Genomic DNA, 118141 nt, shown 5'->3' with positions numbered 1-118141 from the left:
ATGGATGGATGGAAATACCTACATAAACAACCTATGTTTCCATTTGAGACATATTGTCATTAACATATTTTAAAATGTTTGCATTCAGTCATATAGAAGCTGTGTAAAAAGTATACATTCACCAGCCATTTCATTCGGTACAGGTGCTTAACTGCATGTTGATGTAAATATGTAATCAGCCATGGCCGACATCTCTGTTAAGACCAGAGATCTGAGAACTCTTGCCTTTCTAAGTTTATAGAAAGGCAACAGTCACTCAAATAACAACTTGCTACAACCAACATATGCAGCAGAATATCTCTAAATGCACAAGTAGATGGGCATGGATTTACAGCAGAAATATGTGTCAATAACAAAAAAATAAAAATAAGCACCTTGTGAATCTATGCCATGAAGAATTAAGGCAGTTCTGGAGTCAAACCTTTTAACAAGATGTGCCTACGAAAGCAGCTGGCTAGTTTATATATTTACAATATGATGTAATTTTCTACCACTGACTCATTTTGCCACTCTGCTACCTGTTTGTGTAAAAATAGCACCTCAATCTAAGGATGAAATATGTTTCCTCTCAGAGCACAATGGGTTACAAAAAACTCAGAGTTAAGTGAACAAGAGAGGGAATGGAATCTCCCCAAAATTTAAGACACGCTGCTTTGTTGTAATTTTTAGACGTCTCCGTTCACATGGCTACTGGATTTAAAAGGGAAAAAAAACACACACAAACATGTACTGACTGCACTGAGCTATCCACTGATACAACAACGTGACAAATGAAAGAGATGAAAACAGTACAAAGTTAATGATATAACTTGAATCTGCCTGGTATGCTATGCTCTGTTCATTTACTCCAGTATGTGTTGAGACAGGCTTTAGTATCCCATGACAGGCATTAGAAAAAATGGTGGAAAATCAACTTTGTTTTGGGCAGGGAAAAATTGTGTGGAATTTGCTGTACAAATACAAAATGTTTCTTTAAGGACTAGTTTGTGGGTGTGTTTGGAATTAACACCAGTACAGCAATAACCGTGCACAAACAGTACATGAATATGACTGATGATAAATCATTTCAAGAGTAGGAAAAGTATCTATTATGTGCTGTGCGAGGAAATTTCTTGTATAGTATAGTAAGTACTTTAAAAAAAAATCAAATTTAGGTTGTGGTCATGAATCCTTCCTGTAATAATGATGGACAGTTTAACAATTGGAATAAAATGGATTATGTATGTGTATGTATGTGTATTCATATATTTCTGCCTCCTTTGCTATGTCTCACAAACGGAGGACAAAAGCAAATGAAAAACTGTTAAATGGTGCCAGATGACTTATTAATGATTTTTAAAAATACACATTATAGTATTAGAGAGAAAAAAAGAGAGATTCAGAAAGTGGAACTGACATTATGGCAGAGTTGCAGTTTTTTTGTTGCAGTGTTTGTTGCTGGTTGCTTGATGTTGTACAGCTCACAGAAGGCTGATACTATCAGACTTGCTATATCCTTTTCTCTCTCATCTCTCTCCCTCTCTCCCCCTCCGCCTTCCTTGCTCACATTCACTCTCTGCCACCTGCACACACTCGCATACGCACACAACGATGGCATAAAAAAGACTGCTTTCTGATGAATAAATTTGTATATTTTAGAACCTATCCCTGTTTCAGCACATATTCTCCAGAGGCCCTGCCTTCTTCTCTCCTGAGTTCCCCTGCAACCCAGTGGAGTCATTAGTCTGCTTGCTGTGTTGAACTCTTTAATCATCTGTGTGTTACATAAAAAGAGGACTATTCCTCAGTGACACACAACGGCATGCTCAGCTTGGTTGGGGTTTGCTTTGATGTGTATAGGCTGTTGTGTTGTGTCTGCTATAGGCTTCTTCAGACTCAGTTTTTCCATTTCTCTGTGGAGGTGAGATAAGATGTCAGTCTTCCTCTTGTTGCTGTAAAGATGTGACTGCGGCTGTATAGTTTGCTGCTAAATAAGAGCATCAAGCCTGTGTAGACATACATACCACTGCAGTGTAGTCTAAGGTTTGCCCCTGTTCTTATGGTTCCTTGAATATGTAAACATTTTTTCCATGTGATGAACGTATAAGTGATTTGCTTGCACGCTGATCGCTCACATCTTCGACAGATAAGACTAAAGTGGTGAACAGTTACTCCACCATAGTTTTATATAGAAATAATTTTTTTCTCTCCTGAAACTTAATGTACATACTCAAACACACCCACATGCTCATATACAGTGCATGATGAAGCATCAGTGTTCCATGGGGATGTAGGCAGGCGCCTGCTGCTGTGGTATCAGGTTGCAGGTCTGTCCGACACAATGTTGAGGAGTTGCCCGGGGGCTCGACCTGAAAGGGCAGAACAATGGAGCCGCAGTGCAGACGGAGCAGCAGAGGGCACGGCAAGCCGATCTGTCAGCCTGGCAGAGCTGCGCTCTCTTCTCCGGCCTCAGACCTTCTCCTTGCACATACAATGGAGGGTGGGAGGTCAAGAGCAAGAGGAAATGGTGGGGAATTCCCAGCATTCTATAATAAAATGGAGTCCTCTATTTTGGTGACTATAGGAATAGGACATAGGCTACACCCAGAATTTGTAACAACTTTCAACGATTACAGTGAAGTCATTTCTGTGGCTCAGCGTTGCAGCTGGAGACAATTTATGGGTCAGTGGTCACTGCTCATAACTTTTGTGCAAAATTGTCTGGCTTGTCTTTGTGACAGCTGAACTTGCAACACGAGGCTAATACTGCACTGTCGCCATGGTTATCACAACAAGTTACTAGACAATCTGGTTATAAATGACATTTTCAAAGAGTCGAATGTTTTTTTCAGTATTGGTCACTTTTTGTATGTTTTGGAATGCTGTAAAGGTTGTCGTGAGGCACATCTAAATAGACAGTAAATTTAATCACCTCAAGCCATGACATCCAGGAAAGCTGAATATATGTGATCTCCTTAAAGGATATCAGTTTAAACCAGTTTCCCCGTGAATATATTCAGAACATCTATGATATCTCCACTCTCTGCTTTTATCTATCATCCACATGCACTGCCCCCAATCTTTTCAGGGAGGAAAAAGCATTTAGTCAGGGCTGTGTACAAACCAAGGTCCCGAAGTCCGCTACCCTCACAGTGGTGACTAAGGGGGGCTAGTGAAAGCCAGATTTTGTAAAAGCTCTTAATAAGACACAGTGTGATATATAAGCCCGCAGGCGGCAAAGCTCTGTGTGCAAACACTTCAACCACTCGTGTGATAGGGCATGTGTGTATGGAACAGTGAATGGCCTAACAACTCTGTTATTTCACACGCGACCCTATTTGGCCTCTCTGATATCCTTAATTTGGTAGCTGAATTTGATATAGTGCTGCAAATATTTGCCTAGGCACATTTACTCTGTTTGCCTGGTATGTTACGATAAACAAACCGCAATGGTGTACTGAATGTAATAAATGTTAAACAGTGCATGCAATTATATACTTCACATATCTGGCTCTCCACACTGAAAGCAGGCTTTGTGGACCTGAGCTCTATTTTGACAGATCGTTATTCCCCTTCCTGACCACCAAGGGTCACATTCAGAAATTAACCGTTTATGAGATGCTCAGGGTAGATTACAAATTTTAGCCTGTATTTAAGTGCAGCCTGTATTTAAGTGCAGACTGTACTCTGTCTAAGGTATCTTAGACAGAGTACAGTCATGAAAAAAGGAAGTTTTTTGCAAGAGTCCAGTTTTTTGCAGTACTGTTAAAAAACAAACAAAAAAAGCAACAACAACAACAAAAAAAAAAACTGTGCATAGGAATTAGGGGGTAAGTAGCGGCCAGGTGCTGCTAATCAACTGCACTTGATTAATTAATTATCAGCCAGTGTGAGTACCTCGATAAAAGCAGACATTCTGGCAGTTTGCTGGTCTGGAGCCCACAAATGTGCGTTAACACAGTGTCACAATCTTCTCTGGAGTGGACGTCACAGCAATTTACCCAAAGGTCAGACCATACAACGCTCAGAGTAACTGCAGGAAAACCCCAAGAGCTCTTAGACTCTACAGGCCTCCCTTATCATGTTAAATATTAAAGATCATGAAAGTACAATTTGAAAAAGATTGGACAAGTATGGCTTGTGTGAAAGGGTTGCCAGGAGAAAGGCTCCTCTCTCTAAAAAGAACATGGCAGCACAGTTTAGGTTTTCAAAGTTGCATCTGAGCAAACCACAAGACTTCTGAAACAACGTCCTTTGGACACACAAGATCAAAGTGCACCACAACACAGCATATCAGTACCTCATACCAATTGAAAAGCGTGGTGGTCGAGGGGTGACGATTTGGGCTTTTAAGGGTTTTTTTTGTAGCCACAGGACCTGAGTACCTTGAAGTTACCGAGTCAATCATGAACTCTGTATACCAAAGTCTTCTAAAGTCAAATGTGAGGCCATCTGTCTGACAGCTAATGGCTGAAACTAGGTCATGGACAATGATCTCAACCACCGCAGCAACTCTACAAGCCAAAAGGTTGAAGAAGAAAAGAATCACTGTGCTACAATGACCTAGTCAAAGACCCCAGCCCGACTGAAACACTGTGGCAGGACCTTAAGAGAGCAGTGCATTAATGGATGTCGATTAACTGTAGCAAAACTGAACAGAAACTTTAGCCAAAATTCCTTTGCAGCGACGTGAGACACTGATAAAGTCATACAGAAAATGATTACTACAAGTTATTGCTCCTAAAGGTCTTTTCCACAAGCTATCAAATGTCCTGCGTGCTTATGTGTAGTTTGTTTTTAACAGGACTGCATAGAGTCATACAAAATCTTTCTTCTTCACGTGACCGAACGTACTGCATAACCAATCCAACGATCTAGAACCAAACGCAGATTTAAACACAGACTAGTGAGGGCACAGATTAAAGTCCCAAATTTGAATGAACTCAGCAGAGGGCATGCACACGAAGGCGGTCTGCACTGTAACTAAAGCAGTCAGGTAGCAAAAACACTCCAAGGTTCCAAAAACACACAATGCATAAAGATCCTGCAAGATACTAGCAAATGCACTCGTCAAGGTGCAAGCAGAAATCACAAAAGAGAGACTCAGGGTAAAGATTAAAAAAACAGACACACACAGGACTTTCTAACAACCAAAAAAAACTAGCAGAAAAACTAATCAAAGTGCAGACGTAAAACCATCTGAAACAAGTCAGATGCTTTGATCTCTTTTCTAAATATTGGATTTAGACCTGAGCTTCAGAGCCATGCGTGGTCTTTTCTTCTGCCTTTTTAAACTAAAACTATTTGTTGTTTGCGCTTTTTCCTTTTGCTCACCTTAACTGAACAAGCTGTATTTGGATTATAAGTCAATGGCAAGTTAAGGCCTATATGTTACTCAACAAGTTTTATCATATCGGCTTACTTTCGCCTCTCCCTTTATATAAACGCCCTTCCTCCTCTGCTATTATTCCTATTATGAACATGATGCTGCAGTAAAATCCAGATGAGAGATTTTTTGTGTCAGGGTTCGATAGACTTTTGCTGCAAGAGATCAAACAGGAAACTGCACAAAATATCACATGGCACTCACAACTAATGCAAATATAGCTTTGAGGACTAACTCTCGCCTCACCGACGCAGAATGGCCCTTCCTGCGTGATGTTTTAAACTGAAGCACTATTGCGCAATACATTGTTACTGTCGGGAGTGTTTTTCTCTTGATGTTAAGCTTCAAGTCAAAATCAACTGATCGTACTGTGAGAAGATTCTGGGCGTAATAGCCTGCTACTCTGCTACCACTGTGATTAATTACCTCAAATTCAGCCTCAGAATGGAAGGAGTCAGTGTGCGTGATCGGTGGAAAGTGGGGCATCAGCAGTCAGCTGTATTTGGATTATAAGTCAACATGGTTTGTGCTACCTGCTGAATCAGCCGTTTCTGCGTGAGGACAGTGAATGATCTTAATCCTGTATGTCTAGGTAACCTTCTCTGCACGAGGACGAATGCAAGAGTAGCACAGTTTATGGTCTTGCAGTAAGGCTGCCATACTGCATGAACAGCAAAGAAAGTCGTGTTTTAGTGCTGCAACTTTGTACCATTTTCTGTGAGTATACAATCTGCAGTTTCAGGGGGCACAGGCAGTTTCTTTTACTTCTTGATAGTTGTTCTGAAGTAAGCTTTTCTCGGGACGGTGACAGCTTGCAGCACTGGTGTGTGAGGAGGAGAAGACAAAGCACTCTGTTCTCTGAGGCTGTGTGTGATTAATGACAGAGGTGTGTGTTGCAGTGGGCACCCTCGGAGCAGCTACAGATCAGTCTTCCTGTAAGACAAATCTGACACTTACCAACCCACCGCCCCACCTGCTACCCCCTCGTACCATCAAACCCTCAGCTTCTTGCAGCCAAGTGCACCCAGTGCGACATTGCACTCATAAATCATCCTAAACAAAGCATGTTTAATCTGTGACGCGCAGGCCTGACACGCAAATTTATTACCTGTTGTAGGAAAACTGCACATGTCCCAGTGAGTCAAGCCTCTATTTACCTTTGAGAAACCAGTAAAATACTGGAAAGACAAAGTCCGCAACAAAGGAAGATGATGATGGCAATGTCTTTCGGGCTGAATTCGGGAGACAAAGCCTCGCTTTGCTCAACCATCGAGCTGCCTTTTCATGGTGGATGACATGCTTGCACGACTTTCTCGACTGCACATGCCAAAAAGATTTAGGGATTTTTCTCAAGCACATTTGTAAAACATGAATACCAAATTATCTCTTGTGGATTAGAGTTGGATAGCTGCTGTATGCCTGGTGTGAGTCATAATGCTTAGTGAGAACTGGGCACCTACTACCTTCAAATGCATGTTAGGGTAGCTTTTTAGCTTTTTAGGAACTCTGCAGTAATAGAGCATTGTGAAGGAAAATGTAATTGTGCTTAAAGAAAGCAGTTTAGCAGCAACATATGTAAACAAACCAGTAAACACAAGTTAGTAATGGCATTTCAAATTATATGCTAAATTAGAGTCTGCTGTTAAACAGCATTTGGATCAGAATGGAGGACACTGTCTTCTTTAAATCCTGCCTACAGGTACTGTACACTGAGAGTAGATTTAGATATCTTTTGGCTTTCCTGCTATACAGTCTGACAAATTCAATTACAGTAGCATTAGCTTGATGTGCAATCGTAACTAAAATGCCAAGGAGAACTGGCTGAAAGGCAGGAATTAAAGTGGTTTCTCCCACACATTCCCTTCCGCAGACTCCCCTGATCCGTCTCGTTCTCAACATGTCTTTTCACTGGAAATGGTGGGAATGAGAAGTGATGGCACCTGCTCACTGGCTTTGGCAATGTCAGAAACTCACACGTACACAGACACGCTCGCACACGTTTTTGCTTATGATGCAATCATCGAGTCAGAAAATCTGTGAAATTAGCCAACAGTGAACTGCCCGAGTACAAAATCATCATTTGCACTCATAGAAAATTAAAGATTTATTAAAAAAACAAACCCTGAAAGTACTTCGAATGTTTTCTTCTACTAATAAGTGAGATCCTTAGGTGGATGTTAAGAAAAACCCCCACAATATGTTTGTGAAATCACTCAGTAGTACGTGGCACTGTTAATCATTTGAGTCATTCCAGGTGATTAATTAGATTGATATTGGAGACAAAATGAATAATGGCAAGAGCAGATTAATTCCTGACCTTGTTCAATTTTTAATGAGCTCAGTACAATTGAGACTAAATTTCAGAAATGGAACTATAGACTTGTGTGAATATTGCAGATAATTAAAGAACTTGCATTATTATCCAAATCTCTGTACATCTGCTGGAAAAAGGGGGCCTATCAAGCAAACAAGACAGAATGGATGTTTGAGCTACTCCCCCTTGCAGCTGATAAGCATTCAGTAGTGCGATAAACAGAGACGAATACATTAAGAAACCCAAGAGACTGATAATCTCAAGAGGGATCATCAGCTCATCATAAGGACCTTTGTATGCTGTCGTTCTCTGCCTCAGGAACTGCTCAACAAAACTACTGCAGAGTGTCAAAGTTGTACAGAAGTGAGACATAACAAGCGAGAAACATCACAGAACTCTTGCAAAGTTATACCTGTCATTATTTCTATAGAGCAAATAAACCGAAACCGCAGCGTCTTGCTTTGCGCAGAAAACATTTGATTGCTAGCTGACCATTAAGCCTAAGCGGGCACCTTTCTCCAGACCCACATTCACTGGAGTGCACGTATATCGTGTTAGCTACTCCGCTCTCCTCAGCAAACTTGTATCCTAAGGAATTTAGTTTCAAGTGTCACCTCTTCACATTAACAGTTGTCTGCTATTTGGAGCTTGAATGCCTTGGTTACTTTTAATTACAGTGGGTAATGAGAGAAGACTTTCAAACTGTGAGACACGGAGTATTTTTAGATCTCGATCTTGATTATCTAACACATTGCTGCGGTCGACTCAGATATGACTTTGTTGGAAGACTTTCTGTACCATTAATATGATTAAAATCAGTCTGGAGGAAAAGCTGTAGCACTTTGAAAAAAATATAATTTCAATCAATCGACACTTTTCTATGATGCTGTTAAATCTCTTCCGAGACTGAAAGTATTTTCATCTTATGCAACTCTGTTACTTTCACATTTAATAAATAAACTTATTTGGTGGTTATTTAAGAAGGTATACTACTGTTTTTCTAATGGTTGACTTATATATCAGAGTCATTATAAGTGTAGTTATTCAGTTATATCAGTGATATTCAGCATGACAGTTTTTAGCAGTGCATGTCCCATGACTAAGGTGTAATGCGCAGCGAGGAGAGAACCGGTGATTGGTGAGGAGTGTTGAGGGGTTTTAGAACTGTTGTTTTAATGAGCCTCAGATAATGAAATGTTATTTTAGATCCTTGTAGTCTGACTGCTGTCTTAGGAAATTGTGTGACTTTGAGTTCTGTTTGTGTTTTTCTCATTTACAACACAAGCATCTATTTCTTTCCTCGCGATCATAAGATAGATCAGACTTGACTTGTACGGCTTAATAAAGCTAGCTGCATGCATTTTTTAATTGGAGAGTGTCTGGGTCTATTTGTGGTCTGGCGCAATGTAAGTTGGAAATGCCAGCTGTCGGCATCAAAACCCTGCTGGAACAAACCATTATTTGGCATGTCCGTTCAGCTGGTTGAAATGCATCACTTGCTGTGTCATATGTGTAAAAAAAAAAAAGCTGCTTAATTGATAAAGGCAAACAAACGTTTGATATATGAGAAAAATATTGTGACTTGTGACTTGTTTCACTCAAAAAAAACAAACTCTCTCATGAACTACATTAGCATTCACTCTTTAAAAAACTGTTTGTGTTAGAAAAAAATAGTTTTTTATTCTTATGATCCTTTTCACAGAGTAGGGGGTTTAAAAAAAAGTCCTCAACACCTTCATCTGTGAAGCTATGACTGACAGCTGTGGCTGGTCTAGAGAGCCGTGAGCCAAGCCCCATCACATAATGCATGCCCGACATGTCTATGTCCATCTGGGGTCCTACCCTTCAAACCACTGCCCCTTGCTCTGTGCCGGCAGAGAGACCAAGGGACAAGAGAAAGAACAGGGTGTGAAGACGGGCCTCGTAGGGCTCTGAGGGAAGCATCCAAAGCCAGCTGGTCTGGCTTTGAGGTAAATCAGTGGGTAGAGTGACACAAAGCAGCAGAAAGAAGACTTGTGGGCAGAACGGAAAGAAGAAAAAAGGAAAGTCAATGCTTGCAGAAGGAAAGGTGGAGATTGGAACAGCAGGTTCTGTGAAGGCGCATGTAGAACAACAGGTAAGACACAGGTGTCACAAAGGGCTTGAAGTCCTCACTCAGGATGTGAAGCGAAATGTGATGCTAATGTCATTTTAAGTTTTATCTCCCATCCAGGATAATATGGGTTGCACATAGCTTTTCATATATTAGTCTACTGCTTTTTATTGGATTAAACTGACACAGGTAATGCAGATCACTACAATGATGTTCTTCTGTATTCTTAATAGCAGAAGATTTTGTTGTTGTTTGTTCTTTTTTGCTAGCCTCAGTTTGAGATGATGGTAACACACGTTAACGCAAAAGTGCTGCTAAGGTGATATCTTAGAACTTAGATATATAAGAACTAGGGGTGCAATGATACTTGTATCAATATTGAACCGTTCGATACAGTGCTTTTGGTTCGGTACGCATATGTATCGAACAATACAACATTTTTTATTTGTTTTATCAACTTTTCTTCTGACGATGCTGTCTGTGTTGAGCGCTCAGTGGATCTGCGCCTACTCCGCCTAGGCTGCACTGTCGAGTGCAGATCCACTGAGCGCAGCACAAGCTAGCAAGACAGAAGCTAAGCTCGTCGCAACATGGCAACTGCCTCAACGCTACCCGAAACTGAACCTCCCCCACCCTCATTCAGATCTGGCGTTTGGAACTATCTTGGTTTTCATGTGAAGCATGACCCTGGTGCATCATGGACAAAAGTAAAACAGTATATCGGATGTGTCACGCAATGCTCAAGCTGTGGGAACTAGTGCGTTAGCGCAGTTAGCTTGTTAACCTGTTGACGCTGTCCAGCCCCAAGCACGGGGTGATCCGTGGCAACTTGTTAACGGAGATTTGCCGCATTATGGCGTTAATGTCATTTTAACGAGATTAACGCTGACAGCGCTAGTGGGAACACAACGAATATGACAGCACATTTACACCGACATCATCCTAGTGCAAAGTGGAAGTAGACAAAAACAACAAGCACACATGCTACAAACTTTACCCGAGTCATTTAGACAGCAGTTAGCACATGAGTCTCCTTATGGGGACCTGATATGTTTAATATGCTGCTGAGAATATACCCCAGAAGAAGCGTATAGTATAGCTTTTATTTTGGAAAGAGTCATTTCTCTGTAATAAACTCTCTTTTCCCAAGATGAGTGATTTCTCGATCAGATCGATTAATTTTTTTTATTTTGTTGTTTCAGCAACATTAAATTTAAAAACTGTACTTTTGAGTTAAAATATATATTTATAATTTTAATAAATGATAATTTAAAAAGGCATGAACATTTTGTTTGTATCGAAAAAATATCGAACCGTGACACCAAAGTATCAAACCGAACCATGAATTTTGTGTATCGTTGCACCCCTAATAAGAACCAGCTGGAACTCATAAAGGATCACGACAAAGCTGAAACAATGCTGATTTTTGTTTTGGTTATGAGATGTAATATTGTTGTACTAACAATGTAGTAGTACTAATCTTCTAATAACAGAATACCACACATGAGTCGCTAACAGATTCAGTCACTTTGAAAACATACATCATATATTATGTAATATATTATACCACTTTTATATGCTACAATATATCAAAGAGGGTTGAACTTTTACCACACAGACAACATAATAATACTTATTAAAGTACACAAAGTATATGTTCTTCTCTGTCTGGATAAAGAAAAGAAAAATCTTTTCAAAGATAGATCTCGCACCAGCATTGTTATAATATAAGCACTGCTGGGTGCAAAATATTCATTTTTTGCTATTGACTACAATTTTCAGCCATCCAGAAATTACAGGAAAGGCTTCAATGACTTCATCAAAGTGTAACAACTGCATGAATTGCTCATTAGACTAAAAGTACTTCAATATTTAACAATCAAAACAGAACAAAACAAAACTTGCTAACCCTGTCATGTGGTGCTTATAAATACATAGTAAATTTGGGAAACACACAAAAAATAATAATTAAATGGCCTCCCACGAAAGAACAACCAGAAATGTACGTTACCTGGCAATATGATGTTATGATTTAAAATGCTAGCATGATTTTCAGAATCAAATGGTAGGGCAGTGTAAATCAACAGCTGTAGATAGAATGGAAACATTATTACTCCCTTTTTGTTTAAGGACTTATTCTAAAATTTAATTTCATCACTTTGGCTTTTTTTTTTTTTTTTGGGTTTTTTGGCACGGAGGGAGAAGTCTTGAGAAAAGTCTTGAGAAAGACAGGGTTTCTTTAGTGCTGATCCAATTCAGTTTAATAAGGTGGTGGGGGGTGGGGGATGTTGGAGCATATTCCAGGATACAGTGTGGACAGGTCACAAGTCCATGATAGAATGAAACTAACTGATTTGCCATTTAATCTGTTAGTTTGCTGTTTCTTGGCCTAATTATTCCAAGGCTGTGACATTTTGTGTTTTAATAGTTTTTTTTTAAGGTATGTTGACTTCTTGCTTTAGACTTATGAGGAGTCAGGAGGTCCCAGGAACACTAAACACAGCCTTTCTTTTTACAGCTCAAACTAACTGGTGACTTAGATAACACAATGCACCACAGACGAAACAAACACTAATCAACTTTGTACAAAACCCTCTCCGTCATTCCTGAATAAGTATAAAATGTTTCATCATAGCACCATCAAACCATACAGTGTGTTTGCAGAGATACAAAATTGCTGCTCTGACTACCATTTCTAAAGTATTTAGAGGAAGTGAAAACATTCAGACACTGAAAGTTTGGTTACTCCTTGTGATCTAAAATTGATTTTATCAGCTGTATATTAATAAAAATGTGCTACCCAAAAAGCTATTGTATATGAAAGAGTGATTCTATTCCTTCACAAATAGATAATGTAGTTTAATGTGTAAAACTTTTGTGAGACTTCTGGGTTTCACTCTTAGAAAGACTGAGGATTCAGGAAGTGGATCCTTTAATAAAGCAGCAAAACCACAAAAGGATATCAAGGACATTCTTTCATTTATGTTTTTAATCTTGGAGGGGAAAAGGGTTATTATGCTAACAAATGTAATTATTTTAAAATGAATAATTAACTTGTGTGAGGCGTAACCTGGCGTACCTTGTTAAGACAGAGTTTATGTTAACCTGCTGTTGGGTAGTAAGACATCAAGAAATAAATCTTATGCGATAAATCTATAAAGTAAATTGTAGCTAGAATAGTTTCTTGGTAAATACAGTCCAAGTTCGTATTTAAAATAGAAGAAAAGGGTCCTTCTATTCAGGCTCCATTTCAAACCAGAAAGCCCTGTTAGCTTCAAACAGCTTTAAACTGCCACATTTAATCGTAATAGCCACTCATTTGTAAATTTGCTCCAGAATCAAGTCTATCAAATCTATAATAAACGCATAATTGCAAGAGAAAATGACACCTGCCTCCAAACGCCAGTATAAACAGCGGGGCGGGCCACTCGCCACTACAGCCCCTGCTAGCCACACCTCCTGTGACGATGACCCCCGCAAATACACGTGACATGCCCGTATGGGAGTCACGAAGGTCCCGCCTTCCCGCTCCGATTAGCTGCTCACGGGGCGCTGCGAGTTTTCATCGGCCGACGGAACTGCCCTTCAAACCGAATTCCATCGCTGTTGTCTTAGAGATATGACGTCAAATGTAGTTTGTAATGAGGCCGAGGCCAGTGAGTTCGGAAAAGTAGCTTTTTAAATAAAAATGCGCCTTAAAGGAAGAGGAATTGAGGACATGCTTCTATAATTGTTTTCTTTGATTTTGTACAATTTTTTGAGGGGGTAGTTCCATGTCTGAAAATGAGCACAAAATGGATTAATGTTCACCTCACATGAATGTTGAAGTTTAAAAACAAAACACTGTTTAGACAGCTTGTTCTCTACATGTTTTGACGCTGTGTGTGAGAGAGATAGTGGAGAGAGAGAGAGAGGGAGAGAGAAAGGAGGGAGTGGGGGGCAGAGGCAGTTCGTCAGATGAGGGGAGGAGTCTCACTGACAAGAGGGAGACTGGCTTTTCTGAGTTTGTCAGCTCCCCCTAAAATAGCAGTCAGCGTGTAAATGTGAACTGAAATTACGTTTATCCACTGGAGTCACCGATATAGAGTGTCTATATACAGCGACTGACTTGGGAGTAAAGGTGAGTAACGGAAATAGAAACAATGTTGCGGAGTGTGGCAGCGATACTGTAGCTACAGTGAGAGTGAGTGTAGAAAAGCGCAAGAGGGAGACGTAGAGTGTGGATTTGGGAGACATTAGGAGACATCTATCTATCGTATCCTAATAACATGTAGCTTTTGCGAGAAGACAGCGTAAAAAGTGGCGTCATTTAATATAAGTCACACTTGGTAATTAGTCGCTTTCCGTGTCGTAAAATACCCAAGTGTCGTATTTTGGGAGGGTGTAGCTAGACGCGCGCGCTGTTGATATCTGTCAATTGTTAAAAACTTTTATAGGACTCATCTCTAAGCCGGTAATAAGTTGTACTAGAAGCTCGACTACATGGTCGGTTTGTCAATTGTGAGTCTTAAAACTCACACAGATTCTGACTTGTTGTCCAGAGTGTGAAATGATTAGCCATACTTTGTAAAACGGGCGAGTCTCCTGGGGGAAAATAGTAATCAGTGTGTATATAATAACACTGTTGAGCCATCACACTGACAACATCAGGCCAGCTCACACGGTGACAGTGGTAATAAAAAAGTTGTCTGGCGTGAGTTTACTGCAGATTGTATGTTTTCCTTAAACACCTAACCTCCTTTAATAAAAAAAAAAAGTAAAATAAAATACATTTTATGTATGCAGGTATTTTTTAATTTGTAGATGTACAGCATTATAACGTGAATAAACAAACTTTTTCTTTCATTAGAGCAATTGGCATGATAAAAGTCAAAGCTGAGGTAGTTGCCTATATTGTATATGTATACATATATGTACTATATATTTTCATAGTTAGTTGAAATAGATGAAGGGATATGCGACTGGTTAAAACTGAAATATGCTCAGCCAAAGCGTGCCCAATCAAGTGAATTGATGTGAGATATTTTAGATGATCTTTGACCTTAAAGATTTCTCCCTGGTTAATAAGTTCACTTGAAGGTGACACATTTTATGCATTTAAGTGACAGGCATAGTGACAGGGGCATCGCACCTTTAAGTTAAGCTGCATAAGGATCTTTGGCCAGCGGAGATTGTGCGAGAGAACCTTTGCTGCCTGGTGTTTCTTTGAATCTCTGGCACTCTGGTGACCTTAACCCCTGGCCAGAGTGGGAAATGGCCAACGGTAACCTGACCTTCTCAAATGTTTCTAGTGTATGCTACACCCTGCATAGCTCATTAATATTGCACAGAAGGAGTAGTTTTTATTCAGTTGAAACTGAAAATAAGACTTGAAATTGTCCTGATTTTATAAGCTCATTCATGAGTGGATCTACTGTGTGGAAAATATTTGGTTGTGCTTCACATTTGAACGTATAAACTGCCTTTTGTGTGGATAAAACCCAGCAAAATCAAACTTATGTTTTGCCGTGTTGAAAAAAAAACCCCTCTGTATGTTGCATGCATATATAAAACGTGACTTTGTCTTTACCACAGTTGTAACTATTTTACTGCTTACAGTATATTACCCCCTTATCAGGTTGAACTAATGACAAATTTCATTGTTTTTCTAGGGGCACGAGTTGTTACAGCAGCATTAAAGGGTACTTGCATTTTCTCACTGTCCTTTTTGTGCTACCGCTACTCTGAAAGCATGCACGTTACCGTACCAGCTGGTTGCCAGTGATTTCTAAAGCAAAGCATTAAAGCACCCTCCAATCTGCAGTCATTAGCTTCTGTGCTGCCCCAGGCCTCGCCAGTAATGGGCCTTGTTGCTCATGATCTACATCACGTGATCTCCTGTGTCTAATGTGTGGATGAGGGATTTTTTCATCGTGCTGAAATGAATATCATTTTAACAATTTATGTCATGTATTAGTCAAAGGAATGAGTATGAAGGCACAGATAGGGCTGCCGTAAATGTCTTTCTCACGTGCGCTGTGAACTGTTGCACTAACCTCAGAGACCTCAAATGTTCTATAGCGTCCATTAGACAAGCACACAGAAAGCTTTGATAATATGAGAGTTTTGTCCTGTATTTATTTAATCGTTATGGCTGGTATTGCACAATGACTACCAGTGTTTAGTAACTGTTTTAGCCTTGTTATATGGGATGTTTGTGTGCCCCTGCATGCCTGTGTAAATGTGCGTAAGCGCTTGTTTGCGTCTCAGCACAAGTTCTCAGTGGAAAGGGAGAAATGAGAGGTGGTGACGGTGCGAGGAATGGGCAGCTGCAGCATCTTTTACTGCACTCCTCATCCCACTTCAATCTCAGTGTCTCAGCTTCTCCTTCCAGGAGAAATGTGGAGTGTGTGGGCGAGTCGGATCTGCAATTAACGCCGGTTGTCAGAAGGAGAATGCTGGCGTTTACACGATGCCTCTGAATCACTGAGTGAAAGTCTTTTCTCCTTCACTCTCCTCCTCCCAGGACATTTTTTTTTCAAGGAGGACAAAACAGCAGAGAGCTGAAAGCCAAGGATGCATTGAATAAAAAATAAGAGATAGAAGCTGAACATTCTTGGCCCGTTAAAGAGGATAGTGTTTCTCTGGTTGTTTGGTAAGCCAAGCTGTTCTTTTATGCTGCAGATTTCTTAAGAAAATTAAGGCCCTTATGGCTATTATAGTATTATACAGTGTAGTTTGATTGCTATATTTATTTGAAATTTCTTGCATGGTTATTTACCTGTCTGTGTTTTGAATCCCTAGTTTTATTTTGTGAATCCTTGAAGTTGTGTCTATACCAGGCTAGTTATTAACTTTAAACTCATTATACTGTGTTCTCTAGCACCCCCAACACCGCTCCAGCTGTGTGAGTTGGTTTGGTCCGTTAAACTTGCTACAAGATACTGAGTCTGTTCACTGACGGCAATTAGCTTGAGGCGACACTTTTTTTTAACGCACAGTTGTCTTTTCTCTGTTTTTCTTCTTTGCACGGCTATCGTTCTTTTAAATTTGTGGTATGCTTTTTTTTCTTTGCAAGAACTTGAATTAATATCTATGTTTAAAAGAGTCAGATGCATAACAATAATCAGTCTTCCTAACTAAAACATCTTAGCGTGATTCATTGTTTGTTGGAACTCCTTACTGGAGCTGTATCATCAGCATGGAGATTCCAGCGTTCCTCTGTGAGACCTGGAGGTTGGATGCAGAATCTTGAGCCTGGGAGATAATGTTTTAGGCTACAGCTAACTGTAGACTGCTCCCAATGGACTATTAATTGTTATTATAAATATATACATATAATTACTCATGTTTAGTTACATGTTTTCTTTTAATTTTGTTAATGCTAATCAGATCAGATGTCTGATAAATTCTGGACTGTGGGAGTCACTATGGGTCTTTGGTTAGTGCCGGTACCTTACTTTAAAGACAGAACATTCATGTGTTGTGACCGTGAACCACTGATATGGGCATGAACTAGCACTGGGTGACTGACAACAGCAACTTGCGTGAAGTATCTGACTGATTAAAATACACAAAATAAACCGAAATTTAATTAAGACATCACAAAGCCCACTGGCAAAACTTGTGCTAAGGCGCTGATAAACAATATAAAATTATTTAGAAAAATTATTTTAAAAAAATCATAGCTCTTTGATTGAATGCTTACATTTAATTGACAGTTATAAACTATGCTCATCATCTCTAGTATTTTTTAAAGCTCTATAACAGCTCAGAGGGTGAAGGCATTACTCACTGAGGTACTGTTTGTATAGCAAGACAGCTAGCAGTGACCTTTCAACTGTCCTGCCCTTGACTGAGACCTCTGGTGGTAAGCCACCCTTTTGGCTCACTCAGCACATGTGCTGCTGAGCAGGGCAGAGCAGCTTAAGGCCGCACCGTCTTTTCCTGTCTCTCCTGCTCTTTCAAACAAGGCCTGGCTGGAGGTCTCTTCACCTCTGCAACCTGGACCACACAGGAGACTCAGCAGGAAGATCCTCACACAGAGCCACACTGTAATGCTGTCAGCCTGCTTTTGCCACTGTACCCTGTCAGTTTATTTGTATCCATAATGCAAGCAGACTATAATGGTGAAGAATCAAGTCTTAATGTTTTTTTTTTTTTAAATTATGCTATTGCTTTTTTTTAAACTCAGAATTTCTTGGTTTCTTGGGTTGTGGCTACTGTGTTAAGCATAAACTGGCCTTCCACAGTTGGTGTGGTTTGGGAGGGTAGACTGTGGAAGCATGTGCTAGAGCAAAGGTGATGACTTTAACAAGTCAAATCATTTAACACCTTTAAGATGCCTCCTCGCCTCTTTGACTTTCTGGACTGCACGAAAAACCACAGAATCACACTGTGCTTCATTTCTGAAGTGAGTGAGCCAAACTCAAAAGACGTAGAGCGAAAACATGCGCGTCCCGTGCTTTCAGTCAGTATTTTTCACCTTGTTTTCATCTTGTTGTCCTGCATGGAGACCTAATATTAGTCAATGATGTAGCTAAACAATATCACGTACAAAACTAAGCTGAAGTTAAGAAAGACATGTCTTTGCTGAGTTGCATTTTAGCCGCATCTTAATGAGACTTTTTGAAAAACACATAAATCAAAGGAATATATTATAATATAATTTACTAGATCAAAAGATCTCCCATGATTGCTAATATACCCCACTGTATTGAATTACTCATGCTCTACTGTAGATCTTAAAAAGCCTCTCTCGCTGGAGATTTAACTTCTCTGTCTTTGTATAGAGGCGATGAAGTAGAAGCCTCATCAACAGACAAACAAATGAACTGTGCTGTGTGCAAAGTAAAACTCTCTTCAAAGTCTGCTGTTGTCTAAGTGATGGAGGTGTTTACTGTGCTGTTAGAGAGGGCTAATATAGGCTCTTTGATTCATCAGTTACAGCCACTTAATCTAGCTGTCCATTAGGTTACCAAAAATAAAAGTCGAATGCATTAAAAAGTGTTTATCAATGGCTGGTGTATTCATTACAGCTGTGAGACTTAGGTGTCACAGCTCATACACAAAGCCCATTGACTAAAAGTTCAGTAGCTTCTGGGAAGGAACAGTTGGATCTCCTGCAGCTGGACCGGCCCTGTGGCCAATTCATCTGCAGGAAGAAGGCCTTGTCTGTAATATCCTTGTTTTTCTGTCTGTCTGAGAAGCTTTATGAACTAGAACAGCTGGGGGGATGTGATTCCTCCTATTATTCTCCAGCACACATCAGCCATATGAACAGGGAAAGGAAGTGACCCCAGCCCCCTCTGCTCTGTGGAAGCTGCTCCGGTTCACCGCAGGGCTCTGACTTACAGTTTAAAGTTGTCTTCCTCTCTACTGTTTGAGCACAGCTATAGCACCATGAACATTGCAGTGAGTTATGCATTTGAGTTTCCAAACCATTGTGCACTGAGTATGTTTTTCTGTAGATTCAGGATGATGAGATTGTCTTTTTTATGTTGCCCACTTAAGTTAAAGTGCAAGTCTGGCCGAGTTCAGTAGTTACATATCATTTTACTTCTGAAATCATCCAGAAAATTAAATATTACTTTTTCTTTCTTGTACATAGTCAGGCCATGTTTTCTTCTTTTCTTTCTTTTTTTGCATTTTAATTCAGTCAAAACTTGTCCCTTTAAATCCAGGGCATTCAGAAATGATTGTCTTTGCATCTCCAGTCTCCAAATCCCAGCTCTTCATAGTGTGACTGTGATTGCAAGTGAGGTGTTGAGTCTGCCCGCTGTTTGTGCGTCTGCCCGTCTGTCCTCTTCTTTTCTCCCAGTCCACTTTCCATCTGTGTGCTGTGGGCTGCCGATCTAGGTGAAAATAGTGTAGTGTTTCCACTGGCTGTTGCCATCCTGGATTCATGTCAGACTGGGTTGTTCTTTACTTTGTTTCAATCCTCCTCTGAACCTCTGTCACTGGTCCAGCTTACAGAGGTGTTCACAGCGGGTACTGCGATTAGGGAGGTCGGGATTCATCATGAGCCGCTGGCCCTGGGATAGAGGGCCTGAGGCAATTAGCTATTTGAAGCTGGGACACAGGGCCAGAGCCTCTCCAGGAATCTTTCTGTTTCCTGGAGAGACAAGTTGTGCGAAGGCCTTTGGGGTCTTTCTGTCTTCCCCTTCTCTGTCTCTCTCTGTGCATGTTTGCACACAGTGTTCATGTGACAGCTAACACATATCATCTGATCTGGGAGAAACTGTAGGCTATAGCTCGTGAAATACCCATTTCATTATTTGCTCAGTGAATGATAATCATTCATGTCAATACATATCAGACTAGAATGGGCAGATCTGCCTTGCACATTTTCAGGAAAAGCCTCATTAAAACTGATGTTTACTGTCATTCACAAAAGCAAAGTGATAACGTGAGTGATTATTAAAAATGAAAACTGTCACCCAGTGTGACCTGAAGGAGCCTTAACAACATGAAGCACTATGACAAAATGATTTAGCAAAACCTACTTTTTTCTCTCACACTTCCATCATCTCTCAGCCATGTGGTACGGAGAGATGAATGAGCAGTTTCATTATTTTAAATGTAATATAAATGAAATGAAATGCATGAATCACAGGTCTGCATGCGATCATTAAAAGACCAATTCTATAACATAAAATTCTAAGAAAAAAAAAATCAGTGCTACTTTAGCTAGCCTTTTCACTGTTGTTATGACTCATGGCCATCCTCACTGCTCAGATTGCATAAACCTTTTATGTAATGGAACACTGTGGGAAAGAGGCATCGAGTGGAAGATAAAAATGGGAAGAGAAAATCAAATATTTATTCTGAGCTTTTTAATTTTTTTTCCCATTAAAAGCAGACATTCTCCGAAGACACCCAGTCACCATACCCCTAAACAATATGGACCCCATGTATGTGTTCCAAAACATGCTTTTTATTTAGTAAAATCTTCATGTGGATTTCCAAATGCTGGTGGAGAATTGGATATCTAGAAGTTCTGTGTCTAATCTCGGTTCCCAGTGTTTAAAAAAGACATGTTGGGATTGGGTAAATGCGCTGCTGCTGAGACGCATTATGCATAACGTCCCTAATATCCTTACACTGTGGATTCCCCCTGGAGGAAGATCTTGGTTCATCTTTGCTGTTTACCATTTCTGAGTTGCGGTCTGTGCAACATCAAAAGGCTGCCATGACACTTAACACAGCTCACAGGCTTACTGGTAGGTTGGGGGGGGGGACTATTGCTCCCTATGGGTTTGGCATTATTATTGTTCCCTGGTGAGAAGTCCATCTTATGATAGACAACCGTGCAAATGGACACATGCCATCATACCAAATCAGACCACAGAGCCACACTGTAATTCTATGCAAATTTATAAACCTCTAGGAGCATGCATGCATTAATTTTTATTATTCCATGTGTGTTTGTGTGTAACACAGTGAACAGAGCAATAAGCAACAAAAATAATGAAATACTGAAAATAGGGAAATACTGAAAATACTTCATCAGTTAGAGCAAAGGGGTAACACAGGAAGTGTTTGTTTATATAATGTCCTCATTGCTAATGTGTCATGTTAAGACGATATCTTTTGAAGCTCATACAAAGTCACAGGGAGTATGGTGATGGAGGGATTTTCCTCAGATACACAATCTGTATTAACAGAGTTAATATGAGCTGAGCAGTTAGAGGTTAATATGTCAAGTGTGTTTAGGATGACATAATTTTTCATGACTTTAACATAGCACGACTGGCTGATTATAAATAATTTATGCACATCAGGAGTTGAAAAGTTTCTTAAGCTGAATCATGGTGTGATACTATGGGAAATGCTGTTGCCTAAAGAAATTCCAAAATCTAGTTGAACACTTGGCCTCTGCAAATACAAATAAGAAAATATGTTATAAAAACTCATACTGTGACTCAGAGTCAATATCTGTACTACTGTTTAACATACTTTTAAACAGTAGTACAGTAGTACGGTTTTCTTCAGAAGCACTACTTGGCGCATAATGTGCCACTTCAACAGAGCAGTCTTGGTGGTTGGAGAACAGACTGCATGTAAAAAAGTGGGTGTAACCCATTCGTTTCTGGACTCCAATTTTTCTGCCTGTTGCCATCTGAAGTGATTATATGTAGATGAAAGAAGGGGGAAGAGCTAAGTTATCAGCCAATGCTAGCAAACTTGTTTTGCAAGCTACATCCATAGCCTTTATGATCACAGATAAATACCTGCTAATTAGTTCTCAGTAACAGACAAATAAAACACTACAATTTCATAACAGAGTGGTAGGCAAGTATACCACATAGAAAAGGACCAATGAGATGTTGCTTACCAGAAAGCTACAGCTGCCAGTTGGTATGGACATTTCCCACATAATGCAATTTTTATCAGTAAGAAATATATATCACATTTTCAGGGTTTAAGGTTATAAAGAAACAGTTGTAAGGACTGTGATAAGGTTGGGCGATTGGACAAATTTATTGACTGACGACAGGCTGAGCCTTTCACCAATCGTTTTTAGAAGAGCGATTTATTTATTTACCCATGAGTAAGTTTGCTAATAATGTTGGTTGAATGTAGAAGAAATAGTCAACAGAAAAAATAATAGCTCTGCTTTAATGGCACCATCTTGCAGCTGCGAGCAAATGCAGCCTCTTCAGGTGCACCCAAATGCAGCGATTTCTTTACTCAGACTTATAATAGAAAGGAAGAAAGAAAGAAAGGCAGTAGCCTATGTTCAGAAAAAAAATTATTTAAATTTAAAAAAATGACAATGGTGGGGAGGGAGAAACAAAGAGAAACTGGCTTCGTTTTTTAACTATAACTGTATTTACAGACTGTTCCAGTGTTTATCTGTCCTACACACTCGACCAAACAACAAATACAAAATTAACCAAATAGTAAGTTAAAAATCAAAATGTCTCTTCCAGAGAGCATAAAAAATGTTTTGACATAAAGTTAAGTCTTTTGTGTGATTTGTGGCGTCTCAAATAAATAAATAAATGAATAATCCAAAAAGTAGCTATATTAATACTGAAACAAACAAGAAAAGAAAGTAAAATATTCCCTCCAAACAAAACTTATAAATTTTAAATGCGCAAGTCAGTCCGTCAGTCCTGCACCAAAGTAGCAGGTTAGCATGGAAACTTAAAATGTAAGCATAGACAGTGAGTCCTGGTATTTACAGGTTGCTTGATTGAAAAAAGTGCCTTTGCACAGTAATTTTTCTTAATGATTTCTCAAGTTGGAGATTAAAAAACAAAAAGCAGAACAAGACAAGTTTATTCGACCACCTTTAAATCTAGAACACACAAATATCATGGAACTGTGTCAAAAATTTGTTTAAAATTCAAAAATACTGCATTAGATGAACTGAATTCACATTTTTAAACCAACATTTAAACTAGAGCTGGGCGATATGAGATTTTTTCATATCACGATATGTTTTTTCCATTTCAGGCGATAACGATATCTATCACGATATAAGCCAAATAACTATATTTGTAAGATTTAAATGTGCCGTTGCTCACAAGTAAAATGTGAAATAATCAGCAGCTTGTTTTTATTTAAATATTTATTTCCCATAATAAGTTTAACAGGGTAGATGTACTTAAGGAACATAAGACTTTTTCAGATAAATAAAGGCAAATATTGCAAACTACACAAAAGGCAGCCGCTAAAGCGTTTAAGTTTCAAAATAGAACAAACGAAACAGACTAAATTGTCAATTCCACTTAGAAACAAAATATTAATTCTAAAAATAAATCTTAGTTTGTTTTACAGAAGAACAGACAAAACTGACTAACTTTTGTCAATATCAAATAAACTGAGAACTAAAAGGAAATTCTCAATCTCTCCTTGTTGTATAGCTTAGCTTTTCAAACAGTTTTAACAGTTACTTTAGTCTGACAAAAGCCGAATGACGAATTAGCGCTTCCAGTCAGAGACTGAGGCTACGTCCACACGTACACGGGTATTTTTGAAAACTGAGATTTTCCGTTTTCGTTTTAAAAATAATCCCGTCCACACATAAAGGCAGAAATGAAGGAAAACGCTGCTATGAACATGCCAAAGCAGCAGGTGGCGCTAGATTCCTAACCGTGCCGAAATGCTGGCCAATCAGAAGTCTAGAAGCTTCGGTGGGAAAAAGTAAACAAAGCTGGGGCATAGAAGCAGAACCGAGTCGTATGTGTGGAGGGACAGTAACTGTGTGTATATGTAAGCATTTAAACACTGCAGAGAGTAGAATTAACAGTAACAGTATTGTAGAAATTAATTTCACCGAAACAATAACGTGGCGCACAGTGTGACGCATGCACCAGTTTATTGTATTTCCAGACTTGCTTTCGGCACAATTTACAGTGCACGCTACTCTATTTTTTGTCAGACTTGAAATAGCCGAAATACCTTCACACTACGGAACTTCTATGGCTCTTCTGTTTGACAATCTCTCCGGCATTGGAACCATCATCTGTTTTCTCTTCGGTCACGCTCGGTTGATTTTTCTAGTCGGCACACTCATTTCCTCCATTACGCGTTGGCTCCATTACCCGCTGGCTGCTTCCCAAACAAACACACGTGCGGCTTGGCACTTGTGCTGTACGTAACAAGTCACGCGACGTGATGCTGCGGCTGTGATTGGTTCGGCTCTGCGCTACTTAATTTGGATTGGCTGACCTTTTTTTTTTTTTTTTGAGGACAAGAGCGGCGAGGTCTATTGCGATAGCTTAATTTCTCTATCGAGTAAAAGTTATATCGCGATACATATCGTTATCGTTCTATCGCCCAGCTCTAATTTAAACCATCACACTGGACTTTTCTGAGAAGTCAAAAAATAAATCAAGCATAACATGCAACCACTAAAACTATTAAACTAATATTTCTGTTTAGAAATACAAGCAAATAATTGTAATTTGCAAATTAACCAAAAGATAATGATATACTTTACTATTTTTTTCCAGCTTTTTTGTAAAATTGTAACAATAGCAACAATAAATATATTTTAGCATAAAAATATAATTTTGATTAAAGAGCTTGCGTATACAGGTTAACCGTTAAAACATTAAAAAATGATTTTGGTAATTGCCAATTAATATAAGGTAGCTGTGGCATAAACCTAACATTGGGTCGTGGGCTAACGCAGCCTTTAATCTCAGTGTTTAAACACATTTTTCAAGTTGCTGAGAGCTTCAGGACGTCGGTAAGTTTTATTAAATAACCATCTGGAAAGCCGGGAACTAAAATGTTGAGCTCTGTAACTTAATAGTGATGGTAATATTTTAGAGGCAAATCCTTATGCTAACAGGACAATATAGCAACTTAACTGTATATCTATGTCATCAAGCACATCCATTTTTAATGAGATATAATTCATCATCCTGTCTGTGCATCGAAGAAGTTATCATGATTTTCTATGTTCATGAAAGTTTGACTCAAATATGCATCAAGGGATTTACCTTGAGGAGGAGAGTAGCTTTTCTACATGAAATGGATATAACTGTTAGGTGAGGGTCATCTCTTTATCCTTGAGAAACTGAGAATCCATTCATTGGCTGGGCTTGAAAACCTGACTGACGCAAATGGATCATTGGGAATAGAAGTGTCCCAGCAGTAATTATGTTACAACGCAGCTGCCGCACACTACCACACTACCACACTACCACAGAGGTGGGTTGGGATGGGTGCGGGGTGCTTCTTTTAGTCTTGTTTCCCTTACATCTTTCCACATAGTTAACACAGTCATACTGTCTTCTCTCTCACACTTCCCTTCTCACTCTCTCTCTCTGTTGTTTTCTTTCTGTCTGTCTTTCATTGGCAAAAACTGCCGTCAAACCTAAACACACGTGAGCTGCAGTGGAAAGTTTCTGACTAACATTTATCCTGATCTGCTGACTGAATGTCTCATCCTTCTGTTAAATTACTCGTATAATGAGGAAAAAGTTGGTATCACATCATGTCACCTATTTGTCACTGTTGTCTTCCTGGCCTCTAGATCCCTACTGCCTATGCCTTGAAGCTAAAGCAAAATGTCTGTTTCGGGGTTTTTTTCTATTCTCCAGGCCTCCGTGGCACTAAGTCAGTTAAAAAAGAGACATGAAATTAATGTAATGTCAATGGCGTTTTCTCACGAAACCCCAAGGCAGTTAGTCAAAGTCACCTTGCATAGTCCTCTCATCCCCTGACAGTACTGCGAGAGTGAGATGGAGGATGTCTGTCTGCTAAGGTTGTCAGCATATGATGTCCTTCAGTTACAAGTTGTTATATCCACTCATCGTCATTCATATTTTGCAGATTGAATACGTGTCTGGTGTTTATCTGAAGAGCGACATCATTTCCACTCAGTCGTCTATACAGTATGCTGTAGCCCACAGTGAAGCGTATTCTCAGTGAGAACAAGTTCATCCTGTGGGGCTCTCTTTCCTTTTGATGTCATTTTGCAGGTGATAAGTAGCTTTCTGTCTCCTGGTCCCTGTCTTACACCACCATCCCCCAGCCCAAGCAAGGTGCTAGCAGCATGGAGGATTGTTTGAACTTGCATTGATCCATTGTGGGATTACAGCTGGGTCATTGGAGAGTTGGACTGAGCTTCCAGTCATCAGGGCAGATTAACCACTCGCTGTCTGCTTGGCTGCCATTTCAGTGCAGGCACTCACTGCTGGCTTTGTGACTGTCCCTACATGCAGGTCACTGTTTGCTTTTGAACAATGCATTTTTATACTTTCTTCATCGAATTAGCTTCAGACTGATTTAATATGTAGGGAAACGTATTACCTAATGCAATAAGGCAAGAAACATTCTAACAGTGCTTAAATCTGTAAGCAACCTATGAAAACTTGCCATTCCTGATTTCAGTCTCAGTGTTTTGGCCCGCAGGATCTTCTTTAGTGCAAACTGTATGAATTTTGTTTTTAACACGTTCAAGGTGTTCATATCATAAGCATTTTAGCCTTTCCTTGAAATGATATTCAAATCTCTCCTGTGTGAGAAATGTCACCCCCAAGCTATGCTTTACAGAGGAAGGGGAAGTGCTGCAGAAAGTCCATGTTTTGCAGACTGCCCCACCTCTCTACATTTCTCAAAGCCTCCTTTTTCACTTTTTTGCTCACATGCCCTTGCGATAGCTCATGTTAATTATGTCTCATTAGTTGCCTTGGAAACTGAGGTGAGGGAATGTATAACATGAGTTTAAAGAAAGGGAGAATTAAAAAGAGACGATGAAAAATAAATCATGAGAAATGGCATGAAAGAATAAAAAAAAGAAAGAAGGGGGAGGGCAAAAAAAGGGGGGGGGGGGATAGAGAAAGTGGTTGTTAAAGGATCAGCCGTGTGTCAGATTAGCATCAGGAGACATTAACACTAGTGATGCTGCTGGGGCCACAATACTGCCTTTCACTGCTGGAGAGGGAGATAAGCGCACTCTCACAAAAGGGAAGAGGGAGAGAGTGTGAGAGGGCTGGCTTGCCTCCACTCCCCTCAGGCCAACAGCCCCATTTACAGGTACAGCACCTCCTGATTAAAGCGAGAACAAAGAGGTGGATGTTCATTTCCTACTGCGCTGGTGTCAAGGCGCCATTGAAACAAATTGGTAAAACTGTGGATTTAGGCCGCTTCGCTTTATGTCTTCAGTCTGCCAGAAGCTAATCATAACCGAGCCACAATGTTGACACTTTGAGTTTGATACACTTAAGAACGTCGTCATGGATTATTTCACAGAATCTGTGTGTCAATGCACATCAGATTACCGCGTGAGGCTGTTGCATGCTCGGGAATGTACTTCTGTCTTAATCATGTTGTTTATATATTAACTTGAGTTGTGAGCACCGTGATTCATTCTTATGTAACCATTGGAGTGTTTGAATAACTAGAAAAGGCCTCTGCCTGCTAATTGTAAAGTGAGTGGCCAAAAGCATCCTGTGCACGTCGTCCGGCCTGTGTAATGATCCTTACAGTAAACACAGTAAACAGACAGGGCAAAGCCACGAGAGATGAGCCTCTGTTGTTTAGTCTTCGACTTACATTCAGGATGATAATAAGGGGAAGGATCAGAAGGGAGGGTATCCCCAAGGTGGTCCCTCCCTTTCTTCCTCCCCACTAACTTGCCCCGCTCCCTCTGTCTCCCCCGCAGAGGGGCACTTTGAAAGGTCCTGAATAACAGGAAGTCGAGGGGCAGGAAGTTAAGTTTTGTCTGCCCACGGCCTGTGGTAGGATACTGAGGCTAACTCTGCCTTGCACAGGAAGTGCAACTGTCACGGCTATGCTTAAGACTTTGGCTGCTGTCCATCACCTTCAAAGAAGTTGAAGCGCGCTTGCTGCGTATAGCTACATATGGTGGGTACGTCTTTAACACAAGCCACATAGGATGAATCTTCAAAATCTTCTTTGACAAATTCTTATTATATTATGACGTTTGAGATGTTGAGTGAAAAAAAAGTTTGTAGTTTATAAGCTTCGTTACAGACTAACTGCATAGCGCTGGCCTCGTTTTTTGTTCATTAGGTACATCTCACAACAGAAATGTAATTTTATGTTACCTTTTATATAGGGCAGCAGATGAGAGAGTAATGGTTCAACTTTGTGTGGAATGAGCGCAGGCTTACAAGGAGGGAGGGAGGAGGCTGGATCCAGTAATTACACTGGGAATTGAGCATGTTTTATTGATTGTGAAAGGGCTAGACCTGTCACCAAGCCTCCCAGTGTCTCAGTGGTCCGTCTTAAGGGAGGAGGAGGAGGACTAGCATTCTTGTCAGTTGACCAGTGTCGCACCTCATCACAGAGGATCGCTGCGGCTCTGTTAATAAACAACTGCAATGCTTAGTCACTTGTATAGGCATGGCATATTCTAAAACTGCACGTTTGTTTAACAGCAGGTATAGTAGGGGATGCCATATTGACTTTATGTCAAACTGTGGCCGTTGCTACAGTGACATGTTCTCTGCACATTGATTTATGTGTTACAAATGTTTGGTAAGCATCTTTCAGAAGTGCTGGATTGGTTTATATCAAAGTGGACCAGGTGTGTCACATCAAGGTCTTTGTAATGTAGTGTTGTTATACAATGTGCTGTTTTGTGTGCACCAACTAAAGCTTCTCCTAAATGCAAAATCATTTAGTATATGTGTGGCTTTTCATGAAAAAGCTCGAGGTAATGTTGGATTCACAGTAGATATGGTTTCTGTACGTGGAGGCAGCCATTCAGATATGTGGGTTTGTAGAAATGTTTCCTGCAGTGTCTTTATGAAACTTCAACATTACAATGCATCAACCTCTTAATGACAGACAGTCAAGAAGAGCAAAAAATGTAATGCTGGAAAAACTAACACTAAAGCTAACATTAGTGAGCCGCATGAGTCATTTCTAGTTTTACAGAACTGGAAACCTTGCACTATCTTCCAATCAGATTATTGTGCAGCACATGCAGAAGGCAGAGAAGAATAAGTGGTAGTATTAAACATGCGATCTTCTAGCTGTAAATCAACAAAGCGGAATAAAAAAGTGTATTTAATATGGAACTTTGATGCTAATCCATTTACCTTGGTCACTATCAACACCGTTCATCCATTTCCATGCATCTTTGTGCAAACAAGGTGACTTCATCTTCTTCGTCTACTTTGCACTATCCACAGAATGTTTTATAATTTACTGAGTGGAACCTTTTGCAGCTGGTAAAGGACCAATGTGTATTATTTAGTGGCCACTTGCAGTGAAGGTAAGAAAACAAAAACCCAGTTATCATTTTAAGGTAATTTTACACAAATTAAAACACTCAAATCGCTGCCAGTAGACTTCCACTAAATCACTCTGCTGGAAAGAAAGAGGTTTTACTGTTGACAGTGAGTTTACAGGAGACAGCTGCGTGACTATACTGTACATTTTTTCTAAGGTGGGCTCATAGCCTCATATGGTATCCTGGTTCTGGTTCAGTGCTTTTCTCCTTTTATGTTTATTGTCTATGTCTCTGTTTCCTACGCACATGCACACTCACTTGTACAAAGAGCACATGATTTAGGCCATAAACAGATACTCTGTCCCATTCCAACACTCACGAGAAGTTAAGAGTGTCACGCAGAAACACGCACTTTGCTACAGTGCAGACATTGTTCTACTTTGTAATCTGAACATCTTCTGACATGTTTATCCGGTTGGTAAGACCAGCTGAATTATCCCACTCACTTCAGGACGTTGAAATTGCGTTATTTATTCTACGCCAAAGTATACTGTGATAACCACAGTAACACATCAGTGATTGCTGTTGTTCAAGTCTTGAAAATAATGTTTTGTTAGTCAAAATCTAAAGTGGCTAGCTAACTTGTGATGAATATGGACACTAAGTTTGGAGCGTGGCACACCTGCAGTCTGAAGGCTCTCTCAGCTTGTCATTTCATATCTGTGGAAGATAAAATGTCACGACACAGCCTATTATGCCTCTAGACTTGAACTGTCCTCCGGTGACAGCTCCTCTGCAAAACGGGAGGAAAGAATGTGTACGCGCTGCTTATACTCGCATTACACTGAACCTATTCACATATGCACACACTGAAATAACAGGCCAGTGGTCAGTTCAGACTAGCCTTGGCAAGTGATTAGATAAAACATCTCAAAACTGACACCATATTCACTTGCACAGATAAAACTTAACAAACACAGAGGAGGAGCAAAATGACGTTCTCATAATCTTTGCAGATAAAATGCACCAGGGTGGTGAGTTTTTCTTTCAAGTTTTGAACTTGTTTGTTTGGTGTTGAACTTGAAAATCGCATTTATTTTACTTTAAAAGAAGTAAAGTCACTGAATTTGGCAGTGTAGCTACTGTATTGCTACAGTTGTCTCCCATACTAATATATTAAACTTCAGGGTGGCCAGTGTATTTCTTTAGTGGAATAGACACCCTTTGCCCAGGGCTCCCTTTAATTCAAACATTAGTTTGTGTGTAAAATGCTGAATGAACAAGAGCACTGTCATTCTCCCTGGCCTGTTGTGATGTGGTTTGGGGAAATTCTTTGTGGGGGTTCAGACAGTTTCTTTCCTGGCTCAGACAGCCACGCGTGGGAAGTTAGCAAGGTGATCTCAGTCAAGTTTGCCTACAGTGGAGCCCCGATTCAGACAGCCAGACACCATAATGCCAGTCCATCTGTAACCCATAATGACTGTGTGCCACTGCAACTGGTCATTTTCGTTTTCACTGCCAAATCGGCCCCTGGCTTCCTCACCTCGCAACTGCTGACTGCATCTAAAGGCCCGAGTTGTTAACCTTTCTACATTTGTACTCATGGGGGAAATATAGTTGTTTGGACATTTTCTATTTGCTGGGTGTAAGTGATGGATGTGCCTCCAGGGAGGGGGCTATATCTCTTCTTCCAGAGAAGTAGAGACAGGACAGAGTTAGATGTTCCTTGGGGAACACTGTGGTCTGAACCACTGGCCAGGTTACAAGCTCATATGGGAATATATTCCAAATTCTTTTTATCCCTCTGGCTTATCCTATAACCCTGGAGATTTCAACCACCCTATTGTAAGACCAAACTATGCTCTCCCTCTTCATCATCTTAACAGCAAAGCTGGCATCAGTGTAACCAAGCTCAGACCGTAAAAAAAATATTACTGGCTGAGGAAGGTACAGGTTTTTTCAAATAAATCAATTTGTTTCAGGAAAAACTCTGCTATCAAAGCCAGTTACCAAAAACGTTAGTTATGCTATGTATTGCGCATCATTTAATCCCAGTCTGTCACTGGTGTCCCTTGATAACTTTTATGTAGCCAATATAAACGTTATGGGATAAAAAAAAGATTGAACTACTGTACATTTCATTCTGTAAACCCAGAATTAGAGAAAGGGAGTGTCATGCATAGAGTTCAACTACTCTGTTAAAGCCGCCAAACCCAACCTGCTCCCTTTAGCATCGTGTATGCCTGCTTTTAACTGTGTGTGAGTAACAATCCAGATGGTCCCTCTCCTAAGAGGACACAGTGTCCATAATTTGCCTTCTCGGGACAGCATGATCTTCTTTTGAAAACTGGCTATGTGTACAGGTGGTGGAAGACTAAACGTTTTTGTTTAATAAAAACCTTGCATTCTGTGTTAAATGTGTGAAATAGTGTTAAATGTAAGCATAAGACAAATGCTAACTTAAAGTAGGTGAGTATACTAAAAGTTTGGCATTTATAGAAATGCACTTCTTCACTTTCTTTGTGGAAGAATTTATACCTCTCCTCAAAGTCAAATGAACAACTAGTTTCTGGTTATCTTACCTTAGCTTAACTTATTACAAAGCCTGGAAATAGAGAAATGGTTAACCTGAATCTCTGTGAAGGGAACTAAATTTGCCTACAAGTTCAGAGCTCACTTAGTCACACCAGTTGAAACCAGTTGCCAGGCAACGACCAGAGACTCCAGGAAGGTAGTGCTCTCAGCCAAGAAATAACCAAGCAAATAACCCTTAATAAGATATTGAATTGTTTTTTTTCCCCTTGACTCTTAACTTTTTATAGACTTAGCACAGATTACTTGCTAATTGGTGTACTTCAGAGGTTCTGGGGGGGTGTAGTTTGTCACCTTTGGACAAAAGTTTCCATTCGCTTTTCTAATTTAAAACACCACCTGCTTTGGTATTAATTTTAACTTTGTCAGAAAAATATAAAATCTAACAAAATGTCAAACTGTTCTTTCAAAATATGAGCTTCTAATAGGAAAAAAACACAATAAATGTCAAGGAGACTTGCCTTTCAGTGATTTCAGCTGTGGAACAATTGAAGCAGTCAAAGAGATAACAGCACGCTATTCAGGTCTCATCGTTTCTGTATGTGCTTGAGTACAAAATGCAGAACCCTCTGGTACTTTGGGAGATGTTGTTGGGTGTCATATTAACTTTCAGTTTTTCTCTTTCTCTTTTGGTCCTCTTTCAGATCCTGGTGTGGTCTGCTGAAGAACAAAGAGTGTCTTGAGAAGTGTGAGAGCCAATATAAGAAGAGAGACTTTTCCACAATGTGCTAGGAGAGAGGAGGAAGAACGAGTGTTGTTATTCTGATATTGTTGAGGTGTCAGAGAACCAGGAAAGGAGACAGCCATGGGGCGAAAGAAGATACAGATCACGAGGATCATGGACGAAAGGAACAGGCAGGTGAGTGGGACAGAGATAACAGTTCATCTATATATCTATGTTTGTCTGTGTCTAATCTAAGACTGTTTTAAAAGATGCTTCTGTATCTTTACATGCTTCTCTGTATCTATCTGACGGTTACAGTTTTTCTCTGTTTTCCTTCTTGGAAAAGTTCAGCAGCTGTCATGGTGTGCAAAGATCTGAACAGACATACCTCCCTCCCCAAAGTCCCAGCCAGCTGAACAGGGACCATGACATTTCTTTGTCAGTGCGGTCGCATTTACAGACATGATTCCCTTGCCACCCTGCAATTTCAACCAGAGAAGTTGATGAGGCAGCAGCAACTCTGGGCCGCAGCGGGGGCCTCATGGCGTGGGAGTGAACTGAGTGTTGCAAGAAGTGCAGCGGGCTGCCTGTGGCCTTCCCACACTGTAGGGCTTGTCCCCTGGCCCGGCAGTATGGCTGGGGCCCTTTGCTGTAGCCCTGTGTGTTTGCAGCTGTTTGGTAGTAATTAGGAGCAGCCACTGCACCACAGCACCCTCTCATTTGTAGGGTGGGTCAGAAGGACACACAGCACCCTTCTTTGCCTTGGCCTCGCTGGTCCCGACTAGCCACAAAGCGGGAAAGAGCTGGAATTCACTCTGTCTGCTCATGTTAAATATAAACTCCTAAACAGCAAAACAGTAAAAAACAGCCTGGGTCTGTTTGAAACATGAATAACAGGTGCAGATATCTATAGCAGAAATGGTATGTCTTATTTAGCTACGCTCCCTATGATTTAAGAGCTAAGTTAAGGAAGCATGTGCACTGTTTCTGACAAATTATACCAATTAATGCAGATACATAGGTTTCCTGTATCTAGATAGAACGCATCTGGTTAACATCGGCTAAACATGATTAATTATGTGGTAATATGCAGTTGGTACTCTGACTATGTTTCTATCTGTGCGGGTAGCAGTAGTAGTCAAGTGTAAAACAAAATTCCACAGTGTGGGCCAATTATCAGCACTACACCTGGTTCTGGGTGGGTTCCAAATAGGGGGGTATTAGGGGAATCGGTCTAAGCTCGTTGGTGGTATCCAAGCTCTATTCAGTGACCTGTGACATGAAGGAAAAAAAGAACATAAAGTTATATGAAAATAGGTTGGTTTCTGATTGCTAAGCGAGCAGGTTAACTCTTCAGAAGATCCATTCTTTGCACTGCATATATGAGGCGGTGAGGGGACACATTTTGCAGTGTTGTTTTATGGGAAAGTAAAGCTGAAGAGCTTATTATTAACACGCCTTCCAAAGTCTAGTGTTTGCATCAGATTTTAAATGTCTGACTGGATAATTTGTGAGAAAGTTTATCAGCAGCATGCAGGCATTTCAGCTTACATTTAGCATTTAGTTTGGTTTTAGCTGGCTCAGCAGAGAATCTGCTGTGACAATAGGCTGTGCTAAAATAAAGCTTTGGTATAAGGTGATGTATGCGTGTGGCTTTTTTTTTTCTCTCTCGTTTTTTTTCCGTGGGCCATGAAGCGCACAGTGCCATCTCCCTTGGGCGTGCTCCTAACCAAGGGGGAATAGCCATTAGCATATGTTCCCCATTGTCAGGAGACAGTTTAAATCTTTGCTGTTAGTTTTCCATAGTGTAACAGTGAAATGAAAGAGGTCCTTAAGTGGACTAATTAGACAGTATTTCTATAGAGGATGTTGTGTAAGGACAACAGGGGCTCCCTTGCATTGTCTCTGCAAGTGTTTTAGGAGGGTTGTTAACCCTTCAGGATTTATAACACTGTGTGTGACACAGGCTGAGACGGTAAGTAGTTACAGCGTAGTGCAAGCTGTGAACTTCGCAGGTAGGTTTATATTCTAATGAAGTGTGTTGTGCATGTATGACAAATTGATGTGTAACTGTTTAATACATCATGTGTAGGGTAGAGTATTTTTGTGCCGCTTTCTGCTGTTTGACCTGGCAGAGATGCACTGGAGAACGAGACATGGAGCAAACTGAGGTCGTATAATGCTTACTGTACAACTGCAAAGAGCCAGTTTCTGTTCCATGGCTTGGCTAAATGATGGCAGCAGTAGAGTCATCAGCTAGACCGACTTTACTGATTGCAAATGAATGCAAGATAACAACCTGCACGATTCTTCTGATTTGATGTATTCACAGCAATTATTACCTTTTGAGACACAGACAGGTACAGGCATCATGTGCAGATTGAAAGGTTCTTATATTTTCCTCTTTTACTTTGAGTTTCTAGAAGACTGGACGGACCAGTAAGAAAATTTAGCCTTCAACAATAGAAAGTCGTCATTCTTTCAGACTTCAGAGGTTTGGAACTTATGTTCTTTACAAAATAACAATAGTAGGGCCAAGAGCACTGAGCAAATTCAGTGAGTTTTACCTTCTTCCCAAAGCAGCTGTGATTTTTGTGAAACTATAGGGAGAACAGTAGTGAAGAAGCCAAGGTATGCATCAGTCTCGTAAGTTAGTGTACATGTTGGTGAGGCCTAGTGAGCAGTGTCTAGTGACGTCCTCTGGATGCCATTAAGCAGGCTCACTGGGGGTAATTGTCCAAGTCATTAAAAGTTTGATGATTTTGCTGCTGGGTGGAGGGTTGCCTGCCCTTGCTGTGGCTCATTTTGGATTTTGCTCCAGCACGTCAAATGCCTGTAGGCAAGCAGAGACTCTCTCTCACTTACTCTCCAGGGAGCAACACAGCACATAGCGCCTCTTTTTCAGCTTTCACTCAGTCCTGAAGTTCTGAGCAGTCATTGTTATATATTTTTTTAATTGATATATATTTTTGACACTTAAAGAGTTTGTTGATAGACAATGGAAAGAACAGAAGAAAAGTGTTAAACTTAAGAGCCAGTGCATCTGCACTGTTTTCTTTGTTTAAGATGATACGTGGATTTATTAAAACTGTGAGGCAGAAGCATGAAGTAGCACAAAGCGTTACAGACAGGTTGTACTTTGAGATGAATCTGTTATTTGTTGCATCATCTCTTTATTGTTTGGTGTGTGAAAGTCCAAAAGGAAAGTGGAAATAGTGCTTGTGTCCATTAATTAGCTGATCTCGTCTTGGTTTTAGACAGGGCAGCAGGTTTACTTAGAGTATATTGAACACAACACACTTTCTCAGTTACAGTTTTCAATAAACAGAACAAATTAATTATCCGTTAAATGCATCATTCTTGTTATTGATTAGAGATATTTCCAGGAAACCTACTTACATTTTGTTACCTTGCATGTCATCGTCTCCGCTAAACAGGATCCGTCACAGCTACTGTAGGTTTCAAGGTCAATCCCACCCACTGGATTAGCCCATTGTGCCTTCGAATGTCCACATGGGGTTCCTCGGGCTGTTCTCTCTCTCAGAGAGAGCTGATCCAGGCAGACAGTCACAGTGGCCCTGGCTCATCTCCTAAGCCCACACACTCTGCCACTGCGGAGCCAGGGCAGCAGCCACAGGGCCTGGGTCACTCTGCCAGCTGGTGCCAGACTTCACTGTCTCTGTAGCCCGCTCTCATGTCTGCCATGGGGGCTGTCAGAGGTGACATGAGGTTCTAATAAGGCCGCTAGCTCCTCACCCCTCTGAAGGTGTTAGTGACTCAGGCATCTCCTGCCATGCTCCAGTCACAGCTGCACTCTCAGTCCCAGATGTCTTGTTTGTCATCTTGGCACCTCTGCCTGCGGACAGACATTGATAGACCATTTGATTGACAAGTCAGTTCTGTGTGAATGTGTGTATTGGAGTTTGTTGTAGCATATGCTGTTATATGCTACACAAGTTTCCGTGGCAGAGCCTGTCTTGTGAATGTTGAAGACAATAAAACATAAACCAAATACAGCAGTAAAACGTAACAGACCCATGCTTGTATGTTTACACTAAAGGTCTATACGTTGTGCAGTTAAACTTTCCATTGCATTTTACCAGCTAAGCAGGTCTATAATTATTTTTAACAAACAGGCCACTGTATTGCTGATGAGACCAAATTTACTTGTTGCCGTTCATATGCAGTTTTTTAAATTTACCCCTCGAGTATGATTTTGTCCATTCCAAAGAAGGTTTCCCCATTACCTGAACTTGCTATCGCTTAGGGAAAGATAGAACTGCAGCAGCATTTAGTTTGGTCTGCTATAAAAATATAAAAAATAAAAAGTAAATTACCTACCTCAATTAAAGCTCTATAAACATAGGTTGTGGTGGTGGGGCTCTTGGGAAGAAGGTAGAAATGCAGAAAGTGTGAATTGAGAGTGGAATTACTACTTTATCTAGACTTTGAGAGAGCTTCTTAAAACATCAGAGAGTTTTCAGTGTGGCAGAGGCTCACTGATCTGCTGGGTATTGTGTGAGCTGTTAAAATGACCTTAGCAAGCCTAGAAAGCTGGGATCACTTAAATGTGTTGGAAGTTTAAATGTGGCCTGTCTTTTTTCGCCATGGCATACGATTTTTGTGAAAAACTGTAAGATGCACTGGTACAGTGTCGTGTAGAATTTTACAATACTGAGGCTAATCCTGTCGCTGTGAATTACATGAATTAGTCAGGGAGTTAGACTAAATTTGCACCACATCTTACTGCAGGAGCGATTCGAAAAAATGCTAAAACCGCATCGAGTGTGTTTGTGGGTGTATTTGACTCGGTTAAGCATAGGAAAGCTTTGCCATTGAACCTCCCACTTGACCTCAAGGATGTCTGTGGTTTTCCACTGTCGCACCAGTCACCCCAGAAATGATGGGGGTGGATTGAGGTTTGTGCATTTGTGAATGCTGGTCCATATGCCCCAAACCTTTTTTCTGTTTTTTTTTGTCCTTTGCGTTGTGACCCATCAAATTTAGATGGACGTCTTACATGTTCTAACAAAAGGATAAAAATAGGGCAATCAGTTACAAAATAACCTAAGTGTGTATGTACAGAAGAATAATATACTTGTCACATTTTAATGGAAGTGTGAGCAGTAGCTAGCCCTTGTAGAGTTACTCTGTCTGTGGCTGGGGCAAGGACCAGGTCTCAGTACTGCTGCTGAGGTTGAAATGAAGCGATGCCTGGGTCAGCAGCTCTGCACTCAGCACAGCCATGCATCCAGGTGGAACAAAGTCTTCGCTCAGCATCTCATCCTGGGCTTCCTGCTGAAAGGTGACATCTCCATGGCTTAACAGCCACATTCATCTGCTAAAAAGCATACAATTTGTTAATCGTTTTCCCACGTGACAGTCGCTGCTTTCCAGTTGGTTAGACAAACAAATACGCAAGCGGGTAAATGAGCGAGTGGGCATCGCTGGTGTTTAATCAGAGGAGACTAGTATCAGGTGGTTACAACTCCAACTAGATAGAAAGAGGCTGGTCCCGGCTTGATCCCCCACTGTGTGTCCACCTTGACAAACTCACTCAAACACTCTGTAACTGTGATTTGTAAGGAAACATGTTATTTGGTTCAGCTTCTCCTGTACTTAAACCTTGTGATTTTAAGAAATTTCATGTTAGAATTTTGTTTTGTCATATGAGCTTGAATAACATTTGTGCAGTGAAAAGAAAATGACAGCAGGACAGGCTCCGGTGTGTCTATAACAGGAATAATGATCCAGTGTAATTACCTGTAGCGTGGAAGATTTAAAATTCATTTATCACAGCTGTAGTGACCCCGCTGCCTTAGCGGTTACACATACACTATGCAACACATAAGATTATACTGCATTATACCAGTTAAAATGAGGGTATAGCCGCGAGCTGTGACCAATTAAAGTTGAACAAAGCAAGCTCATCTCCTCAACTCCTCTCTTAGTAGGTCAGTAAAACTGATGGAGGATATAGACCCCGTGCACTGCTTTGTAAGACGGAAAGCTCTGAGCGCAGCTTTTACTAGCACATTCTCAAGCCACAATTTGACAAGACATATGCTGTGAAAAGTCAGATTTTAAAAAAGCAACGCATTTCCAAAACAGATTTCTGCACACAAGCGAGACAACGGCTGTATTTGTGTCCAGTTTCCTCACTAATAATGTTTTTAGTTTGAGAAATGAGTGTAGCTTACTGTAAAGAGGTAGTGTAACATAATGACACATGTGAATTGGTGTGAGTGACCACAGAGACAGAGCTGCAGAGCTACAGGACAGAAAGTCACTTTGCAGAGGGTTGCGTTACCATTGGAGTGATGTATGACCCAAAGTCCCATCTGAGAGCTCGTGTTACAAGGCTTATGCTGCACTACAGAGATAGCTTTCCGTATATGGAGACAGGGGCTACAGTAATGTATGGACCCCTGTTGTTGCCAAAGCTCTGACTCAGCTTGCTGACTCGTGGCTCTAACCCTGACCTCTGGCCTGATAACTAGACATTTCAGATATGCACTATGTTATTTCAGTTGTTACTAAAGCAGAAATGAATTTGTTATCTGTCACCTTGTTTACAGCAGTGTTGTTGCCTTTCTTATCTTGTGTTACCATGCTTGTTTCTAATGTTTTTTTTCTACTATACATCTCTGCTGCAGTTCACTCAAGTGTTGTATTTATGTTGCAATATCAGCTATTTAGCACATGGACAGTTTACATACAAACATTCCTTTATAAGATCCACCTGGATCGATTATACGCTGCTTACAGGGCTTAATGCAGAAGTATCTAGCAGTTTTACAGACAACACTGACAGTGGCTGTTATTATTATTGTTGATAGTACTTCTCTGCATTTACGTGAAGATTTTAAATGTATTTCAAAAAAATATGTAAATGCCCCTTTTACCACTAATAATCACACAGCAACTACTGACTACAGCTTTTCGTTGTAATGAGAATGCTAAAGTGCAAATTAAACCAAACTGTGTGTACAAATAAAAATGTTCTCCGTTGGCTGCTTTCTGTGTTTCCTCAGGTTACCTTCACAAAGAGGAAGTTTGGCTTGATGAAAAAGGCCTATGAGCTGAGCGTACTATGTGACTGTGAGATCGCCCTCATCATTTTCAACAGCTCTAACAAACTGTTCCAGTACGCCAGCACAGACATGGACAAAGTGTTGCTGAAATACACAGAGTACAACGAGCCCCACGAGAGCAGAACCAACTCTGACATTGTAGAGGTGAGCAAGCACCGCTTTCTTAATTTGCAATAAAAAACTTCTTTCACACCGTGCCATTTTAACCTCACACTGAGCATGTAGTTTATCTTCCTTATGCTTATTTATACAAAACATATCCTCGGGTTTATGCAGGCTAAATTATTTTATTGCTTGGCTTCCACTTTAAAAGACGTATGTATTCTTTGATAACTATTGGCTTGGTTTGTAAGTGCTGTCAGGAACAAATAGCAGTTTCCTTCTAGTCACCATTCAGATAGGGCACAGGAGGTCTGCACTCTCTGATAAGTTCAGCTTCTCGTAGGCCCATCAACTGACGTGGAAAACCTGTCTCTGCACACTCATGCACACAGTAGCTGCCGACCACCATTGCTGACCTTGTTTCCCATAGATACTGTACCTGCAAGGCACAGCTCTCTGGCTACTCCTCAGTACACACAGTTAGCTTGCCCAATGCTGCAGTATTTTTTTCAGAGAAATACAGTGTTTAGTACATTCCATACAGCTTTATAAAACTCAACAAGCACTTGGGTTTCCTGGCAGCTCCTGCATGCCCAGCAACTAGCGGAAGAGTAAGCCACTTGTTATGCCAGCATACAAAACTGTCAGCCAAAAGCGTAAAAGCCAAAGTAAATGAGAATAATTAGGGATACATCCTGTTCCAAACATCTTGCATTGGCACATGTGTGGTTTCTCAGCTTATTCAAGATCTGCTTTAAGAGGCCGGTATCTTCATTCTGACTAGATGAAAGCACACACAATGTATGTTAATGCCTATTGATGGAATCCACACTCTCAGTATGAAGTTGCCCATTAATCTTTATTGCTATTATTTGAAATAGACTTAGATGATAATTTTCTGCAGCAAGACACTTTTTAATAGACCATGCAAACTGCTACATCCCAATTCTCTGTTTTTACTGCCACCTGCCCACTAAAACATATAGCATTTTTATTACTCCTGCACTATTAAGAGACATTAAGAGTTTAAAATGGGCCAGAATGGATAGAAAAAAAATCAAGAATGCCAGTTTAAAAAAGACTTTCACTTGGAGGAATTAGTGAAATTACATGCAGCATAAAGGAGTCAGCTGTGGCCCATTATCTTTTATTTATACTGCTGCTGCTTGTGAATTACCTGCTTGGCAGAGCTGCACAAGAGTGTTCTGGCATCCGTACACTCATGCAGTCACTCCTCCATCAGGGGCCCTCAGAGCAGAGCAAGGGCTCACCTGCATAAAAAATACATAAATACTTTCCTTACATAACAGTGACCACAGTTTTGCTTTTGCTGTGACTCTGGAGGCTGTCTTATTACAACGAAGACTTCCCGCAAACACCTTGCACTGAGAGTCATGGGATTTTTTTTCACCACGTATCAGCCGGGTCAATCCACACCACGCTCTCTATCTGTGGTCTGCACATGTATGTTTATGTGAACAGCTTGGTGTAATTGGAATGTACATTTTTTGGTTCTCCTGCTGATTTTCCCACCTAGTACTGCTGGCTGACCCCATCAAGCTGCCCCTTTGTATAAAAGGCGAGAACAAGCCACCGTTGTCCCGGCTCACTCGGCCAGCGTCTTTGCAGTTTATAACAAATGCCCCTCTGCCTGCAAGCTGTGTGGTCAGGGTTCAGATGTGAAACAGAGCTGAAGTAACCAACCCAGTCCACTTAACAGCATCAACACACTGTCTCACTATTCATTCTTCAGAGAGCTGTGTCTGAGGAGCCTGATAGTGTGTGGAGGCTATGACCCAATCATAGACTGTATATATACATGTAGAAGATAGTTCTAGCCACTGTGACGTCACCCATGAACTCCCGTTTTGATGTGCCAGTTTTAGCATTATGACTGTCATTGTTTTAATCATCATCATTAGCCAGAAATGACCATATTTGATGGATTGCTAAGTTATTTGCTAATTCTAGCAAACGTACTAGAACTTACTAGAACTTCACTTAGCTTTCAACCAGGGGCGGATCTAGAGAAACTTTCTTAGAGTGGCATGGAAATCAGATGGGGTGGCAAAATCAAAGCCATTTCTTTACACATATGCATGTGTTACAATTTAAGCCACATGCCAACACAGTAGATCCGCCCCTGCATTTAACACAATTAGCCACAACTGAGCCATGTTATTTGTTATGCAGTGGAGAGGCGTGTTTCGCTAACTAGCTGCCTGGGTGGCTCTCACCTGTCAACAGCTCATAATACATACATTTAACAGTTTGTCATCCATCCATTTTTTTAACTGCTTGTTCATTTCTGGGTAGTGAGGGGGTGGGATCTATCTCAACTGTGATAGAGTGATGTAGAGGTTTCAGTCATAATGAAGGGGAAAATGAGCTTTTGAGGCCAAAACTGTGTTTATTTCCACTGTAAAAGTGGCCACTTCAGGAACTGCAGCTTTGTTTGCATTTCTGTGCTGGCTTTATTTTCCAGTCCAACAAGTTCCCGCTCAGATCTGATCATATTTTAAGAGAAAGCCTAATTTCGGCTGTTTTTTTTGACCGTCTTTGCTGGTGAGCACTTTCCCAGATTTTGTGCTTCACCACAGCTGTACAAATCCTTGTACACTACACAGAGGAGCTGATGCATTTATAATAATGGGAAGAATCCACCCCCTCCTCATTTATCTACTGAAATAGGCCTCACATGAGGGCACTTACACGGGACACTTATCTAAATTTTTAAATTGTGTTAAACAAGTCTTTGCTATAAAAACAGCCATGTGCTCATTTGTCCTGTTTTGGAGGAAAGAAAAATGCTCACCCACTTTTCATTGGTAAGACCTTTCCATGTGAGAAACCAAATCAAAGGTCACATTCTTGCTCAGTAGTACCATCTGTAGATAAAGGCTGGGCTGTGCAGTGTGAGAGAACAGTCTCCATGTTTTCCACAGATGGATGCATGCCTTGGCCACAGTTTGATAACCCAGTGGAGGGCTATGGACTTTGTCTCAAACTTGGCTCGCAGTCCAAAGCAGAGCAGTAGGCTCAGATTTTTCTACCCTGGTTGTGTGTGTGTGTGTGTTTTGGTAGTTCTTGTCTGCATGTGCTAACCTTACCGTCACTCCAGGCGAGGGTGAGCAGTGGTGTAAAATCTGTCTTTTTATGAATTCACCTGTGTGCATCAAACAAACCTTTCACCGCTTTTACTATTAAAGACAGGTGGGTGTTTTTATACAAGCTACTGTTTTAATTTGTTAAATAAATAATTTTGCCAGAATCACATGGCCTGAGTGACTACCAGCAGTGTCTCTTACTGTAAATAAAGACGACTTATTTAGCATTTATAGCTCATGTTGTCTCAGCGTATTCTCATGCATTAGGGTTATTCAATGTAACAGTGGACTAAGTCGGGTATTCCTGAATGAAGTTTCCATGGTGTTGTTTCTATTGTGTTACTTATTGAATTCTGTTTATTCCACAAATGAAAATGCTGCTGTTAGTCATTAGATTAATCTAATAATATTTAGTCTTACTCTCGTCTCCGCTTGTGGAGCTAATGAGATTTGTGCTCTGCTATAACCTCACGCTGTGTTTCTGCACACAGAAAGATCCCTGTGTCTCTCCAGGAGAAACCTTGAAATAAGATATTAACTTCACAGGCATAATTTGGCATCAATCTGTCCCCTATTTAAGCAATTCGATGCAATTAAGGTATATGGTATAGGTTAGCATTAATCAGGTTTGCAGACACATGGAATAAACATTAATTGACACTTAATTCTAATCTGATGAAATCAAGGTTGTGAATAGACTATAATCAAATTTCAGGAATGCGCTCGGAGTGAAATACCGATACCTTTTAAATACCCAGAGAGTGCTATATGCAAAGAAGTGACTTTTTAGCGCTCCTTTTCATGTCTTTTACCCTGATGGTTTCTGAGAATAAACAGCGTGAGATCATTCATAGGGAAATTCTGCTTATCATACTCATAATAAAGAGAGATGGTCATTGTTATTGTGACTCGGGGAGAAAGGGACAATTCCTTCTGTATTTATGAACGAGCAGTCCCCCCGTCTCACAAGACCAGTACAGTGAGAGGAAATGAGCACAGAATTATCAGGTAATTTCCATTAGGCTTTATTTCATGATCACTATGAACTTTTGTCATAAACTGAGCTGTATTAATAAGGTATGTAAATGTTGACCATTACTGAATGTCACACATTGTGTGCTGTAGATTTCGCGACGACAAAAGCTATGCATGCATTTATCACAATTCAAGGTTTAATTTCTCCTCATTCTGCGTGTTACACTTTAAATGATGGAGACGATCATTGCATTAAGTGATGAGCTGTGCCTCGCAAGTGGGGTTTTTTTCTGTGATTTACAGCTCAAAGCAAAATAAATATTATTACCAGTTATAGAATGAATCCCTTGAAAAGCTTTGGGCTGAATGGGCACCGGGAGTTTCAGACAGGAGATATTTATGTTCGTCAATCAAAGGCTGAGCAGTGATTAAGGCTCATTTCTATCCTAATGAATGCAAATTGGCACATCTGCTATGGTGGTCTAGCTGTCCAGACTCTTCAATTAGCATGATTGATCAATTATCCTCCTGCTGGTGGCTCATTGGAAATGGAGGCTGGGGAATGGGCCGGGGGTGTATGGATGGGGGGGATTAAGGAAGAGAGATGGAAGAACATGAGAAAAAAAACAAGCAGAAAACTGTCTTAAGCCTCCATTCAGTGAATGCGATTTCTTATTTATTACTTTATGAGAGTGGAGAAATAGCGGAGAGTCCTTTTACTCAAAGAAGGCTTCTTTTTTACAGACATTTCTTAAAAATGAACGCTTCAAACTACACTTGAAAAAGCTGTGATTTTTATCTTTGAACGACTTCTTTTTGACAGAATGAATAATTTCCAAAGAGCTGATCAGAGATCAGAGAGATCAGATCAGGTGCTCAGATTAAAATTGAAAAAATATATTACTTTAGCAAATGTGTTAACAAAGTCAGGCTGTGGCTCCGGCTTTGTTTAATACTTTATTTGTTTTACATGGGGAAAAAAAAGCCCAACACAAATTGCATTTGAATTTGTTCTCACCCTTCATCACCAGAATTACTGATCAAATATTTATGAGAGAAAAGAGCTTTAGTCTTGCAAATATTTAATAGATCAGCACTCAGTCAACTCTGAAGTCTGTCTAGGATATTGTGCTGTGCAGATTATTTGTGTTGGTTTTAACAGCAAGAACAAATACTTGAATATCAGAGTGAATTGGTGAAACTACTCCAAGTACCAGAGGCAGCTTGTCCTGAGCGTGTATTTATAATTGTGCTTTAAATTGCTATTAGTGCTACATGATTTACTCAAGATGATGTCTTGCCAATTATGTGTCGTGTAGATTGCTGCTGAGCAACATGCACTGTTGAAATTGCATGTTTTTATATCTCGACGTATTGATTTCAAAATGAATCTTAATTTATAAAAGTAAAGCCTCACATCTCAGAAAATAACAGTAAAGTGTGGTATACTTGATTTAGAGTTAACAGGTGAATACATACTGCACACAACTCAAACACATTTCATTGCAATGTTGACCCTGTGCTAACTTGCATATGACAAATAAATAAAACTGAAAACAACTCTGACAGAAGCTTCACGTTTATAGAGAGACCTTGAAATGTTAGCTAACAGTAGATTGAAATTTATATTTCGTGCTTCTGCACTGGCGGCAGTCGTGGTGGGATTAGCTCACCTGGAGTTAGGGTTTAAAATTTTTAATTTTAGTGGTCAAAGGTCAAGGTCTCTGACCTCATGTCGATCCCAGTCTTGCAAATAATTAGAATCGATCACCTGGAAGTATTTTATCACATATAGCACAAAAATCCACTTGGACTCAGACATGAACTGATTAGAAATAGAAGTTCAAGGTCAAGGACAGTTTTAACCTCACTAAACATGGTCATAATTTAAAGTGCTCCTATTATGCTCATTTCTGTTTCTGCACTTTTATTCTAGATTTACATCATTCCTTATTCACGATTTACCCTCTAGTGGGCCTTGGTGCAGCCCCTTGGTCTGAAACAAGCTCAATTAAGCCAACTTCCAAGTGATTGGCCGTCTTGTGCAAGCAGACTATATTAAGGCCATCACCTTTCTTTGATGTCAATTAGAGCTAAGAGTTAAAAAAATCCCTTTGAAAAACCAAGCATTCAGAGCGGTCTGAGCACACAATTTCTGACACGTGTAATTGAAATCTTTTGAACACAAATTGAAAAGATTAAAAGTCAGCTTTACTGCAACAGCATGAATTTCTTTGCAACTTCTGCTGCAACTTGGCTGATTAGTGGAGACAATAGAGAGATAAAAATTCTAGTTTCTTCAGGAATTTCATAGTGTGACAGAAATGTGCTAGTGAGATTTTTATGTTTTATGTCACAGTGTTTAAATAAAAAAACACATTAATATAAATTTCTTTTTAGACATCCAAAAGTTTTATATCCAAACATATTTTAAGGGCAATAAAATGATTATTTATTTCTATTCATGCTTTTTCTTTAGCCCTACGATACTTGCTTGTTTCTTTATCTCTCAGGTATTATCTCATAGGCTACAAAATGTGTTTGGTGGATACTGCAGTTATTGCACTGTTCATTCATTGGTCACTTAAGTAATATAGTAATAGGTATGTGCTGCCCACACACGTACACATTATGAAAGTTATTCATACTGATGAAAAAGAGTCTTTTTCACAACAAGTTAACACACATAGCATACTTTTCTGTTTGGAAAATGAGAGAATTTCTCCAGGTTAGAAAAACGGGTGGTGGTATTTTGAATGATATATGGTCAGTTTTGCAATTGTAACATTAAGTCGTTCAAGTTCAGCTACACAGATATATTTACTTAACTGAAATTTAGAATTGGGGAGAACTGAATTAGTATAGAATTTTATTTTCAACAACACAATGTTTGTGCTAAGTGTCGGGTGGCTATATTAAGTGAACAGATAGCCACTCAGTAATACTAGTTTTAATTGTTGTTTGGATTATTACTTGTACCTGACACCAGTCAAAGTTTTTATGCATGTTTAAAGATTTTTCATTGTCTTGGTTTCATTTCTGCAGAAAGTTGTTTTTTTTTGTATGTTTATTATTTTTTTTTAGTTTGCTGTTAAGTGTTTCTATATTCTGCTGTCATGAAAAACATAAAGACATAGCATTCATTTATTAGTTTTCTCTTTTGCTCTCTCTGTAAGTTGGTAGTATCCATACTTTTCTGGTGTGTTTACAGTAATGTGTATACATTAATATATGATATATTATGATGATATATAATATATGATATTTCAAATATATATATATGATATGCCGGTGAAAATGTTTTGATTTTGACAGAATTTCCCTGTTGTCTGAAAAGAGGCAAAACAAGCACAAGTTGCTGTGTTCTCTGCAATGAGCGCTATTTAAAGGAATAAATAAATAGACCGGTTTAATGACTTCATTCTCAGTTCTCTGCAAAGCTCAATATCTGCCTCAGCCCTTCACCAGTATCTTTCTACTTTACCCTTTATCTGCACCATCATCATCCTTTTTGGTGTTTCGCCACAGACCTCACAGCAGCAGTGATGAGATATCCCTTTTAAGCTAAATCAAATGTCATTGCTGTTGACATAGATTTATTGGGTTGATGTTGATTTTCCAGGGCTTTTCAATATATGTGAAATTTTCAGCCAGCCCATTTTTAATATTACAGAAAAAAAATACATGTAGTTTGGGGCTTCTATGACTTATTGAAGTGATATTAAAATTATTTTTTATACTTAATAACTGTAGGTCACATACAATACTGCAGACCAACCTAAATATGATGTTATTGTGTTTTGGAAGTTTTTGTTTTGAGTTAATAGAAGTTTTCGGTGATACTGCATTGTAATAATGAAAATGTATTTATTTTTTTAGTTTTTATTTTAGTGTCTTCTCCTTGTTGCCGCATAAATATGAAACCTGTCAGTCAGTCTGTTGTCTCTGGAGAGGTTGATAATGTAGCAACAAAGGCAGCCATTAATTAGTATTTCTGAAATCCCATTATCGCCTCTTCATTTGGCGTACATATAAACAAACAGTGTTGTTAAGATGATGCACTTCTTCCTGTCTGTGTGCACAGACTGTTTTTTGGCGGGGGTTTTGTATCTGAGGGCAGACATTTAACCTTTGGACCTGTGTTTCCGGCCAGGTCGGCTCTACAGTTAACTTTTGTTGAGTGTCAGAGCCAACATACTAACTGTTATATACATACAAGATAAGAAGTTATTTTCAGATTAGTGCAGTGGGATGAGATAAAAATAAACTCACACATTTTATAGTAAAAGCGGACGATTTATTTTGGACTACTAGAATACTTCTGATACATTTATAGTTCCAACAGAGGGTATAAATTTTATAGCCTCAGAGAGTCTACAGTATATTTAGAGTAGAGATACCCAATGTGGGGCAAAGTGTAAAAGTAAACTCTATCTAAATAAGTACTTAGCTTATGCCACTTGATGTCTTCATATCTCTCACAAAGGAGTCTGATGAGAGTTTTCTGAAAGGTCTTCTCGTGCCACAGCGAGCAGTATTAATGGTTCTGTTGCAAGCAACACGCTGTGTTTCAGAAGTGCCACTTTTTATAGGACAAGGACTCCTTTTCCTCTGGGCTTTTAGCGAAAAAAGGTCATCGGTCTTCTTTTGTAGTGTAATAAAACAGATGTTGCAATGCTCATGCAGATATATGGTTAAGCTATAGGTGACTCTCTAACACGTGTGCTCTGCTGTGGAACTGATACTTTAAGTAGTTGTTACCCAATGGCATCTTGAAATGTAGTTTGATTATTGGGTAACTAGCAGTATCCCTTTTCTGTAGTTGTCTTTTGAATTGCTGACTGGCTTTACTCCATAATCAAGCACTGTTTTTCTGTGCATTTTAAATCCATCATGTACTACATCTCATTGTTTTATTATGACTCGGCTGTGTGTGTATGCGATTCCTGTTACCAGGTTACTGCTAAGAGATTTTTGCTTTTGGCTCATGTCGTGCCTCATTGACGTCAGAGCTCTTTTTCCACCCTCTCAACTACGTTGCATATGTGTCATTTCAAACGGAGGGTCTTTTAGTGAGCATCTAATGAAAAGAGATACAACAACAACAACAACAAGGACCACAAGACACTGTGTCTTATTCTAAACAGTACTTTCCAGTGAGCTTACTAGGACTCAAGGGTTTCAAGTGTGTTCAACTGAGGAGAGTTTTCTCCAAGCATGACATCCCAGTGTATTTCAGACCCAGCAACACGCTCAGACAGAAACTGGTTCACCCGAAAGACAAAACGCCAAAACACAAACTTAGCAATGTGGTGTATGCTGTACAGTGCAGTGAGGAATGCTCAGACCTCTACATTGGAGAGACCAAACAGCCACTTCACAAGCGCATGGCACAACACAGAAGAGCCACCTCCACAGGACAAGACTCAGCAGTCCATCTGCATCTAAAGGACAAAGGTCACTCTTTCGAGGATGCCAATGTTCACATTTTGGACAGAGAGGACAGATGGTTTGAAAGAGGAGTGAAAGAAGCCATCTATGTCCACTGTGAGCGACCATCTTTGAACAGAGGCGGGGGTTTATGACACCAACTCTCTGCCATCTATAATCCAGTTTTGAGATCCCTTCCCAGACGCCTTAACGCCCACTCACATCCTGGGCCATCTGACCTCAGGAATTCGCATGATAAGGTGGGGCCAGGTTTCACAATGAACACACCCGAAACTCTGGCTGATTGGGACCCACGCCTTGGCTCAGGCGATTAGAGGATCATCAGGGGGTCCTTTTGTCCCTCTGTGGGGGGTCACTCCCACTAGGTTTATATCTGGGACTCTCCACCATTTGACCTTAGAACTGAAGAAGCTTCTCGGATGAGAGGTGAAACGTCTTCAAGCAACTTAAAGAAGTCCAGACGCTTTTCTTTGCAAGCTCCTTTGACTGTTCAACTGAACACACTTCAGTTAACTAAGGAGAGAGTTATATTTTTATACTCATTAAAAAATTTCAGTGTTAAAAGTTGTTTTTATCTGATTTTTGTGAAAAAGTAGCGTCACCACAAATGTCTTTTTTATTTTGCTAGGAAAATGAAAAATAGGTGTAAAGTTTATTGAAACATGTTCAAACATACATGAGCCGTATATAAGGCAAAAACAGAGCCTGTAAATCACCTGTTTCTTCAGGACAGTAAAGTGTGGTATACTTTCAGATACATTTCATCTATTGTGGATAGTTCTTTAGGCCTGTTATGTCTTCTGACGTCCTCCACATCTCCAGTTTCCTCAGATATTTGGGAATAACTGTGTTCTCATTGGCATTTTTTAATAGATTTAATAAAATAATATTTTTGCATTAGGCTGCTAGTAACAAAGTGCCTAAAAATACAAAATATATGTAATATAAAATTGTTTAGTTTTTTGTTATGTGTAGGCACAAAGTGGTTCAACCCTTTAATTAAATGTCTTTTTTATGCTTGACTGCCTCATTGGTCAGTTTTAAGTGGTTTAACAAAGAGAAGTGTATTCTTGTGAAAATGCTGAGGTATAAGGACTGGACTGAAAATTAGTCAGTACGCAGCAGATACCCAAAGAACTTTTAAAGACCTTTAGAAAGCCTAGATAACTATTGATGGACATGTTTTTTGGCACCAGTGCTTAGATGGTATTTTTTAAACTTGTTAGATCGATTGTTGAGAAATAGATTACGTTATTATGCATTTTGACTTTGTTTGGCTTTTTTCTTGCACCTAGCATCAAAGCACCCCAACCTATCTTCGCTTACTGTGAATTGTTCTTTTAAAGTCACTGCAGAGGCATAGCTGCCCTTGGAATTTATTCACCAGAAATTAACTTAGATTTCTTTGTCATCAGACATTTTATTTCTTCTGTTCAACATAATGGACATGATTTCTTTCAACATTTTATTCTCATGTATTTACTCTAAAAAATGTTTCCTTCTGTACCTGTTATTTAGCAGGAAATTGTTTTCCTTTTTTTCCCTTTTTTTTTTTTTTAGCTTTAATTGCTTTTTATAACATTTGTGGTGTCATGATTTTACTTTACTATATATTTCATAGCAAATAACACAAATTCTGTGTACCATAGTGCCTCAAAACTGAGCTCAAACCACATACCTGTCATCAACTATGGCACGAACCACATGAAATAGGTCATACACTAAGCTGGCCTAATTTGGTTTGATCTAGTTACAGATCAACAGCGATACTAGTTATGATAAAGATTAGTAGAACCTCAAGCCATCGACTCCACCCTCGATGTTCTTCAGTGACCTTGCTTTCGTTCAAAACAGCTTCTGTGAGTTAGTTCGTGCAACAATCACTTTGCCCTTGTGCCCCCCTCCTCCTATTGTGCATGCTGTGCAGCCAACCCCTCCTGCCCAGGGGCGAGGACAGAGCAAAGCCTGCTGGGATGGGGGGGGGTTAGCTGGCACAGTGCCACCTTCCCCCCGACTGCCCGGCCTGACTGGGAGCAAAGAGGGAGGCTGCTGTGTCTCAGATTGATGAGGACAGGTCTGTGGTCTGGGTATAGAGTGTTGCAGAACAGACGTCCTGCTGGCACATCCTGCCCTCTCTGCCGCACGCCCCCCAGCCCTTCGTACTCGCCTTATCGGAACTCCTAATTGTCCTTATGAATATTTTAGAGGCGAGCAGGAATGGGAGTTCAGGGTTGGGGGTATGGTTTCAATGGCTCTGACAGCTAATGATCCACTCAATGACCAGAGAAAGAGGGAGATGAAGAGCCTGAGATTGAAATGGTTTGAAGGATCTTGTGTTTGTTAGAGTTTGTTCAGTTTTTATGTGTGCCACTACTTTCACGTGGGCACAGGGTGCTTGTTCTCATTCTTTTTAATCTGTAGATAATGATGACATTGGTTTGCCTTTATCCTCAATTTGTAGTTTAATTCCCTCTTGTCTATACTGAAAATATGCAGTCCACTGATTGAGACTGTTCTCTCTGACTCTGGCAGCTAATAGCTTTGTCACATCAGTCATTCACCACAGTCTCAGAGCAGAAAGCTCTGAAGGGACTGCTCACTGCACAGCAATTACTCCTCATTCAGTAAAATCAATGGACTATATTAAATTGGGAATCTAGTCAACCAAATGCAGGTAATCATTTGCAGTAAAATATAAGAGGTTTGCCTGATGTCTATCTGTCTGTCACGATTTTATTTAACAAGCATTGCCACTTTCGACTTATGGTCCACTGACTTTGAGGCCTTACATCATTGTTGTCTTCCATTGTCACTACTTTCAGGTGGGATTGAATCGCACTATTTATGTTGTTTTTCTAACAGCTGCAAGAGAACAATGTCAAAGTGTAATGTAGGCAGTCAAGTTGCCCCCTCCTGTTCGCTCTTCCTGTCCACTGAGTAACTAGACAATGGACTGTGCTAAAGGAAGGACATGAATCCAGTCTCATATCCTGATATCACTCCACTCTGTAATGTTTAATGGTCATGAGATTAAACAAGATATGTCTGGGAATTATAGAGGACTCCTTATCTAAAATCTCCTTGCTCTAGTCTCACAGTATGTGGTAGGAAATGGAGAAAAATGGATTCCTAGTAACCCAGTGCTGGACAGTTTCAAACAGCGGCTAAAGACCGACCTGAGGAAGTGTTTATTCCCCTTGAGTGAAGACTACAGCACCACCAGAGAGGAAAGGGAACATGGCGGCACTGAAAGATTGTTAAGATGTTATATAAGAGCAGAAATATCCCTTAGTAGATAAAAGCCTTCCTATAAGCCACCTCCCCATGCTGATTTCCTAGTACGTTAACGCTCAAAGAAGCCCTTTGATAAGCACATTAGATGGAACGGCCTGGACACAATAGTGATGTCATGAGGATTAGCACGCTACCTTGCTTAGTGTAGCGGCGGACACAAGGGCTAATTCACAGCACTGCAGGGCAAGCGGGCCAAGATACCCGGCTGGAATGAGGTGAGGGGAGGCCTCAGGCACGGCAACCCGTTAAAATATGGCTTTTAACGGGGAGGCTTGAACAAACACTACGTGAATTAAACATTCATGATGTACTCCAGTTTATAACTACAGACTGTCTTTCCACAGAGGGCCTTGAATTGGAGCTGTGGTAAACCAGTCATAGGTCAGGCGGAGCTCTTCCAATAGTGAAAGCTACTGTAAGTATAGCCTTTTGCCGTGATGCAGGCACAATAGAAGAGACTGCAGAAACAGCCTCTTCATGCCCTCCTTTCAGCCATCCCCCCCCCACAGTTTTGAAGTTTAGCTTTTATACCTAACCGCTATCTTTCTCCTTTCACCCTCCCTTCTATTCATGTACAGTAGAGTACAGTACATGAATAAGTTAAGTGCAGAAAGCTCTCTTGACACAAGAGAGGGAGAACATCAGAAAGAAATGGTTTTCCAAGACTCACAGCAGCAGAGTAAATTGCTTGGACCCATCTCACTAAAAGTACTTCTCAAGAAACAGGTGATGTAGGTGGCTTATGCAATAGTTTGGGTTTTATTTTTAACCCGTTGAATGTGAAAATCCTGCTTAAAAGTAAACCTAGGAGGCAGCATAGTGATGTAAACTGATGATCTGTCATGCCTAATGACACACAGAAACTGTTCAAAGTTCACTTATTTTAGTAGCAGTCCGTGTCATTGCGCAGAATTGAATCAAAAAGAGAATTTATATTGATATCATATCAAAATGGAACGCAAGGTGAGATCTAACTGCTCTGCTGCTTCCTGTGCTGAACATACAGTGCAAACATGAGGAGGCAATTACTGCGCTGAATGCTTCCCATGGTAACAACTAGGTTATTAGTCAGGGCTCAGATGGAAATGACGGATAAATGTTTTCTTCAGGACAGGGAAGCTTCAAGGCCTCCTGCAATGGAAAATATTTTTTAAGAGAAGTATCACAAAAGCAAACTGATGGACACACTTACTATAGATGCACTCTCAGACAATAGGACCCAGTAGGTTTTGTCATCAGCCACTCAGCCTCATTTTTATTTCAAGAGCCAAATTTCTATCAATACAGGTTTGGACCACTGTGAGAAAATAGCAGCTGGCCTTGTTCCCACTCATCTTTGTGAGCCTCTCAGGGCCTCGTGAATAGATTACACAAGTTCCCTTGTCTATAGCCTTTGTAACCTTCTCCCGCAACAAACAGGCCGTATCTTTCATCAGACATGCTACTGAAAATCCCAGCCTCAGCTGCATTCACGTCCAGCCAACTATACTTTCCAAAAAGTACGAACCCCAAAGCTTGATTCAACATTTGAGAGACATTTTAAAGCTGCTTTTAACAAGCTGTTCATAATGCGGAAAAGAGAAAGTGGGTTTTTTGCTTCCTAATCATGTATTTTCTTCCTTTTCCGTGTCAGAACCCTGTAGCGTCTTACACTGGCATGTAAGAACTAAGTTGGTCTGTGGTTGGGGGGCCTTCAGGGATACATGTGGTCCCTGCTATGGCTATGTCTCCGTGAGTGTGCCTCTGATTGGCTGGCATGGGGAGCCAGGTCTTGACAGGTGTTTGGAAGAGGAGCACCTGTTTGGCCATGTGCTCATTTAGTGATCCGTTTACTGAGAGCTGTAGGCAGTGTCTGTGGGGGGGCACCCGAAAACATGCCAAGTAATTTAAAAAAAGAATTACAGCCATGCTTTACTTGCACTTCAATATTGCATTCATTAGAACAGTACAGAGATGAACTGTTGCACAACACGACACCTTCTAGTACATCTCTTTGAAGATAATATGTATTGTAGTGACTCGTGTCATGTATCATAAAACACATCTGAGTCCCGCCTGCCCTTGACTGCTATTTGGTTCTTGCTCGCCCACTCTGCTTCTGCTACCCCTCCCTAAAAGGCTTGGACTAGTGGGTGTGGTGTACTGAAGGTTGGCCAGGCTTGTTGTGAAAGTGGAGCAACCCTGCCCATCTCGCACAGCCGTGCCCGACCAATCCGACCAAGATATTCCCATAATGAGCAGGTTGGAACTTAAATTAGCAGGTTGAGATCAGATCTTTGGCTCACTGGTGGAGAAAGTGCATAGCTTAACCCCAGTAAACACAGGCCTTTCAGGACACTAACTAAAGGGGGTTGCGTTCAGTAAACAGGAAATGAACCAGCAAGGCGTTTTCTTAGAATGAGAAGAATGCCTCCACTCTGTACCACACCAAACAGTAATGCATCTGTGGTACAGTGCTGGTCATTCATTATCCAGAGGACTTCTCTCTCTTGCGCTCCTTTGGGCACTATGTACACTTAACGTTTAAAGAGATGTGGGTGTTTTTTTGTTGTTGTTTCTTTCTTTCTGAACTTCCTCATTTCGATCTCAGCTATGCACAGCTTAATTTCTCTCATTGCATGTTGCATACCAACATTGTTACTGGGTTTTAAAATATACATCCCTCAAAAAGAAAATGTACACGAAAACTGGAGGAGCAGTCGGGTGTTTAAAGTGGTCTAGTTTTAATGAGAAATTGTATTATGCAGGAGTCTCATACAACACAGGTTTTAGGAAATGTGACTTACACTGAGGTTGTGGTGAGAACTGCTAGGTTAGCCACATTGTCTGCACAGACCTAAACGTACTGTCACATCGCTGTCAGAGGATGTAGCAGCTGTAGAAACCCCCCCTCCCCCATTCCCCTCACCACATTTACACACACACACACACACACACACACAACGTACAGACATTGCACATATGCACCGCACACTCCTACTCACATAGTTTCTGTTTTTCTCTCTCTCACACACACAGACACACATTTTCCACTTTGCTGCATGATGAAGACCAGAAACAAGAGAGTAAGGTCTCATTAGTGTGTGTAGGTTCCTTTCCTCTGGTGTGCACTGTAACCCCTACATCCACAGGAGTCAGTGACCTTCCTGTAGACACGAGGTCTTCAAGATGGGGCAGGGTGCTGCTGTGGACCTGCAGCAGCCTGATAGAGAAGTCTTGGGAGCCTCGCATAAATCATGTTTTGATGTACACTGCCTAGATATCACAAACTGTCACATGCTGTCAGCAAGTCTTGTTAACACTGCTTTTCAGAGCTGTAATGAGGAGCAGAGAATAGCCTGTATGAAAGTGAGCAAAAGAGCTTAGTTTCATGGCATGTTTCTTACCTCGCTAAAGTTAGAATAGGCTCTTTATAACATCACACTGGACCACCTTATGTTGCTATAATTTCTCAATGACCTGCACAAATAAGCATATGTAACCAATTTTTGATAATCGCACATTCATTAACTTTGATCAGAGTATGCAAGTGCCAACCATACTAATTTGCAGACTAGGTGTGCTCAGCTGTAGAGTCGTTTTGTGCAGGGCATTCTAATAAATGTGAAAGATATAGCCATGCACATGCATAGGCTGTGGGGACAGGAATGGATACAAGAAAAGAAAAAGGGAGTTTCCAGGTGAAGGGTGAATTGGTGAAAGTGACTTTTCCAGTTTATCCTTGTCTTCCACACTCTAGCCCACTGTGTTTGTAAATTGTTTTTCTGATTTTCTGAAAAGAAAAAACAGAGTAGAATATTTTCACATGTAATTTGGTTTAAAGTACAGTACTGGTCAAAGGTTGCAGGTACATTTGCGAATGATTACCTTGACAAAAAGTGCAAAGATTTTAAAAAGTTATCTATTATTCGACCTTAAAATGTTAGCACATCTATGACATAGCCTTACACAGAGTTTCTCCAGTTATTCAGCTGTGAGATTATCTCAAGCATCTTGAGGAACTTACCACTGTTTGTCTGAAATTGGGTTACCTCAGTGTCTGCTTTATACTGTATATTTAAAAACTGGGCATCAATGTGCCTTAAACCTACATTCTTTCTAATGGCGAGCAAGGGGGTGGTGCTCATCTGGTTGCAAAAATAAAATCCTATTGTACGGAAGTCTATTATTAAGTTGTCCTACTGCCTACTTTATTTATTACCTCAGTAAGCGTTTTTTCCCCCTATGCGATTATGATCTCGATTGCTAGTTTCAGGCCTTATTTACCATAACGTGCTGTTTTATTTCATAAATTCTAGCCGAGTAAAATTGGCAGTAAAGCAGGTTATGCTTTAGGGAGTGGTTACTTTATGACATGTGACACTTTATCAGCCATATCCACCTCTATAAGATGGCAGCGGCCAAAGTGCTTAGTCTGTGGCTTCAAAATGAGTCCACAAACCAATGGGTGACATCACATTGGCTTTTTTATAAATACAGTCTATGGCATCTTCTGTCTCTTCGTTTGATCCTAGACTGACTCAGTGATGTTGTATGGGGGCCATACCATCTGTTACAGACCTGTTGTTTTTCTCAGCACTGAAGACATGTATTTATGGCTGACTGTGTCTGTAATGCTACAGAATTATTTTGTGACAGATCAGTTTCCTCCTAATGTTAAGCATTAGTATAAAAATGTACAGTTCTGATGTTCATAAAACTTTTGCACAGTGTTGTATATAACAGGTAACAAGCAACATAAACACAGGACTACTTCTTGTACATTGTTTCTTTTCAACTGTGCAATTTCATTTCAGAAATTGAGAAACAAAGGCCATAATGACTGTGCTAGTCCTGATCCTGATGACTGTTTTGGGCACAGCCCCCTCATGGATGACCATTTCGGCAAACTAAGCGAAGACAGTGATTTAATGTACAAGCGCTGCGGTGTAAGTACTTCCTTTGTCCCCTGCTGTTTTGTGTTGATTCCTGTCTTTATGTTGATGTTCACTACAGGCGCTAAACAAGAAAGAACACAGAGGTTGTGATAGCCCGGACCCCGATGCCTCATATGTCCTCACTCCTCACACAGAAGAAAAGTATAAAAAAATTAATGAGGAGTTTGATAATATGATGAGAAATCATAAAATCGTAAGTACTGTAAATGCAATGTTCTTGCTTGGCTTTGTGGCACAACGGATTTTTGGCTCTTTTTTTTCTCCATTTAACTCTTTCCTCTTTTTGTTGTCCCTCCGAAGATTTCCGTTAACTTCTTTCAGACCTACACTAAAGATTAATGCCCCCTTTACTGGGTGTGCATTTGTTCCTTACGTTGAGTTGTTTTGCCGCTGATATTTTGGCACACCCTGATAAGATCACATTTCATTAACAGATGAAATGTTGCATGCTTCTGCTAGAAAGATTACACCCTAGTATCATGGTCATGTTATCACAAATCAAACTGCAATCACTATCTCAACATAATGAATTTACAGTAAATACCCTAAGAGTAATGTGAGTGTTTATTATAAACAGTTGCAGATCCTTTAATTTAAGGGTGTTTTTTTTGCCATCTCAATCCAGATTTCTATTCGATTGGTAAAAAAATATATATTTTTTTGTCTCCGTAGGACCTTAATAATCCAACATTTTCATTCTTCTTTTCAAATTATATCTCTTCATCGTTACACTGCACTAATATTTACACCGTCCCGTTCCCTTCTCCAAGTACCACACTGGCTCTGTCTTTCAAGATATCACAGATCTCTTGTGATCTTATCACACGTGACAATATTAGACTTGTGCAAGAACATAGTGCTTACTAAGAAGCAGTTGTTTTCTCTATGTTCCTGACATGAAGAGCATCACTTTGCCATTAACAAACTAATGATAACACCCAACTGGCTCACTGGATAATGCTATAATGAAATGTTCTCACTGCCACCTGTCATTCTCACTTAAAGCTTTGCACAGTCAGCACTTTGTGGGTAAATGCAAATGAGTTGTGATTCTTGTAGATGTCTGGGTTGCAAGTCCCCACCACCGCTGTGTGTTTTGCAGAGAAACACATTACACAATGGTGTTTCAAAAGGAAAATCTATGTGTCTAGTGCTGACTGCTGCAATGCACAGTGATCACCTGACAGCATGTTTTTATATTTTGGGTTTTGTAAGTTATTATTTGTGTATGTTGTGGTATTACTTGAAGATTTGTGTGTATTCTCTATGTATGATGTTAATGAGAATGATGGTTATGAATGTTTATTAAAGTACCATGAATAAATATTATGTTATGTATACTATAAAGCATACAAAGCCGACAATGTAGGAGGTCTCCTTTGCAGTACTTCAATCTGCCCTGCCTGCCTGTTTTGTGAATCTGTTTATTAAAGCTAACCTTCAAGTGGAGCTTGCTGTTAATGATGCCATGACAACCAGTGACTCATCAGACTCATCGGAGCTTGGATTTTTAGTGTAATCTGTGTAAATATTTGTGTGTTTGTCTCCCTCTTCTAGCCCACAGCATTGCCTCAGCAGAACTTCTCCATGCATGTGGCAGTGCCTGTATCCAATCCTAATGCCATGTACCAGGCAGGAGGGACTCTGGGCAGCCAGGGCCTGGCAGCCGCCACAGCTTCTCTGAGTGAGAGTGGGATGCTGTCCCCTCCACAGGCCTCTCTGCACAGGAATGTTGGCTCTGGTGGAGGATCCCAGAGGCCCACCAGTGCAGGCAGTGCAGGTCAGTGGATAACAATCTCACTTCGATTTTTGTTAATGGTGGTTAAGGCAGTTTCCCACCAAATTGATACAAGAGTCGGTCTCACCAACATCAGAAATATTATCAAAGTTTTATTTGCAATAGTTTGAAAAGAGTAGCTCAGCAAATTTGGAAATTGCTGTTTTTGACTTTTCAGAATTTGCTGAGGAGATCAGTATCACTCTTATATCCCTGTTGAACATGGAGTTGGAGGCCAGAAGTTTGTTAACCTAGCTTAGCATAAAGAGTGGAGACAATGGGTAGCAGCATGCAAGTTCACTTAATTTTATAAGCGGGATATATGTTGTGAAGAATCGACATACAAATTAATCTTGGATCCAATCAATTTTCCAGACTTGTCGGCTTTATTTGTAAAAAAGCATCCTGGCCCCTTTGATGGAAATTGTATCAACAACATTTATGTATCACTTTTACTGTTTCAAATAAATACATGCCAGTTAACGTTATGGGATTGGTATGCTCACAATTAAGACCGATCTGCAACAGAACAACCCAAGAAAGAAAAAGAAAGTTCAGACATTAGCAGACGTTTGAGGACAAGCGCAGACTTTTGGCTAAGAGACGTAAGTAAAAAGAGAGGCTGCACACAGGAGCAGGGGGGATATGAGGACAGGGTGCACAGAGAGGCAAGGGAATATGAGAGGTGGGAATGGGGCACACACATGGCAGTGTGGACGGAAATGCTGGAAGCTCTGGGGCTAGATATTGAGATGCAGTCCCATCTCAAGGGTACAGGGAAAAAAAAACAATAAATGTGACCTATGTCTGAATGACAGAGTTCAGGCACTTGACAAAGCCAATAATGTTGCATACTTCAGATAGATTAGAGAAAACTTGACTGATCTAGCTTTTACCTCTTTAGTTTCATATGCATAAATAGGTTTGCGTTATCTAGGTTGTCCACATTTAACCTCTGAGTGGTCTCTATCTCAAATGGTTTTCAACTTTTTGTCCAAAATGGTCTCCAGGGTAAGTGAGCTAATGTCAAGTCGTCATTCAACACCTCTTATCTGATCTTTGGTGGATATATTTTTTTCACATCCTCTGAGATGCTCATTGTTACACCTTTTACTGTATCTGCATAGTGGAAAAATGATGTCAGTGACACTAGTACTGGTATGACTGGTTGGACTCAGTCAGTTCGGTTGGCTTTTGCAAGATTTCACTACAATGCCTTTGATGGGAGCACATGCAGCAAGGTGTGAAATGCCTCACTGACATTTGACCACATATCAGTAGTAACATGTTCTTGTTTACTGGGGGTATACTAAATGATAATTTTCTAGAATAACTCATCCCTTGTGATTAATAACTGTAAAGCATTTATCTTATTTTTAGATGATTCTGGTGGCATGCTAGCATTATATTCTTTTGACCTAAGTGCATTGCTTAAATGTGTGTGAAACATCACTCAGAGGTGCACAAATTCAGAATTACACAAGTAACCGTTTTCTGAACGTGCCTCCTCACAGTGGAATGCTGCTTTCCTCATCCTCGACTTGATAAACAAGCTGAAAACAAACAAGTTGCTCTCTTTAATCACATATTGAAAATTCCCTCACCATAAGGACCCTGGCAGAGCACGTTCTACTCTTTCGTGCACTGTGAAGATAGAGCTACATGACATTTTCATGTCTGGTCTGCCATCTCCATCACATGCTCTGCTAGCTTGCAGAAAGATGCAGATGGTTAATCATATCACTCTGTGCATCTTATTAGGTGGCATGCTGGATACCACAGACCTTTCAGTGCCAAGTGGTGCGGGCTCCAGCCCAGCGGGTAAGTCCTCCTGGAGAGATTCATTAGCTCTCTGTAGCTCTGCCCAACAGGCTTCCTGCTTAGCAAATGAGCTGGATAGTAGCATATCTATTTGTGATTGGCTAAAGACAGTCGTCAGTACCACTGACTGATTGGTTTGACTGTCTTTCCATTGCATGCAAAGGGCACACATGTCCTCTTAACAGAGAGCATGCACAATATGCTTGGTAAACGCACGTTTGAGAGATGGGAAATGGTTCCACAGCATTAAACCCTGTGTGGTGTTTGTACTTCAAAGCGGTAAAAGAGTGGGGCAATTAGCTGTCTTACTGACACGGGCAGGTAAATAAACCCAGTGTTTCCTTTAAACTTGTCGCCTCTACACAGTTCCCTCTTCTCCTGTTTCCTTCCCGTCTATTGACAGGTGCATCTGTTCCCCCCTGACTGCCCTGGCAGCCCTTATAAGGCTGGAGAGGGTCTGTAAGATGCCTAGACCAGCATAACCCTGTAGGTATTCAGGCCATGTCATTCCACTAAGTCCTCAGTACACAATGACCGGACAGCCTGTCATGAGTGAAAAGTGTCGTGTGACACGTGGAGGCAGATGGAGTTTTAACTCTTTCCTTATTTTGTTTAGCAAACTGGCAAACTGCATGACATCAAAGGTAATAACAATTTGAAGAACACTAGGATATAAGCTTTAAGAGATTTTAGGCTCGGCCTTAGTCACAGAGTTTAAAGACAACCAAAAAGAAAGTGCTCGGTTGGTTTTAAGTTTGGGTGTGGCACCAGGTCAGGGTAAAGTCAGGAGCCTCTGCCAAGGGGCGTCAGCATTTGGCACTGTATGGGCATGTTGCAGCTGTTGTTTGCAACAAGTGTGTAGCAGAGCATAGGCTACGAGGAGGACTAACTTCTCTAGCCCTGATGTCAGATGACCATTCCTGAAATGCTTATGATTTTCCCAAGTAGCCGCAGTGACCACAGTAGAGGCATTTCAAAGTAGCCAGATGGAAGATGTGTTGTGTGATATCTTCTCCCCATTTAATAGTTTTAAGTACTTTCAAACTTTTTTTTCTAAGTTAAGCAAAAGGCAAATTATTTTTATCCCATTCAACTATTGGAGTGTGATAGCCGCTTTATTTATTAGCTTTTTGTGTAAAATTTCTCCATTTTACAGGCGCACGTACTGTATATGCATGCACGATACCACAGCGAACATCACTGGCAACATTTTCTGGCAGATAAATGTCAGTTGTTCTCTCTAAAATAAGCCATCTGTTGTTCTTGTCTAGTTTCTCATTCAGATAATGGCTTGAAAGCTAATACACCTCCACAAACCAAACTGCTTCTCTTTAAGCCTCATTTTATGTGATTGAGTAGTGTGTGTACTTCACTGAGTGACAGTGCATCGCTTCTTACAACAGCTCATACAATAACACCTAATTACAAGCTCTGGTCCTTGACTGGTGAGAAAGTTGTGGTGAAAACGAAGGATTCAGGAGAGTGCTCTCTGGTATGCAGTATGGTTGCGAGCTGTATACATGCCTTCATTAATACTGAATGATTGCAAGGTCTTGAAACACATTTTCAAAGTTTGTTTGCATGCCCACCAGATGTCATTAAGTAACAGGCTCAGTGGTGCCGGAGTTTGTTTTCAGAAAGTTGTTTTTCTTTGTTGTAGTTTTACTTTATTAATCTTAGGCTGCTTGGATGTCCGCAGTTGCTGAATAATGAGGGATACTTTCCAACGTCAAATGCGTGTTTCAGTTTTTCTTCAGTCTAAAATTTTTATGGGGCGTGAACAGTTATTCCATCTGACTTCATTCTTAGCAGTTACACTTGGGACATCCTGTCTCAAATTAGTTTGCTGAGATACAACAAAAGGACCGCAGGCTACATGGCATCTAGCTATTATTGGAAAACTGCATTTGGAGCCCCTTGATTCACTTCTATCATTTCTTCTCATTCATCAAGACTCCCCCCTCCCTTTTTTTTTTTTTTGCTTGAGCCTGGCGCGTGTGGGATGTTGGACACAATAAGTCACAGTGTTTTCTTTCCCCAAACTTAAAATGAAAACCGAATGTTTCACTTGTAAACACAGGGGTTTATGTAATACCCCTTACCAGACCATTTTAATAATTCAGAACAATGAACAGAAACCAAACAGCTTTCAGCGTGCACAGGTTTCAGTCAGAGAGGATTTACCAGCACAACCGATCTGTTAAGAGAAGTCTGAATATAGAATGAGAGCAGAAAAGCCCGGTGACATGCCCTATGCTGAAGGCTTGGTCTTAACTTGTGTCTGTTACCTTGGATCCCATTGAACTTTGCCGTGTATTTGTTCAGACGTGTTTTCATCCTCACTTATTTTCAAAGAATTATTTCCTTCACTCATCGTCAGACGTATGAAGTCATAATCAAACTCACATTGCACACATAAGCAAGTCAGGTGGGTTATTCCGTGTCTAAATGAGCCAGTAAACACAAGACTGTGGGTCTTTGTGTCTCCGACCGGTAATGAAATCGCCAATAGTGTGACACAAATGTATTTTAAATGAGGTGGCGAAAGGACATAACTGAAATGTTAATAGATACAGTGTGACAATATTACAATTTAAGTCATGTAGAATTAGAAATATTACAACAGGAACGCTGTGAGTTTTTCTTTTACGTTTCTGAGAATATTCACATTTGGAAAATAGAGAAAGTGTTCTTCATTTTTTGCCTCCTCGATTGTAACATTTTTACAAATGCTCTGCCAGGGTCCTTATGGTGAGGGAATTTTCAATATGTGATTAAAGAGGGCAACTCGTTTGTTTTCAGCTTGTTTATCAAGTCGAGGATGAGGAATGCAATACACATATACACTACATCAGCCTATGAGTAAGCAAGACGACTTATCAGTGGATGTCTACATTTTTAACGACTTTAAAGTAGAGATGGACCGATCCGATATTACGTAGCCTATCGGTATCGGTCTGATACTGACGTAAATTACTGGATCGGATATCGGAGAGAAATAAAAAATGTAATCCGATCCATTAAATATCAAAAAAGCACCTCACAAAACTTGCGACACGGCGTAACTCAGCTCATAACCGTAGCACGTCGGAGCAGTGTGCTCACGTGATAGAGCGGCTGTGTGTATTTGTAGCCTCCCTACCAAACCAGCATTTCATCTCCGAGGAAGTGATCCCAGAGAGAAGTAAAGCAAGTCTGTAAGTTTGTCTCTGAATGTTTGTAAAGCATTCCCACGTTAAGGTTAACAACCGATATATGGAGCGAGTGCCTCTTCTCTCTCCCTCCCTCTCCTGTTGCTACTTCAATCATGAAACTGCTCAATGATCAGCTGATCGGCTTTTCTGCCGCGAGTCCGTCTCTCTTCTTTGTTTTTGGCCCACTTTGCACCAGAAAGAGGAAACCAGCGGCTGAACAACAGCAACACGTTTAACCTTGATAAGCTGTTGTTAGAATTTATTTAATATTACTTTCTACACCAGGATCTTTTTCTACGTAGCTGATGGCTGGTAACTGTGCAGGGGCGGATCTAGCAAAGTTTAGCCAGGGGGGCCAATAGGGCATTAACAGGGAAAAGGGGGGCACAAAGACATACTTTTCTTTCTTATTCTCATTTAAAATGTCTAGCTTTTAATAAATAATTATCTGAATCTTACACCCAAATTTTTAATCTGATGTAAAATATGTAGAAGTCCATTACTGTATATAGTAACTGTTAAGTCTAATATACCCTAGTAAGCTATAGTACTTTTTCCTTTGGGAAGGTACCATCTGTGCAGTCTGCAATTCTGTTGAAGAAAGATGTTGAATCTATTTAATTATTCTTGAAAAATAATTTAATTCTGTGCATTTTTTTTCACACTGCATCAAATTAAAGTTGATTACGTCGATTAAGCATCATGAGGTGGGGGGTGGTTCCCTATTTTTTTTTTTGCTGGGAGTTTGCAACCCTATTAGTTAGGTTGCTTAATATTTCTGCTAAGTACTCTTTAAAATGCCAGAATAGGGAGGATGGAGTAGGTTTAAGTTTATTAGATTGATCAGTATTGCTGAACTATGAAATATTTTGTGGGCAGTGTATTTTTTACATACAGGTATAACAGAATAGCTTTAGTGTTGTTGTTTATTTAAACTTGAGTATGAACTTATACAAAATGCAGCAAGATATTAAAAAACAGTTTTATTGATTAAAAAACACACTATATCGGATTCATATCGGTATCGGCAGATATCCAAATTTATGATATCGGTATCGGACATAAAAAAGTGGTATCGTGCCATCTCTACTTTAAAGTAGGCTGTTTTTAATAATGAAAGTTTGTTTCCATGGCACAAAAAGGACATACTTAAACAACATAATAAACCAACTATAACACAAGCCAGTCAAGCCGAACGCTCGCGTTACCTGCATATGTGCAATCATTTCTTTTCATGTGAAAAGACTCTGTACTCTAATATCGTGATCCTTTCTATCTTTTCCTTTGCTATTTGTTTATTTTTTTTAACTTGTGTGCTTGTGCTGTGGCCACTATGAATGATGTGATATTCTTGTGTCAAACAGCTGTGGAGATTTTTCACTGATAAATAAACCATCATTGCCACCAACAGAACCTTAGTGCTAGTATGACTACAAGTGCTAAGAATATGCAAGTTGTATCTTACGTAGCTTGCAGGTATGAAACAAACATCTCTGAAGGAACCTTCTTGCAGTTTTAGCAAAGCTGCAACCTTAAGCCTGAAGTGTTTTCAGACAAAAAAACAGTTAAACCAGATTAATAAAATTAAGCAGATTATCAAGAGAAAGACATAATGAAATATATATAGATAAATGTATAAATATATATGCAAGTGCATGAAAACATAAAGCATACATGGAAATTTAACCCACAAACATTATTGTAATGTGGACACATTTTAAAACATCAGTTATGAATGAATGAATCCTTTATTTAAACAGCCTATTTGAGCTGAAGATCAATGAGCTACATAATAAAACAATACATTATGCACGCAATTGAGAAAAACATATGCAAGTTAAATTTGATGTTAAACCAAGAAAAATCATTTATGTCTTCTTTTGGCTATATATATGTGTGTCACCAGATGATGCATTACATTATTACTTGATATATGTTTTGAGTCGGATTTTTGATATGATTAGGGATTAAAAACAAACTAAACCAAAGCAAGGATTACATTTTGATATTTTACTGCAAAGCATTATTAGAAAACAATGTTACGTCAGACAGTTTTGGCTGCGAAGGTTGGCCTCCAATGCTGCAAGACAAATCTCTGATGTGAAAAAGGCCTTTAGTCATCTCCATCGTGTTGTTTTTCCTCAGCGTTACAAGGCAGACTTCTGTCAAAGTAAAATATTCGAGCTCACTGATTGCTATCAGCGAGGTCTTTATTTGCCAAATTGCCAAATTGAAATCCATTTCTTTACATGAAATTCTATTTGCACTCATTGCTCCTCATTCCCACTGAATGACTTCTTCCATGCTTTTAATCAGGCTCGCTATTTTTGGGGCTTTGGACATTTAATCTGCTAATTCTGTAAACATTGTTGTCTTGCAGCAGCGTAGTCTTATATGATCAAAGTGAAGGCTGATGGCAGTAGCTGCTTGCATATACTGTTGATTCAGCGGTGAGATACTATTGTGCACTTCATAACTGTTTATTTGACCTTGAATTGTTGCTGGCCTTATCTGTAGTCAGACGGGCTATTGTTCCATTATGTTCCTATGTAAGAGTCTACTTGTTGCGCACACACTTTGTGTTTCACTGGGATAAACTGAACACAATAGAGAAATCAGCAACTTGTTGAAGTGTTACTGATCTGTTGATGCAGTGCTAGATATCATTAATTCCTTCTTCCCTTTGTTTTCAGGATTTCCGAGTGTGTTTTTCTTAAAGTATAGTTTTTCTTTCCAGACTTAAGTCAAATAAAGTGAGGCTAAGCTTCAAGTGCACCTGAAATCTTACTTTTGTTTGGTTATTGTTTTCATAAGAATTCAGCAGTCCGTTTTTTTTTATCAGAGCTCTTTTGTGTGAAATCTGCAGAATCTCACTGCAGATCTTGTGCAGATGAGTCATACAGTGTCTTGTGGTTCAAAATAAGGTACTGTAGCATGATAGAAATGGGAAGAACACATCTTTATGTGAAACGTGTTTTAAAAAGAAAATGCTTAATGGATGCAGACACTTTATGGTGATTTAGAAATTTTCAGTTTGTTTCGGAAAGATTTATTTTAATTGAGAAACTACCAAAAACATATTTCTTTAAAAAAAAAAAAGTCCTAATAATAATAATAACTATAAGCCGTTCTCTGTATTGTGGCATTTATTGTAGCTTTAACACCTTTTTATAAGATTTATATTTAATATTGGTTCAATACGATTACTTCTTTTATTTTCGATCGGTCCACACCCAGTGGATATAGCGATGTTTTTCAAGGGTGGTTGTCCAATGAGAAAAGGGAGAGGGAGTTCCTAAAATGTTGTTGGAACTCAAGAAAATAACTTCCTAAAATTAGTTGAATTGTTCTCAAGAAAAGGAAATGACTAATGATCATGAATGCCTAGGTGTGAATGGTGTGGGGATAGTCTAGCACATGCTGCTGTTTGTGTGCACAGTGAAAAACAACAAAGAACAACATTTTATTGTTCTTATTCAATTGTAATGGCCTCAGCTATTTCTTTTAAGCAGTCACAGTACATTTGCCAGTGAACTGCTCCTCGTCCCAAGATGCAAAGAATTGGCTTTGATGTAATCATTCACAGTAAAAATAAAGGGCTCATCAATTTTGAAATGGACATTTTATTTTTGTAAATGTGCAGGATAATTATCCCAGTCTATTAAAACTTCCCAGAGGGTTGGAAACACTTAACGCTGCATGCTGCAGCAAGCTGGAAAACAACACAGCGCGAGAGGTTTGGTTGATGACTGGGAGTGTTGTCAGTCACAGTGCATGGTTTGATGATGTGTTTCTGTTGCTGTGCGCATCTGCAGGAAATGGTTTTGTTAACCCCAGGGGCTCTCCAGGCCTCCTCAGCACAGCCAGTGGCAATGGCCTGGGTAAAGTCATGCCCACCAAGTCTCCGCCACCCCCTGGAGGGAACATGGGAATGGGAAGCCGCAAGCCAGACCTGAGGGTTGTTATCCCTCCATCAAGCAAAGGGATGATGCCCCCGCTGGTGAGTAGAGAGCACACCACTGCACACGAGTATCACTAGCTGAAGCACCTTTAAATATCTCTGCTGCAGGGCAGAGCAGAGCTTTGTTTGGTGTCTTTATCAAGCCCTTCGTAGCAGAACACTTTGCCTGGATTTTGCCCAAACATGTTTTCGATGTTATCACAAAACGTAGCGTGGTGTTCAGCTGAGGTTTCCGCCTCACTTGAACACTTGAACTCAGGACTTTTATTTATCTGAGAAGTGGGGCTCAGTGTGGTAGCGTAAGTGTCTGAGATGTGTTCACCTCTATTTCAGTGTGGACCGAACCATGGATCTGCACCCTCCCTCCATTATTCACATTCATTCTGAGGCCTATAAAAACAATAATAAGAAGAAAGCTTCAGGGTGCCCTGATCGTAGCAAACACATGAGGTTTAAGCAGACCCTCCGAGTCACGAATCGACATTCAGAAAACTGTAAAAGGGGGGTTGGGGCGGGATTTAAAGACAGTTGCAAGCAAATACCCTGATTCACCTCTGTGTGTTGTTTGTGGTGTCAGTAACAGGAGCCTTTCCAGAAAACCGATGTGTTTTGTAAATAAACCTCTGGTTACTGTGGCTGCTCCTCCTTTGCTGAGCCTCAGCTGGCCTGGAGCAGTGTTTAAACAACTGTGTGATACTGTGTCTGCTTGTGGAATACGTAGGAGTAGGACAGGTTGTGTTGCAAGAGGTGCAGGGTGGGAGGTCCTGTTCTGTCTGAGCCTACGAAGTATTTTCGACTGGTAGAGGCTGTTGAGGGCGTGGGCTGTGGCAGGTCTGCAGACAGCCTGTCATTAGGCCATAATGGTATTAAATTAATCACATCTCAGTGTGACAGAGTGTAGATGAAGACTTAATCAGGGGCCCAGGGTGTGAGCCAGATAATATCTTGTCGCCCTTGTCGTGTCTTCCTACCGCTATTGATTGAGTGTGGGTATTAAGAGCCCCGGCGTGGACACAGTATGTCCCACAGCACAGAAAAGATGGAAAATGGGCTTCTTGTTCTTCCTCCCAGCACAGGGGGGATTTTTAAGTGCACAGTACTAAGCAGCCATTATTGGTACCAGCGGAGAAGCTTCATTCGTAATTTCTGGTGATTATGATTTGATCTCAGTGCCACTCACAAATGTCAGCTCTCATTTGTGTAAGCTTCACTGACGTCCGACTGCTCCATCTTCTTTATTTACAAGACTGGAATTTTATAGCCCAACAAACCGGAGCACCAGCGCTTCATACCCACACGTGCTACGGTTTGGTGACAGCATGTATTTGCATTACATTTAAAAAAGCAAATTTAGCTGCTTTGTTCAAAGAGAGCGGGATTTACCAGTGATTGGTCACCAGAAGTTTTTATATTTATTATTGTCCCTTTTACTGTAAATTCCTGCACTTGTCACCTCCCCCCACCCCGAGCGATTTACAGCCGCTCTGCTGCTTTTCTGTAACTCTCTTCTTTTCTTCTGTTGAGGGCAGTCTGAGGAGGAGGAAATGGATTTGGTGAGTTTTGAGAAATGCCTGGGCAAATGGCTGCAATGCGAACGTGCTTCCGGTGATCACTGATGCTAGACTGAAGGCACCGCGCACACTGGAGACTGGCTCTCAGATCTCCCAGTGATAAGAAACAAGACATGGAAAAACAAAAACAACAACGACAAAAACATTAACACTGCATGCTTTGGGTTTGGCCTGTGAAAATTGCCTCGGCCTGTTAAATTGGCTCCTCTATTCCCAACACGTCAATGTTAGTCATATACCACCAGAGTTTATGTGTGAAAGTGTGTGTGTGACAGAGAAGGAGAGCGAGAGAAAGGAAGAGGGGGAGAAAGCAGATCAGTGATTACTTTTTAAAATTATTTTACGCATAGTTTCATGTTTTACAACTCAAAGAGTGATGAGTAAATTATAAATCATTTATATTTTTTAAGCCAGAGAGGATTACATCATCTTAAATGATATCACCTTACGAGATACTCGGTGAAGTCATCTGGCTGGAGAGTGTTGGAACAATGCGAGGAAGCCATCGACTGTAGATCATGATGCAATGGCGCTTCAAACACGACTGCTGGCAGCTGCACATATGTTTGTTACATTAAACACGGGGGAATTTTATAGTATTGTTCTAAACTTTTGCTGTGTTTCATTAGTGGATCTGCAACTCACTGAAGAGTTTACTGCATGACCACAACAAGCTGCATTTTTTTTGCGGACTGCATGCCAGTCACTGCACTAAAAACCACTGGGGCTCTGCTGTGTGTCACTCTGGGTGCTGATATGTGTTATATACGCATATATATACATATACATAATATTCGGGTGTGAAACTGATCTCCAGACTCACTTTAATGGCTCACTCTGATTGTTTTTGCGGTGGACTCTTGTGGAGTGGAGCTTGCCCAAAACGAGTGTTCTTAACTCTTTAATAACACTAACAAAATGTATTTGTCGTGCTTTTAATTGCACATCAGCAATTCTGTACTGACGTCGGTCAGCTTTCTACTTTGAATAGCAGAATTCTACCTAAATTTATTGCAAAGCTCTCTCAACGTTTTTCTGTATATATTAAATATAAACGAATCTGTAGGTAATCAGACTAAATATATCAGTTTATTGTTAGGTGTCCTCATTTTTTAATCTACTTTCATAAACTTTTTAATGCACACAGTCAATAAAAAATCAGAAAGAGCGGAACATTTACAGCAATGAAGTTACACTGCCACCTTGTGGCAGCTTTTATTATTACATGCACATTCTTGACACGACCTTTAGTACAGAATATGGAACACTTTGAAAAAAAATAGTCATTAAAAAAACTGGATCATTTGTAGCCTTTACATTAGGGACTTTTAACTTTGCCCAAGAGCTACTTTAGCGAAATGACTGAATCATCTGCAGTATTTATCAGGTAAAATAATAAAAGGATCAAAAGACAAACAAAGAAAGGATTTTACTTTATTCAGTAACTACAGCTTCATTAAACTGAAAATGCTTTAGTTACATTTCGAAAACATTAGGCACAGGTGAAAACTCATCAATAAGTCGTATTCAGTGCAGCCTGCCCCTGGCATTATATGGCTGATTTGGCACGCAGCCTCTAAGTCGAGTAACACGACGCTAAATGAAGTGTTTTAAATGATACTATTGGCACTGTTTAGCATCCAAGTGTGATATTTTTATAGTGCCATGTTTTGAGCTAAAGTATTTTCTTTGTTGTTTGTGTTTTTTGCAGAACACTCAGAGGATAAGCAGTTCCCAGTCCACCCAGCCGCTGGCTACTCCAGTCGTGTCTGTCACCACCCCCAGCTTACCCCCACAGGGCCTGGTCTACTCAGGCATGACCACCTCCTACAATCCTGCTGGTGAGTCTGGACTCGCTCACCCCCCTCCCAGACTGACAACAACCTTTTTGGCCGAGATTATTTGCACAACACGCTGTTGGTTCCTGCTCTTTTCTCAGTGGCACACAGTGTTGTAACTGAAATGCGAGTGAGTTCTCAGTGTGCGTGGTTGCTTTTTTTTTTTTTTTTTTAACAGAGTACTCCCTGAGCAGTGCAGAGATCTCTTCCCTACAGGGCTTCAGCTCTCCTGGGCTCTCGCTGGGCTCCATGTCGGCATGGCAACAGCATCAACTGGGCCAAGCAGCTCTTAATTCTTTGGTGTGAGTAACACACTTACAAACAAAAGCACACTCTCCAGACGCCCTCACATAAAAGCAACACCCACTGTGCTCTGTGATATCATACTGAATCACACATCTACAGTCCTGGCTTTTCACATTATTTCGGTTCATATTTGTTCGCTCGTTGTTTTTGACCAAGAACAAAATGTCTCGCTTATCTTTGCTGCAGTGGCGGAGGTCACCTACCTCAGGGTTCCAACCTATCTATCAGCACCAGCCAGAGCATAAACATCAAGTCTGAGCCTATCTCACCGCCACGGGAGCGCGTCACCCCGTCTGGGTTCCCCTCACAGCAGCCGCAGCAAGGGTCCAGCCGACAGGAAGTTCTGGGACGTTCACCTGCCGACAGCCTCAGCTCGTCTTGTAGCTCATATGATGGCAGTGATCGCGAGGACCACCGGCCAGACTTCCACTCCCCGCTGGGGCTGGGCAGACCCCCTGCTGGCTCGGAGGACAGGGAGAGCCCATCGGTCAAGCGCTTGCGCATGGATACATGGGTGACATAAAGAGCTCTGATCAAGCCTCCAGTCACCAGCCGGTCAGAGAGAGAGGGAGGGGTTAGACATGGAGATAAAAGAGAGAGAAAGAGGGAAAAAGAGAGAGTGAGGGAAAGAGAGAGAAAGAGAGAGAGAGAGAGCAAGGGTCCTTACAGCTATCATTGTCATGCTATTATTCAACTCCACTTCAGTTTGTATGACTGAGATGTAATGTAATAAGACGTGTCAGGACATATCTAAAGTTAATTCTCAGACTGATAAAATAAGATTAAAAACTCAGCTAGGTGGACTGAATTATATGCACAAACAGGTGGTATCAGGTACTTGGTGCAATTCAGGAGACGCTGCAGAAGAAAGATGTTCAAAGAAAATCGTTAAACAATAGGCGGTAGATTACTTTAGTCACTGGTCTAGTCAGACACTTACATGTAGTTGCTGTTTTTGCTGTTGTGCTTGCAAGTTGCAAACAGTCAGAGAAAATTGTGTTGCTTTCAGGCTGAGGACCCGTGCATATGATATTTCACTGCAAGAACTGTCTTTAAAATCATGCTGTAATCACACAAGACCTTTATATTAAGTGGCCTCTCCTAATTTATTGACTGAGTGGATCAGGCGCGCATCAGTTTAAAGGACCAGTGTGTGGGATTTGGTAGAATTTAGCTGCGATGGTGTGTGTTGCAAATTGATCCCTCACTTTTCCCCTTCTGAGGCCGCCAATGTAGAAACGTGAAATGTTTGTCCACGTTTGTCCCACATGACCGACTCCGTGGAAGAAAATACTGCTCTAATTATAAGCCACACATCCCCCCCTTCAAAACGTAAAAAACAAATTCAATTGCAGTTGACTACACACTAATTCAAACATGTTTGTGAATGCTGTAATATACGCCTGCCGTTGGATACTCAAACATCCAGCACACTGGTCCTTTTTATCAAAGTTACACAGATATTTTGATCCTACAGTAAATCGTTGCAACAGTTGAGACTACTTTAGCGATTACGTGAAACATAAATGTCGGGGGTAAAAATGAGATAGGAGCAGAATCTATTGCAATAATGACAATAACTATTCATTTTATAATTTAAAAGATTAGGGTATGTAAATGTGCAATTAAGATAATGCCCAGTTGAGCTGGTGAGAAAGTCAGCATGTTCACGTTTGTGTAACAGTTCATCAGTAATATAAGCCAAAGCTGTTCTTTTGTGTTGTTTTGTACAGTTGCATTGATTTCTCCTAACAACTCACTCAAACGCACCGTTTCTTTCGTCACAGTTCTTATTTGTTATTGTGCTTTTAATATAGTTTAAAGTCATGTAAACCAGATCTTGAATCGATATCGAAAGCCATGAACATTTGCTGTTCTGTTTGTGTAATTGATCATTTGAGCCAAACGTCGTCTTTTGTTGTGTAAATAGCGACTTTAATATATATTACCAGGGTGTGAGTACATGCTGAATGTACTGTATGATCACCGTTTTCAAGGAAAGTATATTTTTGTGGTTTACAGCCAAGTTTACAAGAGTACACCCTTAAAGAAAAAGGAAAAAAAAGTAGATCATTCACTGGTCAATATTTACTATTATGTTAGTCTCTTTGAAAATGAACCGCCAACATAAAACTCCCATGTGTTTAGTTCCAGATGGCTAATTTGTTTTGTCTCTCTTTTTAGTGGTTTAGTGGTGATTGTTTGTCCTGATGACATTGTAATAACAATGCTGTGAGGTTGAAGTTCCACTATTTTCATATTTCTTAAGGATAATCACAAGGCTAGGGGAAATAGGGTTTCTTCTCACCTATTGTGCTGGCCTGTGTTAGCAGCTGCTGAATACACTGCCACCATTCAAGTCCAAGGTCCAAGCCCCTCACTGAGGAATAATCTATTGTTAATGCGTGTAGCTCGACTGAAAGACACGTCATCTCTCAAGCCATTTCCGCTATCGTGCTATCGGTTCATGCAATTAAAGGAAGACACATGGACATGGCAGAAGTGGCTGCTGACCTTCGTACAAAACCAGTCATGCCTGTTCCCACGTGTAGTTGTAAATATGTAAGTCTGCTTGAACTGTCCGTCACAATTGTGTGCAAAAACACCCATGTGTGTCATGAATTGGCTACGCAAACTTCATCTTATCTCCATTTCCCGTTTGAGTAGTGCAGCCTGAGGAACAGTGAAAATCTGAAGCTGTTGAGGTCATGTAAAGACAGGAGATGGTGTTCAGGGGGAGGGGCTGTGACTTGTTTTCTTCTTCATCCTCACTGGAAAGGAATCATTCAGCAGCCAAATCATAATAAAACACACTGACTGACTTCAATCTCACTGCTGAAAGGCACACATTTGTATGAGAAGTTTGCTGTACAAGACGAGTGTTGCTGTGTCTTCGCCATGGCTTTTCTTGTGTGCGTTTCTGAGGTTTCTGACCTATGCTGCCCCCATCAACAGCTCCATGGTTGCTCACGTCTGTAATGATCTATGCAGTTAACCCCGATTCACATTAAACATACAGAATATGATGTCATTACAGGTCACGTTTAGTCTGCGGTGCATTAGGAAGACGAGTGTTAAAGACTGTTAGCCTCCTAAAGTGCCACAGAAGGAAGTTGCTGGAGTACAAGTTAGGTCTAATACATTTCATTAAATTATTTATTTGGATACCCTATGTCAATTTCCACATACTCACATGGTGTATAGTAATCCATAGTGTAATGTAGTTTTAACACAGCTGGTGAGAATAGCAATAATAAAAGACTACAACGAAAACCATCTGCCTGTCTGGGCAGCATCACCTCGAAGTTGAGCACATATTTTAGCACTCGATAACATATCAGGGAATTTTGTAGTTGCTCTATCTATATGCACAGTTAGGAAAATGCCTTATCCCAAAGAGAAATGACACCGCTTTTACTTTCCCTCAGTAAAACAAAGACAATGCAGATTTCAAGCAAACATGACCAGACCTGCCTCGTCTCAGATAGGACACACGCAAGAAAACGCACGGCGAATGCACTGCGATACACTTTGCTCTTTTGGTCTCTGTCCAAGTTGTGCACAACTGATGAATGTGAAAGGAAAGGGTAATCAATGAACCTCTGTCGAGGACTTTCTTCACTTTGCTGTGCAAGAGTACACTGCTTTGCTTCACTGCTTTTATAAACAGAACTACGTGTTTGGTAAGTGTTTGTAGTTGATAGTTCACTTAACTAAAGAAGCTGTTTTCGGTTTGAATGCTCAGACCGTTTGGCGGCACAAGCTGGACTTTGTTGCCAATAATGACATTATTTGTTTCAGAATCAAAATAGATTTGAAGTTAATCTACATTTTATTTCCCTTGAATGTGTTCCTTTATTTTCAGCATAAATATTCAAGTGAACTTTTTATTAAACAATTAAGATACTATGCTAGATGTTGTACAAAATTTGTATTCTTCACAAAAGTACAAAATATTGGCTTTTAATGTGTAATTTAGGTTATCTCTCTTATTCTGTATAAAATGAAGTAAACAACTCTTTCATAGAATTTGTTCTCCTGTGAAGTCCCAAACAGTAGAAACTGTCAACTTTATTAAACACCTCAGTGTATGCTCAGTCTGATCTCACTGTCTATTTATCTTTGAATTATGCAAAGACTTTTTTCCCCCTCGTCTCTTATATCGGTGTACTATATTTATTTGGTTCACTGGGCCCACTGCCATTGTCAATTAGATGCAAGCTGAACAGGCAGCACATTGCGTCTAAAAACTTGAAAAAACCCAGAATTTATATAAGAAATGTTAAATTTCCAGTTTGTGTATTTTAAAATCATATTAATTTCCAATGAAAAAGTAGGACTACTGCACTGGAAAAAAACCCAAATAACTGTCCATTGAATCCAATCATGTGTGATCACGTGTAATATTAAGTAATTTTCTGCCTATGCATTAACTTCTACATAGATTTTATTTTATATATTGTATATGATTTGGAAATTTGTATTTACTACAATGAAAATCTTCCATGTATTGCAATGAAGAATCTCTAAGTTTGTCAAGTTAATACAACAATATTATTGTTAGAACAGCTACAAATTATATATAGTAGAAACCATATTTTTTGCATTCAGCTGTTACAGGCACCAGTAGAGAACAGTGTATTTGCATGCTATTGCCTGCAGGAGGCACTGCAGTACAATGAATTAGTCAATAGTTTGCTGGGCCGTTACTAAAGCAGGGGAATGTACTGCAAAGGAAAACTAGTTTATTCCATCTCTCTTGATCTACTTTGACTAAAGCTTCTTATTAGTGGGCTCTATATTAATTTTATGTCTACTATACAAATGTGTATGTGGAAGATGGGAGATGACAGACGTTATGAGCCATCAATATATGAATATGAGGTTAAATGGACACACCAAAAAGTAAGGGAAAAATAAAATGTAAAAAAACAAAACAACACAAGTATAGGCTTTAACATGACAATGAGAAGGGGGAAAAAAACAACAAAAAACCATTTGGGGACTGAATCACTGATCACACCAAAAGTCAAAGTTAAAGTTGTCATATTTTTATATATTGAGACATTATTTGGAAAGTGAATTATTGTTATAAGTTCGATATTTTTAGTGTTGTTCCTTACCTTTTGAGGCTTTTTGAAAAAAGGAAAGTTCTACAGAATTTCAGTAGAATACTAAACACACCCCATGATTCAACAGCTTTTGCAACAAAAAGTCGAAGTAATTGCTTCCTTTGTGACTTTATCAGTCTCTCACATTGTTGCGGAGGAATTTTTTCCCACTTTTCATTACAACATGTCAGTTTCAGTTGATTAAGGTTTGCAGTCATTCATTTATGCACACGTCTCTTAAACATTTCAATCAAATTGAGGTTTAGACTTTGACTGGACTATTGCAACACCTTGATTCTTCTTCTTCTTCTTTTTAGTTATTCTGTTATAGATTTGCTGGTGTGTATGTAATCGTCGCTCTATAGTTTCAGTTGTAGTTAAACTTTATCAGAGGAGTTCATGGTCAACTCAATGACTACAAGGTGCCCAGGTCCCATAGCTAAAAGATAATCATCACACCTCCACCACCATGATGCAAGGTTTATGCTGATATGCTGTGTTTGGATTCCATGGCTCTGTGCATCATGGCAAAACTGCTCTACTTTGGTCTTATCTGTTCAAAGGAAATCGTGTACAAAGTTTTGTGTTATGTTTGGATGCTATGCTAAGCTATGCTTCCAAACCAACGCGTATTTGTTCAGTCTTTTTCTAATTTCTGCCATGGACTGAGGCCTGTAGAGTCTGAGGCATAGTTCTCAGTTTTGTTTTGGTTTTTTTAATTTCTCTGAACATTGTATGGTCTTACTTTGGAGAGGATTTGCTGGGAAGACCATTCCGGAGAAGACCATGTTACTGTGTTAACATACCTGGATGCTTCAGACAGAAAACCAAACCCTCTGCTTTTGTAAAGGTTGTTGGTTCTCACTTAGCAGCTGAAACCTACCCTCTTAAATCCCATGGAAGCAGTAAGAGTTTTGTTTTTCACAGGACTACACAGTGTTTTTGCAATAGACTTTCATTCCTGACAGCAGGAAAATCACAGGTGGAGCTGATGACATTAATGACTCATGACTCAGTTCCAATCAATGTCCTAGTAAACCGTGACCCTGCAGCAACATACGTAATAGCAGGGCCTCCCATAAATGGAATGCAGACATCTTTAATACACCTATTCCTTTCTATTCATGGCAAGTCAAAGTGTTTATTAGTGGGTGGGTCCATTTAGAGGACAACTCTGTATATTTTTACTATATTTTCATCTGCCACCTGCACTTGCTAGTTACTTACCAAATTGTAAACAAACCGATTCTTCTATTGCACTTTACTACTTGAGCACCTTAAACAACATGCCCCATTCACTCATTCATTTTCTACACTTTTTTTTTTAACATCTAAGTGATTTCTAGCTAACATTCGCACACATTAGTTTGGATGAACACATCAGGAGCAACACAGGCCTCAGTATCTCCAATCTCAAATTGGAAGGTCATCTTCTAATCCCCTCGATTAGCGGATGACCTGCTCTACCTCCTGAGCCACAGGTCAGCACAGGCTTGAAAATAATTACCTCTCCTACAACAGATTAAATAGTTACAGTTTTAACCCATTTGGCCACTGACAATGTTTAAATCTTAAGCTCAAACCCTGGTAAGAACTATTTCTTTACTTTTACTTTCATCACTTTGAATGCAGTTTGTGTGTGTGTGTGTGTGTGTGTGTGTGTGTGTGTGTGTGTGTGTGTGTGTGTGTGTGTGTGTGTGTGTGTAAAGGATTACTTACAGAGAGGCATTGTCAAACAAGTAAAAAATCCTGAAAGGTCATTTCCCCATGGCAAACTATCAAACTGTTCACTCAGTGTTACATATTAGTTTGTTAACACTGCCCAGCTGCACAGTTCTAACATTAGCATTTTATTGCCCAGGTATTGACTAAGGTACCATTATTAAGGTAAGAAAAAAAAAACATGCAGGTAATTGTTACAACCTGTATCAGCGAAAGACAGATTATGATTTTATTTTACACTTTGAATCTTGAGGTTTTTGCACACATTCTCCGTGTGATTCCTTGATTTCTTAAACAGGCAGCTGGAGTCTGATGGTTGGGAAAGGTTGGGTCACATTTCACTGCGTGTTATACTTGTATAACTATGTACGTGACAAATAAAAGGATCTTGAATCTTGAAGCAGTGGGAACAGTTCAGTGCATCAAATATCCATCAGAGTATAGTTCAGAATCATAGATGTTAGGCTGAGCAATTACTGCTCGAAGTATAGAACCGACTTTTGTCCGCTGGTTTATTTTAAATGTGCTGGCCAAAATTTTCTCTCTGAATTAAAGTCGACTTTCTCTAGAAAACTCTGCTTTTTCACATCTTGTGTAGGCAGGGTCTCATCATCCATTTATGTACAGAACTGTTATTACAGTGTAATCTCTAATCAGATGCTGAGATTACCTGAGAGGGAAACAACAAAATCCTGCACTTCCTTAAGCGCATGTAAACATGGGTGTAGTTAAAGTTTGAGTGGGGAAGGTGGGATGTGTGTGCATTTGGGGTGTGGGTCATAGACTCTACAATCTAACCACTGTAGAAAATCTGAGGCATTATACTGTTATATGTCACACATTTAAATATTCATTTCCATAAAATCATTAAGGTAGAATGGAAAACTGAATCAGGTTGTCAGTTATCAGGGGAATGAGTCTGAAAAATGCATACTTGTTAAATTAATTGTTGAATACATGGTCAAACAGTGGTCACAGACACCATAAACATTGGACAGCATCAACACCTTTTGGACTAATCCTTAGTGTTAGTGTTGGAGGGGTCATTTATCAGCTAAGCTATCTAGACTGGTTAACAAGTTTCATTAATAAACTGTGTGGGTTCAACAGAGACACAATCATCAAATCTGAAGCAAAGGATTGTCTGCACCACACGGCAACTCAAAACATTACTCAGCTAGTCCTTTAAAAATGCTGCGCAAGATTAGAACAGCATGCATTAAAACACTCACTTCATAGCGGAGGTGAGGCCTAATGAGACTAGAAGGCCACCTGCCATTCAATATGGCCACACCCTTAACTCATTTATGCAAAATGTACTCATTCAGAGTTGTTATGAAGGGATAAACTAGACTCCATCTCTTTTCCTTTTTTGTACCAGGTTAAATCCCTTGTGGAAAGAGCCACAAGTGGCACCTAGAGGAACTACAGTTTTTGGCACTTTATTCCTGGACTCCATTTTTCTCCATGTTTGAAACTTGGTTAAGGTGCTATCATATTTAATTAGTCAAAGACATTCATTAAAAAATAAATAAATAAACAAACAAAAATGTAGTTTATTCCAATGTGAAGTAAAAACGAATGAGTTTGTGAATCTCAACATTGTTTTCGTGTTTTTTGTAATGCGTTTTTTAATTTAAAAATGAAGAGCATGCATGTATATCCTCATTATAAGAAGACCAGTAACTTAGCAATAAAAATAAAAATTAACTGACAATTTCAGTTTTATGATGAGGATTTTACTAATGAACAACACAGGTGAACCTGAAATAAATATTATTTTGCACCTTCAGCTAGGACATAATAAGGTCTGAGCAAAGTTCTGTTTTATTCTGACTTAACAGCGCTTAAAAGCTTCTTCTGGCGACTTTTTGGGAACTGGTGTTGTGATGTAAGCGCGGATATTCGTGTGATAGACTCGCGGCCTGCCCACCGCTCCCTGGAATTAGATAAGCGTTTGAGAAAATGGATGGATAAATTGAAATCAACTGAAAACTGCTAGATCATAGCTGGAGACCCAGGGATCATCCACGATCCATCCAGGTGATCCTTCACGCAAAATTTAGTCAGTCAGAAAAAGACGTTACTGTTAAAGTGGAAGAGCAATGTGCACACAGTGCAAGCGCTCGGTGTTCAGGGAGCAATCCGATAGGTGAGCATAACATTGTCTGCAAATGCCCAAGAAGCTGAACTTAAAAGGGGAATGCCCAGGATCAGGTAAGATTTACATTTTTTGGGCGCATTCTTGAAATTTGGCACACCGTGTTCAGGAAATCTTGCGCAGGAATATGGCCAAATCTTCTTGCCCTTTTTCCTCCATCAACTGTCAGTTGTAATAATGCAAAGGTGCAACCACTTTATTTGCAGCCAAACAGGCCTCATTTCAAATCAAATCAAATCAAATCAAATCACTTTTATTGTCACATCACATGTGCAGGCACACTGGCACAGCACATGCGAGTGAAATTCTTGTGTGCGAGCCCCCACAAGCAACAGAGATGTGCAAACACAACAACACAAACGAGCAAAATACAAGAATGGCCAACCTGAAACTAATAAATATATGTACAATATATAATAGTGTATGCATTTCTGGATGTGTATACTAAATATTTTCCTACGTGTGTGTGTGTGTGTGTGTGTGTGTGTGTGTGTATACACATTTTTACAAATTAAATAGTAAAAAAATAAAAATAATAATAATAATAAAATATATAAAATATACAGAGTTGAATATGTGCAAAACAAGTGGCATTTATATACAGTGTGGAGTGCATAATGTTGAAGTTCCAGTAGTGAAGCTGAGGTGTCTATGACGTGTTCAGCAGTCTGATGGCCTGATGGAAGAAGCTGTCTCTCAGTCTGCTGGTACGGGACCGGATGCTGCAGAACCTCCTTCCTGATGGAAGCAGTCTGAACAGTTTATGGCTGGGGTGACTGGAGTCCTTGATGATCCTCCCCGCTTTCCTCAGGCACCGCTTCCTGTAGATGTCTTGGAGGGAGGGAAGCTCACCTCCAATTATCCGTTCAGAGCACCGCACTACTCGCTGGAGAGCTTTGCAGTTGTAGGCGGTGCTGTTGCCATACCAGGTGGTGATGCATCCAGTGAGGATGCTCTCAATGGCACAGTGATAGAAGGTCCTGAGGATGCGGGGGCTCATGCCGAATCTTTTCAGTCTCCTGAGAAAGAAGAGGCGCTGCTGCGCCTTCTTCACTGTTTTGTTTGTGTGTACTGACCACGTAAGATCCTCAGCCAGATGTACTCCAAGGAACCGGAAGCATTCATTAACTCGACTCTGCAATCTCATGTTTAAAACATCTGTACTTTCTGCCACATATTCACTGTCTTTGGGACAACAGCTTTTGAAAATAGCCACAGTTATATAATTATTTTTAGATGATGGAGTTCCTCATTTTTCAAGCCAGCCAGTGATCATCATTGTGTCTGGCTGCTCTGCTGCTTTAGTGAAAAACGGCTCTATAAGTTGTGGCCTCCCTGGTATCTAGCTGAGCAAGATTGCCGTGCGGGCTCTTTTTGAGAAATTTTAAACAAATATCCTCATATGTGGTTCTCATTTGTCTTAGAAACAAAAATCAGGTTAAAAAAAAAATCTGGTAAATCTTTGTTTTTACATTCATCAGGTCCCAATCAGCCCAAATATCACAGAGAAATGAAAAATGCATGCCATGGAAGAGTTCAGGTCTCAGGAGGTTAATGGTGTTGTGCACATTTTGAGCATATCTCGTAATCGAAGTAACTCTGGGCCAATTGTAATCCAGCTAAGAATCAGATTGTTAGCCTACCACTAGCAGCTAGGTCAGTTATTGCCAATACATCTACTGTAATTTTACTTTACTTTATATCAATATAATATTGATACTCTTAAATATGAAGAAAAAGTTAAAACTACATTTATCAAACATACATCACGGATGTTTTAGGCCACTCAGTCCACAGGCTCACTCTTTAATGACTGTATTCAGTTTGTAGGCTTGCATGTGCATAACTCAGTAGATTTGTCCCCAAGTGCATGTTCTTGGCTCTCCTTCCTGAGACCAGCTGTGATTTAGGCTGGAAGATGTCCACTGTGCATGGGTAGAGTAACCAAGCAGGGTTTTGGGTTGTTTGAGTTGAGCGAGAAAGAGGGCGACAGGCCACCTGCCATAGGGGCTTGCCCTGTTCTGATGCCCAACCCTGCCTTTCAAGTGGAAGCCAAGTAGAGGGTCTTTCATGTGGGCCTGATCTCCTAAAGACATCAGCAAATATTGAACAAGACAGTCCAGACTCAAACACATCTGTTGTCATATAGTCTCAACTGTTAGGCTCAGACAAAGATAGAGAGAGAGAGAGAGAGAGAGAGAGGGAAAACCAGTGTGTCTGTTGCATTAGCTTCTATCTGTAGACAGAAAGCTATAGTTTATACTTTGCAAACACAAATGCTCCTTTTTAACTAGCTTAGGCTAAACCACGTTCTACTGTAAACAAATATGGGGGTGTACGAAAGTAATGGAGTTGAGTATGGTGAGGCAGCTACCGAGTGCCAGATCCTCCCTGACATTTCATATGCCTGTCATGTTGCAGAATCCATCAGCAGCATTTTTGGGACTGTTTTGGACACATAGGAAAGACAGTTGTATTGTATAATTAGGCTAGATTAAGGTATTAAGTATATTTTCAAATACTTGGGGCTATAATGGAACCCATATGAGAGAATGCAAGTCGTAAAACAGACAAATTGCCTCACAAATGCAAATAAACTGTCAAATATACAAATCAACACAGAGCAAGCTGGCATAACAGGCTGCTGTGCTGTGAGCAACTGTTTCATAGTTTCAACGCTGCCGTGTTGGTTTACTCTCTCGCTACGTTGTCTTAATTTACTCCATAATTCTTGTCAGATTTTTTTTTCTTAGCCCACATAAGTGGAGTCAAACTGTACTTTGTGTTGCTCCATCTATCACAGACAACTTGGGTAGGACTGAACAGTTGAAAGGCATTCACATAGTCATTGAAACTCGCCTTGTTTGACTGGTACGGCTAGTTTCACCTGCTGCTGCTCCTCCACCAATCACTTGTCTGGGATCCTACGTGATCTGTTGCCTTAAATACTTCGGCTCGTTGACCATAGTTGGGATAGCTAACTTGTCTGTTGGAATGATTTCATCTACTCTGGGTGGGAACTAAATCAGTTTGTAGGTTTGACAACAAAGCTCAACTGAACAGGTATGTTCCAGTGTCTTCCTTTTCTAAATTAGACTGAGTGTCATTCAGGTTGCTGTATATCCAGCTATTTTTTTTAAATACAGATTTGTTAATTTTTTTATGTCAGCATTATTGGTAAGATTGTTTTTGTTGTAATATGTTTTTTTGTGTTGAATCAAGGTGAAAGGCAGAAAAGTGGCACATTAAATCACACTAAACATTCGTCCCAATGTGGTTTGTGTATGTTGATAAAATCTTAGCCATAATGCTGCCAACCTACTACCTACCTCCTTGATATGTCACAAACCTCCATATAAATTCAATTTCTTCTTTATAAAATTTGACTCAAGCTTAAACGTCACACAGGAAATATAAATCACATTAGGAAGATGAGTAAGGGGCTGGGCTGCACAGTCTGCCACATTACCTTCAGTGTGTCTTGGCACTAATTCTACCAGTTTTTTTTTTGTTTTTTTTTTAAACCTACTGGTGAGATGAAAATCCTTCCCCCAAAATATAATTCGCTGTTCTAATTATAGTGGTAGAGTTGGATGTTGGACACTAAAATGTCCTAGAGCTGTTCAGCAGAGTTGGGATCTGGTTCCTGTGAAGCCCATGGCATATAATTTCCAAAATGTTCATGCTGATTAAAGCGTTAGCTACCCCCCATGCCTTAGGTATGGGGGGCATTGTTACACTGCAACTTTTCATGTCAGCAAAATATTCTTACAGCATAACAGAAACATTGCAGGGGTTAAAGTTTCAGCCTTTTCCTTTTAACTCGTTGCCCAAGTCGATCTTTTTCACTGACTGTCTCCAGTATGTTCACATCAGCTGATCTCCATGAAGCTTCTATGTAAATTATGTGCATTAGACCTCTAAAAATGCACAGCAAATTAACTCACTGTTGTTGATTATTTTAATCTAAAGGGTAGCCCTCAAGATGGAGAACAAGAAAAAGAATTTAGCGGAGAGATTCCGTCTGAAACCCAAGTTTCCCATCTTAAAGAAGCCCGCCAAGAAGCCACTGGCCAAGCAGGGTAGGAATCTGGCCAATCGACGAAGTATCTCTGTACCCGACCTAACAATGGTGCCAGGTGAAGCATCTACCGAGGATGCTTCGCTGTCTTCTGCTGCTTTTGGCATCTCTCCTGGTCTGAGTGATACTGATTCTATTGCAAGTTCAGAGTTTGCAGACAAACTAAGTGATCCAATCCCAGAAATCAGAACCAGATTTCTTCAGCCTGATCACTCAAATCCAGCTCTGAATAGATTAAGCACACCCCCGGGGACCCTGGGCATTTATGAAGAAATGGATGATTTTGGTTTAGAGAACAAAACGAACCCAGTTGTAGATGAGTTATATGCTAAAATAGACAAAAAAGGCAAAGGGGCCTTATCAAAATTCCCTTTTGAACCAGCTCCTACAGGAAAGAAAATGTCTAACAGTGGACAAGATCCCATACCAAGACCAGACCTTCCAGAGAGAAGTGAAGAAGTCTCAGAAAAGGGGTCTAGAGAAAGTCTTGCTGCTGCAGCGCTGTTTAGAGCACAATCAATGGGAGAGCAAATAAACCCTTATAGAGAAAAACAGAACTCATCAGTTGAGCCGAAAAAGACATCATCTGAAAAAGGGACTCCACCAACAAAAAGACAAAATGCTTGTATAGATAAGCTGATGTTGGACTCTATGGGCAGACCTTTGGAAAGTGGAGATGGCAACTCTCTGAACTCAGCATGTGGCACTCCCAGTGAAGAGAAAGCCAACATGCCTTGGGTGAGAGATGTGGAAGAACAAGACAGAGAACCCTCTTCTCCCCTGCCGATAAACGAGTTCATAGATGAGAATCTCCTCGATGAAACCCCGGCAGATGAGGAGGATGAGGAAGAGGTCAGTATTATTTTTATTATTATATATTTCGGCACATGTATAGTCAGTGGATCCTAGTGATTTCCGTTTACTGTGACAACTGACATCAATTCCAACTGATTGATATATATAAAAAAAAAACAACACCCAGCACGCCCATGCGGGCGGTTTATCCTTCAAGCTCGGGTCCTCTACCAGAGGCCTGGGAGCTTGAGGGTCCTGCGCAGTATCTTAGCTGTTCCCAGGACTGCGCTCTTCTGGACAGAGATCTCCGATGTTGTTCCCGGGATCTGCTGGAGCCACTCGCCTAGCTTGGGAGTCACCGCACCTAGTGCTCCGATTACCACGGGGACCACCGTTACCTTCACCCTCCACATCCTCTCGAGCTCTTCTCTGAGCCCTTGGTATTTCTCCAGCTTCTCGTGTTCCTTCTTCCTGATATTGCTGTCATTCGGAACCGCTACATCGATCACTACGGCCGTCTTCTTCTGTTTGTCTACCACCACTATGTCCGGTTGGTTAGCCACCACCATTTTGTCCGTCTGTATCTGGAAGTCCCACAGGATCTTAGCTCGGTCATTCTCCACCACCCTTGGGGGCATCTCCCATTTTGACCTCGGGACTTCCAGGTTATACTCGGCACAGATGTTCCTGTACACTATGCCGGCCACTTGGTTATGGCGTTCCATGTATGCCTTGCCTGCTAGCATCTTGCACCCTACTGTTATGTGCTGGATTGTCTCTGGGGCATCTTTACACAGCCTGCACCTGGGGTCTTGCCTGGTGTGATAGACCCCAGCCTCTATGGATCTTGTGCTCAGAGCTTGTTCTTGTGCTGCCATGATTAGTGCCTCTGTGCTGTCTTTCAGTCCAGCCTTGTCCAGCCACTGGTAGGATTTCTGGATATCAGCCACCTCCTCTATCTGCCGGTGGTACATACCGTGCAGGGGCCTGTCCTTCCGTATCTATCCTTCCAATATATATATATATATATATATATATATATATATATATATATATATACCTTTCCATGCTTTCATTTAGCTTTCAAATAGTGTGGCTTTGTTTTTCCACTCGCTTTTGCAAATGAAGCCAAATGTTGTAGTTACTGTATCCTCTAGTATGCAGTCATGAATGAAGCCTTTTCTAAACCTGAGCCCAGACCTTTGGTTTTATTACATTTGATCTCTTGAGCTTTTAGGCAAATCACTCAACTGATGAAGCATCAAAAGCTGGTTGGTGTTCAAGTTAAAGTCCCTGTGTGGAGAGAAGCATCCGCTTTTGTTTAGATGTCTCTTAGATTAAAATAAAAAAAATGAAAACAAACCTCAAAAAAGAAAGATAAAAACCTGTGCTACCAGTTAGTCACACAATGTGCAAACAAGCCAAAAAAGAAAAAGCACAAAAGAGGTCAAGCAGAATTCACTTTCTCTTCAGATGCTACGTCTACAAAGCATCTACTGACTTTTTCACCCAAATGCAATAGGTTGTCATTAGCAAGACATTAATAGACACCTTTTTTGTAATAATGCAAACAACTGACTAAATAAATAATAGTAACGCTATTATGATTCCCTTGGAATGCTACACAAACCTAGATGGCTTGGCTGTCCTCGACTCAAATGATTGCGCAGTTTTATATTTTATAAAGTGTCACAACATTTTTAAAAATCTATTTTTTTTACACAGCTTGCCAGTGAATCAGCTGACTTCTTTGACGAAAATGCTTCAGTGAGTATCCACTGAGTTGTCTTCATTTTATTAAGCTAATCATCTGGTGTGGTAAATGCATACAAATATCAGTGATTCTCCGCAGGATGTTACAGGGGGGTGTGAGGATCGAGTACCTGCCCCATTCCAGAGGTATCTCTTGAAAATCAACCTGAAACGAGGAAAAAACCTGGTCATCAGAGACAAGCGCTCAGGTACGCCAAAAACCTACAGGTGATCCATAAAATAAGCTCTCGACCTTTAACAACCTGTAAAATTAAAAGATCTCATCTAGATCTTAGAAATTTGAATAAACTAACATCAAATCCTGTTCTTATAACAGCAATTTTTTAAAACAGTCTTGGTTGGATCCGTATCTATCAAAACGTTAGATCATAGATAGATCACATGTCCTGTATACAGTAAAACAATGCATTTCTTTATTTGTTGGCTCCTAGGGACAATCTGATAAAGTTTTACAGGCACGTGAAGTCCATATTGGTCTTGTCAGTCTTATTGTTACTGTGACAGGAATGTAAGGTGAGATATCCTTCAGTTCAGGTCAGTTCAGTTAAAGCTCCTATTTGCAGGTGAGACATCTCATGTGAAGTTATGCACGGACAAAGAAAAAACAAAACATTAGAAAAGTATGCAGTCAAACGAGTATGACAAGAGGCTGACGATACGATGAGACACTACTGGTATTGTGACGACTGTTTGCCTGTAGATTTTTGAAGTGGAAAAGTCATCCCTTACCTCCTAAAGTCAAAGCTGTCTACCACTGTAATTACTTTGGAGATGTCTTTTGGTTTGATAGTTTGATGTTTACTTCCTAAAGTGGCAGAGCCGTGCTTTGGTTACGTTACGAGTCACCGTGTGTAAAATCAGTTAGATATTTTGAAAGGTGGTCTCAAATCTTTGTGTGCTTAAATGACTGTTTCCCCCCATATCTGGCATTGATCTGTGAGAGGCAAAAAAGTTTTCTTTCCCCTGAGGCCTAGGTCGGCATTTACTCTGGGAAAGCTACACCCTCACGTGGTCATAGGTTGAATTACAACATATGAGAAAACTGTGAAGGCTGATCAAGAATCCAAAATGAAAGCAACATTCTGGCTTTTATTTTAAGGTTAGAACAAATGTGTTCAAATTGGCCTCGTAGAAGGTCAATATTTTAAAGCTATGTTAATCTCATCAGTTTCCTTCTAACCAATTATAAACCTTGCTGTGCCTCCCATCACCTAACAGCTATATATGGTGGTGGTACTTGAAATGGTGCTGCTTTGTGGTACAAGGCTCTCCCAGCCATACTTCTAAGCTAGTTGAGACCTCACTTCCCCTGACAAGATGGCACAGTGATGATGCAATCCCCACACGCCCCCTATCTCTCCACTGTTTGCCCAACAGTCAACACAGTGCCAAGAGCTCACCAATGGCATACATTGTCATTACATATTCTAAAAGGACCCACATAACCAGCCCCTCCCCTCTCCCATTCCTTGGTTTTTGTTCTCCCCTTTTTTCCCCCCTATTAATTTCCATCGTCACCATTCTCAGTCATGCCAGAGCTTTTCTCCTTGCTAGCTGCCACATTCTCCTCCTGTCAAGCTGCCTGGAGGTTTCCCTGTCACAGGCTGGCAGGGTGGAGCTGCTGTGGGTCCTGCCTGCCTTTGCGAGATGTTCATTTGGAGTGGGGAGCTGACAGGCCTGACAGCCCATCCCCACAGGGCCTTTGTCATGTGATTCAAGCCTCCCTGCAGGCTCTCTCAAGCACCCCTTTATTCCCCTATACAAATGAAGGCATGGGGCTGGCTTTCATTTTTTTGGCCAATCTGCATGCAATTGCAGAAACAAAGAAGTCCCTTACCCCCACCCCACTCACAGACAGACTTTCTTAACAAGCTTGGAGGATTAACACTGGTTGCTTCTAGATTTTGGTTTCTGGTAGCCTCATGCTGGCGAGTGTTTCTACCCTGTGACAATTAAACAGCTACATTCTTCTGTTTTTGCCATGTGTGGGGTGCACCTCCTCCATACATATTTCACTCTCTCACACGACGAGCATGTGGGGGGGAGGAGGGAGTGTATACGAATGTGCGTTTTCATGCACAGTGTACACTAATAGAGCGACAAGCTGCTAACATCGTTTAGTTTCCATTTAGTATTTCCACTTCCTCTATATGCTGTCATGGAACCAGCTTGATGATTGATAATTTAACACATAAGATCGCTCCTCCACTTGTGTCGCACGACACTCTCTTGCTGATTTGCCCTTTATTGTGTTTCATTTAGGTACCAGTGATCCTTATGTGAAGTTCAAAATTGAAGGAAAACAGTTCTATAAAAGCAAAGTGGTTTATAAAGACCTGAACCCTCGCTGGAACGAGTCCTTCTCCCACCCTCTCCGAGACAGAGAATATAACATAGAAGTTCGGGTAGGCGCTGCTTATATATGATTGCATTTTGCAAGGGACACCGGTCTTGTGCCAGACCGGACAATTTCAGTCTGAATGCAAGGCCAAGAGATGTTTAATTTAATACATGCCATACCTCTAATAATGTTGCAGGTCTATGATAAAAATCGGACCTCTGATGATTTCATGGGTTCCAGCTTTATTTCCCTGAGAGATCTTGAACTGCAAAAGTGAGTAATACTTTTACATTTTAGAGATTAGTTTATGCACAAGGGGTCTTCTCATTTTTAATCTTCATACCCTTCCTGTCTCCTCACAGAACCAATGAAATGGAGTTGCGTCTCGAAGATCCAAAAAGCAAAGAAGATGACATGGGAGTCATTATTGTTGATGTCTGCCTGATGTTCAGAGACGCCACCATCAAAAAAGGCCCGGTAGGAATATTTCAGACATTACAAGTGTTTGTGTGATGAAAATCTATATTCTTACCTGCTATTATGCACTCATTCATTGCAATTCTTCTCAATTTTATAGAGATTTGGACCCAAAAGAAATAAGGTATGGGTTTTTTAAATCTTCACATTTGCTTTTAATGCCATGATATTTTTTTAATTTCCTCATTAGCGCTTATGGTTAGGCTAATCTAACTCACTAGGGGGCAGTAGCTCACTACACAATGGTGCAACAAAGAACGAGGCATATGTTCAGGACTCAGGCTTTTGTGTGTAACCTTGTTATCAGCACAGCCTATTTCCTTTCTGCTTTATAGTTAACCTTTTTAGCAATGCATACTATATTCAGTCAGTGGAATCATTTTGTGTAAAGAAAGTATGGTACAATATTACATTCTGATCAAAATCAAAGTAATAGTATTCGCTGAATATGCTGTCATGAAAGAGCCTTTTGATGAGCATTATAGAGCAGTATTTGGTTTTGTGGTAAACAAAGTTCCGTCTCTTCTCAAGTGGTTTTCAATATATTGAAGCAGTAATTAGATTCAGAGTGAAATAGGAGGGTTGCTGTTTGGGACTCACACTGCAGCGATTGGGTTTATTTTCACACCTATGCTGTCACTACATCTGCCACTGTTCAGTCTCTTGATGGTCCAGTAGGCAGTCTCAATTTGAAATTAGATGACAAAGGAATGAATGCCATTTTCATACACATTGTAGGTTATCCACTACAGATGGTTAAATATACTCAAAGGGAGACAGAAATGTGTGGCGGGACTCTGCGCGCTGTTCTCCTGCCTAAATCACGGTGCTAATTTAACAATGTAACAATGCCATTTTTACCCCCCCCCCCCCGCCATTTCATGTTTTTTTTTTGACAAACGTACAATATCTTATTGCGTTTAACACCTATCCTGGAAGTGCTGAATACCCGGCTCTTGCAGCTCTACTCCCCCTCCGTCAGAACATCGTTTTCTCCCTCTGTGTTACCACGACAGAGACAGGGAATTGCAAGTGCCTGAGTAAAAGTCTGCTGTGTGACAGTGTTTCAAACAGGAGGGGGCGTATGGGAGAAGCGGAAGGGAAGGGGAGCGGGGGGGGGCTTGGCTGTTGGAGGCATGTTGCCAGTGTGGGATGACTAAGATCGGCAAGGCTGATAATTCCCAGGCATAGCGGGCAATAACCCAGATGTTAGGATGTAATATCACAGCTGTGGATGGACAGTGCTGAGACACCAGCCAAATGGACCTGGGTCTGAGCTCATCATGCTTGTCCCCATGCTGTCCCACCATATGGAAGCAATCGCACAGCCCTTTTAAGACCAGGAATAGATTCTCTTTAGGGGCCACTTACAGTTAAGTGGAATTGTTTTATTGGCCGCTGAGATAGAAATGTGTCCAAGATAAACACTTGGGATGACTTGGCTGAGGCCTGTTTTATATCGCTCCTCCACTCCCTCTGTTCCTCTTCTTTTGAAGGGCCTGATATTTATAGGGCTGTGCCTGTGGTATTCCATGTTAATTCAGGTCCCCGAGATGTGCTTTGATCCCCTCCGGATTGGGTGGCAATGTGGGTTGCGACCCCGTAGCTATTGAGGAGGGGCCGGAGTGGCAGGGGAGTTGCAGTGGGGCTGTTTGAAGCGCCGTCGCCGGGGCAGCCGAAGGAGCCGGGCAATCAAAGAAGCGAGAGCAGATTACGCTCCTTCGCTTTAATTACAGTCAGCCCTACACAACCTCTGTGCTGTTTGTTTTTACAGCCCTGGCCTATCACCGCACAGCCTCACGGGAACTCTAACATGGAAACATATCAAGGTCTCTCGTTCTCTCTCACACTTGCTCTGTGACACACGGCGGGAGAAGTGGATTATTTGCTGCTCTTGAAGGCTTATTGAAAGCACAGTACCCTGGTCAGTTTGATATCTTCACCTGAGCAGAAAAACACTCGTTACTTTGCTGGCTGAATTCAAAGTGGATACATTTGCTAACATGCAATAAAACTCTGATGCTGGCTATACATGCTGCATGTATGCATAATTTGCTGATGAGAGAGAGAGAGAGCTGTGTGGTTTGCATCATTACTCACTGCTGCCTGCTGTCTCTGGTGCAGTATGCCAAGTGTCCTGCCTCCCCACACTCAGTCTGGGAGCCAGTGATGAGTGGGACTGTCACAGCCAGGGACATCTGGCTGCTCGCTGACGTCCCTCTCTTCCTCTCGTTCCAGGAGCCGCCATGGTGTGGCTCGCCTGTCAGTAGAGATGTGCTAATGTGCACCAACAGAGATGCACTGTATAATGTAAACCTTTGTCCTACTTTTGTGCACTCTGTGAACATGATGAGATGCCAGGCTGAGGCGGGAGCAGGTAAAAGGGAAGCGATCTCACAAAGCTTGCGCGCATGTTGCGTTGAGGAAAAAAAAAGAAAAGAGAAAAAGATCTAACTATCTGTGTGCATCTTTGCCCCGCAGCAGAACCAGGCCACGCCGGCTCAGCGCTCGGCTGAAACACAGAAGAATCAGCTGAGGAACCAGATGTGGACCGGGGTGCTCTGTATCACCTTGGTGGAGGGACAGGACATGCCGCAGTGTGGCCAGGGTGACATTTACGTCCGCTTTCGCCTCGGTGATCAGAAGTACAAGAGCAAGGTTGGACTGGTCTCATTAAAAGTCGCTCTCTTTTTGCAATTCTCCTACACTCCCTTTACTCGTGCTCCTCTGTCTTTTTAATGTCTGCTCTTTAGACTTTAACTTTCTTCCTAGGCCCACTCTCTTACTTCCCCGCTTTTCTCTCCCAGCAGGCGCCTGCCACTGACTCACCTCCACCTTGGCTCACTGGGCCATGGCAGAGGCAGCTCATTAGACTGGGCAAGGCTGCCACTCACTTCTAACTGTGCTTCGAGTGCCGGGCTTCATTGCCTTCATTTGCATACCCAGCATGCCCTGTTCATCTACCTGTACTTGTTGGCCTCCCCCCTGATGATTCCATGGTGCACTTGTCTCATGTTGTCGTGTCATTTCTTTGTAAACCTCTCTGCTTTCCTCTCTGCTTGTTTGTTTGTTGAACAAAGCTGATTCTAATTGGAAGCTGTCAGTGTTTACAATCCCACAGTGGCTACTGAGGTGTACACATACAAGCACACACAAATAGATACACATACGCGCAACATACCTCTCTTTCTCCTCTCCTGCCTCTTTCTGGTAGGACTGAGTGAGGACTTAATCCAGCCGTCATGCAGGAGCTGCTCAGTCTGATAATGCATTAAACCTGACATTGCGTCAAAGTGTTTGTGCGCGCTCGTGTATGTGTGTGTGTTTCTGTGTTACTGTATGTGCTGAAGCCGCATCTTTTCTGCCCTTAGAACCTTTGCATTCAGCCAAATCCCCAGTGGAGAGAGCAGTTTGACTTCAATCAGTTTGAAGATAACCAGGAACCTCTACAGGTGGAGATGTGCTCAAAGAGAGGGAGGAAGAGTGAAGAATCATGGGGGATGTGAGTATTCCCTGGTTCGTAAAGTTACATTTGCCCACACACTCGCTCACCCGAGGAACTCACACTCCTTACAAATTGTTTCAATTGAGCGAATCTCCTTTTTTGTGCGCCAGGCTTGAGGTTGACGTGTCAACACTTACGGTTAATGAGAAGCAACTCTACTCCTATATGCTGAACCCAGGAAAAGGCAGAGTGGTGTTTCTGATCACCCTGAGATCCGTCTGGGGGGTCTCCATCTCTGACATCGAAAATGCTACCTTGTCAAAACCTGATGAGAAAGACGAAGTGGTGGAGAAATTTGTACGTTTTTCCTTTTGTACCTGTATAATGTTAAAAAGAAAAACAGGACAATAGTAGTCATGCACATAACACCAACCGGTTCAGTAATGAGTTCAAGTTTGGGATGTAGATGGGATTGCTTAAGATGAATATATGATGTAATATATGTATAGCAGTATCACACTGAATAATTATGCCTTCTTTGTTTAACATTTTTCAATTTCATCTTTCCAGAGCTTAAAAAACTCGCACAACTGCATGAGAGATATTGGCATCCTTCAGGTTGGCGTAATCAGGGCAAATGATCTCCCTGCTACAGACATTAATGGTATTCAGCTACTCCAGATCATCTTTTTTTAATTTTCAGATTCATTTCTTAGATAAGAATAGAATAGCCCTTTATTGCCATTGAACATGTGCAATGAAATTGTGGATACATCACATTGTTGCTGTTTTGCAGGAAAAAGCAACGCCCTGTGCGTTATAGAGCTGGGGAACTCTAAACTTCAAACTCACACAGTCTATAAGAATGTAAATCCAGAGTGGAAAAAATCCTTTACATTGTAAGTAATACAAGTAGGGAAAAAAGCAAATCTGTAGCAAATTTTTGGGATATATAATTTAATATTGATCACATTTGAATTACTCATTCGCAGCCCGATTAAGGACATCACCGATGTGGTCGAGTTGACAGTCTTTGATGAAAATGGAGACAAAGCCCCAAACTTTTTGGGGACGGTGGCCATTCCTTTACTTACTGTAAGTCTGCTGAGTTTATAAATATCTGTTTAAAAAAAGTAGCAAATCACTTTTATGTGTACGTATGTATTTTGAATTTCCCAAAGGTTAAGAATGGCCAGGAGATAACTCTGTTACTGAAGAAAGAAAAACTGGGAAGTGCGTCTAAAGGAAGCATCACTCTGGTGCTGGAGGTTATCTACAACAAAGTAAAGATCAAATCAACTTGGTCAAAAATTGTTAATGTTGATAATAGCCTGTATTATATGTTGTGAAAAGTCTTAACGAACGGAAGCATTCGTTTGTTTTCTTTGTTTGCCTCAGGTGGGAGCTAGTGTCAAATCCTTCCAGCCCAAGGAGGCAAAATTAACAGAGGAAACCATCAAGTTCAACAAAAAGGTGATTTCGATTGGTTTTTGCAAGATTTTGCAAAAGAAACTAAAAGCTTACAATAAAGTCTCCTCCTCACAATGTCCTAAAAAAGTGGCCACTAAAAATCTACACATAGGTCGTAGTTCAGATTGTTCTACTCAACCTAATTAGTTTTATTGGGTTTGGCTTCAACGTGGCAAATAAGGGATTGTAAAGCCGATCCAAGCTCATTGCAAAGTCATAAACATTTTGTCCAGTATCAAAATGATACTAACTGGTGTTTTCTTCCAATTATTTCCCATTAGGTTCTTGCCCAGAGTATATATCGGGTCCGCAAAATCAGCACAGCAGTTCTGTCCACGTTACAGTACATTAAAAGCTGTTTTCAGTGGGAGAGCACGCAACGGAGTCTAATAGCCTTTCTGGTAAGTCATTGCCTCATGTTAATGAACTCTCTTTAAGCCTAGGGGCGAACAAGTTTTGTCCCATTTCACTGCAGCCCAGTTTTAACTCTTTCATTTTATGTGAATTAGATGTTGAAGAGATTCTTTGGTTTAGCCATTTTCTCTCCCTGCTGGACTTTTTCCCATGAAAAACAATGGCTGCCTTCTGTTTTTATCCCATGTGCAATGTGATGGATGTGATTTATCCTTTAAATCAAACCCCACTTGGCTTTCCTTCACTTCTGATGACATTAGAGTGTATTTGAAGGTGTGGGGTTTGGGCGTTTGTACATCTGACTTCTTAGCAAAGCCTCCTAACCCAGGGGATGGTGTAAGGAGGATCACAGTCTCAGCTTCCTTGGGTAGAGTAGTGACAGTCTGCCTCTGAGATTTGAACCTTGTTTAAATGTCTCTGTTTAGCTGTTTTTAATGAGGGTATGTGATCTTAGGTCCTAAGCTTAAATAATCTTAAAGCACCCAGTGAATCCCCTGCAGTACAGCACATGTAATGTCATGATTAAGAGTGCACACTTACCATGAAAGCCCTGCCAGCGCTGTGTCAGGGTGAGGAAGCGGTCACAGACAGGGTGTGTGAAGAACTCTCCTTTCACCGCCTTTCTTCTGTCTGCTCTGTCTCAGGATGACATGCAATTCATACCTGGTGTATTCTATAAGCCCTTCTCACTGATCCTGAGGTGCAAATCCCCGCAGGCAATGGCCAGGCTCAGTGTATCACAGCCTTTAGAACAGCACGGCACATAGACAGGCAGACAGCGGACACACAGACAGGAAGGCAGAGAACAATGCAGCCAATTGTATAAGGAGAGTGGGAGGCAGGCTACTATCTGGGAAAGAAAGTTGGAGCACAGAAAGAGGAAGACAGTTCAGCGAGAGTGCGGGCGAGATAGCGAGAGACTTGGAGGCAGACGGGCAGGCATGGATATGGGCAGGAGAGCAGGAGGATAGGCAGGCTGACAGGTGACAGGTCAGCGGGATGGGGCCATCTTCTTCCACCTATAATTAGATCCTCCGCAGGCAATGGGAGTGCGAGGTGGTACACTCTAATCTTTCATTTCCACTTCTACTCCACCTGCTGTTTAAGAGTTCAGCAGATTTTAAAATTGAGGAAAGAGGCTCGCGCTCACTTTTCTCATGGTGACTGTCATTGTTACGGCAGTGTAGCCCCCCCACCCCGTCGTCAGCTGTGTATAATCTGTTCGCTGTCGGTGAAAATGATAATTCTTGCAATTCTTATCCTTTTATTTGAAACAACTGGCACGTTTTCAGACACTGATACCAGCGTGCAAAAAGCAGACAGTAACACACCAGTCAGAGTACGCCTGTGCCCGTGAAGAGGTGCGCTTCAAATAGTCTAAGTGTCGAAGGTCGACGGCGAGAGTTGCCCAAAGAGAGCGAAACTGCCATTGTTATTCATCACCCACTAATCAGCAGACTGAGAGTACAGCGAGTGAAAAGCTCTTTTTTTCCCCCCCTTTTCAGTGATTTATTATAGTTTCAACAGGCACAATGAAACATGCAAATCACAATACTGTAAATACTGCAACAGGAAAAAAAACTCCTCCTGCTACCGCCTCACTGTCAACGAGGCCAACCGCAAGGTCCTGACTGACTGTCATTACAAGCCTGGTGCCATGCCACCATCCTCGTCTCGTGCCCCTGCCCACTCCAAGGGCGCTCACCGTACAGTCACTTCTCCTCCTCCAAGTCATCGTTTCCAATTAAGTTACTGTTTGGAGCTGTCTAAAGCAGCATGCCACCATGTGCTTTAATGAAAGCAGCTCCCACTCCTATCTTTATATCTTTAGGCAGTGGTAATAAGGTAACTGATTCAGACATTGACAGATGGCCTCTGCTTGCCTCTCAGATGTGCATAATTATACCACTAGTGTCTGCTCTTTTCCACAGTGGCAGGCAGCGCAGGGCTTCTCAGGGTATAGCAGTTGGAAACACTGCAGCGGTGGGTCTAGCTATAATATACATTACAATACATTATTTATCATGCAGGCAGACCAGTCCTACCCTTTTACACTATATACATCCTGTAATGCATTACCACAGCTGTGGTTTTTACTGGGACTGCGGGATGCTCACGTAGTGCTTTACCAGGAATACTTAGCTATTATATCACTCAGTCCCACAGGCCAATTTTCTGACCTCTACACAGCACGTAGTCTACGCTGCTACCCTGTTTATGTAGATTTTATAACTGGATTATGAAGAGGTTGTTGGTTTAGGGTGTGCAAGGTACTCAAATTTTGCAGAGATCAGTGAACTGGTTCCAAAGACTGAATAAGCAAGTTGTGTGTGTATATATATATATATATATATATATATATATATATATATACACATATATATATATATATATATATATATATATATATATATTTATATATCTCAATTTGATTTCCCCCGTGGGTAGCAATCAGAAAGCTGCACATTGACTTATTTGGCTGGGCGACTAACGAGTGTTTTTGTGGGAGAGGAGACTCCGTAAGGAATGGAAAGACTTGCAGTGTTGTTACAGTTTGTGAACGCGGGGCGGTCGCTTGTTTTGACTGTGCAAACTCATCAGCAGAGTCCATACTTTTTGAAGTTACCTTCAGTTTTCCACCAGTGGGTTGCAGTTTTAAAATAGTCTCTCTAATTAGGTAATGCAATTTAAGAAAGGAAAAAGAAAAACAAGAAAAAGGGGAGAAAAATCTTTGTCGTGCATTTAAACAAAGTTTTGGCAAATCCTCATAAACATTTTCATCAGTAAGTGGAAATACAAACATGAAATTTGGATTTTTTTTCCTCCCTTCTTCTTGTTTATGCTACAGTAATGAGCTGAGGATCTGGGCTTTTAAAGAGTTTGACAACAGCATGTTCCTTTCTCTGAGAGAGAGGGAAATTTGACAGCTAAAATCTTCATAAAATAACTGCCTTTAGATGTGCTTTTCACTAAGACTGAGCGAGATGAATGTGCTATACATCAGCAGCGACTGCAGAGGGGTCACCCAGAGTTCTTTGCTGCACGCAAGGATACCACCTGTAGATGGAGCTACAGCACTGCTAGAAACATCAGCGGAGGCGCTGGAGAGATCAGATCACTAACTTTTTCCCAACAGGAGCCATTCGTGGGAACAACTTGGAGTGAAATCTTCCATTCTGTGCATTAAACCAAAAGACACAAGTTTCTTCCAGGAAAAAAAGAAGAAGAAAAAGATGAAAAAGAAAGAAAGAAATGAGCGCGTATTAACAAGCCAAATTAATCTGGAGTTTAAAGTTGAGAACAATTTTGATTTAGATGAAATGGTTGAAAGGTAAAAAAAGGAGGGGGATCATTTACACTTGAAAGCTTATTTTGAGCTTTGCTGTCATTAGACCGTTTTAAGTATTTAAGTAGAATTAATATTTTAACATATGAGGTACCTCATCTGTCAGGACTAACTAGAAAGAAACCTGTAAACCTTTCGTGAGTATTTGAACCATTTTCTTTTCGACATTGCCAGGTAACAACTGCTTTAGACATCATTTGACGGCCTGTGAAATGCTGATTGCCTCACATCACACACTGTAAAGATGGCATTTGATGAATGTTTGATGCGGTGCAGCTGTAAACACACTTGGCAGCTGCAGCGGGCGCTCTTTTTTTTTTTTTTTTTTTTTGTGGGCTGATAGAATCATCGTCGTCCCAGATGAGGGCAGGACGGGGTCAGATCTGGCTCCAGAGGTCTCAGGAGACCACCTGTGTAGAGCAACAGCAGTCAGAGCCATTAACCAGAACACCAGCCTGGCCAAGATGAAGGCCACAATCAGAGTTGTCATAATTGTTCTTGTTAACACCGTCCCTGAATATGAGATGCTCTGTGAGTCTTGGATGTGCTCTTTTGTGGTTTACTGCATTGCGGCGTGCCTGGGCTTTTTGCGAGAAAAGCAAGAGGTCCGCGTGCGCCTGTGAATCGTCTCCTTGTTTCTGCTTTACATCTGTTTTCTCTCTGTTTGAAAAAGTTGGAGGCCTTAAAGGAGTGGTTTTTTTCAGTCTCATGAGGGTTACACTCTCCATCTCTGTGGCTGTGGGAGTTCTCACAGGCTGTGCAGTGGGAATGTGTCTAGAAGGGAGAAAAAAAATGATGGCAGCGATGGCGGTGTGTGTTCATGGTGTTTTAGCCCGAGATCTATTAATTATTAAATGATAGTCTGTGACTACTTGCAAACTGCTCAGCAGTGCCTCCTGATTTAACACGCTATTATTATTTATCTGCCCTCAAATAGCAGTTTTCTGCTGACAGCTCTTGAGGCCGGCTGAATTCAGTGTGTAACCTTGGAACATGTCACGTTATTAGTGGGATTAATAAGCTTTCTGTGCTAACGTTCACGTCATTAGGGCTGCGAATGTTTTATGTTTTAGGACATTCAAAGTTGCCGGCGCTCGTGAATTAACTGAAACCACTGCCGATCATTACAGTTAGAAAACAGCATGAATTCACTTGAAAGTTTTACTAAGTAGTTACGGTATTATGAGAAGGCAAGATTTTGTCAGTGCATCTGTTGCGCTTTGTTGTTTTATATTATGCATGTTTTCAGCCTAGTTGAAGTATGCTCTGCATTTGACCCCATTGTCTGCGCCGTATCATCACCACCTTCCCACTCACAGAGGACACCTCTCCCTGTGCAGCTGAGGTAGCGACCTGTCCACCCCTGTGTGTGGCTGTTTCGGGGCTGGTCTTGGCCCCGACGTGAGCTGAGCTGACAGGGAGAAAGAGTCGGTGCCACTGCCACCCAACCCCCCCCCACCACACACACACACACACACACACACACACACACCTCCTCAGGGGAGAAGGGTTGCATGGCAGATCTGTCACCCGGGAGGTCGCTCAGTGTTAACGCTCCCGACACGGATTAAACACTAGTGGCCAGTGCCGGAGTGCGGGGTCAGCGTAGCCACTACTGACAGGCACCACGGGGCCCCCGCTGACTGCCCCGCTCCAGCCTGTACTGGCGCTACTCTGGCCCTGGCATGTGTCAGACAGGCAGGGAGACAACGGCCAGAAATGTCCCCGTGTGCAAATGCTAATGCCTCGCATTGCACAGCTGCTCTTCATAAGTGCTTTGATGAAGAGCTATCACTATTGCATTGTACCGCGCAGGCAGACTTACAGGCTTATCATTCAATGCTAATCATTTGGGTCTGACTTTGAAAAAGTACTGCACACAGATTTGATGTCAGTTGCGCTGTATAACACTATATTTAGGTTTTGAGCTTTCCTAAGAAATGTAATTGTTTTTATTTACTTGGACATTTATAATTAAAATTGGTACCTTTGTACTATTTATACCCTATCCTGAAGAAAAATGAATATTAATTTTAAATAATATAAAAAAAAAAAAACAGTCAGTTTTGTTTCTTTAGGTATGTAAAATAATGTTAGTATATACTTATTTAAAAATTTTGTTCCTAATTGTGTCACACTTTGCAACTCCCACAAATGATTTCACTCTGCTTAAGAGGAACATGATTTTTTTCCCCACCGTATCGCTCCCTGTTTCAAAGGTAGCCCCTTTTACGCTCACTGTCTCTCTCTTTCCCTCCCCTCAGTCGATAAGACTTGAGCTGAGGGTATGTGAAATATTTATTCAGCGTTAGCTCAGAGCACTATGGCTGCCCACACACTCTACCTGCCCTGAAGAGAAATCTTATCTGTGCTTCCTCTGCCTCCGACACCCCCTGAAAGCCTGTCCCCACACTGGCCCGAGCTCAACACAAATTACATGTCTCATTGCTCTGCATTTACAGCTACTTTAAAGCCTGCCGCGCCTGTCCCCCACATAAGCCCTCTCATCCAGACTCTGTTTCAGCTCAGCTGAAAACAAAAAAACAGGACTCGCATGAGCTGAGTTGCTACTTATGCCTTTGATTCATTATTTTTATTTTTGTTTGTTTGGGGTTTTTTGTATTGTAATTGAGGTCTTTCAGATTCATTTTACTGCCCTTGATTTCACCCATAAGAGGAAAATTTTAGTCACAATAAAAATTATTCAAGGTTTTGTAAAAGTTCCTAAGATTTTTTTTCATGACTTAATTTTATGATTTTACTATTTGTAGCGTTCATATTTTGCCATTAATCACATATATCAATTATGTCCTTTTTGGTATCTCTCTGCCACACACACACACACACACACACACACACACACACACACACACACACACACACACACACACACACACACACACATAGAGACTACCACACACATTCAGACACAAACCCTGCAGCCTATAGTCCGTCTTAAACTCTTTCACTGTATGTTCACGTAATCTGGCATCCGTCCACAGCCCCCATGACTGACCCTCATAATGCTGGCTGGCGCTCTTCTCGCTTTGTTTAGCTTTCCAAGTGGAGTGCAACTGAAGAGAAATAGTGAAGATAGAGCCAAGATTAAATCTTTTGTGTTTTTGCTTGGTGCATAGTTTAAAAATAAGGGTATTTTTGAAATGTACCACACTGAGGGGAGGGGGGAAAAGCAGCTTTTATTTATTTTTTATTTTTTTAAACAGAAACAATAAGGATTTTGTGAAGGCCCTGGTGCTGTGACATTACACTTATTTGGATTATCAACAGTTTTATTTATCTTATACTGATATCAGGCCTATATTTATAGTCTGTCTGCATGAACAGAGCATTTGGCAGCCTGGTAGTCTGGCGGTGTGTCTGCCAGTCAGTGGTTTAGGTTGGTAGATCGGGCCACCCCCTGTTAATCAATTTACAGTGATAGAAACTTATATAGAAGGTGTCTTTGTCCCTTTGTTCTTGCTACAGTCCCTTCTCCCTCTCCAGGGAGAGTGTGGGTGGTGGAAGCTACCCGTGCTTGCTCAGCTTTAAGTTATTTTATTCACACTTTTAATCGCTGAGTGCTTTATTATTAGGTGCTGGATTCTGCTGGCCAGGGGATCTGCATGAGAAGGCGCAGAATGCATTTAGTGGAATCATATTAATGGCACTATAAAACAAATCTGTCAGGCTGTTCTTAACCCTCCTGGCAGAATTGCTCTGCCCAGGGTTGCCCCCTTCTCCAAGCGCTTACAGGTGGCTAAGGAGAGTGCATCTCCATCATCTACTCCACCGTGTGCTAATAGTTTTATTAATTCATTCTTTTTTTTCTCCCTAGGCACCATGTGCATAATCATACAGACATTTTTCAGCTAAATGGTGTTTGTCAAGGGAGGTTTCCTGCATTAGAGACACTCCTTCCAGACATACATACCAACACTTGTTCAATTACAAGTCGCTCGTTATCCAATTTTGCTGTGGGTAAACCGCAATGCCCAGGTATATCATTAATTATTACTACTCTGGCTTTCATTTGCTGCTTTGTGTCCTTTTTGGTGAAATAAATCACCGTTTAAGTATTTGTGCAACATATTAGCAATGTCATGCTGACAAAAAGACGATTAAAATATGCGGCTGGGCTCGGAAATGGAGCTGAACGCAATTAAAAACGAGATTATTTTCCTACAAATTTACACTTACTTTTGAAAGGCTGCACTTTGTCCAATATGTCCTTTAATCACTCAGCTGCTTGCTAATAAAACATAAACCACTTAAGTGGGGAATTAGCTCCGTCTCCATTTCACAGAAACTCTGTAGAATGTGCGGAGACAGGGGGAAGGAATAGCCCTGCCTCCTCTCATTACTGCGGAATATCTGACGGCCAAGTCTCAGTGTGCACACCTGAGTGAAGGAATCTGAGCGCCTCTCCCAGATGTTTCTCTCCGTCGTTTTTATTAGTGTTAAAAAAGCATGTAAATCCTGAACACATGGGTTGACATACCATGAGGGAGGAATTGAGAAGATATTTCTGACAGTTTTGGTTTATACCCTCATTTAAGCACTCAGTTTAGACACAAGGCATTGTATTTCTGTAGGCTTTTATCTTGTCCACTGAGCCAGAACGCTGTGAGAAGAAATTTGCATTAGTGGGCGATTATGAATACCTGTGACAGATTCTCTCTGCTGGCTCCCTGGGCGGAAATGAATTGGCTCCCTCTGTTGACTTGCACAGGAAGACAGAGACCAAGCAATTAGACTTTAGTGGTTAATGTAGAAGCTTTTGCAGGGAGGGCAAGGAGGTTCAACATTCCTGCTGGGCTTGTGTCAGTTTCCAGGCACACCCTCCCTTCCCCCCTTTTTTCTCTTTTCTTTTTTTTTTTAATGAAAATACTGGGAATATGACAAGCTACCTGTCCACCAGCCAGCAGAATTCCTCTGGGGTGAGGGGAGCATTTCTTTAGATTGCCTCATGGGAACTCAGGTGACAACACATGACGTAAGTTATTCATAACCGAGAGGAGATGTAGCGCAGCTATATCTGCACATCATGCATATTCATTGTTTACCTTTTTTTAAAATCATTTACCAGCTCTAGTTTGTTTTTGTGTACGTAATTCAAATGAGCTGTAACAATAACACATTGCTTATATTGTTCATTTTTTGCATCTTGGTGATCTTACTGCTTTCTGCACGGCACTTTGGCCCACTCACCCCTCCCACCCAGGTTGCATAGAGGGGATAATAAGCAGTACAGTAGCGAAGCCCAGGGCTCTTGGGCCACAGTGTTGTCGGCATTAGTCACGGTACACGTTTCCCTGGTGGCTGTTTGAACCTAGGCCTGGTGTGGCAATAGGTAGACTGCCCCCCAGAGCAACATGCACAGACTCCGCATGGTTGCTGTGACAGGAGCAGTCTGCTGTTTACAGGCCTGCTATTGGGGCCTGAAGGCCTCAGTGCTTCACATCCTGTCTCGAGCTTAACTCGAACATATTGTTCATACTCTAAGCAGCCTCCAGCTCTTTGAGCCTAGACTGCACACTGTGACCGTCGTGTGGGTTCAACATAGTAGTTACACTACGTTTGAAATGGACGTGAAAGCTAATGTAACTTTTGCAAAGGAAGCATTAATTACAGAAAAGGTATACGCAAAATTTCAGCACGCAAGATGAATTGTGGTAAATAAAAGTGGGCCATGTTGGGTGCACTGGCACGTATTCGCATTTTATTACATTTTAGGACATCTAATATAGCGTGTGGGGGACATTTAAAAGTTTTTTGATTTCATCCATGTCAACCTGCTGGTGTGATCCTCCTCAAACATTCCCGATCATTTCAGTTGGAGGCAGACTCATTAGGCTGTCACTAAATGGGTTTAAATACAGCCGTCCAATTAGTGCTCTGCTGTGAAATGCAGTGGGTGTTGTGCAACGTGCTTAGCACCACTCCTTTACAGAATTATGAGGGATTACTCATTCAGTGTGATCCATCTTATTTCTACCAGGGGTCTTGGCTTTTCTCAGTATCATTGCCACGGAGGGGGTAAATGTTGCAAATGCTTTTCTAGTTGCCATATGTGCTTCGTCAGAAAGCGTTCCTGTCTCTGAATCTAAGAGGATTTGATGTGGATGTTAAAAGGCAGCATATCATGCCTATCCATGTCAGACTTTCTGTTCAGCAGTAAGGCACTCTGCCAGCACAGTGCTATTTGTGTGTATACTGCAAATAGGATTTCATGATATTAAAAGTTGAATGTCTTTTACTTTCAAACTGCCAGGGGTAAAATCTGTTGCCACTGGCTGTAAATCTTACGAGCTTAGTACTGTAGCTGTCATCAAGAAATTTAGGACGTGATTAAAACCATTATATATTTTGTTCTGTGAAAAGGTTTGCTGAGATTTGAAAGCTGGGTGAGGGTACAGTGGTGTGTGCTGTGTGCTTTGCTTTATACTGTCATGTTCTCTCTCCTCAGATCTTCCTCTTGACAGTGTGGCACTGGGAAGTCTTCATGCTTCCCCTCTTCCTGCTTCTCCTCATAGGCTGGAACTACTTCCAGCTCTCAACAGGAAGGGCCAGCTACAACCAAGACCTGGTAAGCGATGAGGACTCGTAACTTCAGTATTTTCTTCAAATGCATGGTTTTACAGTGCAACAGTTTGTAACAAGTTAAATTGATAGTTCATCTCAAAGTCAATCACATTTTTTCTCTCTGCCCTCCACTGTGCTTCATCCATGTAGATTGTTTTGGTGTGAATTGCCCTGTTTTGGAGCTATCTCCTGTAAGCTGCCTTCTTTTTGGCACAAGATCCTCAAAGCAGAAGAACAAAATGTGACCTGGTTACTCAAAAACATTCCAAAAAGGATTCTTTGTGCTTATGTGGCAAAATTACATTTCAAAATTTACATTGAATTAAATCAGCTTTTTTTTTTTTGAGTGAAGATTCACAAACCTTGTTGTGAGCAGATTTTAAAACAGTAGCTATTTTCTTTCTACGATCTACATCTGCCAACCAAAAGAGTCAAGCAGCTAAAATTACATCGGAATGGGAGGGGACACTGTGTTTACATCCTGCTGTGCTGTCACCAGCACAAGCAACTCGCCAGGGGTAGACGGACTTTCTCATGTGAGTGATACGGTTGGTTTGTATAGTTTGGTAAGAGCGAAAACAGTTTCCACATTAAGCTAAGAACAATGTTTTTGGATTTTTTGAATGACCAGGTCCTGGTGTGCGGAAAGAGACATTGCTGCATAGTTCTTTATTTTATTTTTTGGTGCTTTGAGAGACTCGAGATAAGTGCCATCTGGTTTCATTCTACTCAGAAGAAGGCAGACTATCACTGAAATAATATTTGTGAATAAAGGAGGACTACAGCTGAGATAAATGTGTACATTTGTGTATATGTAAATTTTTTTAGGGGGGATTTGTCCCTTTAACCCAGCGGTGGAAGGAATTAATTTCCTTTGGTGCACATGGGGCATAAATACAGCAACATAAATCATTACTTTTTGAGCCACTCCCCAAAAAATATCTTCCCCAACACTACAGTCAGTTGTGGCAGCTTTCCACTGTATGCAGCTCATAGCTAGTAACATTAGTTTCTATGTTGTCTCCAAATACAAAACCTCAAGCAGCAAAAAGCCACTCAAATGAAGTGACTATGAATATGCGATGCAGCTTACAGACTGCTGATATTGTTTGTCCACATCTGTAGGTGGAAGACTGTAGGTCTTTCAACAGTGTTATCTTTTCTCTATCTAGTCTTATGGAAATTATTCTCGCCCTACACATGCTTGTGAAGGTTAATGCTGTTCACACTTCTGACTGCCCCCCAATTTCACTGTGTTGTAAGCCTTCTCACTGGCCAGCCAGGGGCCTGGCCTCCTCACGCACCCTCCCCAAAGCGAAATCTCTGTCCCAGTCATTGTGTTTATGGCTGCTGGCTCAAGATGCCATCCCTGGGCAATGTTAAAGCCCAGGATCAACCTCATATCCAGTGTGGAGCCTCTGTCACCCTCATGTGACCCTCTGGCCGGCAATGACACAACTCTGTGCCCAGGCAATGCCACAGCGCGCACCACAGAGGGGTCAGGGATGACTTGATATAAAGTGATCTAGGCAACAACATCCAAATTAAATGTGTTTTTTCTTTCCTTTTCTGTTTTTCTGTGTGCTTATGTTGTGAAGAAAAGAGATTGCTTTGGTGTGACAGTGCTCTTGTGAGGAAGGCCCTTTTTCACCTCTGCTTTTGTGTGAGGTCACCCCTGTGATGCAGTCTCTATGGAAACAAGCCTCTCCCAATAGGGGTGAATGTACTCAAAGAAAATTTCATTACTAGGTGTTTGTTAAAAATGCTCCAGTGCCCACATGTCCCATTCGTTGGAACTCACCCTCTACCCTTTATTTTCTCTTAGGTGAACATGACCATAGGTGACGACGAGGAGGAAGACGAGAAGGTATTTTATGTTGTCTCCTTCTTGCATTTTAAGGGATAACTTGTTCTGCTAGAATGCTATTTCCTCTCAGTTTCACTATGAATGTAAATACATATTTTAGCGCATGCTGTTTTAACATTTCACTGTGATTTTACACAACGGCTTGAGCAAAAATCCTTTAAATATTTTTTTCTGAATAACTAAGGTTAAATCAAACATGGCGATGCGTGCATGCTTGTGGCAGAGACAAACCCGATTCAACCAAATAGCTGTGATTCTTTTGCAAATTTCTTCTCAGGAAATATTCAGACAAAATAAAAAAGCCACACGGGTCCTAGTCAGTATTTTAGCATAGTCACAATGACAGCTCTCTGAAGCTCTTTTCCATATTTTCATGCATTCAAAGTCTGTGAAACAGTTGTAGCACAAAGCTCTTTGTTCTCTTCCTCTGGGCACTCAGTATCAATCCTGAATGCATTGCACAGAGTTTCTGCAGCACTCTACAAATCCAAACCGCATCATTAGGTAGATTTCGAGTCCGCTTTTGGGGACAAAATAAGTAGATTTTCTTATGTCATCCTTTTCTAAAGGGAGAAGTTACACTGAGTATGATCTTTTAGAACGGGATACAGTAACAAACACATACCACACCCCAAAAGGTTATCACTTATCTTCACTTTTCCTTTGTGAGAAATCATAAATAATAATGACATCGCTTGAAAAACAGAACAACAGGAAATCTTTAAGTAGCCTGAAAATTATACTTCCCACAGCAGATAATATTCAATTATACTCAACCCGCTGTTTTTTTAGTACAGAAGGGAAAAAAGTTAACAGGGATGTGTATTATTGCTTTATGGCAATGAAGTGTGGAACTAACGCAAAGCCTCCAAGCAATGACCCCTGTGCTGCGTGTCTAGGCCCAGGATTCATATCCATAATGTGCTCAATATATTCTGCTGTGATAACCAGGGGCTACAAAAAAAAAGCCAGCTTTGTTTAAAAACACAGGCACATCCTGCAAATCCTGTCTGAAAGGACGGGCTAATTCACAGATGAAACTCGTGTGATATGTCTGCACATACAAAGTGGAAAACCCACACTTCCTATCACAGCTACTAACAGGCAAACCGAGGCTTAAACAAACAGCGGCAACGCTGAGAGAATCCGGCATTTTATCCACATTGAACTGGGAACTGAATTGACCAAATCATCATTACATTACGAGGTCAGAAAAATCATTATTGGTTTCACCTTGAAACTTCAACACATAAGCGAGAAATGTCTCTTTTTTTCCTCCCACAAACTGCTTTGGTTTATGATTCTCTATATATACACCATGTGTTTGCAAACTCAGCCTTCACCTCTTAAAGCTTTTTGAAAGGTTTTTCCATGAGCCTTCTAAGCCCTTTCACACTCAGAGGAAATGAAATATCTCCTTTCATTTACTAATTAAGCAGTCACCCATGTTTGTTTTAAGCTGTCAGCTTTAATTTAAAGTGGCTTATTTGAAAGTCTTGTTATGGTCTTGCTGTCACTTGAATGCGATATCATGCAGTTAGATCAAGCAGTGTAGCTTTACACACCCTATCAAAGTCTTCTTTAAAAATATTTGGGGTTAAAGAGTGATCAGTGTTAAATTTGATGACTTCAAAGCCTCACTTTTTCCCCACAGTCTCTTTTCCCTCTGAGAAGGTTATGATTACCACTCAAATATGTTTTTATCTCCCCCTCTTTTTTCCCCCTTGAGGAAGGAAATATGTAAACCTCAGTCAGAGCGGCAAGAATGTGAAGGCATGACGTTAAAGAGAGACGAAAGGCAAGGCAGCATTACAGCAGGATAATACAGAACAGATTCCCTGCCTGTGAACAAATCTGTCCTCAGGGAAGGAGAGGGCTTACAAATTATGTGTGGCCAAAGTGACTTCCCTTTGGCCTTAGGTATCAATGGAGCACATAGACAATATTTAATCATAACATAAAGAAACAGAGAGGCAAAACAAGTCCATAGATCTCCAACAGAAACGAACAGGGAAGAGGAAACAGCCTGTACACCCCCGCGTCCAAGTCTGAGGTTGACTTGCTCGCAGAACCCAGCCCAGGGGAGTTGGTGGGGGGGGTGAGGAGGTGGTTGTGGGGGTGCTAGACTGGGCTGCGGGGTTACTCCATCACTCACCCGATAGTCCACATTCACCGCTGGGTCTCCTTGAGCACGCCAGCCAGACAGACTGCCCATGTCGTGATCTGTGATGTGCACGTCGTGCTGCATGTGGACCCAACATTACATTAAAGCCCTATCTCAGCAAATTGTTTGTTAGCTTGTTTCAGGAACGCAGGTGTTTTTTGTTTAGAGAGATTTTGTATCCATGTCAGGAAAAAAAAAAGAAAAAAAAAAGATTCAGTCTGAGAATTCAAATTTGGCACCGTTTATTCTAATTAAAATGATGCTAAATGAGCTTCTCCCCCCCCAGCTTTTGATAGCTCCACATGTCTGTGAGAGCATGTTTACCTTTGTGTGGGAGATCAAATTGGTTCTCCATTACGGCACCTTAAAAGGAAGCTTTTACAATTTTATCTGAAATGAGACTATGATTTCACACAGGTTTTCTAATCAGTAGACATTTAGGCCTCGTTTAGTCCATTCCCAGTTCAGCCATCCTTTCCCATTTAAGAGGGAGATCTTTTATTTATTTGTTTTCTTCGCGCTCAAGTACATGCTTAAAAGAGAAATGAACAAAGAATATCATCACATGATTAATGTAGGAAGGACTTCAGTTTTGGTCGCTAAGGAGATGGAGGATTTCAGGAATCTTAAAGCAGATGAATAATGATAATCACGAGAGCTCTGCCTCTTGATGCATACTTCAGAGCACATCTATTTGTCTGCTTTTTCTTTTAGAAATGAAAGCCAATATGGTTTTCTCTCTTTTTCTTTTTTCTTTTGGGGCCTAGATTTACCTTGCGTGCGTATCCGTTGTAGATAAATAATGCTTCGTATCTCATACTGTAATATATTTGAATTCCAAGTCATGTAATTGGGCTGCTTAAACAAGTTTAAATGGAAATAAGGAAAGGAATGCCTAACTGACGAGGCTCCATATCAAATGAGCTATCATTTGATGTGTGGCTGTCTAAGTCCTGCAGGAGCTTACCAACACGGTTCGTAATGGCTTTTAGCAAACTCTGAAGATGTTCCGCGCCTTCAAAATAAACTTGAAAGCGTCCCCAGTCAGCTCAACTAACACCTGATGTGGAGTAAAAGACACTCAGGATGGTTTCCTCTGTTTCCCGGTGCAGTGAGGGGGGAGAGCAAAAACGAAGCGTGCACACAGATAGTCGTCTTTCCTCATAATGAGACCGTGAGATGTTAATCTCACAGAAAGCATATTTGTGATAGTTTTTCCTTTTTTGGACAGTGCTAGGCCTTCAGTGTCTGTCCAGATCGGAGCCCAGTGGGGGAGGCTCCGCTAGTGTGGGAATTGCTCTCTTCCTGCGCCTTTCGTGGAGGAGAGTGGGCCCAGCAGTGGGGAGTCTCTCTGTGCTGGCAGACAGCGTGTTCCCAGGGGCTGCCTCATGAAGCTCTGATAAAGGCACTCTGTCTGCGCCCTGTCAATGGACACTGGCTGTTGCTTCAGCTGACTTGTAACACAAACATATAGACATCCTCAAGCCTCCTGTTAGGGTCCATTAGAGCAAGCCAACCACCCCCACCCCCAACACTCTCATCCCCCTTCTCACTCTCCCTCTCCCACACTTCTCTCTGTCATCATTCCTGTCATTATTTCCTCCTTTTGATGTGAGGCTCCTCAGCCCTCTTTAGCTTGTGTTACTCGTGTTATCTCTAGTCTACTTCTCTGCCCTGGAAGGCTTCACAGTTGCCATTATTTCCAAGTTTGATGCAATCACGTTTGCTTCATTTCAAGACAAACAGCCCAATCCGCTCTCGTTCTGACTTATTGCTTTTCCACCTTGTTTATTATCTCAATGCATAAAAGCAAATAGCGCGCTTTGCGTCGTGATGGTTGTGATAATATTCGTGCGTGGTGTTCTAAGCAGGTTGAAGTGTGTGTGTGTGTTTTTTGTTGTTTTTTTGAGAATGTTAGGATAGGCTAGGAAGCAAAACGTGTTCAGACTCGTCCTGTGCAGGTTCCTGGAATAAAATCGCTCCTAAGTTGTGAGGCCCCTGCACTTCTTGTCTAGGTCGTCTAGTCTGTCTGATTGCAGATGGCCATTTTCTGTACTTTTCATCTACCGGAGAGTCTTGATTGTGCTGCACTTGTGCAACAGCTCCATTGTGTGTGACGGACAAAAGCTGAAATCTCTCAGTGCTCTGAAGCTGTTATGTGGATGGCCGAGTCTGTCTCATCTTCAAAAGCATAGTCTGAAGATGTACAGTGTTTGCTCATTACGGGCCATTCAATAGATAAATCACACATAATAGCACAGCAGAGATAAACTGGTCTTTGTCTACTCTGCCCAACAATTGACATACAGTGTACCTCATCAGTGTCTGTGCATTTTTTTTGTTTCACTTTAGGAACCCGGAAAAAAGGGTTTGATTGATAAGATATATATGGTGCAGGAAGTAGTGCTGGCTGTCCAGAACGTTTTGGAGGAGATTGCAAACATCGGGGAGCGAGTTAAGAAGTAATATGACTATTTCATAATTACCTGCCAAATATCTGGATTTTATTATACATAATACATTTAAATTACTAACATTTTATTGTTGTAGTGTATATATAAAACTTAACTGGACATGTTATTCTTTTTACAGCATATTCAACTGGTCTGTCCCATTCTTGTCGTGCTTGGCCTGCTTGGTGCTGTTTGTGGCAGCAGCGCTATTGTATTTGATCCCACTACGATACATTGTACTGATATGGGGTAAGTACCACATGTGGAGAAAAATCGCAAGCATGTTTAATTCACAAAAGATACTTAATACCTTTTGTTATTTGATCCACTTATACATATATATAAAACCAAAAATATCTCTACAAATATTATAGAAAGAAATATATACCTATATCATCTTTGCAAAACACAACTTCTTTTAGTCTTCCTAACTGTTAATCCATGATTTAATGAAGTACACTAATTTAAGAACTATGCCATCTCAACACCTCTGCAAATGCACAGAGATCAGACAGCTGCAGAGGTTTGCTCTGCCCAGTGTGGGCTGATGTAGCAGAGCCCAGCAGAGGTATGACCGAGGGTTTGTGTGAAAACAAAGCAGAGGTAGAGTAGCAAGCTGTATATAATACATGATGTCCTTGGGCAGTCTGTAGGCTCCTGGTCTAGCCTCTCATTATCTGCTGTAGTCATAGAGAATAGACCGTCATCTCAGTGGTCAGGGAGATATGCTGCCCTTAACAGGCTCTCCTCCTCCAGCTGTAAGCCCACAACCACTGTACTTCCACACTGCCTTCAACACAATCAATACCAAAAAACCACCATATCAAACAAAAAACACAGTCTGAGACACTCCTCTGCCTTCCCAGTTAACCCCCATCTCTGTGGTTGCAAGGCAAGCCTTTCAAGTTTCTTGCACATATTTAAGTCCTTAGGTTCTTTGTCTGCATGCTGAGGTACAAGCAGTACTGAGCTGTGAATATAATGGTCCCATTACAAGACCCAAGAGATTTTTTTTCCCTCTGTGGTATGGAACTATTTGTAAAGTAAATATAGATGTGCACAAAAAGATCATATTGAAGCAAACAAAAGTGGAAAAAAGTTGTTATAACCGAGTACCTATAGTTCAAATTAAAGTAACTGCTAACACTTTGTAACTACTATTAATGAATAGTACATTTGTGGGTAATTAAATATTTTATTCTTAAATGAGATTCAGATGCTTTAGTAAGCTAAAGCTAAAGTTGTTACATAATCTTTCACTTGTTTATAAAATTACTAATGCCAATGGGTTAATAACTGATCTTTGAATCATCTTTATTGTGATTTTACAACAACCTGATGCATGCATGTTCAAAAACGTTATAACCGATTAATGAATGGTTAATAAATACTGTTTGAGTGACTGATAAACACTTGTCATTGATTAGTTAATGCACAATTTTACACCCATTAAATGTCAGACGTGCCTAGATCTGTGAAAAAACTTTTCTTCCCATAAAATTTTGACGCTATCTCCTTTAAACTTCCTGCTTTTTTTAAACTTTACTTCCTGGATATCCTGTTCTGATGTGTGCGTATGTGACACCATTACAGTCTTCAAACTTGCACACTGAGCAAATAGTAAATAGTAATTTATATGTCGAAGGGTAATACTGCTGTTTGGAAGTTGCGTCTCCTGGTATAATCCAGAGACCATTATTACCCTTTGTGGAAGAATCTACAGGGTTCAGTCGGGAAGATGTTTAGCATTTGTTTTTGAGAGTTCTACTATAACATCCTAGGATGTCAAAGGGGAGACCATTTGGCACTGAGGTTCTGAAAAGTGATTTGCGTCTACTGCTGATTCAAAATCGTTGTACACCACCTGCTCTACTGGTGATTTGATAAACTGGATGCAGCACACACTGCGAATGTGGTCAGGAGTCCTTCTAATAATTACAAATAAACTTTGTTAATAAAGGGTAAGATCATATTTGAATAATGTTCCTTATGTACAACTCATCCACTTAACACACTGTTTACTGCAACAGCGACACCCTTCTTGCACATGTTCTTTTTCAGCTATTACTTAAACAAGGTGGGGAAATTCTGCACTGATAGAGTTGCACAACTGTTTTTTTATTATAGGTGTTATTTACAGTACAAAACTATATAAAACTATAGAAACTTGTGTCCTGTACGACGGCTTTATTTAATAATGCATTCCTGTTTTCACAGGCATTAACAAATTTACCAAGAAGCTGCGCAACCCATATAGTATTGACAGTAATGAAATACTGGATTTCCTCAAGAGGGTGCCTTCAGATGTTCAAAAGGTAAGGTCCAATTTTACATACAGATATGGAGAGAATTCCCTGAAGATGTCCGCATTATTTGCTGTACCAGAATTCCCAAGTGTTGCAGAGATATATCCTCTGGCTTTGTTTGATTATTAATGGACACTCGCCTTTAAAGCGGGCCTGCCCCAATTATTCCACAGTGCAACTCCGTGTAGCTGCTGCATTGCCCGAATAAGGAGATGCTCAGATCTCTCCTCAGCCATATTGCAGAGGCCTTGTCCGTTATTAGCAATTTTGCACGGCTGATTGAAGCGCTGTGACATAAAAGCCAGTGATTGGCTGCATGCCGACAGAGAGGGCTCCTGACGTGTCTGGCTGTTGTGTCAGCAGAGAAACTCTGATGTGGCCCCAGTCACTTCAGGGTGGTAGAGTCAATTAATGTAGTTGCGAGCCCCAGTCGACTTGCTGGGTGCCATATGTGATTACATATTAGCCATGGCTGATATGTCATTTGCATTTACATCACAGAGCTGAGAGGAGCTGTCAGGGTGTTATAAGTGGCGCTGGGTGCTCGGCGCTCTCTGACTGAGGATTTTGCTTAGCCAGGAAATGAAGTGCCACACAATGCCTTTATCTCGCAGGTAACTCACCAGACAGAATAGAGCGAGAAATCCTGACAGTCTGGATCTGGCAAGGCACTCTCACCCTAGTCTGTTTCTCAGCTGCACCCTTGATGTCCTTCTGCAGCAAGCCATTGCTGACTTCTCTGTGATGTTGGAGGGAGCCTGTGTTGTTTGAGATTTGGCTGACTGAGTTGGCAAAACAAGGTGGTGAATACATTTTGATTCAGAATCCTTTGTATGTCTTTTTCCCCCATTGGGATACACTATTTGAGCTTTGAAATTGACTCATTTTCAAATCCCATAGAAACAATACTTTTTTTTCCCTGTTTTTTTTTTTTTTAGCCTGGATTAAAAGAGGAACTACATCTTGAAAATAGCCTCAGTCATAAAAAAAGGAAACAAAACACTCTTAAGATTAATCATAAGTACGTTCCATTATGCGCTGTGAAAAATAACCTTAACATCATATACACAGGAGACCCAAAAACAATAAACCACATATTGTTTTTTTTGTTGACTTAGAACTTCAATCCTCAGATAGGTGTGGACACAGAAGACCACAAAGGAGGAAAATTGACTCCTGTCTTTCTTGCAAATGTGACTTGGCAATTAGTGCTTGTGCACATCTACAAAGTCCGCCTCAAACGGGGACTTCTGACAACACAGTGTCTGTCTTGAAATAAGAAGCATCTGTCAGTTCTGAGGACAGTTTCATGTTCTGATGCAGGAGGCAGTCACTTTGTTCCCACATTCCATCTCCCATTCTAATAATGGAGAGCAGCTAATTAGCATAGAGTTCTTACCTTTATTCAACAGATTCACCGTATTGTTTGAGCTCAGCGAGCAAGCTTCAAAGCAAGTTTTCAAATTCCAACTTGTCTTTTCAGCTTACCCTATGATCGGCCCTCTTTGGCATATGATGGGAATTTTGGTGGTAATTTTAAAAAAGACAAAAATTAGCGTCCGAATAAACCCGATTCATATTTCGCAAGCACATGCGGGAATTTATGGATGAGAAAGTGTGTAACATGAGTTGAGTTCCTTGAGTTTAACACTACATATGTAGCCAGGAGAAAGAACAAGGTCTTAAGTTCAAATATCACATTTCAGGTCCAGTTTTAGCCCGGAGAAATTAAAGTCACTCAGAGGTTTGCAAAGTCATAAAGAAACTTATACATCAACTTGTGTTGGTAGCGCTCAGCTTAAACAACACTAAACACTTACAAAGTTTTCTTTAGGGGACATAACTTACACTGAGTGATTATGCAGCTCGCAACTCCCTCACTGGCCTGGCTGGCAGGTCATCTCAGCAGTTGATGTCTGTTTCTAATATTGTGATTGTGGTGCAGAATGAGGGGGGCGTTCACTGGTACAGAACCCTTGACTCTTCAAATCCTTCCTCCCTGTGATTAATCCCCTCTGCTCCTGTGTTTAAAAAATGATTCATTACAGGCGAGCCTGCCTCGCTTTCCCCTGCACCAGCTCTCCTCAGGGGAGCCATTACCGTGCGCTCCACTGAGCTCGGATTACCTGCCTCTGACCAAACTCCTGTTTGTTTTTACAGGTGCAGTACAGTGTGCTGAGAGCGCCCACCAGCCAGAACCAGGCGCGGAAGAAAAAGTAAGCTCCGCGGACACGCTGGATGAAAGGCTGGTCTCTTTCTAAATGTGGCATGATGCAATCCACCTGACAACAATGCTCCAGTGCCAGCAGAGCCCCTGACCCCGTGCACCCCATCATACCACCCTAACTCTGCTCCCTGCTGCTGAGGGGCAGCTAGCCGCTCTCTGGCTTGTGTGTTTGCCACCCCCCTGACAGGGGCTGTGAACTGCAGCCGCTAGGAGGGCAGCACATGGCGCTGTCAATCACAAGCTTGGAGGTAAAGAAAAAAGAGCATTGCGAGGCTCAGCCTTCATCTTTGGATATAATTTAGAAAGGAATGAAAAGCATCTGGGGCTTTTTTTCGACTTTGGTAAAACTGAGAAATTTGCCTTAAAGAAAAGAAAATACAAACTTAACAAACCACTGCAATGTTCTTTTTTTTCTTTATATGTTCATTTAACTAAAGGTCACATATATTTTAAATAACTGTGGTGAAATAATATTTTTTGTTTATATTTAAAATATTAAGGACAGAGTACTGAATTTATCTTTTTTGTGGTATAGATTTGCTTTATTTAACGTAATCCTACAAGCACTCCTAATTTTATCTCAGAAACAAATATAGTCATGAAATGTATTATTTCCAACTTGCTTGGCTTAAGTAAAGTTTTTGTGTTTCCTGTTAAATTCACGTGCAAGTTTTACCTCCTAGCATCGTGTCTGCATCATCAAATGGAGAATCTGCAAGAATCCTGAATAAAGAATCTTGATCAGTTTGAGTTCTTGTTTTTTTTTCAATAACTGCACTCTTGTGAGCATGGATTACACCACTTCTTTACTTGAATACACAGTAAACACATCTGATTACACAACACAGCCATTGAAACGGCGCTCACACACCGGCCACTGCTGCGCCTTGGTTACCAAGCTCACATCAAAGCTGTGTGGCTCCAGTGTGCTTCCTAATGTATTGCTTTGTTGCCTTCTCACAATAACAGGGTCCAGATGAGAGAGAAAGAGCTCATCTCACAGAGAGTACTCTCTCCATCCCCGGCACTTAGTGCTTTATATTTCCACTAAAATCACCTGGCCTATCTAATGGTTGCACACGTACACACACATATACACACACACACACGTACTCTGTTTTTCCATCTGTATTCCCGCAACAGTTTTTCAAAGTCAAGGGATATAGCGTATCATCTCTCAGTGTTCCCGCGCATATTAATTTTAAATACGCAAAATGATCGATTGGCATCTTTGATCATTTTTGATTGTGCAAAACAGTATTTCTTCTTATTTATGTTGCTCACATAAATGTTTCACAAAGTG

At 40.8% G+C, this 118141-nt stretch overlaps 2 protein-coding genes across 13 annotated transcripts; both read left to right on the top strand.

Moving 5' to 3' along the window:
• Positions 1 to 8943: 8943 nt before the first annotated feature.
• mef2aa (myocyte enhancer factor 2aa) lies at positions 8944 to 76200 on the top strand. Of its 11 annotated transcripts, XM_026176013.2 has the most exons (12): positions 13718 to 13891; positions 15423 to 15452; positions 32656 to 32870; positions 39710 to 39913; positions 57694 to 57828; positions 59193 to 59415; positions 61174 to 61233; positions 68243 to 68427; positions 69918 to 69941; positions 71671 to 71800; positions 71976 to 72099; positions 72290 to 76200. In XM_026176013.2, the coding sequence occupies exons 3-12, from the start codon at positions 32817 to 32819 to the stop codon at positions 72624 to 72626; spliced, it is 1476 nt and encodes a 491-aa protein (XP_026031798.1). In that variant the 5' UTR covers positions 13718 to 13891; positions 15423 to 15452; positions 32656 to 32816; the 3' UTR covers positions 72627 to 76200. The 11 variants fall into 11 exon arrangements, with proteins under 11 accessions (XP_026031796.1, XP_026031798.1, XP_026031797.1 ...); XM_026176011.2 differs by lacking the exons at positions 13718 to 13891; positions 15423 to 15452 and adding an exon at positions 8944 to 9795; XM_026176012.2 differs by lacking the exon at positions 15423 to 15452.
• Positions 76201 to 84008: 7808 nt separating this feature from the next.
• Positions 84009 to 117588, top strand: mctp2a (multiple C2 domains, transmembrane 2a). Of its 2 annotated transcripts, none has more exons than XM_026176010.2 (23): positions 84009 to 84160; positions 85070 to 86030; positions 87699 to 87740; positions 87826 to 87934; positions 90009 to 90151; positions 90284 to 90360; positions 90450 to 90564; positions 90665 to 90688; positions 93049 to 93222; positions 93936 to 94066; positions 94180 to 94366; positions 94580 to 94673; positions 94806 to 94908; positions 95002 to 95104; positions 95191 to 95292; positions 95408 to 95482; positions 95761 to 95880; positions 105706 to 105825; positions 107647 to 107688; positions 112205 to 112314; positions 112445 to 112554; positions 114523 to 114620; positions 116772 to 117588. In XM_026176010.2, exons 2-23 carry the CDS (start codon positions 85083 to 85085, stop codon positions 116829 to 116831), a joined length of 3087 nt encoding a protein of 1028 aa, XP_026031795.2. In that variant the 5' UTR covers positions 84009 to 84160; positions 85070 to 85082; the 3' UTR covers positions 116832 to 117588. The 2 variants fall into 2 exon arrangements, with proteins under 2 accessions (XP_026031795.2, XP_026031792.2); XM_026176007.2 differs by having other exon boundaries at positions 93046 to 93222.
• Positions 117589 to 118141: the final 553 nt, after the last annotated feature.

The sequence above is a fragment of the Astatotilapia calliptera genome, chromosome 7 (genome assembly GCF_964374335.1).
Source record: "Astatotilapia calliptera chromosome 7, fAstCal68.1, whole genome shotgun sequence".
Lineage (NCBI taxonomy): Eukaryota > Metazoa > Chordata > Actinopteri > Cichliformes > Cichlidae > Astatotilapia > Astatotilapia calliptera.
Note: the sequence above shows the minus strand (reverse complement) of the source record. Positions and strands in the feature narration are given on the sequence as shown.

Coding starts and splice junctions, on each gene's coding strand:
- mef2aa (XM_026176011.2), top strand. CDS start 32,817: ATGGGGCGAAAGAAGATACAGATCACGAGGATCATGGACGAAAGGAAC. Junction 32,871..39,709: donor TGGACGAAAGGAACAGGCAG/GTGAGTGGGACA, acceptor GTGTTTCCTCAG/GTTACCTTCACAAAGAGGAA. Junction 39,914..57,693: donor CCAACTCTGACATTGTAGAG/GTGAGCAAGCAC, acceptor TGTTCACTACAG/GCGCTAAACAAGAAAGAACA.
- mctp2a (XM_026176007.2), top strand. CDS start 85,083: ATGGAGAACAAGAAAAAGAATTTAGCGGAGAGATTCCGTCTGAAACCC. Junction 94,367..94,579: donor ACGAAGTGGTGGAGAAATTT/GTACGTTTTTCC, acceptor TCATCTTTCCAG/AGCTTAAAAAACTCGCACAA. Junction 95,483..95,760: donor CCATCAAGTTCAACAAAAAG/GTGATTTCGATT, acceptor ATTTCCCATTAG/GTTCTTGCCCAGAGTATATA.